This window comes from Heteronotia binoei, chromosome 8, assembly GCF_032191835.1.
Source record: "Heteronotia binoei isolate CCM8104 ecotype False Entrance Well chromosome 8, APGP_CSIRO_Hbin_v1, whole genome shotgun sequence".
Lineage (NCBI taxonomy): Eukaryota > Metazoa > Chordata > Lepidosauria > Squamata > Gekkonidae > Heteronotia > Heteronotia binoei.
In genome coordinates, this window is record NC_083230.1 from 44,432,916 (window position 1) to 44,577,094 (window position 144,179).

Sequence of the window (144,179 nt, forward strand, 5' to 3'; positions counted from 1 at the left end):
GCAACAAGTGCAAAATGTTTTTAATGATTCTTTATCCAGAGCCTTACAGCTTCTATAGCATTCATGACAGAATGGTTACATTCTTCAACTGGGCTAAGAGCTCTCAATGAAAACTGTCCCCACCCACTTCAAATAGATACAATATAACACAGGTGTAGAGGTGTGCATGGAAAAATTGGTTTGGGGTTGATTAAACAAAAAAAATTGTTATTCCCTTGGAAAGTCGAATTTCATATTAGGTAAAGGAAAAAAAAACCTGAAAAAAATTGGTATTCCCAGTTTTTTTCCAGCTCCATTATACTCTATGGACCATTTTAGTCAATGGCAAAATCCCGCAGAATACATTCCATGGGCTGGGGGGAGGGGGGTTTGAGCGAGAAGCACCAAATTTGCTGGGTACCTGCTGGAGTCTCTCTCCAAAAGAACCCCCAAATTTCAAAAAGAGGGTGCCCCATCCCAATTAAAATCAATGACTGCAAAAACTCCATTAGGTTTCAATTGGGGCGGGGGGGGGGGGGGGAGGAATGACTAAAGTCAAATAAGAGAATCTCTTGCCTAAAAAACTGTTTTTTCAGTCAGCAGCAGAACCAGTGCATGCACCCAGCAGAGGTAATGCTACTATGGCATTGCCAAAAAAACACCCAACAGGACAAAGATCAAATTGGGTAGGAAGGACTTCCTGGGAAACATTATTGCCAATCTCCAGGAGAGGGCTGGAGTGCTCTCCAGGTGGCGGAATCAGCTCCCCTGGGAAAAAAAATAGCTGCTTAAATTAGGGTTGCCAGCCTCCAGGTGGGGCCTGGAGATCTCCTGCTTTTAAGCTCTTATCTAGCCTACTTACAGGGTTAGTGCTAAAGCTCTATGCCAACAATGTTATTCAAAGAATTTCCTGTCTCAGACCCTAATTATTATTAAAAGCCTATTAATAGCCCTAAGTTGTAAAAACTCAGAAGCACCCATGAACAATTCTCAGACCAATCGGCTTGCCCCTGAAAAACAACCTTCTGGAAGTCAAAACTATGCTCCCCAACAAAGCAATTAAACTTTTTTAAAAATACCTAGGCAAGGGCAGCCTTCCCCCCCAACCCAAAGTAGCCCCCCCTTAACAGCCCTCCCTTTAACCCACTAGGCAAATTTAAAAATACCTAACAGGAAAATATTTTTAAGCATTGCCAGGCGAACCAGGAGATGTCTTCCACAGGAGTCAGGAAGCAGGATATTCCTTCAGAAATGTTCAAGGAATTCAGCAGCAGGGTAATGCTCTCTGGCCATGCACAGAAGATTTTCAAGAAGTGAAAAATCCCCTGTAACTGGCATGCACTTCGTTGGCCAGACGGTCCATCTTTTCCTCCCCACCCCCCTTCCTGCTGGGTGCTAGGCCTTACAAAGGAAAGCAATTTAACTATACTGTGTAATTAAAGGAAACACAATGGCATGATAAATTACATACTACCCTTGTTTTTAACTATTGGTTTAATTCAGAAGTCCATTCCTTTGTTAATTCATTCTTGAGTATGTGTGAAATTATAAATATTAACCATTCTAGAGCATTTATTTTTATTTGCAGTAAAATAATAAAGTTGTTGCAACAAATCCCTTCCCTCCCCCCATTGCCCTGATTGAGTTCACACTGATAAAACAGTTAACTTGATGGCTGAGAGATCGAGGAACACATTGAGAATCTTCAGACCTCATAATGGATTCTAATTGTAGAGACAAAAGAAGATGAAAGATTCTCCTGAAGTATGCAAGAAAGAGGAGTATTCTTCTCCCCTTCCCCCTGCCATTCTCCTGATTCCTGAAAAAAAAGCCGACTTTTTTTTTTGGGGGGGGGGCTTTTTCTCTGGTATGCTTAATTCGGTTACCAGGTCAGATCAGAGAATCTGACTCAGCTTTATGAAAGCCTAAAATTACTGAAAAGGACATTTTCCAGGGTTTTTCTCACATTTTATCTTTACCAAATGCACTCCCCTACACAGGTGCTTCAAGCAGGCAAGCAAGTCTAAAAGGGACAGTGTCAAATTACAAAAAGCAGGACAAATCATTTTGCTGATTAAGACCCCTTAATTCTAATGAATTAAACATGGATAATTGAGTCCAACGCAGTGGTCTTATAGCCCAGTTCCAATCGAAGGTCCTAGGTATTTTTTTTTACTCTGTTTCATTTTTTTCTTCCACAGTGGTTAGGGCTCTTCAATCAATTCATATCCAGGACGTCAATTATATGCATCTTAAGTGGTGGTATTCTGCAATATATACTTTTTTTTTTAGATAGTCTTTTCTATCTCCTATTTATTTCTTGCATGAACTAAGGAATCAAGCCTCTTTTTTCTCTGAAAAAAGTTACTCCAAGCAAAGCTCATTGATTTCAGTGGGCTTAGACTGGAGAAACTGTAAATAGGACTGCACTAATAGAGTGTAGCTGTCTTAGACTTGCACTGTTGGAGCACAGAAAGTAATCCTAAACCTATCTATTCAGAAGTAAGTCTCATGTTACTCAGTAGTGCTTATTCACAGGAATGTGTCCTTAGAATTTCAATTCCAGTCTTCTCTATTGTGTTAATTTCTGTGCCATTGGTTTTTAAAATTTATCATAGAAACCCTCATGTGCAATCTGCAGTGGTACGGTTCAGATACAGGTTTCCCACTTTAGCTGTTGTTTGAGAGAATTAAATTCTATCTGGGATAATTTGTTCCTACTTTTGTAGATACTGTTCAGTTTGTAACCCTTTTTGCTATTATTTAATCCTATTTTATGAGAAAAAAATATTGGATTTTCCCATAATTATTAGGCTTTATTTTTACAACAGTAGAAATATTATACTTTTACTTGAGGCTGAAATAGCACATAAATTTCCCTTAAAATGTATTACTGAAGGAGACACACTTGGAATAAATTATTCTGAATAATAAATGGCAATATAATATTGTCTTTTCTACACAACCTGGAAGCAAATCCAATAAATGGTCATAATAATCCAACACTTATTTCCATGCAATCTAACTATTTTATCTTGACAAAGCAAGTACACTTTCAGGATACTTCACAGTAAATGTAATTTCTTTTAACTATAATAGAATACTTCAGCTAGAAGGAAGAAAAACATCTTTGGAGTAGGATCATGCCAGAAGTCTTGCTCAAGATTTCTCCCCTTTCCCAGAATTCCCAACTTACTTTGAAGAACTTGCCAAGGTTGGGACTTAATTAACAGCATGGCAGGTCATTATTACTGGGCCATTCGGACAGGGCTAATGAGACATTCATTTTTAAATTATTAGATTTATTTATGGTTACATGCACAGTTCAGGAGGGTAATGTAATTTTGTGAATGAAAAAAAGTTTCAGGTAATGAAGTATGATCCTTGTGATAGTTTCAGGTGGGTAGCCATGTTGGTCTGCAGTAGAAGAGCAAAATTCGAGTCCAGTAACCCCTTAAAGACCAAGATTTCCAGGATATATATTTGTGAGAGACAAAGCTCTAATATTTGATGAAGAGAGCTTTGACTCTCAAATGTTTATTCCCTGGAAATCTTGTTGGTCTTTAAGGGTCTACTGGACTTGAATCTTCCCTTATTGGAAGAAGGTGGATTTATACCCCGCCATTCTCTCTGAATCAGAGCCTCAGAGCAGCTTACAATCTCCTTAATCTTTTTTTCCCCACAACAGACTCCCTGTGAGGTAGGTGGGGCTGGCTGAGGGAGCTCTCACAGAAGCTGCACTTTCAATGACAACTCTTGCTAGAGCTATGGCTAACCTAAGGCCATTTCAGCAGCTGCACGTGGAGGAGTGGGGAATCAAACCCAATTCTCCCTGATAAGAGTCCACACTACACCACTACACCAGACTGGCTCTCTGGTAGACTTTGCAGACTCTTGGAACTTCATCTGAATAGTTCAGGTGAACTGTTTCCCTTATAATGCAAAAAATCAACAAGTAGTTTCACATATTACACCGAATTGTTCATACTTCCTCTCTCTTTTTCACTTTCTAGAATAACAGCATGATGTAGTAGATCAATTGTCTTTCCCATGGAGATATGTGAACTATAATGTCATCTGCACATGCCTGAGACACCCTTTCTTTACTTCCCTATCCCAAAGTGAGCCAATCAAACTGCTCCAAATCAACTTGTTCCTCTATATAGAAATTATTGCTTCACAAGACTCTGATCCTTCCTCTGTTGTCTTAGTTTTATATATAAATAACAGTTTCTGGTTCTTCTCACCTTATCTATAGAAATTTGGCAGGGGGAGAATGCTATAACCTGTACTTCATGTCTGCCTTTTTTTGGTAATACATACATTTCACACAATGCACACTGTAGCTATTACTTACAAAACTGTACTGAGGATTATGGAATTTGTCTGGCTCTATAAATTATGCATCTGCCTGCTTGGGAGAACACGTCTTACATTCTATGTAAAAATAATTATAAAAAGATACTTGTTAGCTAATCCTAAATACATTTAATATTGCTATCCAGACTGAAGTCCAGAGTTAGAAAAATTAACAAGTAAACATCTCAAAATAATTGCACTGGTTTCAACAGACTGGATTTCTTAGTAAGAATAACATTCTATAAGGTCTTGAGAATGCCTAACCAAATAATAATTTCATTTCTTTATTTCTGTCTTTGATAACATCAAAGATAAGTAACCTGAAGGAACAAGCCAAGACAAGGACATATGTCATGTTTGTAATCTGTTTAGATCTGCATACCACATTACGTGCAAGAATGACATCTATTTTCTCGTCATTCATTTATGCTCCATCCTGTTTCAGGAGCTATCTTGACTCACCCAAACTTTTGTGCCATGCTGATCTGGCTCACTTCAACCTAATTAAAGTATGTTAATCATGTTGCCTCACCTAGGCTCTTCAGGCCCATGTAGTTATGGCTCACAATAGCATAAACAAGGTATGTCCCCCACTTTTTTCCTGCCAAAGTTTGACAGCAGTTAACTTTAAATGAGCCAGTGAGATTCAAACTTTTTATCTTGGCTCAATCCAAAACAAGGATGGCTTAAATCCCACCTACCCTGGGGATCTTCTGTTCATAAAAGAAGGACCCTATGCCATAGCAAATTGTTCCTCAGATCCCTGGTTCAGATCTCTGCTGGTCAGAGTTCTGGTTCCCTGCTGCACTGTGCAGTCTTTTTTCTCCTTGTTTAGCTGGCTCCATGTTCTGCTCCTTGGACCTTAACTGTGTTTGCCTCTGGACCTCTCCTGGAGAGCCAGCTTGGTGTAGTGGTTTAGTGTGCGGACTCTTATCTGGGAGAACCGGGTTTGATTCCCCACTCCTCAACTTGCACCTGCTAGCATGGCCTTGGGTCAGCCATAGCTCTGGCTGGAGTTGTCCTTGAAAAGGCAGCTGCTGTGAGAGCCCTCTCCAGCCCCACCCACCTCACAGGGTGTCTGTTGTGGGGGAGGAAGGTAAAGGAGATTGTGAGCCGCTCTGAGACTCTTCGGAGTGGAGGGCGGGATATAAATCCAATATCATCATCATCATCATCATCATCCTGATGCCAAGTACAGGCAGAGCCAGCCTGTCCGTTAAGCAATTTAGGCAATTGCCTGGGGTGCTGGTCTTCCAGGGGCACCAAATTGGGTGCCATCCACATGACTGCATGATGTAGATCATGGGTGGCGTGCTGTGGCAAATCCTGAGGCTGCAAGGGTCGGATCTGGTTGCTTTCTCCTGGCATTGCCAGAGAGGGCACTAGCAAGGAAGTTGGGAAGAGTAGTGAGGTTACAGTTTACACTGTTCTTTCATATTTTCTTTTAAAAAAAAAACAAAAACAAAACAAAAAACCCTGATTACGCATAGAAAAGCAGTGCAGCAGGCAGGCAGCACTCTGTGGGTTTTCTACTTGCAGGGCATTCCAAAGCACGCCCTCCTCCATGAGCAAGTAGCATGCTCTCCCCCACATCTCCCTCCTTGCACACGTGAAGCAAGACCCCACCTGGATGGAAAGGGCTGCCCCCAATGCCTTCCTGTTAGATGGGCCCCCATCCTCTCTGCTGGTGCCTTCCTGCTTCTGCTGGGCCTCACTGCCTCTCCCCACCCACTGCCGTAGTGGAGGAAGTCATGGGAGAGATGTGTGGTCATCTGGAAGGGCCATCCCCATGAAGCACTGTGGAAGAACCCCCCTGAAAGAGCATCCCGATTGAGCCTGAGACTGGAGGTGGCCTTGCCTAGGGGTAGGAGGAACACCCCACCCCAGCTGCACCTGCCGCCCCCCTCTTGACTCTTCCTCTGCTGCTCCAGCTGCTTGCCACTTTTCCCAGCATCGCATGCATGGGAGACATTTCTGGAAGGTGCTGCGTGGATGCTAGGAAAAGCAGAGGGGCATTCACATGTGCACCATAACTCAGCTCTTTGGGGCTTTCTGGACAAACTGGGCTTTGTGTTTGGCATTGTTCTTTTTGCTAACTGCAGCTGGAGTCAGATTTCCATTGTAGGCTTTAGTACCCCCACCCCATTCCTTTGGGAAGGTGGAGGGAGCTTGCTCCTGTTTCTTTTAGTAGCACAGGTGAAGCTTCCACTCCCCCATCTCTGATCTTGCCAGGAACAGTTCAATTTTTTGCATATAAATTGCCATTAAAAGTACCGAGCCAAGAAGGAGCAGCAAGGTGGGAGGATTTTAGTTTTACTAGAATATCTGGGACATGGATGTTGATTTCTGCTAGCACAATAGGCTTAAGTCTGTGGGAGAAAAAAATACTAAAGGAATTTTTTTGAATGTGATGATCAACAACAAGAGTTATTCTTGTTCCAGATTTCTTTTTCAAAACCTCAGATTGGGTGGGGGGGGTGTCTGCTGCATTTGGCAGCAGGGGAATCCCCCATTTTGTTGTTGTTCACTTGGCAGCATGGAACCCCCTTGGGTACTTGCAAAACACTGTGTGTGGACACAGGCTATGCTCCATTTATTTAGGAGTGCCAAGGAAATATTTTTAATGAAAAATGTGTAACCTGCCTTGCCCTGGATGGGTCAGGCTAGGTCAGTCTCGTCAGATCTTGGAAATAAAGTAGTGTCAGCCCTGTAGAGTACTTGAACGGGAGACCACCAAGGAAGTCCACAGAGACAGGTAACAGCAAACCACCTCTGCTTGTCTATTGCCTTGAAAACTCTGTTTGGAGAAGAGGAGGTTGAGGGGGACAAGATTGCTCTCTAGAAGTCTTTAAAGGGCTGTCACATGGAGAAGGGCAGGGAGCTGTTCCTGTTGACAACAGAGCACAGGACTCACAATCATGGGTTTAAATTAAGGGTTGTGATGGGAGAGGATGTATGCTCCCTGGATAGTTTTAATGTGCTCTCTCCCTTGCAAGTGGTATCCAGTGTGAAAGCTAGAGAATATTGCTTGCTAAAATATTGCACTTTCAAGAAAAATTTCAGGAAATAAAAAGAGGTGCCAGCAACTCAAGATTGTTGTATTACTTATTATCACAATTTTTTTTAAAGGAGCAATTTCAGGTTGGTTTCTTTGGTATTACATGTGCGTGTGTGTGTGCATGCATGCGCAGTGGGAAGTCATGTCAACCTCTGGTGACTGACCTCTACTGGGGACCTGGATGATATTCAGAGAGGTGGCAAATAGAGCCTGCCCTCCCAACTTTGTTATTTCAAGGAGGTCCCCCATCCAAATACTTGCCAGAGTTGGCCCTGCTCAGCTTCCGAGATCTGACGAGATCAGGCTTGCCTGGACAATCCAGGTCAGGGAGCAATTTCAAGTTTTGTACTTTTCATTTTCCCCACAATTAATCTGTTTTTGAAAATAGATTATCCGGGGGGTGGGGCAAGTAGTTAGTTTCACCTAGGGAGCCAAACAGTCTAGGGCTGGCCCTGAGTCCAGAATTTCAAAACGTATGTCCCTTCCTTAAAAGCTTCCTCCATCCTTCTTTTTATAAGTATGCCCTCTTGTTGGTATGTGTGTTTGTGCACATGAGTTTGCATGTGTGGTTACTTAGGAACCCAGTGAAGGTTCTTTACATTTTAATATATATGTATTATATGTAAGAGAGAGAGAGAGAGCCCCATGGCGCAGAGTGGTAAAGCTGCAGTACTGCAGTTGGAGCCCTCTGCTCACGACCTGAGTTTGATCCCAGTGAAAGCTGGTTCATGTAGCTGGCTCAAGGTTGACTCAGACTTCCAAGGTTGACTCAGCCTTCCATCCTTCCGAGGTCAGTACCCAGCTTGCTGGGGGGAAAGTGTAGATGACTGGGGAAAGCAATGGCAAACCATCCCGTAAAATGTCTATTTGTTTGTGTTTACAGTCATTCTCTCTCACACACACTTTCTTCAGAATTTTCTTTTGTTGTACCACTACTGAGATCCACCCTGGTATACAGATAGTAGAAAGGTCTCACATTATTCCTTTCTGGAACTTTTAAAAAGCTAATTTCCCCTTCTCCTGTTCCAATTCCTCACATTATCAAGGTGAAAGATAACATAGGAAAAGTGAAGTGAGATAATTTCTCATGATACCCGAATTAGGATCACCCAAGAAAACTGATTGGCAATAAATTCAGGATAAGCAGAAAAGTGCATCTTCACACAATACAGAATTAATTTTCAGAATTTCCAGGTGCATACCATGGTTAATGGACATTGCCTTACATGGCTTTTTGAGAAGACTAAAGAAATTCTTTGATTACTAACCTCTGTTAGCTCACAAAGTAGAATTTTTGTTCACAAGACTCCACATCTTAGAGCTACAAGTATGCTTCAGTGTGAGGCTGAATTGAAGAGATAAGCACATAAAAACTAAAAATAAATTAGTTGTATAGTTCAAGACATAATCCAGAACCAGAATTTAGATCATTTGACTACTCAGAACGTGATACTACATTGAAGTTCAACTAAGGAATATAAAAGAATCAGGCTTTGAGTCAAGAAACTAGAAGATTGGACTCAGGTGAACCTCTGTCAGATTTAATGAAGTGGTAATGTATATGTACTACTTAAGTGATCAGTAAGTTCTATCTTGGTTTGGCAAATCTAGTTTATAACTGTATGGATAGAAAGATTAATTACACTGTTTTGTTTCAGTAGTTTTAGATAAGGAATACCATATTTACCAGAAAGGAAGATAACTATAAATGTAATAAATCCCCCATAAAAAAGGTTTTACTTTTTTTTTATTACTATACATAGTTGTAACTTATATGCACATTTAATTCACTCCCCTCTGTTTCTTGAAGGCACAAGTGAAGAATAGGGTGGATGAAATATTTTATAAGCTGAATAATAAAAAAAATCATTGTTTCAGTTGGTCTTCTAAGAACTTTTCGTTAATAGTTTGTATTGATCAACCTATAAATTGTGGTGTGAAGCCACATTCATGGCTTAATCTGAGAAAATAGTCAACAGGTACATCAGTCCAGCACTGGGGCTAGGGCAGGGTTGGCCTCATTATCTCCTCTCCTCCATTATTTTCACAACAATCCTTTGAGGTAGGTTAGGCTGAGAGTAATGCGTTTCTGTGGTAGAGTGGGGATTTGAACCCATGTCTCCCAGATACTATTCCAATCTTCTTAACCACTAGAAGAAGGTAGTAGGTGAGTTCTGGAGGGTGCGATGGAGGGATGAGAATGGCAGCAACAAACGGGGGTGGGGGTGAATGAGTGGAGGCAGTGAGTAGAAACAGGAACAGCTATGCAAGTGGCAGTAAATGAGGAAGGGGACCTGGACACTCTCTGCCCAGGTGCCCCTCAAGCCTAGAACCACCTATGGACTAGGAACAATCTAGGGAAAGGCTTCCAGACCAGAAGGTAGAATTCGTTATCAGGCTTTTCTCATTTTGACTGCAATTCTAAATTGCTTTCTTGGATTCTTTAAGCAGTCTACCTAATCATCAGGTTGCTGTTTTAAAAATTAAAAGCTGGCCATGCTTTAAACCACATGGTTACACTTCAGGCAGTGTCCCAGCAAATTATACAGCACTGATAAATACTATACTCTGTTCCCAAAAACTGTATTTGATATTTTCCTTTCAGGCTATCTATTACACTGTTTAAAAGGACTTAAAATATTATTAACAACATTTCAAATATTCTGCAATGAAAGGGTTCATTTTTTTCAAATGATTAAAATCATCATAATTGCAAAGAGATCACACAAGCTCTGCTACTTTGTAGAGCTGCTTCATGATTTAATATTCCGTCTGGTACACAAGCTATTTGTTAAATAGCACAGCAAATTGCACATAAATTCATGAACATAAAAACAAGTGAGAGGCAGCGATGATTTGAAGACTGATATCTACTAGATATATTTTACATTATCCAATAAACATGTGACTGAAGTGACTGAAAAGGAGCATTAAACTAGACAAACTCACTTAAATCCAAAAATTGTCCATTGAATTTTTGCATTGATTATTAAACATCATGTCTGAAGCTAAAAACGGCATTTGGGGGCAATGCCGTCATTAATGTATCATGCCACACATCTGAATTTCCAGCTTTCATTTTTTTAAAAAGAGACTCTACTTTCTAGCCTTTTCATTGCAGACATATAAAAAGAAAAATTGCTAGCAGTTTGTCCCAGTTGCCTGGAAGGTATGAGGACAGAAAACTGCAAGATAATTCGAACTGAGTCAGTTAAATCCTTCTTCACCAAATTCATTCTCTCTTGCTGTGTCCCGTAACCTTTCCTCCCTTGGACCTTTGCTTCTTTCCTGTTTACTCCTTTCCTTTTTAATGTATATAGTGATAAATGAGAGACTGAACCAAAAGATAAAAGTTTAAAATATATATACACTTTGGGGCTGCATTCATTGCATACAGTGGAAAGTCTGCCTCAAAATTAGGAAAAAACACCGGCCTTCAGAAGGATCCAAATAAATATGTGCAAAAAATAAACACCTGTCTGAAAACTGAAACTGAAAACATGCTATACGTGTCCAAAATGCTTTCCCTTCATTGCACAGTAACCATAGTTACCTATTTATCTAGTATTAAAGAATAATTTCTAAACTGTAGGAAGAGATTTTCAGGCTAATGTAATTTAGATCTTCTGGTTTTAGCAACTAGGATTACAATCATAAATCAATCTACTTAGAATCCTACTCAGGTCTATTCAGTGGGTCTTAATCCTGGGAAAGTGTTCTTGGGAATGCACTGGAAGTTGCTATATGCCATATCTGCTTTCCCGACACAGTTTTGAATCCTACTTCACAGTCTTATATTCTGCAGCTTCTATTGAAGCACAAATGGAGGTACTTAAGTTAAATTCACTTTATGTTTCTTCTAGTCAAGAAAATAGCACAGGAGAAAAGTTTAACTCATGTTAATTTCATCTTGCTTCAGTCCTGATCTGAACATGGTCCCACATGCCTGGTGTTTCAAGAAAAAGAAATTCTAGGAGCAGAACTCTCAGCTGTTGGGTTGTGCCCACCCTGCTTTACCTTTATCCTTTTAGTTACAGTGTGACATTTTAGAAGCCTTGAGAACACTTTCTTGGGGGTGGGGGGAATGGCATTAAATGCCATAAATTTAAAAGCCATTACACTAAAAGTTGAAATAGCAATGAAGATCCCTGGGACTGCAAACAAAGGTATAAAATTAAGTATGTGCTCTGTTGAACCCAAACCCAAAGGAATTCCTTAGTAAGTAAAAAAGGAAAAGAGACAATTTCATCTAGTAACTGCCTCACTGTAGAACAATTTGAATAAGAGCACGGTAGATATGTACATGATGAGAAAGTGCAAGACACAAAACCTGCATCTCCAAGTTACCACTGTCATGGGGAAAACTTGAAACTCACAGCTTTATCTCTGGATGTCCTGCAAAATGTATAGTTATGACTGGCTACTTTACTTTAGAAAAGACTAACCAGTGATTTTATGCAAATTGTTTATACATTAATTTCAGTCTAATAATGCACATGCCTTATCCAATTTATGATCATACAAGACATAATGAAATAATACCATTAGATAACTTTTTACAAGATTATTAAAAGATGTGCATTTTATGATATCCATTTTAGATGTATCTGTCCTTCAGCCCAGGCAATTATATGTAAAATGCAGTGTTTTAATAATGCAAATAGTTGTGGGCTCAAGATGAGTATAAAGGGGAATCTGACCTTAGATTTTTTTTTAAAAAAATAAAGTAACTTTTTTCCATTGTGAAAAAAGCTTTCATCAGAATTCTACTGCTGTTTAATTAGGACTTAGGATAGTTAATATACTTCTACTTGCCCTTTCTGATTTATAGGCAAGCTGTTAAAACCACTTTAGTACATTTATGTTGTTGAAGCTCAATGGGTGGCAAACAGATTGTGAAGAATAAGTATCACTCTTGATACAGCAAGCCTACTTTAATGCCTCTTAAAGCAAAGCTTTCATGCTTCTTTGCTTTGTATTTATTTCATTGGAAGATGCATTTCCACCAAAAGCTGCTCATACCCTAAAAGAGTAGGAAAGGTATTCCCAAGCAAGAAGTTTGCTAAGGGTGAATCTGGAGTGATGCAAGAAAGGCTGAAATAAAAAAAATTGTTAGTTTTGAAGACAGCAACAGGAATAGCTCCCATGGTTAGTGATCGGGTTTCCACACACTACCAAGAAAGTCTAGGGTTGCTATTAGGGGTGTGCAAGGAAAAAAAATCATTTTCCCCCAAATTCTGATATATTGGACATTTAAATATTCAGTATTTACTGATATTCTGGAATAGCAATATCAGTCTGATATTGGGATTCAGGAAATATTCAGGAATACTGAATATATTCAGGTCCATTATACACTTTGGGGTCATTAAAGGCAAATTTCCTAGGGTATATTCAGTGGTTGGGGAAAGGGGTTTGAGACAGAAGCATCAAATTTGAAATGTAGCCACTGCAACCTCTCCAGTTTCAGAATCCCCACATTTCAAAAAGATTGGACCCAGGGCATTCTATGGGCACTCAAATTGGATGTCCCCACTCCTCCACTTGCACCTGCTAGCCTGGCCTTGGGTCAGCCATAGCTCTGGCAGAGGTTGTCCTTGAAAGGGCAGCTGATGTGAAAGCCCTCTCCAGCCCCACCCACCTCACAGGGTTTCTGTTGTGGGGGAGGAAGGTAAAGGAGCTTGTGAGCCACTCTGAGACTCTTTGGAGTGGAGGGCGGGATATAAATCCAATATCTTCTTCTTCTTCTGTCACACAGTGGCCAAAAATCCCAGGTGCCATGAAGAGGTCCATCAGTGAGGCCAGGACACTAGAAGCCCTTCCACTGTTGCCCACTCAAACATCAAGGGAAGCAAAATCAGTGCAATAGTGCCCAGCAGCACAACCCAGTGCCAATGTGGCAGCAGCACAAACCCAACAGAACTAATCAATGTCACACCAGAAAATCCCAGCAGGGTAGTTGAAGCCCCGCAGAACACTCAAAAATGCAGGGTGGGCAGGCACTTTTTGCTAGCCCACCTGAACCTGAATGGCCAGATCAATACAGCCCTCCCCAGTATTGCTTTGTTTTTGTTTGTTTTTCAAAACCAAAGGCAAACCCAGTGGACCATATACACCATTTCCCCAGGGAAGCCTCAGAAAGTGAAAGGCAGATGGTTGTGTGTCCACCCTGATCCTCCTCTTTCAGCAGCAGTACACACCAACTATCATTGCCACAGTGGAGCCTTAGCCTAGGTGCTGCAGCTGTCCATCACAGGCTCTACCTTTCCCTCCTTCTGCCCCTGCAAAGAAGAACGTGTAAACTGGCTTCATTATTTATAGATCTCCTGTGGGTTCTGCTGGTTTCTGTTTGGTGCACAGATCTCACTATCCTTCTGTTATCTTCCTCAAGATAAAGAACAGTTTTTGTGCTGCTATTTTATTTTCAGCATGCAATTTTGGTTTGAGGTGGTGGGCTGATGATGACTCAGTGAGTGAACTGCTGAGCACACCACCTTCACCACCTCCTGTGCTGCGCTACTACCAGGGTTCTTTAGAGGTATTTTGGTGCAGGTGGATTCATAGAATCATAAAATCACAGAGCTGGAAGGGGCCATGCAGGCCATCTAGTCCAACACTCTGCTCAATGCTGGATCAGCCTAGAGCATCCCTGATAACTGTTTGTCCAGCCACTGCTTAAAGACTGTCAGTGAGAGGGAGCTCACCACCTCCCTAGGTAGCTGATTCCACTATTGAACAACTCTTACTGTAACAAAGTTTTTCCTAATATCTAGTCAGTATCTTCCTGCCCTTAATTTAAAACCATTATTGCAAGTCCTATCCTCTGTTACAACAGGAACAGTTCCCTACCCTCCTCTAAGTGACAGCCCTTCAAGTACTTAATGAGAGCAATCGTATCCAACCCCAATCTTCTCCAGACTGAATGTTCCCAGGTCCCTCAACCCTTCCTCAAATGGCTTCATTTCCAGGCCCCTTATCATTCTTGTCATTCTCCTCTGCATCTACTCCATTCAGTCCACATCTTTTTGAAGCAAAGTCTCCAGGAATACACACAATACTCCAGGTGAGGCCTGCCCAGTGCAGTGTACAGTAAGACTATTACCGTTTTCGCACACAGCTTACCTCGCAGTCACAATCCTGTTCCCTCCGCAGCATCTGGTCAGATTTTCCACCATCTTTGCTGAAGTTACAGGAAGTGCCACGGCTTCTGCATAGCAAACGTAAACCGCTAAAATCCAGTTTACGTTTGCTACGCAAAAGCCGCGGCACTTCCTGTAGCTCCGGCACAGATGGTGGGAAATCCGACAGACGCTGCGGAGGGAACAAGATTGTGACTGCGAGGTAAGCTATGTGCGAAAACGGTATATGACATCTTGTGATTTGGATGTTATGCCTGTTGATACACCCCAAGATCACATTAGCCTCTTTTGTTGCTGCATCACACTGGCTGCCCGTATTTAACTTATGGTCCACCCATACCCCAAAATGTTGTTCATACCCACTGCTATCCAGAAGTGTATTCCCCCATCCAGTATACATGTTGCTCATTTTTGTTACCCAGATGTAGAACTCAGCACTTATCCTTGTAAAATTGAATCTTGTTCACATCCTCCCACTTTTCTGGTGTGTTCAGATCATGTTGAATTCTATATCTTCTGGTGTGTTTTCTACTCCTCCCAATTTGGTGTCATCTGCAAATTTAATGAGTAGCCTCTCCACACCCTCATCCAGATCATTTATAAAAATACTGAAAATATATTTTATTTATTTATTTATTTATTACTTTTCATTTATATCCCGCCCTCTCCGCAAGCGGACTCAGGGCGGCTTACAACATTATAAAACAATTAATCCGATAAAACATATAAAACCATAATTTACATATCAACTTTAAAACCATTCTATAGCGCTATTTCATATTCAGAATGGCAGTGGACAGATTGGTGAGGCACTGCTGTGCCAATCCAACTGGTTAATGTCCCTGCTACTTCTTTCTACACTCGTTTTAATTCTCAGAAGACCATTTAGCCTCAACTTCTCAGCACAGACTGAGAGAGGATGCAGGTTCACTTCAGTCTCCCTCAAAGCCCAGGACCAGGTAGCCACCACTGGCAAACTGACCTTCAGGAAGACTAACCATTAAACTGTCTAGGGGAGTAGGCATGAGCAGTGAGGGCTGACAATGTCACCCTACATGGGAAAGAAACCATTCACTCTGCACACTTGTCAAAGGGCATGAGAGGAGCTTCTGGGCCCATGGTAGAGAAGTCCAGCCAGACCGCCTCCTTCATGTAAAGATAAAGGTAGCCCCCCGTGCAAGCACCAGTCATTTCCAACTCTGGGGTGATGTCCCATCATGACGTTTTCACGGCAGACTTTTTTGCCATTGCTTCCTGGTCTTCTACACTTTCCCCCCAGCAAGCTGGGTACTCATTTTACTGACCTCAGAAGGATGGAAGGTTGAGTCAACCTTGAGCTGGTTACCTGAACCCAGCTTCCACCGGGATTGAACTCATGTAGTGAGCAGAGAGTTCGGGCTGCAGTACTGCAGCTTTACCACTCTGTGCCCGGGACTCCTTCATGACTCAGTAGCTCAGTGCAAATCAAAATAAACAAAACTATAGGAGTGTGAAATCCAAACAAGCCAATAGTCTCTGGCTGATTTCGCACTGACCTTTTACTGGCGCGACCACCCTCCTCACGCCGGCGGATCTGCAGGGATTTCGCACCAGAAGCGCCGGCGCAGCCAAAAGAGCCGGCAACTTCCGTCGCGAAACCAGCTCAAACGGAAACCGCCAAGAAGCAGGAAAACGTTTGAGCGGGTTTCGCGACGGAAGTAGCCGGCTCTTTTGGCTGCGCCGGCGCTTCTGGTGCGAAATCCCTGCAGATCCGCCGGCGTGAGGAGGGTGGTCGCGCCAGTAAAAGGTCAGTGCGAAAACGCCCTCTGTCTTGAGTATTATTACAAATATGTAGAAAATTATCAATATTGTCTATATATAAATCTCATACAAATTTGTATCATATTCATAGCTACTCACTCATAGACACCAGTGCAAAAATGTATCAACTTCCAAATATCAGTGACTTGAAAATTACAGAGTTTAGACAATTTTTTCAACTACTAAACCATTCAGTTACACATGTAATTATGGCAGTGCACAAAACACAATTATATTCCTCCCGATGGATTTTTATGACTACATAGTCCGTTTTGTGCCTTCATCAGGGGAATAATAATATTAAAGATGGAGAGTTTTGCTATTGGCTTGTCAGTAGCTCAGTGGACAGGTGGCCTGCAATTCATAGGGCTTTGCAAAGTACTTCCTCACCATCATAGCAGCCATGTCCTCTTTCATGTGCCTGCCACTGCCAGAGGGACTGAACATCCAACCAATTGATCCCATCTCAACAGATGTCTTAGTGGGAGCCACAGGTGGGATGCTGCCTAGAGGGGAGGTGGGGGCTGAATAGCAATGGAGCTGCTTTTGCCTCCCCTCCCTTCCTCAGTTTGCCCCAATGTGCCCCTCTTGGCCCAAGTGTGCTCAACTCACTGGGGGAACTTGTCTCTTGAGCAACTGAGCTCATCCCGCTCAGTGATCTTGCCCTTGATGCGTGGGTCACACATGCTTGTCAACATGCAGACCATCTGTTATGCATGAGAGGCTGAAGGCAGGCCTTGATGCCATCTTGGAGCCTTTTCACCAGTGTGCACACTGCTGGAATCAAGTTTGCATGTCCCATAGCTGGCTCCAGAAATGAGGCCACATTCTCACAAGCCATGTGAATCATGAGGATGACCAAAGGAGACTTGCTGTGTCAGACAAGCATCTCTATGTAGCTCTTTAAAGGCCTAAGAACTTCCACAGTCTGAGAGATAGTCAACCAATCTTCCTGGTTGAGCCAGCTCTCTTCCCAAATGACTCCAGCTTCAGAGATCAGGGCTCTTGAGGCTCTCTCCTGCAATGCCATGCACTTAAGAATAAGAAGGGGGGGGGGGACTGTGTGGCACTAGACAAAGAATCACTGTATTAACAAAATTTACAATGTAGATCACAAGGTATAAATATAAGTACAATTCATAAACCAATATAGGTATACTTCAAAAAGTCTGTCAATTCCAAAATATCCACTTAGCAGAAAAGCCTCACAATTACAAAGTGTCCAGTATAGGTATTTGCAAATATTAATTAAAGGAGTAGTCTTCAGTTGGTGTCATCAATTAGCAAGAAGCCAAAGGGACCAGTTTTGGTATTGCTACCTTCCTCAGCCGCCTTTCCTTCACAATTCAAAGGGCCATAGTTTTATCAGTTGTTAGAACAAAAGACTAACTAGTAACTCAATATACAAACTGAAAAGGGACTAATACCCAAAATTCAGAAAAGAAAAGACAAAGAGAGAAAAAAAGAGAGACAAAAGAGACAAAAAGAAAAGAGAGACAAAAGCACAACAAAACACACTCACCCACACTATTAATACATCACTTGTTAATCGGGGCTCCAGTCCAACGGTTTTACGAGACAAACATTCCACAGTTTTCTGGCTGTCTAGTCCCTCCTAATATGCACTCACATTCATTCTACAAATGGTGTCAAATCAACAAGTTACAACTGTTAGATTCTCTGGTCCGACTTAAAGGGAAATTACAAGAAAATAGACAAATCCAAACTTTGATTTAAACCAAATGTTGCCATTGTTTTAAGAGTGTTTATCCAGTGACATTCACATCTTAAAAGATGTTTCTGAATGTCTAAACACATAAACAGATGGGGATCAAACTTTTCTAGAACCAGGAAGTAAAATCATTGGGAAAATGCTTAGCCTTCATAAAATGTTGGCAAACAGAAGCTTCAATTTTTTTGGATCCTAATGCGAGACCTATGTTCCCAAATCCTGACTCGAACTGCTCTAGTAGAGGAACTGACATACAGTTTAGAACATGCACATTTTATTAAATAAATAATTATTTTGCTTGCGCAGTTGGTTCATGTCGTTAATTTTTTCCTAAAATGTGGAAGGTCTATTTCATCAGTGCACCATGCCAACTCACACACAGAACAACCCCACACGAAAAATGCCCTTTTAATCCTTCATTACTACTTTCTAATGAAAGTCTGCCCTAATTAGTATGTTTCTAATGCTTTTTGTTTTCTGCATGCCAATAAATGGCAGTCCCTGGCACCCCAGTATATCTACTACCAAAAAACAATTTTTATGTAATATATTTTTATTTGTGTTGGCTTTTAAGTTATACTCAAAGGCACAGTTAATTCTCTCTCCCTCTTCTTATCAATAAGTAGCTCCTTCCTCTCACTCTGTCTTGCCCTACATAATGCCTTTTGAACTACACCTTCAGGATATCCCCTTTGACGGAAAATGCCCTGACATGATTGCTGCCTATTCTTCAAAGTGTTCAGCAAAAGTAGAATTTCTCTGAATGTGCAAGATTAAAAATCTGCTCTCCCTAATCCACACTTGTGCCACTCAAGCAAGGGCTTTATTGCTGCTGCTCAGCAATTAAAAATCTGCTCTCCCTAATCCAAGCCAATGATGGGTTGGCTGAGGAATGTCCTTTCATCCCCATAGAAGTTGTATTTTGGGGGTGGGGGAGGGTCTACATTCAATTTGGATACAGTGCCAAGAACTGGCCATGTGGCCAAACTGAATGTAAACTTCAAAAACAGCTTCTGTGAGGAGCCACAATGTATTTTCCCTATTATTTGCTGTTCAAAGGTTAAATGGATGCATTTTTTTCTAAAAAGAAACATAAAAGAAAGAAAGCAATAAATGACACCTTTAAAAACTTACTTAAGTGTATTTTTTCATTCTAGGATATATTTTAAAAATCATTGCAAGGAAGGCACATGATCAAAATCTATTCATCTGTAACAGAATTTGCTGTACTACTTCCCACACATCACTTTGAAAATTTACCCCTCTCTGATTTTAATAGTGTGCGACCTTGGGAAAGATTATGACTTGGGAACGGCTGGCATTTTCTAAAACAAAGATGTGTTTAAGAAAACAATAAGTCTGATAAATGTGAAATAAAATATACATACCAGTAATGTGATAATCATTTCTACCTGCCAGAGAGCAAATGACTACAAGCTGTGAATTTCAGCACTTCAAAAAGGTGACCTGAAATTACAGCTCAGTTTTTATATAAATGGAAAGCCAGTTTGAAACTGTAACCTTTTGCATCCTGATTCTGTAGTGTAAATATCTTCCAGAAAATCAAAGGACCTATAATTTAGTGGAAGTGACTTGCTGAATATTCACTGAGTTCAATACTTCCCTGAATTAGCAAGTTAAATTTAGTTGGGGGAAAACTGCACATAAAATATTAACTCCATGAACTGGTTGTGTTGATGCTATTTTTTTTATAGAAATGTAGCCCCTCCAGAGCTCCAGACACCCACAGATCAATTCACCATTATACCCTATGGGAATCGATCTCCGTAGGGAATAATGCAGTGTCCAGCAGACATTTCCCTCCCCCCCCCAAACATAAAATAGAATTGTATACATACAAAATAGTCAAAAAAATCATTCTTAAATATATGTGTACATATATCCTCAGAAACCAATAGACAAATTATAACCAGATATTTCAAATTAAAACCAAAAGGCCTGCCCAAAACTAACCATATTTACAATAGTAACAGAAATTTATAACTCTCACATTTCAAGAGCAAATTTACATAGCAAGGATCGTTGTCTAACTTTTCAATTATCGGAAACCATTTTGCAATAAACTTTTCATGGGCCAAGTAGGGATCTATAGAATTAAGACCTGATGCTATTTTTTCCATGGCCATATGGACCCAAATTTTGGAAAACCATTGATCAACACTTAAATAATTAAGGCTTTTTCCATGTGGTAGCTATGACAGATTTCGCTGCTGTCAGCAGAGTTACCAACAATGAGCGATGCCTAGATGGAATTTTCGAGTCTAACCAGTTATACAATAATATGGCATCTGGAGTATATGGAATGCGAACACCCGTAATTTCTGACACCTTTTGGATAATACATTTCCAGAAGCTTATGACTTTCTCACATTCCCACCAATGGAAAAAAGAAGCTTTCTGGCCACACCCTCTCCAACACAAAAGGGAACAGTCTGGTAAAATACGTGCTAAACGTATAGGAGTATAATACCACCTTAAAAGTATTATATAATTTAACTGCAGCGTATTAAGTGAATTGGTGTTAAAAGCTTCTGATGACCATATAGAATCCCAATGGTCTGCATCAAGAATCATATCACAATCTCTATGCCAACGTACAACATAAGAAGGCGGCTGTCTAAAATGATCTAACAATAACATGTGATACAATTTAGAGATGGTATGTTTACTGTTTTGGTTAAAATTCATCACCAATCTTTCAAAGTCAGTTTTAGGATGTAATTTAGCTGTTAACAACATTGGGGAATTTAAAAGATGTGTTAGCTGAATATACTCAAACCAAGGAGGAAGGCAATTTAGTTTCTTTCCCAGTTCAACCATTGACAAAATTGAGCTCCCAACAATTAATTGAAACAAAAATTTTATTGAGTTTCTGCTCCAAAAACCGTAAGAGTCCTGTTTTGCCACTGGAGCAAACCAGGGTTGCCTCAAAAAGGTTGCAATTAAAGAGATAGGAGGGGCCAATCTCTTGCGATTGTTATCCCATATACTCACTATTGCTTTCAAAAAGGGGCTCTGTAACAGCCAGCTTGGTCTAGATTACCTTTCCATCCACATATATTCATGGTATTTCAGTGGGGTTAAATGTTGTTCTTCTATTATCACCCAGTCTGGAGTATCTTTAGCATAAACTGCTTTTAAAAAGCCTGAAAGTACCATAGCTGAATAGAATAAATATAAATTTGGGTAAGCTAGGCCACCTCTGTCGGAATGACGGCGGAGAGTTGAGAAAGCAACCCTTGGTTTCTTATAGCTCCATACAAAATCATTCAGTAGGGTTTGCCACCTACTAATCGTACTGTGTGATAAATGAATGAGTAAAGCTCTAAACAAATATAAAAATTTTGGGAAAATAAAAGTCTTAATCACATTCAAACATACCAGCCATGATAATTGCTTTGAGTCCCATTGTTTTAAAAGTTTAGAAATATTAGTGACTACCTCCACATAATTAACTGTAACTATGTTTGAAATATCAATCGGGACCTTAATACCCAAATAGGTCCATGATGACTTTACCCATTGATAGGGACATACAATGCCTATTTCCTGCTTGTCCTCAAGGGTAAGCTTAATGGGATAAATCAAGGACTTATTATGGTTGATTTTTAAGCCTGAAACTTAAGTGTTGATGCTATTTGATATCTTTTTGGTGCCTGGTTGCAGCTGCTTCTCAGTCCCATTTTGCTTTCACTTCTTCTTCTTTGCCTGAGTATCCTCACCCTTATTCATGCTCAGTGCCAGGTCATCAGTCAGGGTGATCCAGGATGACCAGGCTTGCCACTTTCCCACCAGAGGCAGTGTCCCTTCCACCCCAGCTCCCATTAAAATAATGTTCAAAAATTGTCATTTGGTGATGGCAAGTGTTACACCTCATCTGCCTCTGAGGGAAAGGCCACCTTCTGCCATCTCACTCCTGATGTCGGGTTGCACCCCTCAGAGGTCTCAGAAGAGGAGGGAAGGGAGTTAGCTCAGCTGGCTCCTCCTCCTCCTAATAAGAACACCCTCTGCCACAATGTTGGTGTCCAGCATTTTTCACCCCTGGCATCTTCATTAGAGCTTTCTTTTATCCACCCTCCTTCCTCTTGTGGACAACTCACCTTCCCTTAGTGAAGCCAGTCCTTGCCCATCACCCTCAGACCTTTTCTATTGGCTGAGACTGTCTCTCAGGTGAGACAAAGCTCTGCCTTCCTGCCTCCCATCTCCTCCCCCATGCCAAGTGTCCCCCATCCCCAGCAGTATCCTGACTCCTCCCCATGACAGGTGTCCTCTATCCCCTGTCTCCTGGGTCCACCCACCCAGTTTCTGGCCTCTCTTCCTGTATCCTGGTTTTGGAAGCCTTGGCATTGGCTGATTCCCTTGCTGCCTCAACCTAGCTGCCATTGTTTCTTGTTACCCCTGTAGGTTATCTTATCAGGGTCAACAGAGTCAACCGGAGGTCAAGCAAAGCACTCCCATAGCCACATCGGACCACAGTGGGGTGATGTCCCTTCACTCATGAGCCCCCACCCCAGTTCTGGTAGATGCCAGACCTCCCCCCACAGCCCTGGAGGAAGCCAGACCCCTTCCCAGTGCACCACCATGAGAGACACAGGCAAGGAAAAGGCCATTGTGGGTGGAGAAGAGTGTCAAGTGTGCATCACTTTGCTGGGTGATGAGGCAGCAGATGAACAAGTTGTCTGCAGCTCAAGCTTCATGGCTGCACTGCCCACTCTTGTTTTCTGATTCAGCATTGTTGGCACTGATTAGCTGGCACTGTGATTAAGGCAGAGCAGAGCTCCGCCTTCCCCTTCCACCCACGTGCTCCTGCTTCCTGATCCAATCCTCCTCATGCTTCCTCTTCCATTGGCTTCTTCTTCCCTATGCTCCAGCTGTCTATGGAGCACAGGGAATCCACTCCTTTGCATCACAAAAGAAAAGAAGTATGGGCGAGAGAGGAAAGAAGGTGAAGGGAGGCTTACAAAAGGATCCAGTTAGCTCAGGGGTGGGAAACCTTTTTTCTGCCAAGGGCCATTTGGATATTTATAACATCATTCGCGAGCCATACAAAATTATCAACTTAAAAAATAGTGCTTCGCAGAGGGATGATGATTCAGGCTGGCAAAATTAATGCAAATAATTGTTTTTTCTATTTGAAGTCATGTGGGGAGAGCCTAATTTGGCACTCACACACACACACAGCCCACCGCCCTAGACAAATTGCTAGGTCCAGGGCTTTTTTTGTAGAAAAAGCCCAGCAGGCATTCATTAGCATATTAGACCACATTCCCTAATATTAGCATGTTAGGTCACACACTCATTAGCATATTAGGCCACACCATCTGGGATAATTGAGTGCAAATTGAACTGGTGGTAGGTGGCTCCCACCCCCTACCCCTTCCTCCCTCCCTTCATGCAGAAAACTGGAGCTGCTCCCAGCAGACCTTTAAAGGTACCCACATACCCCAGCAGCAGTCCTTTACCCACATACCCCAGCAGCAGTCCCAGCACTCAGGCTCCACAAAAAGAAAGAGAGAGAGGAAGGAAGGAAGGAACAGAAATAAAGAAATGGGGGGGGGGGGAGAAAGGGAAATAAATGGAAATAAAGAAAGGGGGAAAGAAAGGGGGAAAGAAAGAAAGAAAGAAAGAAAGAAAGAAAGAAAGAAAGAAAGAAAGAAAGAAAGAAAGAAAGAAAGAAAGAAAGAAAGAAAGAAAGAAAGAAAGAAAGAAAGAAAGAAAGAAAGAAAGAAAGAGAGAGAACGAAAGGGAAATAAAGAAATGAATTGTGACAGTGACTTTTCCATGCCCCACAGTGATCCTGGCCAGGCAGCCAGGCCCCAAGGAGGTCGCTGCACAGCGTGGCTGGGCCCCATGATCCTCGCCAGCCAGCCAGGCCCCAGAGAGGCTGTCACATGGCCCAGCAATCCCTGATCAAGCCTTGGAGCTGCCCTGGATTGCTGCCAGAGAGTTCAGTTACTTTTATTGCAAGGGGGGGAGAAATCCCAAAGGGCAATTGTGAGCTCTAAGCAGGCAGGGAGAATTTTGCTCCTCTCTTCTATTTGCTTACTTGCCCTTTTTTATTTATTTATTATACATTTATACCACCCTCCCCACAAGTGGGCTCAGGGCAGTTCACAACACAACTATATAACAACATATAAAAACATTTTGCCAGTGTGAGAAAGCTTGCAGAGATAGTTGGACTGGTAGAGCAGGGGGGGAGGGAGCTTATTGCTTTTATTTTATTAATTAATTTTTATTTTATTATTTTTGTGATGTCAGAAGCAATATCACACCCCCAGTGCCCCCCAACTGAAAATTTTCTGACTATGGCGTGAGCAAAGGTGGTCTGGGGAGGTGGTTGGTGGGACTGCAGCTGGCAGGGCCATGGTGCGAATGGCATTCTCCTCCCATGGCCTTGCTGCTAGCCCCAGATACTTCACCCATTAGCCCAACATTCAGAAATGTGTCTTTGAAGAAGTGGGACATATAGTCTGCACTGAAGTGAGACTTGCCTGAGTGGTGCTGTACTGTGTCACGACCTCAGCACAGTCAAGGAGCAGAGTCCAGGGTCAGTCTGAGGTCATAGTCGGGAGAGTCAGAACAAGAGCCCAGTCAGGAAGCCAGGAGATGAATCAAGGGTCTGAGAGCATGGTCATCTGAAGCAAGGGGACTGAAAGCTGAAAAAAACTGAGCAGGGGCGAGGTCCAAAGAACCGGGGTAGATGCAAGGTCATCACGGAGGTGACTTGTTGCTTCCACAAGAGTCCTGCCCCAAGCAGGGGCTAAATGGGCCTCCAACAATCCTTCAATTAGCAAGCATGAGGGCTGCTGTTAGTACTCAGGGGTCAGTGGTCGCCTCACCCACAGGTGTGCATCTTGATGACAGGTTACTAAGTCCTGGTGGAGTTGCTCTCTCAGTCAAGCTATCCATGGAGGTGAGTCAGGCAAGCTTTCTGTTTGCAGCTGCGCCACATCAGCTGCTGCTGGGTCAGGTACAGGGAATGCTGACTCAAGCGATGGCAGCAAGCTGTCAACTCCTGGAGCATCAGAGGGCCAGCTGCAAGCTCTGATGGTGCTGTCAGCTTGGGTGGGGGTTCAGCATGACCACCATTGCCCATGACATATTGTGTAGCTGAAAGGCAACAGAGACTGAAACCACCTTAGCGCATGAGGATTGTAGTAATGGTGTTGGTTGACCAGCAGATTGAGGTGCTTGTTAGCCAGGTAGTATTAGGGAGCCCCAGAGGCCCACTTGATGGCTGCGGTGTCTTTTTCCATTGTGATATATCTCTGTTCAGCTTGCTGTAGCTTCTGACTAATGAAGAAGACTGGACACTCTTGCCCTGCTGCAACCTGGGACAGGATGGCTCCCAGGCCAGTGCCAGAGGCATTGGTTTGAAGCAAAAATGAGAGGTTGAAGTCTGGGTTCTGGAGCACAAGGTTGTGAGACAAGCTGGATTGGAAGGTGTCAAAGGCTTTTAGTCCAGGTAGGTCCCATTTGATCAGGTTGGGTTGCCCATTGCATAGACTTTCTGTCAGGGGGCTAGCTAAGGCAGCAAAGTGGGGTATAATTTGCTATAATACCTCACCAAGTCAAGGAAGCATCTCATCTGGCATTTGTTGACTGGCCAAGGGCTTTGCTCCAAGGTGTTCACTTTATTGGGTATTGGCAGGAGTTGCCCTTTTCCCACCAAGAAGCCCAGGTACCACAACACAAGTAATCCCATCTGGCTTTCATTTGGGTAGGCCCATAAGCCAGCCCATGTTAGGGCCTGTAAGACCTGCTTGAGGTGCTGGACCTAGGTGGGCCAGTCAGGACTTCAGATGATTATATCATCAATGCAGGCCGTTGTAAAGCCTGCACATTGGGCCAATGCCCGGTCAACCAACTGCTGAAATGTTGCTGTTGCGCCATGTAGCCCAAAGGGTATCATGAGGAATTGGAACAAGCCTTGGGAAGTGGCAAAAACAGTCTTTTTCCTGTCAGCTGGATGTATGTGCACTTGCCAGCCAGGGACTGGGTAGTCCCTAGTTGAGCTATTAGCATGTTGGCTCTTGGCATGGGGTAAGCATCAATGTGGGTGATCTTGTTATCCTCATGGTAGTCAACACAAAATTGTATGCTACCATCTGACTTTGGCATGAGCACAATGGGGTACCTCCACATACTTTGGGAGGGCTCGAACATGCCAATGTGCAGCATTTCATTGACCTGGCTGACCATCTTCTACTGTTTCTGGGGTGTGGGGCACCACCAAACTGAGACCACCTTGCCCACCAGTGAGAGGTAAGACCGGTCTGTTCTCGTTGATGAGAGAAAACCACCAGTACCTGGTTCAGCAACTGCTGGTTTTCCTCATGCTGTTCCAGGGACAGGTCTGGATCATGGTGTGGTTTATCTTGCCCCCCCAGTCGGAAAGAAGAGGCAGACACAATTGTTGGGTTTAAAACCGGGCCGCTTTATTGAAATTAACAAATATAACTGGCAGGGGGAGAGAAAACAGACCAGACAAGCCCTGGGGTCAACACCTGGACCCCGCCTTGTCCAAAGGGCGAGCCACCCTGCCCCCAGCACAAACCCGCCGTAATCGGGTTGTAACTGAGCGGCCAGGCCTCTAGCCATCACCAACCGGGCTGGAACAATCCCCATGGAAAGATCCACCCAGGTGAGGCTCCCTGTGTTCTGCATCACCGTACTGAGCCGTTTAGCCCATCTACGGTTCCTGCAGACCACCGCACCGAAGGTGCTAGGCCATAGGTGCTCCCCTGGAAAACCCTGTGGCCAAACCTAATCCAGCCTGCGACCAAACTAGAACACAACAAAACCTAACCTACTAGGCAGTACAAGGTAGGCGAAAAACACCCCCGCATAGGCCAATTGTGCGGGGGTGAAAAAATTCCTACCTGGCCCCAAAAGGCGACCGGTATACACCTGTACTGCCAATGGGAAGGGTGGGTGGGCAGAGAGCCAAAACGAACTGCGTGCTGAGGCGGGAGCCGGGGCTTAAATAGCCCCGCCTCCGCGCCCAGCTAAAACACCCGTATGTCGGGTGATCCTTCTGCCCCTCCTTCCTTCCGGAGGAGCAAAGACGGCCCCCAGCCTATGGCCTGCGAGCAGGCTCGGCTGGGAAGGGGCCGAACCTTGCCCCCCCAGTCGGAAAGAAGAGGCAGACACAATTGTTGGGTTTAAAACCGGGCCGCTTTATTGAAATTAACAAATATAACTGGCAGGGGGAGAGAAAACAGACCAGACAAGCCCTGGGGTCAACACCTGGACCCCGCCTTGTCCAAAGGGCGAGCCACCCTGCCCCCAGCACAAACCCGCCGTAATCGGGTTGTAACTGAGCGGCCAGGCCTCTAGCCATCACCAACCGGGCTGGAACAATCCCCATGGAAAGATCCACCCAGGTGAGGCTCCCTGTGTTCTGCATCACCGTACTGAGCCGTTTAGCCCATCTACGGTTCCTGCAGACCACCGCACCGAAGGTGCTAGGCCATAGGTGCTCCCCTGGAAAACCCTGTGGCCAAACCTAATCCAGCCACCGCCAATGCCAAGCCTCTGCTTAGGCATTAGCGCCCCACCGGGTGGCCTAGAGCCAACCGCACCCCCTGCCGGATCTCGTCCACAAAGGCCCGGTTACCCAAATTAGATAAGTGAACACCATCCGGCCGGTACAGGTTGACTGGCGAAATGGCGGCAAGATTGCCGACCAGACCAAAATGATCCCGGGCCACCTCTGCTGAAACTCGCGGAGGTCAGCCAACACCTGCTGGGAGGGAGCTTTCCCACGCAGCCGCCCCAAGTCGTTCCCTCCCAATCTCTACGCGGCCGTATTGTCCTTGCGCTTAGTGCGCTCTATCCCCCCAGGTGAAAGGGAACACCAACAAGTCTTTCATGGCGATCTAGCTGACCATACCAGGACCAGCCAAGAAGGACAAGCCCTGGGGTCACACCCTGACCCCGCCTTGTCCAAAGGGCGAACACCCTGCCCCCAGCACAAGCCCGCCCAGGTCGGGTTGTTGCTGAGCGGCCAGGCCCCGTGCCATTCACCACCTGTGCTAGCGTCAATCCCCCATGGAAAGATACGCTCAGGTGAGGCTGTTCAGTGATCTGTAGTCCCCGCACTGAGCCGTGTAGCCCATCTGCTGTTCATACAGACCACCTGCACACTTGGTGCTAGGCCATAGGTGTTCCCCTGAAACCGCCCCAACGAAAGACACAGGTGTGCGGAGAAGGTGCCCCGCCTCTCTCCGCACTACGGCCAACCCCGGCCCCCAGCGACCCAGCCCTTCCCCAACTGCCCCGTCGCTGAAACCCAGCTGGGTGCCTGTTGGAGACCGCATGGCTTGAGGGGCCGCCTGGAACGCCCCGCTGTGCGCACAGATGAGAACACGCTGCCTCTGACTGCGAGCCACAGCACCTGGAAAACAGAAAATATTGTCAGAACGAGTCATGGCCAGGAGGGAATGACAACCTTCGCCCTCCAAAATGCCCACTAGGCAACCAACGGACGCCCCTGGCTCAAATGGTTGCCGCCCTCCGCAGGCCAACCAATGTTGACATCCCATCCTGGGGCGCTCGCCTATCAGTGTCAATAATTAGACTGCACAACTAACTAGCCAATACATAGCGCCCAACGGGCCATCAACAAGGCCGCATGAAGCAGCGCGGTCCCGAAGGGGAACAACATAACCCGTGCCACAGGACCACCCAACTAACATGTGGACCAGCTGTGCTCCCAAATGCCCAGAATTGGGACGCTGCTTTGTCATATGCCCTTCTACTATTAGGTCTTCTCAGCCAACCCATGGGCCTTACCAATAAAGGCAACACCACCAGTTGGCCCCCAATAGTCCTCGACTCCAACCTCTCTCTCTGCAACACGCAGGATTGCCTAATATGAGCCGTCGAAAATGGCCAGTAATCCCGCAACACCACGGCCCCATGCGGCTCCTAAATAGGAAAGCCGCTCTACTATGATCCCCTCTGGTACTAGGTGCCAACGCCAGCTGGAGTGCCTACCAGCTTCGGCTTCCCAAATTGCCAGAAATCCGGGAGGAATCACGTTGGCCGCGAGTCAACTTCCGGGGCGGGCTGCCGAAAGCACCACAGCTATTGGCAATGTAGAGCGTTCACCGCCCCATTGCAGCCTCCGGGTACATGCCCTACCATGAACCAAGTGTTCCCCCGGAGGTAAAGTATAAATAACCTAACCGTGTTCGTCACCTACACGACTTAGAGGTCAAGGGGTTGCTAACATGTACTACCGCCATGTTAAAGCCGCAGTCAAGCCCCAAACCGGTCGGCGAGTAGCTCACCCCAAAGCCAAACTGCCACTAGAATTGGAAAAAGTTCCAAATTGGCGGGACCGCACTGAACCCACTGTCTAACGCAGGTGCCCCTGTCATCCCAAATACACCTAAAAGAGGCCCCGCCAGGTGCCCCCACCTTCATGCAAAGTTAAGGTGACCAACCACCTACTGTAATTAAAGCAGCGACACCTTGCGTTGCCCCCTAAACGCCGCCAACCGGCCCCTAAAGTCAGCAAGCACTTTCACCGACCGCCGAAATGGCCGCTGGTGGGTATCAAGCTCAATACCTAAGAAACAAAAGCACCGTACTGGGCCCCTCAGTATTCCCATATACCAAAGATACCCCCAGCTTGATGGCCAACTCATGAAAATGTATCAGAGCCAGGCACATCACCATGTACTTGCTGGACCGTAAGAGGCAGGCGCCCCGATGGTGCGCCGTGTCATTAAACCCAGTCCTATCCTATAACGGCCACTCCACCAAGAAGCCAAAGCGCTTGAATACAGCTCAGGAGACTGAGCACCCCATCAGGAGGGCCCGATCCATGTAGATTTGTTCTCAAAACAAAGAACCTGGGGAACTCATAATCCTAGGAATGCACGGCAAGAGGCGAAATGCCGCCTAATGGCATACTGCCAATGCTGCCCCAACACCACCATCCACACAGCCCTAAACCGGCTGGTCAATGGAAGTGTACTTCAAACAAACATAATTCCATAAGTCACCGACACCCCACTGGGGTAGGACCGGAGAAGAATGAGGCGATATTCCCCTGGCGCTTTATTAGGCACCACCCCCGGGGGAAATACGCACAATGTGGGTACAGGCGGCGTACCAAAGGGGGGTCCTAAGACCCTGCCTTCCTGGCGCTCTTACCCTAACTACGTGGTCAAGACCCGTCTTTAACCACTGAAGATTGGCCCTAGACCCTTGATCAGGGCTCAGACACCCCAAAGAGAAACACCCTGGGCAGATACTGGCCATCAGCTGCACATGGGCACTTGCTCATCAATCAACCGAGTACCCTCAGTCAAATGGGGCAGGGCCCCCTTTTCAAGGGGCTGCTGATTGCCACCACCTCCCCAATGGGGCGCCCGCCGCCAAGGCCACGGCTTTGACCTAATACAGGTGGAGGAGGCGTCTCCATCCTCTCCTCCCACAACAGACGCCCTGCAACGTGGGTAGGCTGGGAGAGCTCACAAAGAAGCTACCCTTTCAAAAGGAGGAAGATACAGGACCCATATCCGCCCTCCACTCCGGAGAGTCCCAGAGCGGCTCACCATCTCCAGTACCTCCCTCTCCCCCAACAGGCACCCCGCGAGGTGGGTGGGGCTAAAGCGGGCTCCCATGGCAGCCGCCTTATCCAGGCCAGCTCCTGCCAGAGCTATGCAAAAGGTGCAAGTAGTGGAGTAGTGAATGAAACCTGGCTCTCCCAAAGTGGGAAGTCTCCAGGACATACCTGGAGGCCAGCAACCCTAACTGCAAGCCTCTGCATAACAGCTCCGGTATTCCTCGGTGGTCTCCCATCCGGGTATTGACCTGAGCAGACCCTGTTTAACTTCCATGATCTAACAAGATCACCTAACCTGGGCAATTCAGGTGAAATGATAATAGTCCGCACCTTGACCACTACACCAAACTGGCTCCAAAGGAGACCTTGAACATACAAAATATGAAGCTACCTTATACTGAATCAGACCCCCGGTTACACCAGGGTCAGCGCTGACCGCACTGACTGCAACAACTCCCATGGACTCAAGCTGAAGTTTAAAGCCTATCCATCTGGACCCGCCGGGAGGGGGAAGGAAAAAAGAGGGGAGGGGGGGCCACACGGTCTCACCTCGTGCACCCCCGCCCAAGCTCCCTCATTCCTTAAAGAACTGATTTGCCATTCATGTGCTACTTAAAAGCTATTTAAAGCTGTCCAGCGCTGCCAGAGCCATCCCGAACTGCTCCTTGCAGCCCCGACCAGGCAGCTCTGAGAAGGGAGGCCCGCGCCGCACCGACTAGCAGCTCACGCGCACAAGCCTCGGCCCCAGGGTATGATTCTGGTGAGAGCTCCCAATGCCGCCCAAAGGCAGGGTAAGAACATAAGGGAAGCCGTGTTGGATCAGGCAAACGGCCCATCAGGTCCAACACTCTGTGTACAGAAGAACATAAGAGAAGCCAAGTTAGATCAGGCCAATGGCCCATCCAGTCCAACACTCTGTGTCACAGAAGAACACAAGAGAAGCCCTGTTGGTTCAGGCCAACGGCCCGTCAAGTCCAACACACTGTGTCACTGAAGAACATAAGAGAAGCCATGTTAGATCAGGCCAATGGCCCATCCAGTCCAACACTCTGTGTCACAGAAGGCCATAAGAGAAACCCTGTTGGTTCAGGCCAACGGCCCATCAAGTCCAGCACTCTGTGTCACAGAAGAACATAAGAAAAGCAATGTTGGATCAGGCCAGTGGCCCATCCAGTCCAACACTCTGCATCACATAAGAACATAAGAGAAGCCATGTTAGATCAGGCCAATGGCCCATCCAGTCCAACACTCTGTGTCACAGAAGAACATAAGAGAATCCATGTTAGATCAGGCCAATGGCCCCTCCAGTCCAACATGCTGTGTCACAGAAGAACATAAGAGAAGCCATGTTAGATCAGGCCAATGGCCCATCCAGTCCAACACTCTGTGTCACAGAAGAACATAAGAGAAGCCCTGTTGGTTCAGGCCAACCGCCCACCAAGTCCAACACTCTGTGTCACCCAGTGGCAAAAGATTTCATACACACACCTACACTGTGGCCAATAGCCACCAATGGGCCTGTGCTCTATCTAAACCCCTCTGAACAGTGGCCATACCCGCGGCCGCCACCACATCCTGCGCAGTAAATTCCATATGTTGATCACCCTTTTGGATGCCCTAAAACGGCCGCCGCGTGCGCACCGCCCCTTAGAAGGGCCGCTGCGCTCTAAGCCCGGTACCGAGGGGCGAAGAAACAGGAGGCCAGCGCTCGTCTCCCACAGCTAATGCTCACTAAATTAGCCCCTGAATGAGCAAAGGGCCCCAGCGCCGACGAAATGGCCGCCGCTAGCGCTTGCCTTCTGTGGCCTCCCAACCTATAGAATGCCGCCGCTGTCACCAGCCGCCAGCAACCCCCCCGGGCCGCCCCTTTACCCAACGAAAGGGCCGCCCGACTCCCACTTGCGCAAACCGCCGCCTCAAGCGTCCCAGCAGCCGCACGCGTCTCATCCAGCCAGCTCTGCAGCCGCCGCTCGCGCTCCGCGTTTCACCCAGCCAGCGCTGTAGCCGCCGCTCGCGCTCCGACCTCGCTGGCCAAGGTACAGGCCCTGACGACTCAGGCCTCGTCTTCCGCTCCACGATGCCGCACGTGGCTCTCCAACCAGAGAGCCAAAACGAACTGCGTGCTGAGGCGGGAGCCGGGGCTTAAATAGCCCCGCCTCCGCGCCCAGCTAAAACACCCGTATGTCGGGTGATCCTTCTGCCCCTCCTTCCTTCCGGAGGAGCAAAGACGGCCCCCAGCCTATGGCCTGCGAGCAGGCTCGGCTGGGAAGGGGCCGAACCTTCCTCTGATTTGGGATCACTGCAGGGCATTTTCCCATTCATTAGCTCACTTGGAGTGTCAGCAAGGCTACAGGGAGCAGCCCTGTCCCAGATGCAGTCCCACTGTCTCAGATGCAGTCCACATTGCACTTTGTATAAGGGAGGCCCCAGAACATGACAGAGAAAGGCCCTTGCCATAGGTCACCCTGGGTGAGGGCAAATGCTTCCTGGATGACTGGTCCAAGGATGAAGTTGGAGGGACCCATCCTCCTGGGTTCTCACCAGCTGCCAGGTGCTAGCTGGCAACACTAAAGGTCACCTAATCCCAGGTCTGAATCCAGAAATTTAAGCAGAAATGGAGTTTAATAATCCATCTCTTCCAAGATGACCTGAAACTCTATAGCCACTATGTATCTGCTCAAAGTCCCCAAAAGAAAATTGACCACCAGGGAGTAATTGTTTGTTCTTTGGGTTCTTGAAGAGGGAACCCATGACTACCGCTGTCAAAGCCACTGGAACTACACTTTCCTGAAGAGAGGGATTTATCCCACTTGTTCAGGCCAGGTACCACTTGATCAACCCAATCCAGCTTGATATTAGTGGCCTCAAAGGGAATAGTTAAAAACTAGATGTGGTGGGCTGCACATTTCTAAGAAGTTTGTCCACTTCATGAGATTTCACCTACTGACAGTTATCTATACCATTTTTTCTCTGATGGCATTCTTTACTTAGAGTCTTAATATTGATCAGCAATGTTTTTTTAACTATATTATCTATTCCACAGATCTAAATAAGGAGCTGTAAACTTTCAGACTCAGCATTCAAAATGGCAAGGGAGACAAAGTTCTCTGGCTACCAGCATTCTCTATGATCCTTAATATTAAATGCTGGTATTTCACAGTAAAGATCATAAATCCAGCCATTAGTCAAAAATCTAATGAATTCTAACATAGTAAAGTCAGTAAACCTGAATCTGACTTCTGCTGCAAAATAAGAACACTTCTTGTTTACAGAGTTTTGAGTAAACTTATTTGTTCCAGTTTCCAAGTGCTATGGAAAACATCCATTTTGGATGAAATGTTTGGCGTAATAGCACATCATGCCAAAACATATTGGCTTCATGTCAGAGAAATAAGAAGTACTAATACATACAGTGCAAACACTTCAACATACACAGAATGATTTTTTTTATTGCAGAAATAAGGGATTACATATTTTAGGCCCTGTGGTTGCTGTATGAAGACTCATCACTTCTTTATGTTGAGCAATGACTAGAGACTGCCTGAGGGAACTATTAAAGTAATTCTTCTAATAAAACCTTTTCTAAAAAAAAAAGAGAGAGAGAGAGAGACATACACATTTTAAAACCTTTTTGTTGTTGTTAGGTTAATAAAGCTTTTATGCTCAGATCTGCTGTAAACTCAGCCAAGCCTATATTTTCCTTCAGGAAAAAAGCACTAGATGTTTTTATGTTTCATTTTTATTTTCTGCACATTCCTCCTGTTATTTTTCCTGCTATCCCATACACTCATCTGTCTACAGTGTTTTATTTTTTCATTGTTCTCCTCCTGAATCTCAGTGGGTGCTTCATTCTACACCCCTAGAGTTGTTGCCAGAAAGAACCACTGTGATATGGTGGTTACAGTATCAGATGAGGACTAGAGAGCTGCACTGAAACTAGAATTGGTATGGGGAGGGAATATCTTCCTTTAAAATTTACTTTTTTAGATATAGCTATTGATTCCTCTTACTCCATTTTTCTCTTTTAAAAGAGGGGTTTTTCTTTCTCATATCTTGGAAGAAAAATCAATGAATTTTTGCCCTTGACATTGTTTTATGTTGCTCACTGCAAGCAGAAACATAAGAACATAAGAGAAGCCATGTTGGATCAGGCCAACACTCTGTGTCACACAGTGGCCAAATAAAACCCCCAAGTGCCATCAGGAGGTTCACAAGTGGGGCTAGAAGCCCTTCCACTTTGCCCCCCCCCCCCAAACACCAAGAATACAGAGCATCATTGCCCCAGACAGTTCTAATAATATGCTGTGGCTAATAGCCACTGATGGACCTCTGCTCCATATTTTTATCCAATCCCCTCTTGAAGCTGGCTATGCTTATAGCTGCCACCACCTCCTGTGGCAGTGAGTTCCACAAGTTAGGTACTACCTGCCTCTGAGCATCTATACAGTAAAATTCTGAAATTTTGCACAACCTGCCTTCCCTCCCCTCCTTTCTCTAAATTTCTCTTTGACAAAAATTGAATTGATTCAAAACAGACTCTAAATTCCTTTTTAAAAAGAGGAACAAAAATAGTTGGATTTCAGGAAGAAATTGGGAAATTGGGGTGAAGAGAATTTCTCTAAAGGATGTTTGTTCAAACCCCTTTTTGCTATGAAGTTCTCTTATAGACCTCATTCCAGTCACTTTCTCGTAAACCAATCTATTTCACAGGTTTGTTGTAAAGATTAAATAGGAATGGGAGAGCTATGTATGCTGTGCTGAAATCTTTGGAGGAAGGCAGAGATGTACATATGCACTCTTTGCCCCCCCAGTCGGAAGAACGAGACAACGCAATGTGTGGGTTTAAAACAGGGCAACTTTATTGAACCAACAGCCTGGGGCAACCTAACACTAACCGGGCTGACGAAGGGACTCCAAACCCTTCCCAATCCGGATGGGGCGAGCAACCCAGCCCCCGGCAGCAGCCGGATAAACCAGCTGCTGCCAGGCCGGCAGCGGCCGGGTATCCCCACCAATGGCTCAGCAGACCGCCCAGGGCAGCTCACCAAGGGGGGGAGACCCTGTAGCGGGACAAACAGCAGAGGGCCGTCAAACCCAGCTGCCGTCCGTCCCTCGCTACTTCCCTTAACCGGGAAAACCGTGGGTGCCCACCGAAACAAACCTGAAATCAAGCCCCGCCAACAAAGTTACCTAACACAAAATACCCCACCGCGAAGCAACAGTACAAGGTAGGCGAAAAACATCCCAACCAGAGCCAATCGATTGAGATGAAAAAATTCCTACCTGGCCCCGATAAAACGGCGACCGGAGGAGCCTGTACTATTGCCGGGTGGGAGGGTGGGCCAAAACGGCCAGCAGAACTGCGTGGCCTCGGGCGCGGTCAGGCTTATCAAGCCCCTGACGACCACGCCCCCGAAATCCCCGGATGGAAAGGCCGTTGCCTCGCTCCATCCGGGGAGGCAAAATCGGCCCCCGCCCTAAAGCCGGCTAAAGCCGGCGCGGGCGGGAAGGGGCCGGATTGCCCCCCCAGTCGGAAGAACGAGACAACGCAATGTGTGGGTTTAAAACAGGGCAACTTTATTGAACCAACAGCCTGGGGCAACCTAACACTAACCGGGCTGACGAAGGGACTCCAAACCCTTCCCAATCCGGATGGGGCGAGCAACCCAGCCCCCGGCAGCAGCCGGATAAACCAGCTGCTGCCAGGCCGGCAGCGGCCGGGTATCCCCACCAATGGCTCAGCAGACCGCCCAGGGCAGCTCACCAAGGGGGGGAGACCCTGTAGCGGGACAAACAGCAGAGGGCCGTCAAACCCAGCTGCCGTCCGTCCCTCGCTACTTCCCTTAACCGGGAAAACCGTGGGTGCCCACCGAAACAAACCTGAAATCAAGCCCCGCCACCACAATGCCAAGCTTCAGCTTAGGCACTTGGGCCCACCGGCTGGCCTAACGCCAGCCGAAGCCCCAGCTGGAGGTCCAACAAAAAAGCCCTGTTGCCGGTTTCGGACAGGTGGACACCGTCCAGCCGATACTGGTCCGCCCTATAGGACCTAATCGCCGGGTGCGGCAGGTAAATGCCAAGGCCCTGAGCGAGCGCCCTCCGGACCGCTCTGTTGGCCTTACGTCGAGCCCTCTCGACCCCAGCAGGGTTCATGGCAGCTCTCCACACCCGGCGAGGAAGGATGGCGGACCAAATGATCAGCACCCCGGGCCACCTGCTCTGAATCACCTGGAGGTCCTTGATCGCCTGACATGACAGGGCCCTCCCCTGCACCAGGCCCAGATCATTACCCCTGAGGTGAATCACCAGAATCCGTGGCGGAGGACCATTCCTCCCCCGGAATAAAAGAGGCAGGAGGCCGTCCCACCGTAGGCCCCGACGCCCCTGCCACTCCAAGACTGCCAGCTCACTAAGCCCCAACTGCGAACCAAAGGGCGATCGTCGAGCATAATGAGCAGCCCAAAATATCATGCTGTGGCCGGCGATCAAGATCCTCGTCCTCTCGCCCCGCACCACAGCACCTGCAATGAAAAACAACAAATTAACACACCAACATGCAACCAGCGCCCTCAATAGGAAATGGGGCGAACATAACCTTTGTATGCCGAGGACCTCCACCGACCCACTCTCTGAATGGCGGGTCCCGGATACCCCATTGCTGCAGCCGTGGATGCAGCACCAATACGAAATGAATGGGTGCCGAACTGGGCCCCCCCAAGGCCAAGCTTGCCCAAAGCCCGCCTAGTAATAGACCAAAACTGAAATTTGGTCAAAGGCGACCCATCACTGTGCGTAAACAAAGGGCCACTGCTGTCGCCGCGGACTGCGATGTATTCCCGCAAGGCCGCCACTGGACAAATGTCACTATCGTGGCATGAACCCAAAGTGATACAGGTGCCACGCTGTTTCTGGTCGGTCTTAGACCTGCGTACTGAAATAACCACGCGGTCACCCTGAACCTTTACGTCAGTCGACCGGAGGGCCCGTTCCGAGCAGTCCTTCCGCGAGCTGACAACTAATTCACTCACTCTGAGTGCCCCAAAAAACGCAGTCATAGCAGCCGCATGAAACAGTGCCGCCTCAAAACTGGAAAAACAAACTGAAGGCCAAACTGCCCGCAATCCCTTCAAAACAGAAGGTGACAGAGGTTGGCGGGTATCACGCCGAGGCCCCTGCTCGCGCGTCCAGCCCTCGAGCATCTTGCGCAACCTGAAGTCATCAGACCTATCAGGGAGACCCTTAATTTTTGCAGTAAACGCAAGCGCCGCCAACTTGGCCCTGATAGTCTTAACGACTAACCCCTTACCTTGTAGGTGTACGCAAAAGTGCATAAGGTGAGAAACTGGCACTGGCCAACGATTGGCCAACCCCACCTGTTTCCTAAAGTTCCGGAACTGGTCAACAGAATGCTCGTAAGCCTTCCGGGTGGAAGGCGCCAATGCTAACATCATTGCCCGGTTGGCCTCGAATCTCCAAGCCGCCACATCTCTGGGGGCATCCGAGCCGGCAGGAGGTCGGCCTCTGGTGCGAGAAGGCGGAATCGCTCCATCTGCCGACGAGACAGTGCATCCGCCACTCCATTGCACACACCGGGCACATGCTTAGCAAAAAACAAAACATTTAATCGTAAACAGTTCAGAACAAAGGCCCTAGCGAGGCGCATCACCGGGGGGGATTTAGAGGACAGTGTGTTAATCACGTGAACCACCGCCAGGTTGTCACACCAGAAGTGGACAACGCGATTGGCCAAAGCCGGTCCCCATAACCGAAGTGCCACAACTATCGGAAAGAATTCCAGAAAAGTTAGGTTACGGCAAAGGTCGCCCGCCAGCCAATCGGCTGGCCAGTCCTCAGCGCACCAATGCCCCCGGAAATATACGCCAAAACCAATGGAACCTGCAGCGTCGGATGAGACCTGGAGCTCAGCTTCCAGCTTCAGCTCATCCCGCCAAAAGGACACCCCGTTAAAATCCTCCAGGAAATCCTCCCACACCTCCAAATCCTGTCTCATGCCCAGGGTGACCCTGACTCGGTGGTGGGGCCTGCGCAAACCGGACATGCCGTCGCATAAACGCCGCAAAAAGGCTCGCCCGGGAGCCACGACCCTACAGGCAAAGTTCAGGTGGCCGACCAGCTGCTGGAGCTCCAACAGCGATAGCTTGCGTCGGCCACGGACCGCCCCTAGCAGCTGCCTAAGCCTATTAATTTTTTCAACCGGCAACCTGGAAACCTGCTGCACAGAATCCAACTCTATGCCCAAAAAAGTCAACGAAGTAACTGGGCCCTCGGTTTTTTCATGTGCAAGCGGTACTCCCAGCTCGAACGCCAAGTCCAAAAAGGACTGGAGCAGATGGGCACATTGGCCTGACCCCTGGCGGCCTACAAACAAAAAATCATCCAGGTAATGAACCGTAGTGGCGGAACCAGACCGCGCACGCAGGGCCCACTCCAGGAAAGAACTAAAACGTTCGAACGCGGAACAAGAGATAGCGCATCCCATAGGGAGGGCGCGATCCATATAAAACTTCCCTTCAAAAACAAAACCGAGGAGCTCAAAATCGTGCGGGTGCACCGGTAACAGGCGAAATGCAGACTTAATGTCGCACTTCGCCATCTCCGCTCCCAAACCACAACTCCGCACGGTCCTGACTGCCTGGTCGAATGAGGTATACCTTACAGTACACAGGGAGTCCGGAATGGCGTCATTCACTGACCCACCTCTTGGGTAAGACAGGTGATGGATCAGGCGAAATTCCCCGGGGGCCTTCTTAGGCACCACCCCTAAAGGGGATACCCGTAAATTGGGCACCGGGGGTGAGTCAAAAGGACCTAGGACCCGGCCCTCCCTGCACTCCTTCAGGATCTTGTCCCTGACCACCTGTTCCATCCCCCGAGTGGACTGCAAGTTCCTGGCCATACAAGGTGCCCTAGGGCCCTGGAACGGTATACGAAAACCAAAACTGAACCCATCTAACAAATACGCCCGATCACGAACACGTGGGTAACCGGCTAACAATTTTTTAAGAACCGTCACCTTGATGGGGCTGGGGCCCTTTACCAGCGGCTTGAGCGCTCGGGCCCCCCCCGGCCCGCTTGCCCCCTGCTCGGGGCTTGGTCTTATTGCACGTGGCCAAGGAGTGGGAGCCACCGCACAACGGACATTCGTGCTTATATTTGCACGGCTTCCGGCTGCAACCCCCCTGGGACGAAAAATCCCAACAGACCAGCCGGGGTTGAACCGGCTCCCCCGCCGATGAGCGGGTCCCTGAAGTCGCTGAATGTCTACTAACTAGGTGGCCACTATCAGACCTTTCCCCGGCATTGGGCTTGGCCGGGGACATCAGCTGCAACCACAGCTGCTGGTGGATGTGGTCCCAAGGGATACTGGGGTTAAGCGCCGCCCTCATGCGGAACTCCTCGTCATACTGCAGCCATGCAGCGCCAGAGAAGTCCGTGTAGGCCTTATAAATAATATCCACATACTGAAACAGCGGCGCCGCCCGTGCGGGTTGCGCGCGGGCGATAACCCCGGCATATATCAGGAACCCGGGCAGCCAATTGGCCCAGTTCCTCTCCACCTTGCGGCGCTTAATCCTCTCCTTATCCTTGTCGTCCAACTCGTCTTTGTCCTTCTTCTCGAGTTCACGGTATAGAAGGCCAAAGACGTCGACATATTCACCACGCAGGATTTTTTCCCGGGTGGACGTTGTCAGGTGATCCCCGAGGGGCATGGACGTGTCGCCAAAAGGGCGGCAGTGAAAGGGCACAGATCCTAGCTGTGCGGGAGGGCAACACCAGCCACCCCACTGCTGTAGTGGAGAGCCCCCCACAGACGGACCGGCCAATTGATGACCCCAAGGAAGAAAACCCCCCGAGGGCGGCTGGCCAGAAGAGCCCACGGGGGCTGAAGAAGTGCTATGGGAGCCGTACCCGGGCACACCGCTCCAAGGCAAAATTTGCCCTTGGCTGAACGAGCCGCCAATAGCAGCTGCATTAGGCGCAAGCATCTGGCCTGCCGGGCCCCCCTGACCAAAATTACTAGGAGGACTAGCCATACCCATTGGAAACCAAGAGCTCCAAGCGCCCCAAGGCCAAGCGCCCGAATAACCCAGCGGGCCGTGCTTACCTTCCGACTCCAAGCCGGCCGGAGCCCCGCCAGGGATGGAACCGCCTGCACCGCCTGGACAAGACGGCCCCGGGACGTTACCTTCCTCTACATCGGAACTGTCATCGTGCGGTTCCTGACCCGGTGCTTCAGAAGGCCCAGGCAGGGCAGCCATCTCCTGTAAAGAAGAAAGCCGAGCCAGAACTTCTTGCTCAAAGGCCCTGGTCGACGTCCGTGCAGCCTTATGCCCCCTGGCAGGGCGCGTAGCCCCAGGGTCCAAACCATGCTGCCTCTCCAAAGCTTCAAGGCTGTTAACAATGGCCTGTCTGGTTTGGGCCTCTTCCTCCGCCCCGTGGGGACCGCTAGGGTTGGGCCTCTTCTTCCCACCCTTCAAGGGCTGCTTGCCCTTGGACTTCCCCTGGCCCTTAGGCATGTTAAAAGCCTGCCTCAACCAGCAAAAGAATTGGACCAGTAACAAAAGGGGGGGGGAGGAATAGAAACTCTCAACTAGCTCCCTACTCCGAGCCCACGACTCCAGGACAAACCAGGAAGAATGGAGGAATGAACTGGGGCGTTCCGTTGGCAAACAAGTGCACCCCCCTGAGAGCCAGCACTAGAAACCACCCCAGGAGTGAAGGGGCAAAAAGAGGGCCAAGCGGGCTCCAAAAGCAGCGCCTAAAGCCTAAAAATGCCCAAAGGGACAACAGCTGAGTGGCGGCAGAAAAGCCGCCCGCGCGAAGGAAAAAGGGGGGGAGGGGGACGCTCCCAACAGGCGCGGCTTGACGCAGCGCCAAACAGGAAACCTCCCAGAACCTGAAGCGGCCGAAGCCGCACGTGGCTGGAAGGCCCTAGACAAACAAGCGCTCGAGCAGCTGAGCGGCGGCCGAAACGCCGCCGGCGCGAAGAAAAAAGGGGAGGGGGACGCTCCCGACAAGCGCGGCTCGCAGCCGCGCCAAACCTGAAGCGGCCGAAGCCGCACGCTGAAGCGACGCTGAAGAACGGCAGCCTCCCTCGCTCCCGGATCGCGCGACCGGCCGGAGGTAAGGCCAAAACCCACGGAGCTCTACAGACGCGCCGACGCGGGGAGAAAGACGCTCACTCCCAAAACGGCCAGCAGAACTGCGTGGCCTCGGGCGCGGTCAGGCTTATCAAGCCCCTGACGACCACGCCCCCGAAATCCCCGGATGGAAAGGCCGTTGCCTCGCTCCATCCGGGGAGGCAAAATCGGCCCCCGCCCTAAAGCCGGCTAAAGCCGGCGCGGGCGGGAAGGGGCCGGATTTTTTACATAGTAAATGATTTTGTAGAGATTCTTCCCAACTCTGGAGTTCTCACTTTTCATTTAATGCATTAGGATGGTTCATTACTTTATTAATGTTCCAGTGTTGTGTAGAGCACTCTGCATGGGCAGTTTGGTACAGAATTCAGTTCTGCAATTAATGTGTGCCTTTCTGCTTCTCCATATAATCAATGCACAGGTGTGTATTGATAAACATTGCCAAATAGACTTCACAACATAGTTTTATGTGCAGTTATTTCACAGTTTTCACAACACCTATTATCTCATTCTTTTAACTTGAGATAGATCCAAGCGGACAGCCGTGTTGGTCTGAAGCAGTTGAACAAAGCAGAAGTCAAGTGGCACCTTTAAGACCAACCAATTTTTATTTTATTTATTTTAACTTGAGATGCCAGGGATTGAACCTGATATTTTCTGGATGCCAAGCAGATTCATCTATAGCTCATGTGGTGATTCAGCTATAGTTCATAAAACATAATACCAGGAGGGTGCAGTCAGTTTGTTAATCGCTATTTATTTTTCTTCTTTTTAGGGAAGTTGGTAGACTGTATAACAGCATAGCAATTCCTTGTCGACAAATATCCTGGGTTTATTTTAATTTGGTTTCTGATTTAAGGATAGACAGAAATACCCTTACTTTCATGGAGGATGATTTTTGTTTGAAGACTGATATGGACAATGAGGCAGATTTAATCTTGTTAGACCTTACAGCAGCATTTGATATTTTGGACCCATTCTTTACATGATCTTGAAAAGGTTAGAATGTTCAGTTGGGGCTCTATTTATTTCACTCTTTTTTATGTGGGAAAGCCACCTTAGCTTCTTGGGGATAATATTGTGTTGAGTACTGATGCTGATTTAATTAAATTATACAAAGATGCTAGGAGAGATAAGACATGTCACAGCTTGCCTTCAACAGTTAAGGGGAGGTAGCAAATGTCCCACAGCACTGACAGTCTCACTGGACAAATATAGGCCTTGGTCTGTAGGGGTGGAATTCTAACAGGAGCTCCTTTGCATGTTAGACCACACACCCCTGTTGTAGCTATTCCTCCAAGAGCTTACAAGGCTCTTTTTTGTAAGCTCTCGGAGGATTGGCTACATCAGGGGTGTGTGGCCTAATATGAAAAAGAGCTCTTTCTAGAATTCCACTCATGTTGGTCTGTATGTGCATGATGCAAGTACTGCAGCCATCAGAACCAAGGGCATAACAATGATCGTACTGGACGTTTTGGGATTAAATTTGTTTATTAAATTTGGAATGCAAATTACTTACCTGCCTTTAGAAAGAGTTGCAAAGTAAATATTTAACACCTGATTTTTGGAGTGGCCAGTCTCTAAGTGAATGTTTCATATCATCAGACTATCAGTTAATATTGCCTGTTCTAACTAGCAAAAATGAAAAATATGTTTTAGGTTGGAGGATGGAATGTTTCTGTTTATTTGTTATTTGAATTTGCTTGCTGTCCTAAACATTTATATAACAGTATTTTGTTTGCATTGTTCTGCTGAAACTTTATTCCACACCCCTAACTTTGTAATCTTGTATTTGCCATTCAGTTAGAAAAAATGGGATTTGGACTTGAAGTGCCTGTTATAATTGGGAATCTTTGGGTTTATGTCAAGCATGCTGGACAACTATCTGCAGGCTATACTGGGCAGAAGGACATCCACAGTATATTGTGACCCATTTTAAATGTGGTATTGCACCTTTAATATTTTGAGATGTGTTACTAAATCACATGAAGTTTAATCAATGGCACCTTCTCTACTCATATCAGGGTCTGAAATCTTCAAAGATATCATCAGGTTGACAGTAGAACCTAACTCGTGGTGAACAACAAGGGATCACAATTTGAAGAAGAAGAACTGCAGATTTATACCTACGCTTCTCTCTGAATCAGAGACTCAGAGCGGTTTATAATCTCCTACATCTTCTCCCCCCCACAACAGACACCCTGTGAGGTGGGCAGGGCTGAGAGGGCTCTCACAGCTGCTGCCCTTTCAAGGACAACTTCTACAAGAGCTATGGCTAACCCAAGGCCATTCCAGTAGGTGCATGTGGAGGAGTGGGGAATCAAACCCGGTTCTCCCACATAAGCGTCCGCACACTTAATCATTACACCAAACTGGCTCTCCTTTGCTGAGACCATTCTTCCTCTTTTGGAACTACTTAAACTATGGCAGTTATATATACTGTACTTAAGTTTTCCAGAGTATATGGCAAAATCCCCAAAGGTATCAGTTAAACATTTTGGCTCACAAGAGAATATTCTTTAGTATTCAGAAATAGGCATGACAGTTGATATGACAGTATCATTTTGTTCTAAGACATTATGTTCTATTTCTTCTGAATTTTCCAAGGAGGATTATGATAATATACTTAATGTAATTTAGAAACATGATTTGGCAGTGCTCCATTCCAGTTTCGTAGCAAGAATTGTGCTGCTTTCATTATCAGTCCTGTATATCTGCTTAGCTAGGAGGTTTCCCAAATCTTTCTGAAGCCTGCAAAAGCTATAGTTTCTTTTAGTTGATACATTATTCTCCAGTATCTGATTCTGTCACTTGTTCCCAAACTGTGTGTCCACCCACTCATCATCACCTAGACTAAAGTCATGGTAGTCTGAATTAAATAACAGGAATTGAAACAACAGTTTGGTCATGTTCAAAATGGAGTTATAATATTGCGAAAACAATTGTGAGCCCAAAAAATGTAAATCTAAGGGTATATACAGAGAAATAAATCCCATTTAATTCAGTAAGATTTAATTCCTAGTAAGTGTGCTTAGATTGCATCCCAAGGCAATTATTTGTTTGGCTTTCTCAAACTGACCCATCTTTTTTTACCTTCCCCAACATGAGCTGGACAGGTTTGTATAGTGGCTTTATCCAAAGTAAATTTATAATCTAGTATAGACCTATACCCGGGAGTAATTTTTCAATATAGCCTACTGTGGGCTGAAGAAATTTCACTATCTCTTGATAGGAGAAGAAAAGTTACCTAGAGAATGAGAGACAGTCATGTCTGCCTCAAAAATTATTGTGATGTTCATGATTTCCACCAGTTTCCAAAATCACAGATAGCATTAGCACTACGAACAGAAGTATCGAGCTTCCTTCATATGCATTTTCCATTTTTATTTATTTCATGAAAGTTTCCTATAATCCTCACTTAAAGTATTCAAGCAACTACCATGTTGTCATAAATATCAATATTCCTTTCAATATAATAAAGGTACATAAGTATTGGAAGAATTTCGAAAGGTAATTTATATAATAGTTGTCAAGCCTTTTTAATTTACCCATATTTAATTGACCCAGAGGCCTCAAACTATTCTATTTATATTGATTTGCAAATATTATCTTCACTGATAGAATATCTCTAAATGTATCCTTACCTGGCACTGACTGGCACACAGGATGAAGACAGATTCTGATAATATTTGCAACTTGAGAGAAATGGAGTTCATATACTTATGTAAGTGCTGTCAAGTCACAACCAATTTATGGTGACCCAGCAAGGGGGCTTTCAATACAAGAGAGAAACAGAAATGGTTTGCTATTGGCTTCTTCTGCAGTCTCCCATCTAAGTACTGACCCAACTTAGCTTCCAAGATCTGATAAAATCAGTTATGTCACGCCCCTTTCCCTCCCACAGTTAGGTTTTTATTTTACAATATTAACCTAGTCAGTCACTGAGCAACTGAACAGTTACTTTTTGGGCCCATCTCAAACTGGTTGAGAATGGAATCTTTTTTTGATCTACTCCATACCAACCAAAGAATGGCCTTATCAGTGTATACCCTAACTAATGTCGGCAGAATTAGTGCATGCTGACTGATAATTAGATCAGTAAGCACCCTGAGGTTAAGGATCAAGAGAAGTAATCAAGCTGGACTAACCCTAAGTAACCCTGAAGAGGGAACTCGATGCCATGCATCAAAACCTGGATCTTCATGCTGAGGAAGTGTTTTGGCATGCAACATCTTGTGTCATGGTTTGGTGTACAGGTAAAAATAAGGGAGGAGGAGGAGCTTTATTACTCTAAGCTTTAAGCCAGGTAGGATTGTCCAAGTGCTGGTGAACCTGTGAGTCACTCTCTTAGAAAGCCAGGAGTAACAGGGTTTAGTAGAAGAATCTGAGCAGTTCATCTGTAAAAGTAATAATCTTTAGTTTAATCCAACTGCTTTGTTTGTGATTTCCTTTTTGGAGTAGGGGATCAACACTGAGTATGTTGCTTTGAAGCTGTGAGTAGTCTTTCCAAAATGAGTTCAGATTGTTACTAATTCATTATTTTATTTCTGAAAATGCAGAATCTAAATTATTACCTTGTAATCATGTGGTAACATCAGTTATCCATTCAGTTGCCACTTATAGTAACCCTTTAAGACTGGCCAATGCATTCTGGGAGATGATCTAGAAAAAGCAGCAAACAGCCCTTAATTTGTCATCAAAATCCAGGTATCTATAAAAAGCTATCATGATTTAGCATATGGGCAGCCCAATCCAGACATACGTGGCGGCCGGCCACTTGGGCATGGGCGGATATATAAGGACTCAATGCACTGTGCAGGGATAAGCTCCAGTCTTCAGCTGCCTAGCTAGAGTGGCATCCCACCTCCGGGTCCACTGTGGAACTCGTGGCAGCCCACAATGATTCCTGGGAGTCACCTGGCGGGGCAAAGGACATCGCTGTCATTATCCGGCAGTACCACGGTGGCAAGGGTGGGGAAGGTGGTGCCAACCTACCTTGGATCACCTCAATGTCATGGCCAGCTACAGCCACTGGAGAGATGAGGGGTCCCATGATTGCCTCAGAGCTGGTCAGGGCCTGGGCCACAGCCTCCTCATAGGTTGAACCCTCAGCAATGAGATGCCGCACTCGCTTCTTGGCTGGGCTGAAGGAGTCATTCCAATGCTTCAGGGTGGACTGCTCTGTGCGGGGGACCTGGATCACAGCGGACACTCGCTCTGCTGCCATACACCAGAAACCCCACTGACAGGTGTTCGCCCCACCAGCTCTTGTGGCAGCAAGCGCCACCATGGCATTCTTGGCCACCAAGCCAAACAGGAGCACCTTCTCTGCCTCAGTCCAGTTTGGTTGGCGGTGACTCATGGTCGAGACCTATTTGTCTGCTGCCATTCCTCCCACGGGCAGTGGAATGCGGGGGCTGCTGACCGCAACTGGCTGATAGTGGTCGTTCTCATGCCGACTCACCCAACTTTCCCATGGGACACCAGCAGGGCATCTGTCAGCCTCGACGCCCCCCCCCCCTCTGCCACTCGTGCAGGGCCCCTCACAGCTCCAGCTGCATCTGGAAGCAGTGGTAGTGCGCCTCAGGGAGGCAGCACGGCCACCACAGCCTGTGCCACAGCGTGCAAACCATGGAGGACCATGGTGGGTGGTGCTCCCCTCATCCCACCGCCAGAGCCCCCCAGACTGCGGCAGGTGCACATCCTCCCTGCTCTCTATGTGTGGGTTGCACAGTGGCGGTGATGCCGTCAGGTGAACAGGTACAGGGAGCGCCTGAGCACTTAGTGTCTTGAGGATGCCACCTGTCTGGACCACTTTTGCCTGGACCACACCGCCATCCAGGACCTATGTGAGCAGCTCGGGGCAAGCCTCTGCAGCCAGGTGACCGGCCCCCGCCCTATCCCCATCCTGCAGCAGGTCCTCATCTCCCTGCGCTTCCTGGCGACTGGCTCCTTCCAGGGTGTGGTGGCCAAGGTCCTGGACATCTTCCAGTCGTCAGTCAGCCTCTGCCTCCACTCCTTCCTAGTTGCCATGCTTCAGCGCCTCCAGCAGCATTTGCAGTTCCCAACAGGCAAGGAGGAGCTGTGGGCTGCCAGAGCTGGCTTCGCAGCCCTTGCGGGGTTCCCCAATGTTGTGGGGGCCGTGGACTGCACCCATGTCACCCAGGTGGCCCCGCAGGAGGATCCCATGGTGTACCGGAACAGGCACCACTTCTACAGCCTCAACATTCAGGCATCCTGCGACCACCTGGAGCTCTTCACAGATCTGGTGGCAAAGTTCCCAGGGAATGTACACGACACCCAGATCTTCACGTCCGCAGGCCTCAATCACCTCCTGGCAGCCTGGCCAGATGGGCAGGGGTGGTTGCTAGGTAAGGCCACCAGGTGGCGGCATGGGGCGCCCCTTCCATCCTCTGTCCTCACCTTCCTATCCTTCACAGGTGACCGCAGGTATCCATTGCTGCCCTACCTGCTGACACCGTACCAGGAGGATGCGCCCAAGGACCAGGCAGTATACAACCAGGCACACAGGACCACTTGCATGGTCATTGAGTATGCCTTTGGCCAGCTGAAGATGAGGTTCCACTGCCTGCACCACACAGGTGGCTGCCTCAGCATGCAGCCCCTGCCTGTGGCCAAGCTGGTCGCTGTGTGCATCATGCTACACAATATCACCACCCGTCAATACCTGCCAGCCCCCCAGGACCTTCCCCTCCCAGACCCTGGGTCGCCGATGGGGGAGGATGAGGAGGCGGGGGCATGGGCCACAGCCCAGCAGGACTTTGGGGGGCACTTGCACTGGGAACGTGTGCGAGCTCACATATGGGCCAATCGCCATGCGGGCAAGGCTCCCAAGGATGAGAGCATGCCATCAGTGTGGCTGCTCACACACCTGGGGCCACCAGTGGGGCACCGCGCGTTCCCATGTATGTTGATGCCTCTGGGGCACCTAAATCTATTAATAAACCAGTATTGTCAGTACCATTCTCAGGATCCCTTCAAAAATTCATGCACTTGTTGGAAAAGGCATGGGGAAGATGACAAAATGGCAGGCAGAGTTGAAGTCCTGGGGGGAGACACACAAAAAAAGACACATTGGAGAAAAACATTAGGAGGGGACCTGGGAACCCCTGTGCAATGCCTGGTGCGCCTTGGCAGGGTTCCCGCATGCCATGACCATGGAACTGTCAGGCAGGGCACCACGGCAGACATGCTGTAAGGTGTGAGTGGCCACAGACTCAACTCCTTGCTCAAGCTGCACCTCAGCAAACAGTGGCCAACGGGGATGAGAGTCGCCAGGCACACCTCCCCACGTGCTCCCTGGGCTGAGCAGGTGCAGCTTCAAGTCCACAGGTTCATCTCATTTGCATATCCAGAAGCCCCCGCGTCGACCCTCGCCGCCCCCTGCTTGTGGCCCCTGCGTGACCCCATCGAGGCTGCTCCAAAGGGGGCCGGGAGCAGTTGATCATGCCGACACTCTCAACCAGGACCTTCCCCAACCCTGGCATGTAGCAGCTGTAAGTCGCCTCAGAACACAGTGGAGGCAGCTTGGCTTAGTGAGCTATTCCCCTGCCTCATTATGCTGGGCCTGTAGGTTTGAGTCCTGCGGCAGGACTGCTTACATGCCCCGCTTGCCTCTTTATTGTGCCTGTCATCCAGCCACCATTATTTTTGGTTGGCCAAGTCTACTCCCTGGGCCGTCCCCCTTTTCCTGTGGACACCCACCCCCGATCTAACCCCCCCTGTCAGCGGCATCACAGACCCAGGCGGCGTGGGCACATAGTGCAGCTCCGGTCAAGTGTCTGCCTCACCACCCATCAGCCCCCGCCATCATACACTGCATCTCCCACACAACTGCACTGAATGGGTGCCTTGAAAGTCCCCCCGGCCACAGAGCCATGCCCTTGGGATGGCCATGAGCAGAGTATGCAGGGGATAAAGGGGGCCTGGGTGAGGTGGGAAAAGTAAAAGACATGGGAGACAAGATTGCTGCACTTGGCTGAGTTTATTGATCTGCAAGCAGGGACAGCAAGTGCGCACTTGGAGGTTCATGGTTCTCACGGACTGAGATGCCACTGACAGAGGATGCACCAACAGCTGCGGGGCTGATGAGGCTGGCTGGCTGTGCTCCAGTGACTGCCGAGGCTGTAGTGCAGTGCACACACCTGAAAGACAGAGAGACGGGGGGGAGCCTTGCCAGCTGCAGGCATAGGACTCCCCACTTCCCTCCACCAAGTGCACCCCTCCTCGTGCTAAGTCCACAAGGCATGGCCCTCTGGAGCAGAGTGCCGTGCCATGTGCCCTGCCCTCCCTGGGGAGTTGTGTGGGGCAGGAGTCGAAACCTTTGTAGGGAGGGGGGGCACTGATTGGATGAGGGATGGGGGCCTTGCCAGCCTGGAACAGCAGGGGATTGGTGGGTCGATAACACGGCTCCCAAAAGGGTTTGTGCGCTGCTGCGGCCACACCGCCAGTGTGTGCTTTGTGCTTCCACTGGTGCCTATGGGGCATGCCAGCATTTTCCGTGGTGCAGGTTTGTGCCTGGCAGGGGGGGCATTCCTGCACCAAAAGGTCTCTGGGACCCAACCAGCTGTGGCCACGCCCCTGGGTCAGCCCCCTCCTGTGCCGAAGTGCAGCCCTGCACCTCTGCTGCACCCCAAGTGCGGCAGGGTGGCACACCACCATAAACCCGTAGTGGAAGCACGCTGCGGTATCTGGAGAGTGGCACACACCTCATTTCCGCCGGCATAGAGGAGGATATGCTGGCGTAGGTCTCCCTACCATCGGCGTAGCGGTAAGTCCGCTTCCATAGCACTTTCACCCCCCACCCCCCACCCCTTAGGATTGTGCTGTAAATTACTGGAATGTTCTGGTATATCTTCCAGTGACTTAGAAGTAATACTTCCTATGCGTTGTTTCATTTCTAACACTATGTGAACAAGCACTATGACTATCATGTATTCATGAGAATATATTTTCAGTGTCTTTTCTAAAAGCAAAGGTGTATTTGAACTGTTCAGAGTCTTGCAGACTGACAGATTGGAAGTTTTGCCTACAAATCAGCTCAAGCTGTCATCTGGAAGCTTACTTTCTCTAGTCTCTGACTATATCCCTTGTCTCCTTATACTTTCCTGCCACTAGAAACCAGCTAATATTTGATTCTCTTCATCTTTTTTTTGTTATTTTAGGAGTCTTCTTAAGACATCTATTTATTAGATAATTCCGGAGGGACCTTTTCATTCCTCCCTAATATGTTTTGTTCCTAATTTTAGCTGGTAAGCAATGTCTGATAACTTTAGGCTTTTTATAAATTAAGACAAATAATACTTAAATTGAAATGAGTAGTACATGTTCCCAATCCAGTAACTGAGAAGAAAGGCTTATGCTCTATTAATTGCAATGGGGCTTCAAGTTGCATATCATAATGCTTAATGCAGTACCTGCAATGCATTTCACAAATGAATAAACTTGCAGTCAGTTCTAGCCATGAGTACTCAGAAATGTTCCATTCATTTCAATGGGGTTTGCTTCCAAATAAATATATTTAGTAGTACTGCATCTGTTTTGGCATCACAAGTGGGTGGAATTAGGATTGCTAACTACTGGTGGGGAAATTCCTGGAGATTTGGAAGTGCAGCCTGGGAAGGATGGAGTTTGGGGAGGGAGGGACATTGCTGGGGTATAATGTCATACAGTCCATACTCCAAAGCATCCATTTTCTCCAGAGGAGCTGTACTATGGAGATCAGTTGTAATTCAAGAAGATTTTCAGGCCCTACTGGAAAGTTGACAGTCCTAGATGGAATTCAAACTCAAGAAAAAGTTCAGCTACTACAAATGACATGAAGCCACTACTATCCTGCTACCATATTCCAGAGTGCATGAAAACACTACACGTACAAAATATAAAGTAGATATAGGTGCATAGCCTATTCTGTAATTTATTAAATTTATTTTATTTATACCCCTCCTTTTCCCCCAGTTGAGAGTAAAACCATTTTACCTCATTATCCTTTCCTCCATTTTATCTTCATAACAATGCTATGAGGTAAATTAGACTGAGAGTGTGGGACCATCCCAAAGTAGATTACCAACCTCCAGATAGTGACTGGAAATCTTCCACCATTACAACTAATCTCCAGGTGGTAGAGATCAGTTCACCTGAGGAAAATGGCCACTTTGGAAGGTGGACTCTATGGTATTATACCCCATTGAAAGTCAAGAAGGCACCAGACATTTTTCTGTTGGGATTACAAATGGAAACATTTCTGAAACAAGATAGAATGATACTTTGCTATATGCTTTCAGCTGCTCGGACATTATATGCGCAGATGTGGAAGCAAGACAAAATACCAGAAAAGTGGGAATGGACTCTAAAAGTTATGCATTGGAGTGAAATGGACAAGCTTACAAGAATCTTAAAAGAGCATGATTTAGAGAAGTTTAAAAATGAGTGGAGAAAATTTCAAAATTATGTTGAAAAACAATTGAATGTTAAGGGACAATTGGCGATCTTTGACAATGCTTAAACTCTAAAGGAACGTTAAATGGATTATAGTAAAAAAGCAAGACTAGGGGAACTTTTTTTTTACAATGATTAATGCATTGGAGTGAAATGGACAAGCTTACAAGAATCTTAAAAGAGCATGATTTAGAGAAGTTTAAAAATGAGTGGAGAAAATTTCAAAATTATGTTGAAAAACAATGGAATGTTAAGGGACACTTGGCGATCTTTGACAATGCTTAAACTCTAAAGGAACGTTAAATGGATTATAGTAAAAAAGCAAGACTATGGGAACTTTTTTTTTTACAATGATTAAATATGGATTATAGTTATAACATATGGTTTTTCTTTCTTTTTCTCTTTTTGCTTTCTGATGCTTTTTTAAAGAAGATTCTTTAACAGATTTATTTGTTTACCTTTTTCTTTTCTTTTTTTTCTTTTAAGCTATTTAATTATTATGAAGTAAGATTCTTTAATAGATAAAGTTTTACCTTTTTAACAATTTAAATAAAATACACTGCCGGGGGTCATCAAAAGAGGGGGAGGGTGGAGAAAATGTAATGTATATGTATTAATCTTTAATAACAAATGATGAGTGTGATTACAATATATTACAGTACAATAAATTGTTTTAAAAGGAAAGTCCTACTCCTCCACAAACCTACCCTCCTCAGGCTCCACTCCCAAAATCTTCAGGTATTGTTTTTACAAATATTGTTAATATTTTCTGTCAATCTAACATAATAGATGATTAAATTAAAAAGATTAAAGTAAAAGATTAAATATTAAGTGCATAAGGAAATTAATGAGACCCTCAAAATAATAATTAGAAAAATCAGGTTGACATTTTAAAATAAAGATCATATACAACATTTTTAATCTAGACCATAAAATGTGAACAAAGCACATGGTATAAGTGGGCATTTTGAACATAGGAAGTGGAATGTTCTGACCTGGTTGCTATACAGGGGTGTCAAACTCATTTGTTATGAGGGCTGGATCTGACATAAATGAGACTTTGTAGGACCAGGCCATGTTGAGCTGGGCCATGTCAGACCGGGCCATGTGTGTACCTATTTAAGATTAGGTAGCAGAGGGGTTTAGATAAAAATATGGAGCACAGGTCCATCAGTGGCTATTAGCCACAGTGTATGTGTGTATATAACATTTTTTGCCACTGTGTGACACAGAGTGTTGGACTTGATGGGCCGTTGGCCTGATCCAACATGGCTTCTCTTATGTTCTTCTCTTATATAAACTTTATGAAGGACACAAACACTATTAATTTAAAAAAAAAAACTTTAAATATGCTTAAAATGTTAGCACTCGGTCTTAAATGTGCTTTCTTTGTATTTCTCCCATAGGATCCAGGGAACTGGACAAAGGAAGCTGTGATTCTTTCCTTCCTTCCCTGTGGGACAGGGGAAGGAGGAGCCTCAGCCAATAGAAGGGAGAGAGTCTTGGCTCAGTAGCTCTTATGTGCAATTGAGAGAGCCTGGAAAAACAAGCTCTGCCTTCCCCCCTTCCTCCCAAGGGAGGAGCCTCAGCCAAAGGAGAAAGTGGAGGTTTTGCTCTAGCTCTTGTGCAATTGAGCAAGTCTTGCAAATCAAACTGTTATGCAGAAGGAAACAAGAGAGAGGGAGAAGGAAGCAGATGACAGCCAGTTGCTCTGGGGCCTGATAGGAGCCCTCCGAGGACCTGATTTGGCCCTCGGGCCACATGTTTGACACCCCTACTATAGATAATCCAATTTCATTGCTCCAATGTTCTCATCCCTGCTAGCAATTAACAGTTCTTAAGTCCAAGAGTTAGGAACCATAACTGGCTCTATTCCTGACTTCAAATAAGTCCACAGCACCTCTGATTCATACAAATACCATTGGATACCAGCACAACAAACAAAACTGAGCAGCCAATTGCAAGAAACAGTGGATTTCACCAAATCTGGAATACTTTGCCTACTAGTCATGTCATGTGTCAGATGCTAAATCCTCTGTGCTAAGACAGGGAGACCATGCTTCCCAGTTTCTCATCTACTTTCTCAAGGCAATTAATATGACAATTACTATGCATTCAGGATAACTTTCCTGCCATGTGTTATGGCTCGCACTTTGAAAGCATCACAGCTGCTGATGTTTTGGACCAAGAAATTTCTCCCAATTAGGAGTAACTGCACACTGACAGAATTTATTTTCCTGCTGTAAGTGAGGGAAGGCATTTAAGTTGCTCCTTATCTGAGCTTGAGTTTCTAAAGAAAAAGGCACTAAAAATAATTCTATGCATCATTTAAGTTATATGGCCTTTAGGACCAACACTTCCTCTATTTTTCATTTCAGAGATGAACAACTGTGGACAGTTTCCATCACTATATGGCCTTAAGTGAAATATAAAATCTGCAACAGGGAAAATGTATTTGTTGCATTTTTATCCTGCCCTTCCTCCAGGGATCTCACGAGCAATGTTCAAGGTTCTATGGTAGGGCTAACCAACTTTGGGCTGGAAAGTTTCTGGAGATCTGGGAGTGGACCCTGGGGGGAGTAGTGTTTGGGCTGGGGATGGGCCTCAGCAGCGTAAAATGCTAGAGAGTCCACCCTCCAGGGGAACTGATCTCTATAATCTGGAAAGCAGTTGTGAATCATGATTCCAGAAGATTTCTGGACTGTACCTGGAGGTTGGCAACCTTAGACTCTCTGTCCATTTTTGTCATAATAATAATAATGTGATGTGGTCTAGACTGAGAATTAGTGACTTGGCCAAGGTCACACACAGTATGACTCATGTCTATGTGGGGATTTGTATCCAGGTCTCTTACTGTCATAGTCTGACAGCCCATTATTAAACACTGGGGTTCAGCTGAAAGTAAATGATAACCAAGCTTAAGATAAAGTGTCTTAGACAGTATTCTTCTGTGAAAAGTGAGAGTCTAGTAATGAAATTTAACTTGCCTAGGTGGAAGTATTTTGATGGACTAAAGTTATTTTGGAGTATTAAAGCCATAGCACTAAAAACTACTTAAATCATGGAACTTTAGCTTAAAAGAAAGAGGACTGGGTCACTTGATATTTTTATACCAATAAAAATGTTTCAGAGTCTCATATAAACTGGGCAAACAGACTATATTATTCATTAGGGCTTGCTTCCATGTAAGAGTTTTACTGAAGAAGTAAATACACCTTTAATAGGGTCAACAAAAACACATTAAATGAAATAGAGGGAATATTTATGGATACACTTCTTGCGGCTACCAATTCATCACTGTGTGTTCTAAAATCCACCAACAAGTGAGGCAGTTTACAAGCTGGGGAGTAATTTATTTATTGTTGACAGTTCAACCCTGAACAATGAACCAGTACAAATAACAACTCAAACCAGCACTAAATAAAGATTACAGGGATATTATGTCTTCTTTCAGGATATTTCAGGGTGACTAGTCATGAACTGACTTATATTAATGTTTTGTACTGCAAGAACCTACCAGGGACGTAGAGTATAATGAGTTTCCTAAAGGTTCTAACATAGCCTTGACTTTTTGATGGGAAATAACAGACATTAGATTTTTTTTAAAACATATCAACCTGTGGCAGCTGGTAGGAGGCAAATTACTCAGTGGGAAGGAGGAAAGGAAAATGTCCAAAAGGTTGACACAATTAGAGTACAATAGAGAGTTAACCTACATAGAGCAACCTGGGAAAAACACATATAATGTCATTAAACATATATCCTTTTCCCCCCTCCTCTCCTGCTGCCAAAGTGAACTCATACACTAGCCATAAGATTATAAGAGAGAACTGTGAAATTTAAAACATGCTTTTCTAGCAAGGTTGGATGTCTTGCCTTGCTATCTTGATGATCCTGAATCAGGGTTGGCTGTGAGTCCCAAATATGTTTTGAACAGAGACATCAAGAAGGACAACATTTCAGGCAAAACCAGAAACAGTAGCAGTATGAAATCACTGCTTATATATTTAGGAGCCAGGGAGAGGGGAAGTAATTGATACAGAAGATGTTCACACTAGGCTGAGTCCCATTTTCATCACTTTAGATATACACAAAGGGAGACCTGCAAGAAACATGTGGGGAGGAGGCATTCCCCCACCTTTGCTTCCTTCTCACCCTTCTCTGTCAAAGTTCCCTCCTTTGTCTTTCTGCACTCACTCATTATCTATCATCCTTCCCTCCTCTTTTCTCACCATTTCTATGTCCACTGTCACCCTTCTCTAGCAATCCTTTCTACCTCCTCTCCTCTTATCCCTTGTATTTCTCCCCTCACACTTACCCCAGCCCTTCTCAGACAATGTCCTGCTTTCCCCACCCCTTCTCAGTCTGCCCTTTTCTTTCACTCCCCTACTTCTTTCCCTCCAACAATCTCCCCCTCTTCTTTCTTTTTCTCTCCCCCTGCCACAACTCTACAGTTATCCTGGTGGCCAAGGGGAGGCTGGTCAACCACCTAGGAGATCCAGCAGCAGCAGCATCTCCTGTGTAGCTCCAGCAGATACTGGGGGGATGTGGCTCCCAGGTGCCCAACTCGCTGAAGCCTGTCCCCTGAAATCGGCAATAGCAGCAGCAGCCTCTGTGGCAACTCCAGGGCCGTCTTGATAGGATGGCTATAGTGAGAGAGGAGAAGGAGAGAACTGTCAGCGGGACCCTAGGAGAGACCGGGCGGTGGTGGGGGTCTCCTGTGCAGCTCTGTGGGATAGTTGGGGGGGGAGCATAGCTCCCAGGTGCCTGACCCATCAAAGCCTCTCCCCAAGTGGCAATAGCAATTCCAGGGCCATCTCCCCCAATCGCAGTTGCATCAGGCAGGCATGGAGGGAGTGCAGCCCTGTCATTGAGGGGATGGCCCTCACTGCAGTGGCTTCACCCACAGGCCTGTTGTGGCAGGGGCAGCCTTTCTGCGGTGGCTCTGGCAGCTTCCCCCACACTCCTTGGGTGGCAGGGGTGACCCTCACTGTGGCAGCTTCTTTTGTGGTCTTGGTGGCAGTTTTACTTTGGGGGGGGGGAATTAAGTATCCCCCAGGTACTTTTTAATTTTGGGGGGATTTTTCTGCAAACCTGGGGAATCTCCCAAGTATACAGAAAAATCTGTTTAGCCTCCACACCCCTCCCCCAATCTGTTGATTCAGATACATGCACAGATGGGGCGTGTTGGCTATTAGATATATAGGTCAAAGTGTGTGTTCTCAGAGGTGGAAACACCTTGTAACAAACAGATATGCAAATTAAATGAAAACTGAAAATGTCTCTTTGGTTCTGTTGAAATGTTGAGGTAAACTTAAAACATGAATGATGAATAATAACAGTGAAAACAAAGTCTGTTTCTAGTCTACATCGCTAGTTTCCTCAATCATTGCTGAGTCATTGCTTCAGCAGCTGTTCCATAGTTCTCCCATTCCAATAATGGTTACAGCTTTCACCCATGGGGCACTCAGCGGACCATTTGGTTGCATATCCTGCACATGTACTCAAAGGAGTAGAAAAGATTCTTAGGTAGTGCTAGGCTTAAAATATGCTGTGTTTTACATCTCCATGAGTTACACAAGCTTTTTCTGGCCTCTCACGCATAATTGAAAGTACTAATTTTAATCTACATAGCCTTAAATAAGTGTATGTTGTGCCATATGAAAATTATTCTCTAAAATAAGTTGCCAATAACATTTTAATGATAAATTCTCTAGTTAACTTGTAGTCAGCCTTCGTCACAGGTACATTTACACGTGGCATTAAAGAACTAAACATGTACATGTATACTTATACCCTATGGTTTACAAAATAGCTTGCTAACAGTGAATAGGACCCTGAAAACCCATTTCAAACTTGACGCATTGCGCAAGTTCAAAGTGATTTTCTGTAATGGATGTTCAACAAGTCAGCCTGCACTCTCATAGGTGCTGTTTCACATATTATGTCTTCTAAATGGGAGTATCTTTGGCATATTACATCAGCCACTTCCATTGTGAGAAAAAAATGACAGTGTTTTTATTGAACTGCATCAAGGTCACACTCTGTCTCCACTGAACGAAGCAATGAATGGTTAAAGGGTTATAATGCATGTGAGAAAATAGACTGTTATCAGTTAAACATCTCATCCCTCCCACTATATAAATCTTTTTTGGGAAAAAAAAGCCATGCAATTGGTTCTCCAAGGGTAGATTTGTTCCTATTTCTCTCTGATAGATAATTGAAACTTATTTTTAAAGGATCACGGGAATTTGTTGACTTTGGAGCATTCTATTGCTTAATTTTACAATTTTCTTATCTATATCCTCCTGGTTGGCCATGCAACTATTCCTCTAATGGAGTTTGAATGACCACTACTTCTTTAGCTGTCTTGTGAAAATGATACTATTCCTTTTCTAGATCAAGTGCTTGACAATTATTTTCAAGGATCAGAGATTTTTTTTTTTACTTAGAAGCATTCTGTTGCTTAATGTTATATCTATCTTTATACCTCACCTGGAGTATTGTGTTCAGTTTTGGGCACCACATTTTGATGAAAGGCTGAAGGAGCTGGGGATGTTTAGCCTGGAGAGAAGGCGGCTGAGAGGTGATATGATCACCATCTTCAACCCATTGGTTCTGGTCCTACGTTCCGGGGTGACGGAAAACAATTCCACACCATCCTCTATATGATAGCCCTTTAAGTACTTGAAGATGGTGATCCTATCTCCTCTCCAGGCTAAACATCCCCAGTTCCTTCAACCTTTCCTCATAGGACTTGGTCTCCAGACCCTTCACCATCTTCGTCGCCCTCCTCTGGACCCGTTCTAGCTTGTCTATATCCTTCTTAAAATGCCCAAAACTGAACACAATACTCCAGGTGAGGTTTTACCAAAGCAGAGTGATCTGGACACTATACTTCTGTTGATACAGCCCAAAATTGCATTTGCCTTTTTAGCCACCGCATCACACTGTAGACTCATGTTTAGCGTATGATCCACTAAGACCCCTAGATCCTTTTCACACATACTACTGCTAAGACAAGTCTCCACCATCCTATAACCATGCATTGGATTTTTCCTACCTAAATGCAGAACTTTACATTTATTCCCGTTAAAATTCATTTAATTTATTTTAGCCCAGTTTTCCAGCCTGTTAAGGTCATCCTGTATCCTGTTTCTGTCTTCTTCTGGGTTTGCAAGCCCTCCCAATTTAGTATCATCTGCAAATTTAATAAGCATTCCCTCTATTCCTTCATCCAAACAATTGATAAAGATGTTGTACAAAACAGGTCCCAGAACAGATCCTTGAGGCACTCTACTTGTCACTCCTCTCCAAGAGGATGAGGAACCCTTCACAAGCACTCTTTGGGTGCGATCTGTCAAGCAGTTACAGATCCACCTAACGGTAACTGGATCCAAACCACATTTTACCAACTTATCAACAAGGATAGTATGTGGAACCTTATCAAAAGCCTTATTGAAATCAAGATAAACAATGTCTACAGCATTCCCCTGATCCAGCAAGGTAGTCACTTCCTCAAAAAAAAAGATCAGGCTAGTCTGACATGATTTGTTCTTGAGAAAACCATGCTGGCTCTTAGTAATCACATCCATTCTTTCTAAATGTTCTAGGACCAACTGTTTGATGATTTGTTCTAAAACTTTTCCAGGTATAGGTGTCAAGCTGACAGGTTGGTAGTTACCCAGATCATCTTTTCCCCCCTTCTTGAAGATGGGGACAACATTTGCCCGCCTCCAATCTTCTGGCACCTCTCCTGTTCTCCAAGAATTCTCAAAAATGCCAGAGGCTCAGAAATTATATCTGCAAGCTCTTTTAGAACACTTGGTTGCAATTCACCTGGCCCTGAGGACATAGTTTCATTTAAAGAAACTACGTGTTTGGGACTTCTCTAACATTTTGGTAACGGATATTTATGTGCTTAGTCCTGCTTGTTATTCCTCTGTCAACCGCTAGATGCTGAGCACAATACACCTCCACTGGTGTTGGATCCCTCAATAGCTGATCCCTCAATCCCAGATCCCTCAATAGCTGTCTTAACCATTCAATTTGAATGATAGTATCACTTATTGCAGAGTATTCTGCTTCACAGCTGCTCATTGAAATATGCGTTTGTTTCAGCGCTAGATATGCACCATACATGAATATTGCACTTCCAGAGGTAGACCTCCTGTCCGGTCTTTCCCCCCAACTTGCATCACTGTAAGCCATTAGCACTTGGTCACTGTCAGTGCTCATCATTAATTTGGGTCCTGTTGTACCTTTCAGGTACCTAAGTACATGTTTGGCTGCAATCCAGTCCCCTTGCCTTGGCTCTAAACATTTTTGACTTAGCAGATGTATGGCCATGCAGATATCGGGTCTGGTCCAGCATGCCAAATATAATAGTGATCCCACTAAGGACTGATATATTTGTTTATTTTCTAGAACAGAATCATCCTCTTCTTTTATATAACCAGTTGTCATAGGACTCTGCACGACCTTTGACTCAGACATTCCATACACCTTTAAGAGCTTTTGAATTTTCTCTTCCTGGCTTAATTGGTAATGGCCTTCTGCACTCTTGGTAATCTCCATGTCGAGATAGTACTATATCGCCCCCAGGTGTTTCATTTTAAACAGAGCTTGAGCTTATTTCACAAACCACTCAAGTTGCTTATTGCTTTTACATAGGAAACACAAATCATCTACATGGAACAAAATGTAACATTCTTGTCCATATACCTCATGACTGAATAAACAAGGGTCAGCCACACTTTGAGTAAATCCTATACTCTCCAGTGCTTTATTTTATTTATTTATTTATTTATTACGTTCAACTTATATCCCGCCCTCTCCACAAGCGGACTCAGGGTGGCTAAACATTTGTTCCATTCATTCGCTGACTGCCTAAGACCATTCAAGGTTCTGTTTATTTTTAGGACAGGCAAATCATTTGCATTAGGGAACCCAGGAATTTGCTGTAGATATAATTCCTCCTTTATGGTGGCATTTAGATATGCGGTCGTAACATCAAAATGATGTACTGCCATGCCGCTCACCCCTGCTTTACACAGTGTTGCTTTCAGTGTTTCAATTCTTACAGTAGGTGCAAAACTTTTGTCAAAATCTCTGCCCTCTAGCTGTGTAAACCCTTTAGCTCCCAGCCTCGCCTTTTTCTGTAAAGACCCATCAGTCAGGCGTTTCACTCTGGGACTAAAATAAGGATTTACAAAAATAACTGAAAGGTAGCAAAAAGACTATATTATGCTTATATAAAGAAGAGGAGGAGGGGTGAATTTAGGACTATTTAATATTAAAGAACAGAGTTTAAAAGTGAAAAAAAAACAAGACTGTTATGAATACTTGTGGTTTCTGAAAAACACCCCCATCGTCACAGCATTGCTGGTCAGTATAATTCCACAGGAAGTGACGTTTTGTATCATTGTGTGATTTGATTACCAGTGAGAACGGGATTTGCAGGCAAGTAAAGCAGGAAGTAACCATTGGAAGAAGGTCAAATTGCAAGTCAGCCAGCCTAATCTAGGACTGAAAAACCATAGAAAAACATTGGCGGCCATTAAAAGAAGGGCAAAATAAAATATTTTTTTAAGTGTTTGGGACTTCAAAAATTGGTGGAACTGGCATATTTGGACATTATAAAGTTAATACTATTGGACAGTATTGTTAGAAGCAACTATAAAGGCCTAAAAAGAAAGAAGATTTTTTTGAAAAAAGGGATAAGAAAAGTCGCGACCGCCATTTTGGATTTTTTTAAAAATTGAAAATATTAATATCTCAGCTTGAGGTGCCCAAGGAGCAGCAATTTTAGGCTCATTGGAAAGAGCAAGTCTTGCTCTTTTAAATCTGATATATAGTTTTCAATTTGGTGAGACCAAGTTTTTTTAAGTATTTTTTAATGTCATATCACAAGCCAATACGTACAAGGGCCATGTCAATGGAAAAGATGCAGGAGCAGTTAGAGGCTATGGAAGCAAGGCTGATGAAAGGAATGAAGGAACTTAAGAAAGAAATTAAAAAGGACATTGAAGCTAGTATAGTAGCCTTAGAGAAAAAAATTGAAGTTCTTAAAAATGAAACTGTGGTAACATCAAAAAAGTGGATGAAGTGGAGAAAAAAGTAAAATAATATGATTCCACCTTAAAGAGTGTGCAAGAGAAAGCTGTATTGCAGGACTGTAAGCTGATGGAAAACCTGGTACATCTGAGAGGAGTACCTGAGAATGAACAAGATTTGAAGGATTATATAATAAAAATTATTGTGGATTTTTTGGAAGATGACTTAGAAACATTGAAATACCAATATGACTATGTGTCTAGAGTCAATTCTCTCTATGCTAAGAAAAATAAATTACCAAGAGACGTGGTAGTAAAATTTGTGACATGGGATATGGTGGGAAGAATGATAGCTAAAAGCTTTGAAAAGAACTTTGTGGGGGAAGGCAGCATAGTGAGGATTATGAGAGAGCTGCCAAGGAAAGTATTGACTGACAGAAAAGCCTGTAAAAATTAACAGGAAAATTATGGGACAATGATATAAGGTATAGATGGATTCTACCAGAAGGTGTGAGCTTTGAACTCCAAGGCAGAAGGATTACAATTACAAATGTACAAAAACTGAGGAGATTTTTGGAAGAACATAAAGAATTTGATGACACAGTTTAAAGAAGAAAACACAATGGATTACAAATTATTATCTTGGAATGTAAATGGACTAAATTCACCTCAAAAAAGAAAAGCAACATTTCAGTGGATTACAAAGCAAAAATGTAACATAATTTGTTTATTAGAAGTTCATATTAAACAAATGGATTATAAATTTTTATGGAATAAGCAATTGCGTCTGGAATTTTATTCATTACTTTAGGAAGAATCTCTATGCTTTTAGTTATAAGTTGTAAGTCTCTTGTACACCATATCATATCAATTCAATTTGGAGAAATTTCCAAAAGAAGACAGAACTGTAATTTGGTACTTGCTTTCAGCTGCTAGGACATTATATGCGCAGTTATGGAAGCAAGATAAAATACCAGAAAAATGGGACTGGATTGTAAAAGTTATGTCATGGAATGAAATGGATAAACTTATAAGAATCTTGAAAGACTATGATTTAGAGGGATTTAAAATGGATTGGGATAAATTCAGAACATATATAGAAAAAGAATGGGTGATTTTTGAAAATACCACTTAGGTTTTTAAAAGAAGAAGATGAACTATAATAACTGGGTGGGGCTTTATAAAGTATAAGAAATGGGTGTTTCTTTGCAAAATTATATATATATATATATATTTCTTATTATTAAGATTCTTTTAAAGTTAAAGATACCTTTTGATATTAGAATTTTAGGCAATTGGCACCGGCGGAAGTCAAGATTTGGGGGGAGGGGAGGAGGAGAAAGTGTAATGTATGGGGAAGGTAGTAAATGTTTATTAATATTTTATTAGTATTGCATATAATTACCCTATATTACCAAATAAAATTGTTTAATCAAATTAAATCAAGTGACATATGAGCAAATTATGGTAATGGGGGATTTTAATGAAATGGTTAAAATATATTGGATAGATCTGGAGGGGGGGGGGAATAAAGGAAAATTACCAAAGTAATTTTTTGAACTAGTGAAACAAGAAAGTCTGGAAGTTATATGGAGGGAATTTAACCCCAAAGAACGTGACTACACTTTCTTCTCAGCAAGACATAATTCTTTCTCAAGAATTGATATGTTATGGGTTACAAAAAAAATTGGGACTTATAACGAAAAAAATAGAGATTCTTCCTAAAATAGGGGCAGACCATAATCCATTAATGTGGTCTTCAAAACCTATGAAAAAGACTTTAAGATGGTGGATAAATGAAGATTTGCTGCAGAAAAAGGAAGTAGTAGAGTCTTTGGAAAAGGAGACTAAATCTTTCTTTCAAATAATTGAAAATGAGGACATTCAATTTCAAATGGTGTGTGATACATATAAAGTGGTAATGAGGGGCATCCTAATTGCATTGAATAATAAAGATAAAAGAGCTAAAGACAAACAAATGATGGGCATACAAAAAGAGATTGGAAAGAAGGAGGAGCTTAAAAAGAGGCCTGGGAAAAAGAAAATTATAAGGGAGATTACAATACTAGAAAGTCAATTGAGACATATGTTAAACAAAGAAGTGGAATGGAATTTAAAAAGAGTTCAATAGAACTCTTTTGAAGGAGCGAATAAGCCTGGAAGATATTTGGCCTGGCAAATGCAAAAAAAGGAGAACAAAGTTATTAACAAAATTATATTGGGAGGCAAGGAAATTGTCAAACAGGAAGGAATCAAAAGAGAATTTTATAAATACTATGCTAAGTTGTTTAAACATCAAGAGGCGGTCAAAGAAAAGATTGATGCATACTTACGGAAAATTAAGGTAAATCCCTTAACTGAAAATAGAAGATGGTATTAAATGAACCAATTGGAAAAGAAGAAATAGAGGGAGCAATTAATTCAATGAAATTAGGGAAGGCACCCGGTCCAGATGGTTTTACAGCAAAATTTTATAAAGTCCACATGGAGGCTCTACTACCAAAACTTCAGAAGTTGATGAATACTATAAGAACAGATGGGAAAATACCTAATACTTGGAAAGAAGCAGTAATTTTGTTGATACTGAAAGAAGACAGAGACGCCACAAACGTAAAAAATTACAGACCAATTTCATTACTTTATAATGACTAGAATATTAGCAGAATGCCTTAAACAGCATTTTAATAACTTTATTAAAGAAGAGCAAGCAGGATTTCTTCCCAGGAGGCAAATTAGAGATAATATCAGAACGGTTATAGACATCATTGAATATTATGAAAAACATCCTGAAAAAGAGGTAGCATTATTTTTTGCAGATGCAGAGAAAGCACTTGATAATGTGCATTGGGATTTTATGTTTGCAGTGATGGAGAAATTGAGATTGGGAGAAAATTAATTGCCCATTTTATCATTTGAGATTTAAATACTTCCTCTTCTGTTGACCATTTCAATAATAATTTATAAGTCCTTGAAATCAACTTTTCATTATCACCCAACAGCATTTTTTCCAATTCTGTTTGCTCTTGTCTTATACCTTCATTTTTAATGTCCTGTTCCACCAAGCTCTTAATTTGTTGTAGTTGAAACCAATTATATTTATATTGTAATTCTTCAGCCGATTTTAATTCCACCTTTCCTCCATGTATTTTTAATAGTTGCTTGTACGTTAAACACATCCCTGCATCAATTTCTGAAGATAATGTTAATACTTCCGTTGGCACAATCCATAGCGGCTTTCTCTCATCACCATATTTTTTATATTTTACCCAAGTACTTAGCAAATTTTTTCGTATATAATGATGCGAGAAAAAGCCATCCGTCTTGTTTTTCCCATAAAGCATATATGCATGCCAACCAAAAATATTTCCATTACCTTCTAACGCCAGTAGTTCCTCCCTCTCTTCATTACCCGTTACAATTTCACTTTCTTGCCCTCGCAATGGGCCTTGCTCTTTTTCTTACTCTAAACATAAGAAAAGAACCCTTTTTTGTTGTTTTTAGCATCTTTGGCCAGCCTAAGCTCGTACTGAGCTTTAGCTTCCTAACTTTTTCTCTACAAGCACTGGTGATTTGTTTATATTCATCCTTGGTTATAAGGCCTTCCTTCCAATTTCTGAAGGAGTCTTTTTTATTTCTCAAGTTTTAGACAGCTGTTTATGGAGCAACTTCGGCTTCTTTAGGCTTTTTCCATTTTTTTCTTCTCATGGGAATAATCTGTGATTGCGCTTTCAGTATTTCCTTTGAAGAAACTTCCACCCCTCCTGAACCCCCTTCCTCCTAAGTATTTCTGACCATGAGATTTTACTCTGCATAGTTCTAAGTTTATCAAAGTTTGGCTTTCTGAAGTTCAACCTATAAATCTGACTATGTATAAATTTTCCCTTCCCTAAGACTGTAAATTCCAAAATCACATGGTCACTACTGCCCATGGTGCCCACTATTTCCACTTCTTCAATCAATTTTTCCTTATTGGTTAGAATCATATCCAAGGTAGCAGATTCCCTTGTTTCCTTCTTCACTTTCTGGAAAAAGAAGTTGTCAGCAAGACTAGTCAGGAATCTATTTGACTTTTCATTTTTAGCAGAGTTGGACTTCCAACAGATGTCTGGGTAATTGAAATCTCCCATGATCACTGTATCCCTTCTCTTGGAGAACTTTGCAATCTGCTGTAGAAGTTTCTCATCCAAGTCTTCTGCCTGACTTGGTGGTCTATAGCAGACCCCCACAATAATATCACTGTTTCTTCTTACTCATTTTATTTTTACCCAGAGACTCTCAACTGAGCTGCCATGCTCCGATTCGCATATTTCCTCACAAGTATATACCTCCTTCACATATACTGCTATGCCTCTGCCCATGCTAGACTACATGAACTATTGGTTTGATTCAGACTTCAATCTCTCTCTGTCTCTTGTTTCCTTCCCTATCTCTCTGTATCTGGTTTGCTGCTATGGGACACCATTCCCCCCCAAATCTCTGGCTGTTTCCCTTTAAGAGGAGGAGAGGGAGCAGCCCTCAGCCAATCAAGGGAAAGCTTTCTCTGGCTGTTTCCCTCCTTCTCCCTCCCTCAGCCAATTGAGGGAAGGTTCTCTCTCTCTCTCCTCTGTGAAGCAGTGACTCAATCCTTGTCTGTCCTAGGGCTGGAGGGTAGGGGGTTGGTCTCCACTGAGACTGAGCAACAGGCAACTCAGCCAATGGGAGATTAGGTGAACCCATGACCAGTTATGGGAGATTAGGTGAACCCATGAATTATATTGTATTATGATGAGTCATGTCCACTACATCTCAACAAAGTGATGCATATTCCCCAAGTATAATCTCTGTACAAATGCTTAACATTTTCTTGAGTCAATGTGAAGAGTCAAAATGAGGCCAATCACTTTGATACTGCCAGTAGTGCTAAATGTGGAACCATGAGTCACTCCTATGTTTTCCTTCTCTCCTTAATCATAATGTCCAAAGCCTTTGTAAATCGTATTGCTCTTGGAATGAAGACAATGCAATATAAGCATGGCTAAAAGCCTGAGGAATTTGTCAGTGGATTATTATTCCTAAGAGTTAAAACTGCTCTGCTTACTTGACACATATCACAGCAGTAGCATACCACGTGTGGCATGAAATGATGGACTCCATTTTGTGCATGCATAATATGTCAGCCACCTAATTGAACTACTGTGATTAATTGTTTGATACTGAAATTGCATTATCTCTCCATAGCTACATTTGCTATGCTCACAATTGCTGCTGAATAACATTTTTCTATACTGAAACAATTTTACATTAAATTAGATTTTTTTCAAGTAAAGTAGATGGAACACATATTTCATTATAATTTATAAAATACGTATACATTTGAATAGCAAACATTGTATAGTGCTCCTTAATCAGGCAAAAAAAAATGGCTTACAATGCAGCCAATGTAAATCAGACCAGAGCAGCATCCTAATACGGTCACTAATAAATTAAACACAAATCTTCTTGAATAGTTCACAACAGGACAAATCCATAAGTCATTACATTCACACAAAATATCTCACTGGATTAATTGGTAATTGTATGATTTGAGAACTGTAGGTTTTATGTTACTTTAAACTTTTTTTTTTCTTCAACTCACAGCAAGAAAAAAATCTGCTATTGCCTTTGCCACAAAAGCTAGATGGGGAGCCTGTACAGTTACAATATTCAAGGAGGGACTGGACTTCTTCTGGAATTACAAACAATCTCCAGGCTACAGAGATCAGTTCCGCTGAAGCAAATAGCAGCTTCAGAAGGAAGACTCTATCCGCTGAGATCTTCTCCTTTTGCCAAATTCCATCCTCCCAGTTGTTGTCCCCAAACCTAAAAAAAAAACAAAACCAAGTCACAGGTTACAACTCTACGATCAAGATATCTGACAGACTGATATTATTAATCTGGGAGAACCAGGTCTGATTTCCCACTCTTCCACACGCACTTCCTGGAATGTCATAACTCTCTCAGAGATGTTCTGCTCAAGAACAGTTCTTGGAGAGCTCTCTCAGTCCCATCTACCTCACAGGGTATCTGTTGTTTGGAGGGGAAGGGAAAGGAGATTGTAAGTGGCTCTGAGACTCCTTCAGGTAGTGAAGGGCAGGGTATATATCCAATCTCCTCCTCCTCTTCTTTCTAGTTACTACCTTGTTCCCCATTCACATTCCTTTGCTACTCTTTCCTTTGCAACCTTTCACATTCCAGCCTTCCTGTCAAGCGCTGATATTTCTCAATAGCCAGTCTTTTGTTTTAAATCAAAGCTGTTTTATTGTTAGAAACTCAGGAGCTGTACCAAGGACACAAGCCTTGGGAGTAATGACGTACGCACAGTTACACAATTGCTATATAGGATATCATCAAAGGTTACCATACAGATGCATACTTGAGTCATGGGTTCAAAGGCTACTAAACCACTATCTATTTTATTACTAAGGAATATAGGCTATTGGAAACATCATTCTCACACTTTTCTGGGAGAAGATAAAAGTTGTCTGTGTGAACCTGTAAGAGAGGCGACTTGATGGTAATGCCAGCCAGGCTGTAGTATAAACATCCTAGGGTCAGATGGATTTATTACCTACCCACTGGCTGTAAAGAAGGAGGGAACAATATAGAGCTGGTGGCCTGCTCTTTCTCTAGGAAGAGAAATACATTACAGAAATGAGTGCGCTTGACACTTCCTCTTTCTCTGCTACTATTGTTCTCTGAAGTTCTTCTGTCTATGATAATTATTCTACATCCTTTCTTCAAACAGATTTGAGATGTGTTACCAGTGATGAGATGAAGATATTATGGAGACAGTGTTGGGACTGCTAGGGTCAGAAGGGAAGCTCTAATCACTTCCCATGAAGTAGCCACAGTTTAAAAAATAATAGAGGTTGAAGCTTAGCTCAATTTGTCTTCATTAAGAGCATATTTTCTTTGAAACTACCTTGCCAAAACAAGGGTTCCAGCAACAGCAGAAAGAAAGAGTGGAGAGGGACCCATACTACAAAGTGAAGTAAATACAGTATGTGAGGGAACAGGCCCAATTCGACCTTCAGACCCAATCCTGTCAGCTCGCTCTTGAGTTGCCAACTCCTGAAGGGAGCTATTCTTCTTCCTGCCACTAGGGCCCACTGCCACCACCTGCTCAATTTAGGGGTTCCTGACTGAGAGGAACAGGACTCCAATCCCCCTTTCCAGTGTTGAGGCCTGGCCTCAAGATCCTCTGCTACCCAGCACCTGGTTATTACAGAGACCAAAGTCTTTCTTTGGGAGACTCCTGGAGGATTGACACCCTAGTCAACTGCATGCCTTCCCCCTTTCTGGGACTCCTCTGTCACAGTAGCGTAGTCTAAGGTGGTTGGGGAACTATGTGGTACAGAGCTTTACTGCCAGCCTTCAAAATAGTAAAAGATTTATTTAAAAAAGAAATGAAAAGTTACAACCATAATTCTAGCACAGCACACGATCAGCAACCAGAAGATGAAATAAAAGTTGGTTTGAAATTTATCCTTCTGTCCCTGGTCTAAAAACTTGCCCTACCAGATGTTCAAGCAGAGCAGGCACATCTAAGCTTAGTAGGGGTGCGGTCACACATCACATTAAAAGCGGATGTGTAGCACTCAAATTTGAACTGCTGAATATTGATTAGATGCAGGGGCAATCAGACGAGCATCCAAGAATGCAACTCATCCTGTTGTTGAGCGATTAGACATCCAATACTATCACAATCTTTTTTGAAGCATGCGTGATCAGATGGTGATTACTGGGAGGGGGGGCTGTCCATTGAACATGCTAACTGTTTGGAGGTGGGAAATCAAATGTTGCTTCAGAGGCGGGGGGGAGAGGGGGGGAAGCTTCTGAGATTAACGTTGCCGATTCAAACCAGGGAACTGCCAGGAACTACTTTCCTAAAAATTGGCAGTGACAATGATATCTGGAAATCCTCCACATTGAATTTTTTTTTCCTGTTCTGAATAATGGGATAACATTCTACCCCTCCCCCTCCATCCTGTGTTGATCGGAGAAGCAGAAGCATCACCACAGATTCCCGGATGATCTGGCAATGCACATGTCTGCTGGGGCTTTTTTTTAAAAAAAGGTGGGAGGGGCGGTAAACATTACACGGGGCAGTATCACGCATGAAAAAACCGATCGTGTGCCACTTCTGTGAAAAAGGGCCGGAATTTCTGCGCTATCAAATTAACGCGGCATTGATCTGGAGCAAGACAAGATGACCCCAGATGACACTCAACTGCCAGATGTGGATGTCTGGACGAACATATTTAATCCGTCAGCAAGATGGAGCTGTGTCACCACTAATGGTACGCCTGAACGCACCCTAAGTTACAAAAAGGTTCTAATGATACCTTATTGCTTCAGGCTTTCTGCATCCAGCCAGGCCCAGCCACATGGTCAAATATGGCTGCCGGCTACTGGCTGGAGAGTAGCAGTCTGATGTCCTCCAGTCCCAGCTTCCAGAGAGAAGACCCCTGCTCTTCAGAGCAAGCACTTTTACTAATCCTCTGACTCCACCCACTTTACATCACTCTCCACCCGTTGTTACCTGGTCCACCCAGGTTTCGGCTTTCTTTTCCTATTCTCCTCAGGAAGCCTCTTTTCTGCTAGGCATTCTATGGAAAAACCACATGCATTCTGGGAAATCTACAGCTCATTCCTGGAGATAGTCTCTGGGGCTGGTCTAGTCCAATACCCTCTCCACTCTGTTTCCTGCCTAGAAGAAAAGAATGCCCATTGTCTCTTCAAGTAGCTATTATTAGCATCTCTTAAGAGGTAGCCCAGATACTGTTGTAATGCCATGGGCTACCTTTTCCTCAGCCCTTCCTACTTGTCTCTGAGCTCAGAGACAGAACCTTTTAACAAGCCAGCTGAGGCAAGGCATTTCTCCACACAATATAAGATAAGAAAAGGAGAATGGAAGATTTATATTCCACCCCCCTCAGACACACACAGGCAAATTACCTGTCTATGGTAATAACAGGCCCCACACACTGTGCAGATCACATTGGTGTACTTATTGCTATTTGGTAGAGTTTAGAATCAATGGGATACCAAATTATTTTCAGTTCATATTGGGTATGTTGCTGCTGATATGATTGGCTCTCCTGTCACTGCCTTGGTTGTCCTCTGAAATGAGGAAATTGACACAATTTTTTTTCTGTAAATCAAAATTTTATTATAGACTCATTATAATTCATACCTATTCCAACAGAAAAGTGTACAACAATAACAAATCAAAAACAACACAACTTAATAACATCTCACCTAAGTTAACATAAACTAAAGTTGATCTATCTCTTTGGAGATTACTTCATGTGTTACCATTCCACACTTCTTAATTTGTATATATATATATGTCTATTTATATTTTTTTATTATTATTCCTTTTTTTAGTAGAGGAATAATTAAGCATAACAATACTATCTTCCCTAACACTTTTTAAAAATGTAATACCACAATCATTCAATATTTCCTTCTTCTATAACTTCATTATTCCTTCTACTTTCAAAAAAAATCAATAAAATTAAATTCTAACAAAATATCTCAGTCCCTGGAGACCTCAAGGGTTAAGGTCTAGAAGAGATACTTCCCTCCTTCCACCTGGACTGAACTAGCTATGGAGGAAAATTACCCAAATGCTCACACCAGCTGACCCCACCCAACCATAAATTCCGAAAGAAAAGTCTTTAAATATAAATTATAAATTTTGTCAACTTTTCCATTTTCTTGATGCTTCAGTTTCTTTTTAGATAGAATCCATACTTTCTTCCAAGTTTACATGATCTTCCTCAGTACAAGCACGGGTTGTCCTTAAAGAGACGAGAGGAGAGCATTCCTTTCGATGAGAGGAGAGCATTTACTCTCGATGCAGGGAAGGAGGGAGTTAACTTGGAGAGTAATAATTCACCTGAGGCTGCGTCATATTCTGTATATGAAGTGGAGCCTTTTTGGACATATAATTTGACTGATTGCAGCCATTTATATTTAATTTTTAAGTCCCACAGTTTGGCAGTTGTATCCTTGAGGTCTGTTCTGATTTTAAAAAATTCAGGAGGGAGATCTGGAAAGACCTGATAGTCCAAGCCTCCCCTCTCCCTGGCCTCTGCAAAGACTCTTTGCCTCATACGATAGTCCTTAAACTGCACCAAAATATCTCTGGTATAAGACAAATTGTCTTCACATACCTTGCCGACACTATATAGTTTTTGAAAGAGTGGGAGAACTTCGGCCTCCAGGTGAATTGCTTCAGCAAGCCAATTTGCCATAAATACATATAAGTCCATTTCAGCTTCCACATCAGATTTAAAACCTCTAAACTTTAAACACAGCTCCCGGTTACGAAAGTCCATTGTTAAAACCCGTTCCTTCATCCATGCATCTGATGTTATTTCAGATATTCCCCCTTCACACTCTTGAGCTCCTTTTAAAGCTTCTTGTGCTGTCTGGGTAACTTGTTTATGAGAATCCTCTAGTTCATTCCGACGCTGACACAACGGTTGTAATGTAGAGGTTATGTCCTCTCGTATTTGTTGTCTTAACTTAGACATTGTCTGTGTCAATAAATTCAATGTGAGAGGACATTTTCCTGCTGGTTCCTCGTATCTCTCCAACCTTGTGTGGGAGGTGGATGGCAATTCCACGAAGTCAGTTAAAAGCTGAACACTTTTTTCCTTCTGTTTACCCTTCTTCACCCCTTTTGGAGACATCACTCAAAGATTCAAAAAATATAGTTGAAGGGGTAAAAAGAATATAATTTTGGAGCCAGCTGGGTGAGTGTTAGGCACTGAGGTCAGTGGGTAAAATCATTGAGAGGTCAGTGGGTAAAATCATTGAGAGGGCAGTGGCACTGCAGCTACAGTGGTTCCTAGATGACGCTTCCGTTCTTGACCCGTGCCAGTCTGGGTTCCGACCGGGCCATGGGACGGAGACAGTGCTGGTCGCCTTGGTGGATGACCTCCAGCGGCATCTGGATCGGGGCGGCGCTGCAGTACTGATGTTATTAGACCTGTCGGCGGCATTTGACACAGTCGACCACCAGTTGCTAAAGTGCCGCCTCGCCGACATAGGGGTTGGGGGGTTGGCCCTACAATGGCTTTCCTCCTTCCTCTCTGATCGGGGACAAAGGGTGGCCATTGGGGGTGAGCGATCCCAGAGGCGCACACTTGATTGTAGGGTGCCTCAGGGAGCAGTTCTCTCCCCAATGCTGTTCAACATTTATATGCGCCCCCTTGCCCAGATTGTCCGGAGGTTCGGGCTGGGTTGCCATCAATATGCAGATGACACCCAGCTCTATCTACTAATGGATGGCCGGCCTGGCTCCACCCCAGGGAACCTGGATCGGGCCTTACAGGCTGTGGCGACGTGGCTCAGATTGAGTGGGTTGAAGTTGAATCCAGCGAAGACAGAGGTCCTTTGTGTGGGTCGCGGCGCTCTGGGAGGGGAAATAGCTCTCCAAACTTTCGACGGCGCACCATTGGAACCAGCGCACCAGGTAAAAAGTCTGGGTGTTTTACTGGAGCCTTCATTATCAATGTAGGCCCAGATAGCAGCCACTGCCAAGTCAGCATTCTTCCATCTGAAGCGGGCAAGGCAGTTGGCCCCCTTCCTGGAACGCCGCGACCTCGCAACAGTGATCCATGCAACAGTCACCTCAAGATTGGACTACTGTAATGCCCTCTACTTGGGGCTACCTCTGTGCCGGACCAGGAAGTTACAGCTGGTGCAGAACGCGTCGGCCAGGCTACTATTGGGGCTCTCGAAATGGGAGCACATACGGCCGGGGCTGCGCGGAATGCACTGGCTACCAATTATCTACCGAGTCCAGTACAAAGTGTTGGTTATCACCTTTAAAGCCCTATATGGCCGAGGACCAGCCTACCTAAGGGACCGTCTCTCCCCATATGAACCCCAAAGGGCACTGAGGTCAGTGGGTAAAAACAAAATGACCATCCCTGGGCCGAGAGAGGTCAAACTCCAAAACACCAGAGTACAGGCCTTTTCAGTTGTGGCACCTGCACTGTGGAACCAGCTTCCGGAGGAAGTGCGGGCCCTGCGGAACCTCGACCAGTTCCGCAGGGCCTGCAAGACCGCCCTTTTTAGACAAGCCTATAATGACACTGACTGCTGAGTTGCCTGGTACAAAGAACCGCCATCTATAAGATTATCTAAACTGGCAGAACCAGTGCCATAACAGTTTTATTGCTGCCAGATATATTTATATATATATATATTTATATATATATATATATATATATATATATATATATATATATATATATATATAGTGTAACGTATATATATATATATAGTGTACACTATATATAGTGTACACTATATAGTGTACACTATATATATAGTGTAACGTAAATTATGTATTTTAACTTAACTGACTGGTTTTTATATGTTTAATTTTAATTGTTAAATTCAAAGTTTTATTATTTATGTTAACGTGTAAGTTGTTGTTAGCCGCCCTGAGCCGCCTAGGCGGGGAGGGCGGGATAGAAATAAAAGTTATTATTATTATTATTATTATTATTATTATTATTATTATTATTATTATTATTATTAAAGGCTTTGACCGGATGTTGGTCAAAGCCACCCCCCCCCCCAACACAATTGATCCTAGACACTCTCTCTCAGTTCTAAGAGCCTGGGCAGCACCTAGATTTACTAAGGGGCTATGAACAATTAAAAGACAAGGGATGCAGATAAAGCAACAGTAGAGAAAGACAAATCCAACATTTCATGGGCTAGAGCTCATTGAAAAGCCTACTCCATGGTGGTGATGGCCACGAAGAAACAATTTTTCTCCTCAGCTATTGCATATATATAGCATAGACCTGAAAAACAATTCTGGGTGGTCAGGGGCCTATTGGGTTCCACTCAACAACAGGTGGTGGACTGCTATGTAGTCTGCTGTGATCATTTTGCTAAGCACTTTGTTGATAAACTCTCTGTATCCATTCCAACTTGAACCCTACATTAGTAATGAAAGCATCAGATAGTTCCAGTAAATGCCTCTAAGACAGTGGGTGTGGTTACCCCTGCCTTAAGGCAAGCAGTGGTATGTCAACTCCTAAAGAAACCTACTGTAAGCCCAGGAGAGTTGAATAACTACAGTGGGTGATTGAATTAATGGTGGTTGGGCAACTTCAGGGATTCCTGAATGAAGGAGATTATTTGGATCCATTCAAATGTTGTTTCAGGTCAGGTTGTGGGACTGAAATGGCTTTGGTTGCCCTGACGGGTGACCTGTGCCAGAAGATAAACAGGGGAATTGTGACCTAGTTAATTCTCCTGGACATCTCGGCAGTGTTTGATACCGCTAATAATGGTACCATTGATAATGGTATCCTTCTGGATTGTTTTTTGGGCTTGGGACTCAAAGGCACACTCTGTGGTGGTTCTGGTACTACCTCAAGTGTAGGTTTCAGAGTATGATGCCGGGGGAATGCTTCTCTGCTCCCTAGCCTCTGGCCTATCTCACCCCTGCCAACACTTTTCAACATCTATTTAAAGCCACTGGGAAAGATCATCCAAAAATCTGGGCTGAGTTGCCACCAATATATGGATGATACTCAGCAATGTCTCACACTTCCTGCAGATCCTAAGGACACTGTGGAAACTGTGAATAGATGCCCAGAGGAAGTTTTGGGATGGATGATAGCTAACAAACTGAAACTTAATTCTGACAAAACAGAGGTGACACTGGCGGGGGGAGGCTTTTTTGCTTGGTTGGGTATACCCCCAATAACTGCTATTGGTCCTCTTCCCTGGTTGTGCTATGAGAATTTGTGCTCTTAAATGTTTTTATAAGTTTATTTTAGATACACTTTATTTTAAATGCTGTTTTAGTATTAAAATGTTTCAACACTTACTGACTTGGGGACCCCATATGTATGAAAAGACAGCATCAGCATATAAATGTTTTAAATAAATAGAAATAAAATAAAATCCATTGTACAAATTTTGATGACTCAGTAGTATTTTCAACTATACTTTCATACTAGAGTCCCCAGATTTGCAAAGATTTGCATATGCTAAATAAGGCCATCTACCACAATTTATTTCAGTTCCACAAAATATTAGTAAGCTAGTAAGTGGCAGCCATTTTGTGGCAATTTCAAATGGGTCCTCAGGTTCAGCTAGGATGGGAACCTGATATAAGAGCTCCACAGTGGAAGAATATGGAGATGTGTACATAATTTAAAGTAAGCCAAACACTGGATTTGCTGGAAGTCTCCTCATTTGCTAATATCACAATGCACTGGGTGTTTTTCTTCCACCACACTCTTATGAGGGGGAAGAAATGGTTCTTAGTATTCTGCTTCACTTCCCACTGAAACTTTTCACCCAACTCTAAAGGTCTGGTTCTTAGGCCATTTTGCTACAGCACAGAGTAAAATAAAATTATTCTTCTCATAACCATCAATCCAGAAATGAAAGACTGTGTAAAATTAATGAAATCTCTGTAAAATGAATACATGGCTAATGCTTTAGAGTTTCCAAAATTATTTATTGATGCTTTTATCTAGCATCTAACAAGTCTTTTGACTTCAGAATTGTAATTAAATATAATGATTGCAGATTTTATTTTTGTTTACAAAAGCAGGCTGTTCATGAGCTACAACATTTGATTTAATTGACTGAACTCTATTAGAATGGACCGTGGAGGCTAAAATATATTTAGATCAAGCTTTGTAATTAAAATATCAAAACAGACATAAATCAAAGAACTGAGATAAATGGAGCATCAAAACAGCACTGGAACTGAGTATCTGTTATGGAGAAAAAAAACAAGAGATCTATTATTAAAGAAGAGATTTATTAGAGATCACATGAGTCACAGTTCTACAAGAGTCACACATCTTCATTCTAGATTTGAGTCTAGTAGTATTGTAGTGACCAACAAGATCTTTGGGGTATAAGCTTTTGAAAGCTAAAGTGTCACTTGTCAGATGCCTGATTAAGTTTATACCCTGAAAATCTTGTGCTACTAGATTCAAATCTAGTTCTTCTACCGCAGACCAACATGGCTACCTTCCTGACACATTTTCATTCTATACAGGAAACAATTAGTATACATCTTTCATTGAAGAACTGAAAATAGAGTTTGAATGTTTACAGTACAGAATGATGGCAGCAGGATGGGATAGTGGCTAAATTTATTACACATTCAGAGTATCAAGTGTCAAGATCACAATATTACTTCTATCTTCTGTCATGGTTTTATGATTTTATAAAGATTGTGCATTCCTTCAATACATGGTAAAAAAGTACTGGGTCAGGAATTAATAGATTCTATGCCAAAAAAGATAGTTGGGAGGAAGAGGGGATTATCCATAAAGTTATTCCAATAGAATGGCTGTATGGGTATGGGGGTTTATTTAAACCCCCATACCCAAATTGCAATCACAGTATTTCTATTCTTTTTAAAAAGAATTCTTCCCTGTAAGTGATTCTATCAAGAAGAAACAACACACAGGTAAATCTCAGAGGCAACCTAGATCTTCCTTTTCTGTCTCCATCACTATTACTCCAATGCAGACCAACATTTTGAAATTTTTTTTTTTTTTTTTTTAAAAAGATTTGTGGAAGATGGGTTTATTCAACATCCCTGTTCAGAGACACTATACCTTTGGAAACAAGCTGCTTTGACAAGGAAAAAGTAATGGCTATGTCCATCATATTCCGCTTTAAAGCTTCTTAATTCATCTTGAGGAAGAATAATGTACTGGACTGAAGTTGCCAGAAGATCCATTCAAAATAATCCAGACCAATATTCTTACATTATCTTTTCAGACTCATAGGTCTGGAAATGATAAACCCCAATGAACAATTAAGCCAGAGAAGTTTTTTTTTTTTAATTTTTGGTTCATTTTTGAACTTTTACAATTATTTTTTCAAGCTTTTTCATAAGGAAGACTACAAAGGACTAAGTTTAAAGTGGCAAGAGCCATGCAGAGACTTCAAAAAGCATCACTTCTGAAAAGGCTTTTAGTCCATGCACAAGGCATTATGCTTGTTATCATGGTTTCTACCTGTACTTCATAGAATGCAAACACTTCATACAAAGGAACCATAGAAAAAGGCATCTATCTATGAGATCTTTTACTCCTCTTTTATATATTTGGTCAATGACCGTAGAAATAAATTATGTATGCATCTATCTATCCAGTTCCAGCACATTTTTATCCTGCCTTCTTCCAGGTTCTTTTATCTCCATTTTAAACCTCATCACAACCCTGTGAAGTTAGGCTGAGAACAGGTCACCCAGCAAACTTCATGTAGCATGAGGATTTGAAGAAACATTTCTCAGATCCCAATCCAGCATTGTAGCCACTACACCACACTACACATACTACATCACACCTCTGTTATACATCTTCTTTAAATATATAAATATGAACAAACAAAGCTGCCTTCTACTGAATCAGACCAATTGTCCATCAAGGTCGGTATTGTCTACTTTGACTGTCATCAGCTCTCTTGGGTCTTAGGATGAGGTCTTCCATATCACCTACTACCTGGTCCTTTTAACTGGAGGTGCTGGGGATGAACCTGGGACCTTCTGCATGCAAAGCAGACTCTCTGCCACTGAGCTACAGCCCATCCCCAGAAAATTTGTCATATACAGTTGCTAAGAGTTAATAATTTATTCAGATGGCTGTAATCCTTTCAAATAAAATTTCCCTCAAATAAAAACTTTATCTGCAACTGAAGGAAGATGATAGGAAAATTAGCTCTGAGTCCTATTTATTCATACCCTTGTGCGATATAGTACAACACTGTGAATGGAGTGTAGTCTTCATGGGGAAATAACACTACTGTATGCAAGCCACTCATTAAAGTCTTTGTTGAAGTCTACTTGCCTGCTGAAATATCATATTTCACAGTTGTCTGTCCCACTGACTGGTAGGCATGCTTTGCTTTCCCTGGACAGGAGGCACTGCTTGCTCATTCTTATTGAAGACAGGTACGTAGGTAATATAATTTTAAGTATATTTGTAAGTCAACAAATTCCTTACGTTGCTCATGAACTAGAAGACAAGGGAGAAGCAGCTTCAGGGTTACAGCTGGCAGTGTGTCACAGGCCTCTCTGAAAGCTTAATCTTTCGATCGTTTGCCACATTTGTGCAGTATCAGTTACATTGGTGGGCACAGAATATTCATTTCCCCCCCCCCCCCAGGGATATGTAAATTGTTAAAAATAGCAGAGCACCATTTTTAAATAACAACTGACTTCACTTATCAAACAGGAAAACATGAAAATGTCTCTGGCACCTGAAATCATTTTATGTGTTTATAGCAGCAATAAAATCACTTCAGGTGACTCTACCACAACAGTTTTGAAAGCAATAGAGTTCAGGTGAGGAGAGGATCCATCAAAATAAATCAAACCTTGTTTTCCTTCTGTTACAGAAAGTAAGCATAATGGAAAGTTATTAAGATCAGAGCAACATTCAGGCATTGCCTCAGAACTGTGTCCCAATGTCCACATTTTCCCCAATCAATCAACCATCAGCCTCACTTTTTCTTGTAAGCACCGACAAGATGATCATTCATCCAACAACAGATTGCAAGGTGAGGAGAGGATCCATCAAAATAAATCAAACATTGTTTTCCTTCTGTTACAGGAAGTAAGCATAATGGAAAGTTATTAAGACCAGAGCCACATTCAGACATTGCCTCAGAACTGTGTCCCAATGTCCACATTTTCCCTAATCAATCAACCATCAGCCTCTTTTTCTTGTAAGCACCGACAAGATGATCATCCAACAACATAAGAGAAGCCATGTTGAATCAGGCCAATGGCCCATCCAGTCCAACACTCTGTGTCACACAGTGGCCAAAAAATTATATATATATATATATATATATATATATATATATATATATATATATATATATATATATACATACATACATACATACATATATTTACACACTGTGGCTAATAGCCACTGACGGACCTCTGCTCCATATTTTTATCTAACCCCTTCTTGAAGCTGGCTATGCTTGTAGCCGCCACCATCTCCTGTGGCAGTGAATTCCACATGTTAATCACCTATTGGGTGAAGAAGTACTTCCTTTTATCCATTTTAACCCGACTGCTCAGCAATTTCATCGAATGCCCACGAGTTCTTATATTGTGAAAAAGGGAGAAAAGTACTTCTTTCTCTACTTTCTCCATCCCATGCATAATCTTGTAAACCTCTATCATGTCACCCCGCAGATTGCAAGGGGGGATTGCTTAATAGTCTTGGCTTTCCTAACATTAAATTATTTTTCTATTCTGATCAGCATCACAGACAAACACGAATTTTGGAATACTCATATTCTCTGGAAACAATAATTAGGTAACAGTCTCGTAAACTGTTACCTGAGCTTCTCTGGGCCAGTTCATATAATTTCCTGGGATGATATTCCAATTTGTGTAGTGGAAGAGTTCACACTCCTTCTTCCTGTCATGTACATACATACCAACATAGAAGTCAATGTATTCACCAATTCTATTCTCATGTCCCTTTCTCCATTTTTCTTCTAGAAGTCTTTGAGAACAATCCTAAACAGGTCTATTCAAAATGAAATCCCATATATCCCATGAGACTTAATCCCAAGAGTTATATTCCCAAGAATATAATGGCACTGATAGTTGTCCAAAATTTCACTGCAGATATAGCACCAAAATTTCACATTCATATTTCCCGTTTGTATAGAACCTCACAGCTATCCTACCTTAACACATTTTAAATCCTCTTCATTTCTCAAGAAAAGTAATAGTAAGAAGAAACAGAGGTCAGCTTTTCAAAGGAATATGTACATCACTACAAAACTTACTATCATGCAAATGCTAACAGGATAGTGCCTACCCTCAGCATTTTCAACGTCACCATATTACATTTTGTTCTGTGATCATTTTAACAGACTGTTTTTTCCCATTCCACCTGCTGCTGCTGCTCCTTATAGAACGACAATGGCATGGAAGTAGAAGTGCATTTAGTCCTTTATCCCCACAGTTTTCCTGCTTTAAAAAAATCCACTTTAATCTCCACTTGGGAAAATGGATGGCTGCCCATATTTTAGTTATATTTCAGGGAGGAATCTCAGTGATAGAATATCTGCTTTGCACACAGAAGGTTCAGCTCCTGACATTTCAATGTAAAGGGTCTGGGAGCAGATAATAAGACTTCTCCTTGACAGTGGCAGACTGGCCAGGGTGTCAGCTTACCAAATGGCAAGTGGGCCCTCTTAAACATTAGACAATATGTTTAAAATGTTACTGACCTTTTGGTAGCTTGAAAATATAATAAAAGTTCCAATATTATTACTGTAATGTAACTAAAATTTACATTGTATTACTATTTTAATGAAAAATGTTTAATAAAATCAATTTTGAGGATACGTTATATTTAAGAATATAATAAATAACTCTAAAAAATTATTCTGATTCAGGTTATGTGAGGCTAATACATATGCTCTATAGGCTTGGATCTTTACTATTGTATCTGTGCAATGAAGCTTAGCTGGGAATCCCAGCCTGGGATTGTGACATGCAGCCAGAGCCAATTTATTGAGCTATTTCATACACTGCAAAGACAGCAAATATTTTTCATTGCGTCCCCACTCCTTCCTATTATTTTTCCTCTTAGATAGTGTGTGTTTTCCCCATGTGCTATGTATGTTTTTACTCTGTGTTCTTTTTCTTATTAGAAAACTTTTCTGGTTATCCAGCCTAGTTTATTTGAGTGTTCTCAGGAAACAATCTCTGTATAAGATTGGTGGAGATCTCCTAGTTGCCCCCCATCCCACTGGTCTCCAATTATGCTAATTTCCCCAATTAATTAGGAGTAGGGTTGCCAGGTCCAATCCAAGAAATATCTGGGGACTTTGGGGGTGGAGCCAGGAGACTTTGAGGCTGGAGCCAGGAGACAGTGGGGTGCAGCCAGGAGCAAGGTTGTCTGACAAGCATAACTGAACTCCAAAGGGAGTTCTGGTCATCACTTTTAAAGGAACTGCCTTTTAAATGCCTTCCCTCCATTGAAAATTATGAAGGTGCCTTCTTTGGGGGCTAATAGAAGTAGATCCTCTGGTCCAATCTTTTTGAAACTTGGAGGGTGTTTTGAGGAGAGGCAGTGGATGCTATGCTGCAAATTTGGTGTCTCTACCTCAAAAAACAGCCCCCCCCAGATCCCCAGACACCTGTGGATCCATTCTCCATCGTACCTATGGGAATCAGTCTCCATAGGGAATAATGGAGTACCCAGCAGACATTTCCCTGCCCCCTGATGGATAGTGAGTGGTAGCAGAGTGCCATCCTAATAGGCTGATAATAATGCTTACGCCGATAAGAAGAGTCTTCACACCGATTCTACTAAAACTATCAGTGTATTTACAAATATTTACAGATAAGTGCAGTATAATTATAATCCAGAGCTTTTATAGCTCAGCCCACCAATCAGCAAATATGCTGACTCACTGTGACTACAGGCATTGCCAGGCATTGCATCAGCCTGTCCTGTGATCACAGTCACATGACCTCATCACTCTGACAGTAGATGATCTAGGATGCAGTAACTTCTAAGCTACTGATTATGCAACATTTGGATGAAGTGACCTATGAGCAAATTTTGTTGATGGGGGACTTTAATGGAAGAATTCAGAACACAATAAATAGATCTGGGAAGAAAAAAATTGATAAATTGCCAAAATTGCCAAAATCTTTTTTTCAGCTGGTTAAACAAGAGAATTTGGAGGATATATGGAGGAAGTTTAATCCTGAAGTACAGAACTACACCTTTTTCTCAGCTAGACATAATTCCTTTTCTAGAATTGACATGTTGTGGGGTACTAAAGATTTGGGACTTATAACAAGGAAGATAGAGATTTTACCCAAAATAGGAACTGACCACAACCCAATAATGTGGATTACAAAATTGTCCAAAAAGTCGAGAAGATGGAGAATAAATGAAGATTTACTACAAAATAAAGAAATAGTGACATCTTTAGAAAATGAAACTAAAGCTTATTTCCAAGTTAATGAAAGAGAAGATATAGAATTTCAGACGGTATGGGATGCCTATAAGGCAGTAATGAGAGGAATGCTAATACTAATAACACTGAATAATAAAGATAAGAGAGCAAAAGATAAACAGATCTTGGACATTCAAAATGAAATTAAGAAAAAAGAAGGTGAATTAAGAAAAAGGCCGTGGAAAAAGAAAATTATAAGGGAGATTACAATATTGCAAACACAAATGAGACATTTGTTAAATAAGGAAACGGAATGGAATTTGAAAAAATTACAACAGAAATCTTTTGAGGGTGCAAACAAACCTGGAAAGTACTTGGCCTGGCAATTGAAGAAAAAGAGAGAAAGTAAAATTATTATTAAAATTGTGGCTGATGGGAAAGAGATGGTGGACCAAGAAGGAATAAAGAGAGAATTTTTTAAGTATTATGCTAATTTATTTAAGGGTGTTAAAGAAAGAAAGGATCGAAACATATTTGCAAAAGATCAAAATAGCACCCTTAAATGAATATATGGAAAAAAAATTGAATGCTCCAATTGAAAAAATAGAAATTGAAGCAGCGATTAATGTAATGAACATTGGGAAGGCACCTGGACCAGATGGATTTATGGCAAAAAAAATTTAAATTGCTTAAAGAACAATTAGTACCAAAACTTCAAAAATTGATGACTGGAATAAGATTAAATGGGAAAATACCCAATACATGGAAAGAAGCTGTAATTTCGTTGATTCCAAAGGAAGATAGCGATGTCATGAATGTAAAGAATTATATACCAATTTCATTATTAAATAATGATTGGCTAAAACAATTTTTATTAGTAACTTATGGTAATAAATCTATATCTATATCTTACATCTTTTAAAATTTCTTTTATTTACCCCATATATTACTTTCCACCCACCCCTCCCCCCATTACTTGACCCCCGCCAGTGTTATTTACTAAAAAAAAAAACAAATATTAAAGGCACCCTTAACTATTAAAACAAAAATGTATATTCTTCTTTTTAAAACTTAATTATTATCAAAAATTGTCCAATGTCCTTTTATTTTCCACTGTTTTTCTATATATCTTCTAAACTTTTCCCACTCCATCTTAAAAACTTCTAAATCATAATCTCTTAATATCCTTGTTAATTTGTCCATTTCACTCCATGTCATAACTTTTATAATCCAATCCCATTTCTCTGGTATTCTTTCTTGCTTTCACAACTGCGCATGCAATGCCCTAGCACTGAAAGCAAGTACCAGATTATAGTTATATCTTCTTTTGGAAATTTCTCCATTTGTAATCCCAATAAGAAAGTCTCTGCAACTTTCATTACTTCATATCCCAATATCCTAGAAATTTCTTGTTGAATCATTTGCCAATACTGTTTTGCTCTTTCACAAGTCCACTACATATGGTAGAAAGAACCTTCATGCTTTTTACATTTCCAACATCTGTCTGGCATCTTGTTATTCATCTTTCTTATTTTTTAGGAGTCATATACCATCTATACATCATCTTAAAACAGTTTTCTTTAATACTTTGAGATGTTGAAAGTTTCATAGAGTTCTTCCACAAATATTCCCAAGTTTCCATCTGTATTTCTTTATTTACATTAATTGCCCATTGATCATTGAAATTTCACTACTTCATCTTCTGTAGACCATTGTAGAAGTAATTTATATACTTTTGAAATTAATTTACCATTGTCTCCAAGCAGAACTTTTTCCATTTCTGTTTGCTCTTTCCTTATTCCTTCAGTTTTAATATCATTCTCCACCAAGCTCTTTATTTGTTGCATTTGGAACCAATCATATTTATGATTCAACTCTTCAGCAGTTTTCAGTTCTATTTTGCCACTTTGTATTTTTAATAATTGATTATATGACAACCACTTTTCTTCACCTATCTCAGATGTTATTTTTATTACTTCAGCTGGCACTATCCATAACGGTCTTCTCTCATCTCCATATTTCTTGTATTTTATCCATGTATTTAGTAAATTACTTCTTACATAATGGTGAGAGAAAAAACCGTCCATCTTCTTTTTTCCATAATACAAATACACGTGCCAGCCAAATTTATTTCCGTGACCTTCCAGCGCCAAAAGTTTTTTATTTAACGTTATCCATTCTTTCATCCACACTAAATAAACTGCTTCATGATATAATTTTAAATCTGGTAGTTGAAATCCGCCTCTCTCTTTTGCATCAGTCAAAATTTTCATTTTAATCCTTGGTTTCTTCCCAGCGCACACAAATTCTGAGATTTTCCTTCGCCATTTATCAAATTGTTCGCCATCCTTCACAATAGGAATAGTTTGAAACAAATACATTATTCTTGGTAAGATATTCATTTTAATTGCAGCTATTCTACCCAGCAATGACAAATTAAGCTTGTTCCATTTTAGCATGTCTTCATGCATTTTACGCCATAACTTCTCATAGTTATTTTTAAACAAGTCAATATTTTTCATTGTAATCTCTACCCCTAGGTGCTTTATCTTAGAAGTGACTTCACAGCCCGTTAGTCTCTGTAGTTCTTGTTGCTTATTCATCTGCATATTTTTACACAGAATTTTTGATTTTTCTCTATTAATACAAAGTCCCGCCAACTCTCCATATTCTTGTATTTTAGCTAACAACAAAGGTATAACTTGTATGGGGTTTTCATTTATAAACATTATATCATCAGCAAAAGCTCTATATTTGTAAGTAAATCCTTTTATTCTTAGACCTTCTATCTCTTTTTCCTCTTGGATCTGCATCAGTAACATTTCAAGAGTCATTATAAACAACAATGGTGAAAGCAGACAGCCTTGTCTGGTACCTTTGCTGACTTTCATACCTTTTGTAAGGTCTGCATTTATAAACAAACTTGCAATTTGTTCAGAGTATATTGCTTTTATCATTCTTATAAAATTTTCTCCCAGCTCCATTTTTTCCACTACTGCAAACATAAAGTCCCAGTTTAAACATTATGTCAGCTGCAAATGCTCTAAATGATTCTTATTCCTTTTATTTCTTCATCTTCCTGTATCTGCATCAATAAGATTTCAAGAGCCATTATAAACAACAATGGCGAAAGCAGACAACCTTGTCTTGTGCCTTTGCTAATTTTCATTTCATCTGTGAGATCTGCATTTATACATAACCTTGTACGCTGTTCAGTATATATTGCCTTTATCATTCTTACAAAGTTTCCCCCCAACTTTATTTTTTCCGTAACTACAAACATAAAGTCCCAGTTTAAATTGTCAAATGCTTTCTCTGCATCTGCAAAGAATAATGCTACTTCTTTTTCTGGATGTCTTTCATAATATTCTACAATATTTGCAACAGTTCTAATATTGTCTCTTATTTGTCTTTTGGGAAGAAACCCTGCTTGATCCTCCTTTATAAAGTTTATCGAATGTTGTTTAAGCCGTTCTGCCAAGATTCTTGTAAATATTTTATAGTCATTATTTAATAGCGAAATAGGTCTATAATTTGTTACGTTCGTGACGTCTCTATCTTCCTTGGGTATCAATGAAATAACAGCTTCTTTCCATGTGTTTGGTATATTCCCTCTTATTCTTATCATATTCATCAACTTCTGCAGTTTTGGTATTAATTCATCTTTAAAAGTTTTAAAATATTTAGCTGTATATCCATCTGGACCAGGTGCTTTCCCATTTTTCATTGCGTTAATTGCTGCTTCGACTTCTATTTTTTCAATAGAATCATTCAAAATTTTTCTCATATTTTCAGTTAAGGGCTCTATTTTTATCTTTTGTAAATACTCATCCATCTTCTCTTGCTTTATTTTAACAACTTTAAACAATTTGGCATAGTACTTAAAAATTCTCTTTTTATTCCCTCTTGAGTAACCACTTCTCTTCCATCTACCACAATTCTGTTAATAACTCTATTTTCTCTCTTTTTCTTCAATTGCCAAGCCAAATACTTTCCCGGTTTATTTGCTCCTTCAAAGGATTTCTGCTGAAGTCTTTTCAAACTCCATTCCACTTCTTTATTTAACAAATGTCTCAATTGAGTTTGTAATATTGCAATTTCCCTTAAAAAATTTTCCCTGGTCTTTTTCTCAACTCCCCTTCCTTTTTCTTTATTTCATTTTGAATGTCCAACAACTGTTTTTCTTTCATTTTCTTATTTTTATTATTCAAAGTAATCAACACTCCTCTCATTACTGCTTTATAAGCATCCCAGACCATCTGAAAGTCAATATCTTCTTTGTCATTCACTTGGAAAAAAACTTTAGTTTCATTTTCTAGGTATGTCACTGTTTCTTTATTCTGTAGCAAATCTTCATTCAATCTCCATCTTCTCAATCTCTTGGACAATTTTGTAATCCACATTATTGCATTATGATCAGCTCCAATTTTAGGTAAAATCTCTATTTTCCTTGTTATAAGACCTAAATCTTTAGTTCCCCACAGCATGTCAATTCTAGAAAAAGTTTTGTGTCTTGCTGAAAAAAAAGTGTGGTCCTGAACTTCAGGGTTAAATTTCCTCCATATATCTTCCAAATTTTCTTGTTTAGCCAATTCAAAAAAAGACTTTGGCAATTTTAAATTTGTTTCTTTAAATTGTAAATAGTTCCAGAATGAAAAATAGTCATCTGTACCTTTTCTTCTAATTATCCAAGTTTCCACTGGTCTTGCAAAGCTTTAGATGTTTAGCAATGTTCAAGAAGGTTAGGATCCTGTCGAGTTTATGTCAAATAAATGACTCTGAGAACTTCTGCAGATAATGAAAATGCAACTCCTCCCGGAGACCCTTCAAAGAAGCCCCCACCCCTGGGACTTTCTTTATGCCAAGGTAAATCTCCTTAAAGTTTCCTGTGCATATCTTGGACTAATCTCTGACTGAGAAAAGTAGGCAGTAGGCATTAATTTTCCTTCTACTATCCTGAACAGAAGTTCCAGCCTGCTCCTGTTGTGAGAAGCAGCTCAGCTAGACATTTTCCTCCCCCGGAAGTTCCAAAGAGATTATTAAATAATGATTATAAGATATATACAAGAATCCTGGCAGAACGGCGTAAACAATATTTAATAAATTTTATAAAGGAAGATCAAGCGGGCTTTCTCCCCAAAAGGCAAATAAGAGACAATATTAGAACTGTTGTAAATATTGTAGGATATTATGAAAGACATCCAGAGAAGGAAGTTGCATTATTTTTTTATGGATGCAGAGAAAGCTTTTGATAATTTAAACTGGGACTTTATGTTTGTAGTTACGGAAAAAATAAAGTTGGGGGGAAACTTTGTAAGAATGATAAAGGCAATATATACTGAACAGCGTACAAGGTTATGTATAAATGCAGATCTCACAGATAAAATGAAAATTAGCAAAGGCACAAGACAAGGTTGTCTGCTTTCGCCATTGTTGTTTATAATGACTCTTGAAATCTTATTGATGCAGATACAGGAAGATGAAGAAATAAAAGGAATGAGAATCATTTAGAGCATTTGCAGCTGACATAATGTTTATAAATGAAAATCCTATACAAGTAACACCTTTGTTGTTGGCTAAAATACAAAATTTTGGAGAATTGGCAGGACTTTACGTTAATAAAAAAAATCAAAACTTTTATGTAAAAATATGCAAGTAAATAAACAAAAGGATGGGAGGTTACCTCTAAAGTAAAATATTTGGGTGTGGAAATAACAATGAAGAACATTGATTTGTTTAAAAATAATTATGAAAAGTTATGGCATAAAATGGATGAAGATATGATAAAGTGGAATAAGCTTCATTTGTCATTGCTTGGGAGAATAGCTGAAATTGAACATTTTGCCGAGAATAATCTATTTATTTCAAACTTTCCCGATTGTGAAAGACAGCAAACAATTTAATAAATGGCAAAGGAAGATTTCAGAATTTATATGGGCTGGAAAGAAACCAAGGATTAAAATGACGCTAAAGAAAGAGGAGGATTTCAGTTACCAGATTTAAGATTATATCATGAAGCAGTTTGTTTGATGTGGATAAAAGATTGGGTGATGTTATTGAATAAAAAACTTTTAACATTGGAAATAAATTCGGCTGGCACACTTATATGTACTATGGGAAGAAAAAGATGGATGGTTTTTTCTCTCACCATTACATAAGAAATAACTTGCTAAATATCTGGACGAAGTATAAGAAATATGGCGATGAGAGAAAACCACTTTGGATAGTGCCTGCGGAAGTAATAAAAATAACAGCTGAGTTAGGAGAGGGAAAATGGATGTCATATAATCAACTATTAAAAATACAAAGCGGTAAAATAGAGTTGAAAACTGCTGGGGAGCTGAATTATAAGTATGATTGGTTTCAAATGCAACAAATAAGACGAGAACAAACAAATATGGAAAAAGTTCTGCTTGAAGATAATGAAAAATTAATTTTGAAAGTTTATAAGTTACTTTTAAAATGGTCTACAGAAGATGAAGTAGTAAAATCTCAAATGATTAAGTGGGCAATTAATGTAAATAAAGAAATACAGATGGACACATAGGAATATTTGTGGAATGAATGAATGAAAGTTTAATACGGTCAAAGACCAATCAATTAAATACAAATAACTTAATAAGATACAGTCAGGCAATACTATAATGGGAATAAAACATACACAGTATAAAATATAATTAGGCAATACTATAATGAGAATAAAACATAGACAGTATAAAATATAATTTCCTCCCCAAAAACACTGATTAAATTCCAGAACCAAGGCATTCAGTTGGGTATTTCCCTTAGGAATTGCTTCCGGAGATTTATAGCTCGCGAAGCTATAAGATTCAGTCAGGCAATACTATAAGGGGAATAAAACATACACAGTATAAAATATAATTAGGCAATACTATAATGAGAATAAAACATAGACAGTATAAAATATAATTCCCTCCCCAAAACACTGATTAAATTCCAGAACCAAGGTGTTCAGTTGGGTATTCCCCTTAAGAATTGCTTCCGGAGATTTATAGCTCGCGAAGCAAATTTTGCCACACATAAAGTGGTTCCTTTGTTCCTATCAGCCAATAATTTGTCTAGCTGAAATCTAATATTTCTTCCAGGGACACCGGCACAGATCGGGAGTATATAATCGGCCCTAATATGCTGATATAATTTACATTGGAATAATACATGCTCCCTATCTTCCCGTTTATTGTCCCCACAAATACACAGTCTCTCCTCGTATAATTGTCCTGTGTATCTGCCTTCAATAATAGCTGACGGTAACATATCAAATCTGAGAAGAGTAAATGCTCTCCGTGGAAGAACTCTATGAAATTCTCAACATGTCAGAGTATCAAAGAAAATCATTTTAAAAAGATGTATAGATGGTACATGACTCCTAAAAAGTTGGCAAAGATGAATAATAAGATGCCAGACAGATGTTGGAAATGTAAAAAACATGAAGGTTCTTTCTACCATATGTGGTGGACTTGTAAATGAGCAAAAAAGTATTGGCAAATGATTCAACAAGAGATCTCTAAGATCTTGGGATACGAATTTAACAAAGTTGCAGAGACTTTTCTGTTGGGATTACAAATGGAAAAACTTCCAAAAGAAGATAGGACTTTAATCTGGTTCTTGCTCTCAGCAGCTAGGACATTATATGTGCAGTTGTGAAAGCAAAAAAAAAAATACCAGAGAAATGGGATTGGATTGTAAAAGTTATGACATGGAGTGAAATGGACAAGTTAACAAGAATCTTAAGAGACTATGATTTAGAAGTATTTAGGACGGAGTGAAAAAAGTTCATAAAATACGTAGAAAAAGAGTGGAAAATAAAAGGACACTGGACAATTCCTGCACCTTCAGACACCATGAGAGCGGAGCGGGAGCCCCATGTACTAGTTATGCAATCCAGATAAGCAATCAAGCTTATCTCTGTGTGCATCCTGCCAGACATCCCAAGCTATACATCTCACAAAAGACTGTGCCAGCCTAGATGGGAAGAAGAAAAAAACCAAACCCAACCCAGAGACCAACACCATTGTGTAGGTTGGGTGTCACTTTAGATAACAATTTGGCCCTATATTGTCACTGTAGATAACCTTGTTTAGCATAGATAATCCCCTCATCTCCTGTTACTTTCCAAAAGTCACCATGGAGCCTCCAATTTTTCTGAGGTCATGTATCACATGTCCCAGCATCATAACCCAACTGATCCTGTGTCATTGGTCATCTGACCTCCTTCTCCTGAGGGCACAAGGTAGTTCTTAAAAGGTCTAACCCATTGTTCCTCATGTGTGCATCTGACAGTTTACCTACCCTGCTGTGTAGATTCACCCCCTAAACCTGATCAGTTTCGGGTCCCCAATAGTAAGATACACAGGCCGTGTCTTCCTCCTCCTTTCTTTTTTCGTTACTACTGGAGCTTCACTTGAAGACTACAATAGGTAAAGTATCCCCTTGTCTGTGTTATCCCTTATATGTTACCTCTATCGATGTTATATGTTACCTCTATTTTTTCTAGGGCTGTATGAACGTTGAATGAATTTATTTACTTGTATGCTTGACTGTTTGAGCAGACCGGAGGATGGTAGAAGACAGGAGGGCCTGGTGTGACTTTGTCTACAGGGTCGCAGAGTCGGACTTGACTGTGCGACTGAACAACAAATGCCTGACTGATTATTCTAGTAAAGCCAATTTATATTTTACTACCATTCTCATTATTTTGAGGGAAATACTGGAGGTCATCTCCTGTATACATAGATTCTGTATCCTGCTGAGCCATCTTTGCCCACCGCTTAAATTCCCCAGCCTCTCTTCGAGGGCAATTTGGTTTACAGATATTGGTGGATTGCTGGGCACTCTGTACATTGCACTGGTTCTGCTGGACATACAAAAATGCCTCCCTTCAGTTTCTACTGAAGAGATTCTTGGCTTGACCTTAGTCCTGTTGAGTTTGCACTCCCACAGTGGCATTGGATCTTCTGGGAACACTACACTGGTTCTGCTGGGCTTCTGCCCCCCTCCCACATTTAGTTTCTACTGCTGAGATTGTCTGGGACTTTGATTTTGTTCTGCTGAGCTTCTACTGCCCTTGCCTTTTTTGCTGTTTGTTTTCCTCCATTGGAAACAATGAAGGATGGGGGCACCTTTTTGGTGGGGATCCTAACTCAGACCCTGTAAATCTAATCCTCATCAAACTTGGAGGGTAGGTAGAAGAAAGTCAGCTGGAAATTCCTGTGAGTTTGGTGTCTCTAGCAAACTGAGGGGTGTTCTACTGTGGCACAAACCTCACAAACTGAACTCATAGATCCTCAAAGTTTGTGACACTTAGGGCACAACACAAACCATGATCTGAAACAAACCACATTTTCCTGGTTTATGCCCATCCCTAATTTTAATCTCAGGTTCATCTGTACATATTTTGATTTTCAATGTGAATTATTTAATGCACATCTAAGCAGAAATCAAATGTACACTGTACATGGATTATACATGGATTCACTGTGATTTGTGAACAGGACTGATGGAAAATATGGTGGCTAAGAAGTCACCATGACTTCCAGACACGCATGCGCACACAAAAAAAAATACCAGGAAGGAAGGGAGGGAAGGGAAGGGAAGGGCAGGGCTAAAATAAGTAAATAGATAAATAATTCTTTCTCATCAACATGTATTCCATTAGCTAACTGGAGTTTCCTTATAAGAAAAATAGAAATAGTTCTCCTGTTCATAAGAGAAGCCCAAAGCCTACTCTTCATAACTCATACAGAAGCACCACAGTTTTACTTCATTCATATGACTCAAACTATAATCTTCCTTTTATATGAGACTGGCTGGGAAATATGAAGATGATGACTGAAGCGGAGTCAGACAAATTTATGAAATTTGAGGTGAGGGAAGATGAGCCCGGAGGCGCAGAGTGGTAAACTGCAGTACTGCAGTCCAAGCTCTGCTCACAACCTGAGTTCAATCCCGGTGGAAGCTGGGTTCAGGTAGCCAGCTCATAGTTGACTCAGCCTTTCATCCTTCCAAGATCGGTAAAATGAGTACCCAGCTTGCTGGGGGTAAAGTGAAAATGACTGGGGGAGGTAATGGCAAACCACCCCATAAAAAGTCTGCCATGAAAACATTGTGAAAGCAACATCACCCCAGTCAGAAACAACTGGTGCTTGCACAGGGGATTACTTTTACCATTTTAAGAAATACTTAGGTAGCACTTGGACATTTAAATTCATTTCTTAGACTTGTTTTCAATATGAATATGCAGTAAGAGAACTGGACAAGTGTATTCTTTCAGATGTGAGCCACACAACTCCTACTTGTGGCCTTGATATATCACTATGGTGTATGAGATAGATAGATAGATAGATAGATAGATAGATAGATAGATAGATAGATAGATAGATAGATAGATAGATAGATAGATAGATAGATAGATAGATAGATAGATAGATAGATATACGCCATAGTGATATATCAAGGCCACAAGTAGCAGTTGTGCGGCATATATATATATATATATACACACACACACACATCTAAACTAGGTTAAAACTGATTTTATATTCATCTGGCTCAGTATGTTCAATACCATCTCAAATAAATGAAGGCAGATCCATTTGAATATCAGAAGTATTTTCTTTAACATGCCAAGAAATACTAAATATATTCCCCCCCCCCAAAAAAAAAGAAGAAGAAAATGAGCCAGAATTCATCAGCACATGAGTACAACCCCAGTGGTGTGAGGTGTGTACACAAGACTGTCTGGATAAATCAATAATAGTTTGACTCAATGGGAGACTTTGAAAAACAGAGAAGGCTTGTTAAAGGATTTTCACTGTCTCTATTTGAAATGCATCAGAAGTCCATGTCAGCTACTCAGCAGATCCTTATTTAGAGGCAGGCCTGCCATGCTTGGGCACAATATGTCAGGGTGCATCAATGTGTTCAGAAAAGTAATTTATTGTGGCAGAATGAAGTCTAATTATGTGCATAGCTTACCATTTTTTTCAACACAGAAGAGACCAAATGACTGAAAGGCGAGTTTTCTTTTTACTGGTGTTTGCTTACATGCTCCCTTTGTTTCTATTTCATTTCAAGCTATGTTCCTGTTGCCTCATCATAACCAAAAAACAGCATTTCATCACCAAGGTGATTATTTCTAACAAATCTAAAATTCTAGTACTCAAATCTCATTATAATATAAAAGTCCAAACGTACTGGTCACAACTCACTGGATCAGCCATTGGCCCGTCAGCTACCAGTCAAGTTCTATTGCATTCCATTGGTTGAGTTCACTCCTCTCTCCCACTCGCTGTCACCTACCCACTCTCTGTGGGGAGACAGCAAACAGACAGTGAACAAAGATGTCAATGCAACTAGGTGGCAAGGCCTGGCCCAACCAGGAGCATTTCCTCAGAGGCCATGGCTGCCACCTCTTTCCTGTCACTCCCTCCCCCCCCTCCCTTCAGCCTCATCCCAGGAGAGACGAGGATTGGGCCAATGGGGAAGCTGCTAGGCAGTGTCTGTTGCTAGGCAACCAAGCTTGGTTCTGTCAGTAAAGGCAAAGACTTTAGCTGAATATAATGCCATAGAGTGCACCTGGAGGTTGGCTACCATAGGCCTGGCTGCTTGCTATTCTTTAGCAGCAGTCCCCCTAGTTCAACAAGTATGGCATATGAGTTAGCGCTTCAGACCAGGGTCTGCCAGATCCAGCTTCTTGCTGTGGAAGCTGACTGGATGATTTGAGACCAGTCACAGACTTTCATCCTAACCTACCTCACAGGGTTGTTGTGCAGATCAAAAGGGAAAAAGAGAATGATGTAAGTTGCTTTGGTCACTATGAAGAAAGACTGTCCTTTTCCTAGGTAAAGGCTGCAGGGATGGGGGAAGGAGATAGGAAGCTGAAGTCAGAGGGACAGATAAAGGTAGGTTGATGGTTGTCTGGGAAGAAGACAGGGTTGCCAACTCCAGGTAGAGAAATTCCTGGAGATTTGAGGGGTGGAGCCTGGAGAGGATGGGTGAGGAGGGGTGGGTCCAGACAGGTACAATGTTATAGATTCCACCCTCCAAACCAGCCATTTCATGGGTAACCATTGTTGCCAATCTCCAGGTGAGGACTGGAAATCACTCAGAGTTACAGCTATTCTCCAGATGGCAGAGACCAGTTTGTTGGAGAAAATGGCTGCTTTGCAGGGTGGACTCTGCTTTGGTCCCCACTGTGAAGCAAGACTGTCCTTTTCCTAGGTAGAGGCTACAGGGAGGGGGAAGGAAATGGAAAGCTGAAGTCAGAGATCAATTCCCCTACAGAAAACGGCCACCTGGAGGCACATACTCTATGGTATACCATAATACAATCATGCCAGGCAAAAAAACCCCAGATTACAGCACAAACTGATGCTGATGCTAAATACCACAGGGCTGAATATGACAGGGAAATGTGGGAACAATGCACTGCAAACAAAAGGAATGCTGAGCTTCAGTTCTGTGTGACAGTTGTCATGCCTCCTGCCCCTCCCATGATTATTCTTCCTTATCTCCATTCTGGGCCTGTTTCAGGACGTTACACAGCCACATACACGGGACACACACACGCACACACATGTGGGGGAGGGAATCAGCATCTGTTTCAGCTGCAGAGTGGGTGGGAAGATAGCAAGGGGGGTGAATGAATGCCAAGGGTTGGGGTGGGTGGGAAGACAGCAAAGGTGGTGTGAGTGAATGTCATGAGAGGGAGTAGTGGAGTGCCAGGGGTACAGAGGTAATTGACAGAATGAGGTGGTTGGGGGTAGTAGTTGAAGAGAGTGGGGTGGGAAATTGGGGGGTGGGAAGACACCAAGGGTGGGGGGGGGAGCGAATGCCTTCACTTGGGTGGGTGAGTGGGAAGACAGCAAAAGTGGGGGCACTAACCCAGAGCCTCTTTCTAGAGCCAGTTGTATTTTTCTCCACAATGGACCTCATTCCTAGTCTCAAATAAAAGCCATTATATTTTACCTATACTTGTAAAAATGCAACCTTTCCCTCACTTCAGTGGCATAAATGGCTTTTAAAAATTAAATAGGTTTATCCCAGTTTACATCAAAAATAAAATTTATCCAAGTGACTAACATGATACAATTAAACTAATAAAAATCTAACCAATTAAGCAACAAATTAACAAGTTAAACTAGTTTAAACCCACAGCATTCCAATTTAGTTAAAATTGCAATATATATTAAAACTCCAGAGGTCTGAGTGAGGAGAATTAAAAACCAAATTAGCTGGTCCACAAAACTAGGGTTGCCAGATCCCACCAGACAAATGGCAGGGGATGAGGAGGACCCTGGCTGATAACTCACTGACATTGCTGGTGATTAATTGATATCACTTCCTATGCACAATGGAAGTAATATTTGCATGCCCCTAGCAAAGCATTTGTGAGAGTATTCCTGGGATCCAGGGTTAGCACTACCCAGTAAGCCAGGTAGGCCGCTTCCTAGGGCACCACTTGGCCTTCCCCCTCCCATCATGTCACCTCAAGCCCCCCACTACCACCATGCTTGCCCTTGCTGCTGCCCTCCTCTGCCTTGCCATCCAACCTGGCAACCTACCAAGAGAGCTGTGGGCAGGTGGCATCAGGAAAGGGGCTGAGAGGGGCAGCAGGGTGGCATGGTGGTGGGTGTACTCCCCCTCCCAACACCTTCCAACACTTCTTTTGCCTACTGCTGCTGACCCGCAGCTGTGGCACCTAGGCAAAGAGCAGGGCAGGCAGGCAGGCAACATCACTGCATGTTGGCCAGTGGTGGGGCAGGACGTTGGGACTAGGGTGCTAAAAACATGGCACCAGCCCTGCTGGAATCCCCCAGTGACAGAATGATATAATATTCAGACACATGGGGAGGGACATCAGCATGTCAGAATGCTGCTGATATCCTTTCATTTGGTGCCATTTTTTTCCTCTGCTGGCTAACTGAGCAGTGGCAGGGTTCATTTATTGGGGGTGAGGGATTTATTGGGGGTGAGCAGGGGCCTGGCAACCCTACATAAAGAATTCAGCAGTCTGCATGAACAGCCAGCTTTTTATCTCCTACCCCGTTAGAGTTGTATTCTTTAATATATGGTGTCTACACTAGGGATGTGCATTCAGATATGTGCATTCAGATATTTCCAGTCCATATATATATTTAAAAATATTTTATTAGTGTTTTCAGAATATATTTTGATGACCAGATGGTAGCTAGTATTTTCCAGGATATCAGTAAATGGTCCTTCAATATTCTGGAAATATTCAGGAGGTAGCATTGTAAGGCTGCCAGGGTGTAACAGACAACAGACATATGCATGCTTAGAGGCAGTGCATATGAGTGACAGCTAATAGAACCAACTCTGATTGGGGAACTGCAGCTAACTGTCTAGAAAGGAGGTCGGTTAGTGAGTTGGAGAAGCAGTTGGACAATCTGAGAGTTGAGCAGTTGGAGAGAGGATGGCTAAGAGAGTGCTGGCTTTGAGAGTCTCTAATATGAGAAAAGCCTGAAACAAAAGCAGAACCTGTTTCAGAGCAAGAGTGGTGCTGCTTTGAACCTAGAAGAGGCTCTGGTGGGAGACTGTTAAACAGTCTCTCTGTGTGTAAAGCAAACACACACAACTTGAGAGGGAATTTTAGTTCTCCAGTTTTAAGTTTACTGTCTAGGGTGTAAAGACTGGAAGATAAGGATTGGGCAAAAGGGTTTGAAATGGAATTGAAAGGACTTCAACATGTCGAAGGCCCAGATTATTTATCTTAATGAAGAGATATTAACGATCTTACCATGGAAGGGGGTCTAGTGGGAAGACCTTAGTCTTAAACACAGGGAAAAAGCTGAACACATTCTCAAAACTATGTTTATCAAGTAGGAAATTTATAAGGAACGCTATAAAAGTAACCTCTAAAAATAAGTCTCATAACATCTCCAATACCTTTAGTGAAAGCCAAACAACTTTAAAACCATCTCTTGTGAATTCAGTAACTTAAGAAGCTATTCTGTGTTTATATTTAACTTTCTGCCTATCTATCCCAAATCCAAAATCCTATGTAAATATTGATTACCTTCCCTACCAATTTGTTCCAATATACCATACACTTTTAAAGACTTTACCTGTACCTACCATGCCACTTGCTGAAGGGGAATATTTGACAATTGAAGCATTTTAGTGGGGTGATAAATAAAGTGATTGTCTTGTCACACAGGGATGTTTTTTTGTTTTTTGTTTTTTAAATGTACTGTGTATGTATATCAGTGTATTCCTTCCAGGGATTGGGATTGGCTTGCTAGGTTGATTTGACTTGAATTAAAAATGGTTGTTGGTGTTGCAAGTTGCAACATTATGTTCTTTGACTGAGTTCTTTTGCATTGGATTCTCAGGATTGTCATTGGCTTGGATTCTCTTATTTGACATTTGTTTGGCTTGAAACAGCTTTCTAGTTAAATTAGATTGTCTTGGATTTTCTGATTTGGCATTTGTTGTGTTAGGCTTATCAAATTTCCATTGCTTCTGCTGGGATTCTTTGATTCTTCCTAGGTAAAGGCTGTAGGGAGGGGGAGGAAATTGAAAGCTGAAAGATCAAGTTCCCTGCAGAAAACAGATGCCTTGGGTGGGTGGGAAGACACCAAGTTTGGAAGTAGTGAATGCCTTCACTTGGGTGACTGGGTGGGAAGACAGCAGGGGGGCAGTCGCCCAAAGCCTCTTTTCAGAGCCTGTTTGGCCTTGTTGGCTTTATTCCCATTGGGAGAGTTTTGGCCAGTGGTTGTTTTGCTTGCTCTTTTGTGTTTGGTTATTGTCCGCCTTGGAGGAAGCAGGGAATCCCCCCCATAGAAAACAATGCAGGATTGCTGGGGGCAGCTTGTTCAGGGGTTCATAGAATCCCAATTCACATGAAATTCACATGAAACTTAGGGGTTATTTAGTGGACAGGCACAATCAGCCCAGCTCTGCTGTGATTTTGGTGCCATAGTCATTTGGTGCCATAGTCATAGCCTGCCAGACCCCCTTGCCCTTTTAAAAAGCCCTGCCTGCTTGCACAATCTTCTTTCTGATCAGTCATCTGCGGAGCTCTGTGTTCTGAGGCAAACATCAGTTAACAGAGGCTGCAGACAGTTGTACAGGTGTCCTGATTGACTCACCAAAATCCAGCCCTAACCTAGAAACCAAAAATTAAGGGAGTGCATTCCTTCCATGATTGACTGGTTGTTGGTTGGCTGGGAAGAAGCTAGGGTTGCCAACTCCAGGTTGGGGAATCCCTGGAGATTTGAGGAGTGCAGCATGGAGGAGGGGTGGAACCCCAGACAAGTACAATGCCATAGAATCCATTATCCAAACCAACCACGTCCTCCTGGTGAACCATTGTTGCCACCCTGCAGGTGAGGGCTGGAGATCACTCAGAATTACACCTGCTCTCCAGAATGTTGTTACAATATTGTTATAATTTCTGAGAAGCAGATATGGTTGCCAACTCCAGGTTGGAAAATTCCTGGAGATTTGAAGGGTGGAACATGGAGAGTTGGGAGTAAGCAGTGAAATGGCCAAGTTTGCAGATGGCACTAAATTGTTCAGGGTGGTGAGAACCAGAGAGGATTGTGAGGCACTCCAAAGGAATCTGTTGAGGCTGGGTGAGTGGGCGTCAATGTGGCAGATGAGGTTCAATGTGGCCAAGTGCAAAGTAATGCACATTGGGGCCAAATATCCCAGCTACAAATACAAATTGATGAGGTGTGAATTGACAGAGACTGACCAAGAGAGAGATCTTGGGGTCATGGTAGATAACTCACTGAAAATGTCAAGACAGTATGCGATTGCAATAAAAAAGGCCAATGCCATGCTGGGAATTATTAGGAAGGGAATTGAAAACAAATCAGCCAGTATCATAATGCTCCTGTATAAATCGATGGTGCGGTCTCATTTGGAATATGTATAATTCTGGTCACTGCACCTCAAAAAGCATATTATAGAACTGGAAAAAGTCCAGAAAAGGGCAACTAGAATGATTAAAGGGTTGGAACACTTTCCCTATGAAGAAAGGTTGAAATGCTTGGGGTTCTTTAGCTTGGAGAAATGTCGACTGCGGGGTGACATGATAGAGGTTTACAAGATTATGCATGGGATGGAGAAAGTAGAGAAAGAAGTACTTTTCTCCCTTTCTCACAATACAAGAACTCGTAGGCATTCGATGAAATTGCTGAGCAGTCAGGTTAAAACGGATAAAAGAAAGTACTTCTTCACCCAAAGGGTGATTAACATGTGAAATTCACTGCCACAGTGTATCCTCTGTTATTGTCTTAAGTTATCCTCTGTGTTATCTGAGACAGAAACAGATAAAGTTTTTTTCTTTTTCAATTGCTATTTTTATAGTTGTTGTTTGTATCTCTAGCAACTATCCAGCTCTTTTTTCTCATGGGCATTCGACACACAATAAGACACACAATAATGCACTTTCAAACCACTTTCAATGCACTTTCCAACTGGTTTTTGCCAATTCACACATTAAAATCCAGTTGCAAAGTGCATTGAAAATGGATTAAAAGTGCACTATTTTAGTGGGTGTGATCGCAGTCCTTAACTATAAGAGAATAAGAAAGTGGATTTTGAGCAGAAAAAATACTTATATTCTTATTATAATAGACTTTCCTTTGCACTTTGATATTTTAACTATCTGCTAAAAGTTATGGTGAGTGTGCAGAAGTGGTGAAAATATGTAATACAGAATTCGTAGTTATGATGAAAACAAAAATGGGAGAAAGACATGGCACTTCCAACTCAGGCGCCTGAACAGAGAAGCTATTGAGATTTACAAACACCAGCACAATTTTAACAGAAAGGAAGAAGGCATTTTCATCCACCAATCTTGGTACCCAGATCTGCAAAACACCCAACAGACTATAAATTGCAGAAAGTCTCAGAACAACCAGCAAATTCCACAGAACAATTAGCACAGTCAACAACCATCTTCCTTATCTTCAGACCCCTTCCAACCTTCCCAGCAATTAACACAGAACAATGGTCACATTCAACAGCCAGTTTCCTTATCACTACCCTTCCAGGAAGCCCCAGCAAACAATGGGCACATCCACAAACCAATTGCCCTTTCCTCACACTCCCTCCAGCCTACAAATAGCAGCTCTCCAGCAGCTCTGGCCCCACTCAATGCACAGCAGCCAAGAAGGTCTGAGCGCCTGGTCCGGCTGCAACGCCACTGAGGATGTTCTCCGCAGCTGAGAACGAAACGTCTGGAAGGAAAACTTTCTCCAGTAGAACACGGCACTTGATCCCGAAAGATTCTACAAACCCTAATGATGTTACCAGCCATGAAAACCTGAAATCTTTGATAGTATTCGGAATGCCATGGAAAAGGCAGGACAGGAGCTTTTGCAGCCCCAGGGAAGATGTTTGCCTCCTTTCCCACCTTTGGAAGTCTTTTCCCGCCTCTCCCATAGCCTCCCTGGGTTCTGGGAGGAAGGGGGAGGGGGAGAGGAGTCCCAGCAGCCAATCCAAAGCATGCAGTTGCAAAATGCATTGCAAATGCATGCTTTGCAAAGCTGTTGTATTGCTGATGGCTGGACTAATCCCAGCCATCAGCAACATTGTTGTTCTTTTGTTTACTTGGGTATTTCTCTGGCCAATCACAGAGCAGTGGTATTTTTTGAAACTGCTCTGTGTAAGGCCATAGAACCTTTTTAAGGAGTCTGCCTGACTGGACTCCATGGTTGCTGGCGGACTGTGCAGCGAGAGACTGTGCAGCGCTGGCCCTTGGCTTCAGCTGCTGCTGCTCTCTGTCTCAGCCTTGCCTGGCCTGCCTAGAGAAGATATCTTAAGGTAAGACTTGGGGTTCTTGTTTTTATTTTACTTAGGATAAAAGTAAAAGGACTTTTTAAGACTCAGAGTCCCTTTACTTATCCAGTTTTGGGTGGGTGGTTTATTTGGGGTTAGTGTTAGGGGGTTCTATGGGGGGTGGGGGAAGGGAAGTTGCCCAATATCTTACTTCAGTAAAAGGACTTTTAAAAGTACATTGTCCTTTTACTGTTCCTGATTTGGGTGGCTTAGATTTCTTGGGGTTAGAATGAAGGGGGGGGGGTTTGGAGGGGGGGTTAAGTTGTATTGTTAAAAGTCAAGGTTTTTTAGTGTTTTAGAAGGATTCTCTGATTTGTTGCTGCTGTGTTGGGTTCCTGTTGTGTTGTTCCTTTTTCCTCCTGGTTCTGTTTCTTTGTTAGTGTTGGTGTTGCTTCCTGTCCTGTTGTCCCTTTTCCCTTGTTCTAGTTTTTGAGGGGGGAGGTTGGTTTGGCCTACGTTTGAGGGGGGAGGTTGGTTTGGCCTACGTTTCTTCATTAAAAGTTAAGGTTTTTACTGTTAAGTGTTGGGTTTTTTAAATTCCCCCTGGTGTGAGGGAGTTGGTGTGTGGGTGGGCTGTGTGGGTTGGGTCACTTTCCTTTTTTAATAGAGTTATTTTTGGAATCTGAGGGTGTTTTCTGTTTGGCTAGGGCCAGTAAATAGGCTGTCTCATTAATAAGGGTATTTTTAGGGATCGTGTTTTTTCAAATTAAAAAAACAAACTTAATCCAGTTTAGGGCTTCAATTTTTATCAAACTCAACCAGGCAAGATAGAGGCAATTTAAAAAGATTGCAGGTCTGGTTTCTTCAAAAAGGCAGCATGACTGACTAGGCCACATCAGGCTCCCTTTTAAAGAGACTAGGGTTGCAGTCCATCTTGTTTTCAGCCACTGACAGCCAGTGCATCCTTAGATTTCCATAGGGTAAACCACAGCTTGTCTCCAGTCATAGGGGACACCTGATTTCTAGTTTGCAAGGAAATCTAGTTTGTCCCAGGATCTAGTTAGGAGAAGTTTAACTAGGAGGATATAACAAGGATTGCCTTCATCTCAAGGTAGCCTTTTAAAAACTGAAGCCCTAAACTGGATTGTCCCATGCTGTCGGGTGGACTGTTCATTTCACCACAGATCTCTGGAGCTGCCCACATGCATTCAAAGGGTATCTCTCCCTGATTGCGAATTGGTGGCAATCCAGTGTGCTGCAGGGTGGGGGTGGCACTAGCAGGTAGAGGCAGTATCACCTAGTCTCCTAAACCTTACCAGACTACTACTACCCCCAACCCAAAAAAGGACAGGTTAGGAACAAAAAAACCCACACAAGTTTTGGTGGGAAGGTTTTTAAAAAGAAGTCAGGTCACCTGTTGGTTCAGGGTACAGTGTAGTGAGGTAGGTTTATAAAAAAAAACCCCAGTCTCAGTTCAGGTTGTGTGAGACTGGCCAAGGGTGACATGAGTGACAGGAAGCAGAAGAGGGGCCCTGGGGGCAAGGCCAGGGAGAAGACTAGAGGGGAGGGGGGGACCACAGTTTTCCCTCCACCTGTGCGTAGGGCCACTCCACAGCCACCTTACAGCACTCTGAGCTCTGGCCAGAGTGTGATGAAGAAGGCTCGCTTTGGGCCCTTCATCGAGGCTTTTGCTGGGGCGCCCCCAGCAGAGGTGCCATTAGGTGCTGGCACTCAGCACGGGTCTGCTGCTCTGGTAGTCTCTCCTTCAGATGATGTCACTCAGTCTCAACAACCAGAGGAGGGACAGCAAGAGCAGTCCTCCTTGGAGCTGAGCTTTGGGGACAGTTTTCTGTCCAAAACAATCACCCCAAGGAGGATGCAGAGCTGGAGGAGAAGCTGGTTGAGGAGGACCAGCCCCCTTCTTCGATTCCTTTAAGCACCAGCAGGCCTTCAGGGGTTGGCCAGGAGGGGAGGCCACATGGGGTGGAGGGGGAAAAGATGGAGACACACGAGATGCCTCCATCTTTGCCCACTATCCCCCGGCAGCCAGCCCCCCCTGCCACCCCAAGTCACGATGTGTCTGCCCCATGCACCTCACAGGAGGTGGCTCCGAATACTGAAGCTGCTGGTCAGCTTGAGCATCCGTACACCTCCGAAGGCTGGAAACATTGCAGACTTACAGAGGATCCACACTATGTGCAGTGCTAGCTGTGCAGGTCCCGGATCAGTTGTGGGCGGGACTCTTAAGGGGGAGAAGCAGGCTGGTGCTGGGGTGCTCAAGCAGCCAACACCACCCAGTAAGGAGGACCATCCCACCACAACTTCCTCCGAGTCCAGAGCTCTCCAGGAGAGTTCCACGACAGGGCAGGGACGCCAGCCATCTCTACCTGAGATGTTTGGTAGGGGTGGCACCTCTGTGTCAAGAGGGGGAATGAGGTACGGCAGGAGGATAATCACCTGGAACCTTGCTAGGGCGGTTGCCAATGGACTTCCATTTTCTGTGGTCAAGAATCCTGGGGTGCTAGGGTTGCTCGAGTACCTGGCACCCTGGTACAAAGTTCCTGCTCAAACCACCATTAGCAGAGCCATTGTGCCATCTGTTTTCAGGGCAACCAGATCTGTGGTGAGGGAGCATTTGTCCTGTGCTGTTGGAGGGACTGTTCATTTCACCAGAGATCTCTGGAGCTCCTCACATGCATTTGAAGGGTATCTCTTCCTGACTGAGCATTGGTGGCAACCCAGTGAGCTGCAGGGTGGGGGTAGCAGTAGACAGGGCCAGGGCTGCCAGGCCGGCTATCATTGGAGCTTGCTGCACACCGAAGCAGTTAACACGCCGCACACGGCGTGCAATCTCGGAGCCATCCTCTCATGGCAGTTAGAGGGCTGGGTAGGCAGGGACATCGCCATGGGCTTCATGGTGACTGATGGTGGCTCCAACATCAAGGCAGCTGTCCAGCATCAGGGCCTAAAATGCCTTCCTTTGGCCGACTTTCTCCACTTTGTAGTTAAGGATGCACTGGGTCAGACGAAAAGTAATGATTGTCAGTATCTTGCCGCGACCCATGAGTACTGACTTCTGCTCCAGAAGTGTTGGTACATCATGGGCCACTTCTCACACAGCAATACAGACTCGTATCTGCTGCATGAGAAACAGACACTGACAGGCATGATAGGGCACCGCCTGATTGGTGACGTCAGCACACACTGGAACTCCACCTGTACCATACTGGAGCGCATGGTGGAGCAGAGAGCAGCTCTAGATGCCTTTGTATGTGAGATGAGGGTCTTTCAGGAAGACAACCATCTCACCCAAGAGGACTGGGTGGTCATTTCTCAGACTGTGGAGGTTCTTGGAACCTTCAAGACCTACACAGAAATGCTCTCGTCTGATACGGCGAGCATCGCACTGGTCATCCCCATGGTCCACATGGCCCGTGAGGACCTGACCGCATTTCTAGTGCCAGCTCAAGGCCATGCAGACATTCTTCCAGTGGTGTGCACCCTGGTTGTTAGGCTGCAAGAAGGGCTTGAGGCTCGCTTTCAGCCTCTCACCCAGGATAAGGTCTACATGATGGTGACCATGTTAGACCTGCACCTTAAGGGCAAGATCGCCAAGCGGGCCAATGAGTTCGATAGCTGGTGAGATGAACTCTTCTAGAAGGTCAAGTGCTGCAGAGTCATGGGGGACCCAATGCCGTAGCTGAGGAGGGGGGGGATGAAAGCAGCTCATCTGCCACTTCAACTGCTGTTCATCCCCAACCTACCCAGCTAGGCAGTGTTTCCCACCAGACTCATGCCAAGAAGAGTGCCGAGATGACATTCATCAGCTCGTTGGTTCCTCTGGGAGCAGTATGCCCCTGAGAGTGGAGATGGGTGCTGTGATGGTGAGGGACTATCTTTTGGAGCCCTACGAGTTGCAGGACACGTGTCCTTTGAACTACTGGGCCGTGAAGGAGGCAGTCTGGCCGGCCCTCTCCGCCGTGGCCCGGGCGTTCCTCTGATGCCCACCGACGAGCATGCAGAGCGAGCACATCTTTTCGCATATGGGCGACATTGTCTGCCCACATCGCACTCGCTTGCAACCCTGGACAGTTGAGCAGTTAGTCTTCTTGAAGGTCAACTTGCTTCTGTTTGTCTCCCAAACGTTGACTTTGAGAGTGACTGAAGTGACCACCTACTTGTGCCTGCATCCTCTCTTGGTCAGTGCTTGGAAGGTGGTTGTGAAACGCTCTCCCACTGAACATGGAGTCCAAAGACAGCCCAAAAACTCACTCACAAATTGATTGGCACCCCCCATCCCATCCCCAAACCAAAAGTGAATGCTGATTTAAAATCTGCAAAGAACTCCAAATTTCCCCAGTCCGCACATGCCTAATAATACTGAAAGGGCCATTGCAGCCCCCACTATAACCAACAGCACCCACAGGCCCAGCCAGGATAACCTATTTTTTTTCAGGGGCAGGAGGAAGGAAGAGGGAGGTGCCAGTGATGATGACAGGTAGACAGAAGCCATACCTAGGCTGAAGTCCCTCTAATTGGGACAGTGATAGCTGGTGTGTTGCTGCTGAGCTGAGAGAGAAGGAATGGTTCCCTTCCTCTCACAATCTGAGGCCCTCCCAGTGATCTTCCTCATTTGGGGTGTGACTCTGGCTCGCCTCCTCGTGGTGCACCCTGAGTAATGCCAAAGAGCCTAGACCAGCCATCCATTGCTCAAGGTAAGTCTAAATGCTTCTTGCTTTGTGAAAGATACAGATGTGAAGCTAGGTGTGGTCCACTTCTTTTGTTGTTTGAGAGTTGTGTTGTTTGGGGCAGGGCTGAAGAGCTGGCATCTGTAGATTGTGCATTCTGTGGCAGGGAAGCTGGCATTTGGGTGAGAGATCCAGAACCAGCATGCTTGGTGTGCTTGACCAGCTCTCCCCATATAGATTGTGCATTCTGTGGCAGGGAAGCTGGCATTTGGGTGAGAGACCACTTTTCCCACGATAATTACAGTGGGGAAAATGGCTAATTGTTTTTTTTCTCACCATTGGGAAAAGTGTTCCTTTTGGGGTGCCCACAGATAGGTGCAGTCTTTTTGGGCCATGGGGGTTGCATGTGGGGGAGTCCCCTGAAGCTGCCCTGTTGTTTTGGGGGCTCTCCCTCAAACCTCCTTCTGACTAGAGCCACTTTTCCCACAGCAATTATAGTGGAGGAAGTGGCTAATTGGGCTTTCCCCAGCACTGGTAGCAATGGGCCTTTTGGGGAGCCCACAACAACCTTTGAGTGTACCCTATGTTACCATTGAGTTCAATGGCCCATAGCGTATAATTGTGGGATAGGGGCACACTCTTTGGGACCCACTGGCCCAATCTTTTGGGGACTTGGGAGTTTTGTAGGGGAGAGTCCCCTGCAGGTTTCCTGCAAATATGGGGGCTCTCCCTCAAACCTCCCTCCTCCAGGCAGCTTCCAATATACCCTATGTTGTCATTGTGTTCAATGGCCCATAGGGTATAATGGGGCCGTATATTCAGGAATAGTGGTATATCTTCCATATATTCGGCTATTTCCTAATACTGGTATTCGGAAATATATGGTATTCCGAATATTTTGCCCCTGTATATTTCTGAATATTTACGATTTTTTTTTTGTTTTGCACATCCCTAGCCAGCACCTGGCCCAGCTGTCAAATCAGAAGAATGACTCTCCCCAAGCTAGCTAGCATTCTGAGCGCCTCTTACTTGTGCAATATGGTCACAAAGAAGATGACAATCTGCACTGTATTTTTCTGCTCCACCTAACACTGTATCATGGCATAACCTGGTTTCATACAGCTAGAGGGTGAACATATCCTGGACTCGCACAGCTGGTGGGAAGACTTGATGCTTCCCAGGAAGTGGGCAGCCAGGCACCAGCGGTTCTACAGTTCAAGGGTGGCAGCATCCCAGGGGGGCCTCACAGTGCTTCCCAGCCCCAGAACATCCTTCACCACCAAGTGCAGAGTGTTCACCAGGCAGACAATGCTCTTGAGGCATGCAGCCCTTATCATTGCCAGGATGTTAGCATTGGTGTCTGTGACCATGTAACCATGGATGATATTGCCACTATCTATCCACTCCCTCAGGCTAGTCTGTATCATGGTGGTGATGTTGTGTGCTGTATGGTCTGGGTTGGAGAAGATGCCTCAGGACTGCAGTAGGTAGGAGGAAGGACAGCTGCTTTCTGGCATTGGACTAGGAGGAGCCATGGAGGGGTGTACTGGAGGCAGGAACAGCAACAGGGAATTGTGTGTAAGGAACAGATTTTCCCCGCCCCCCTCCCATCTGAATCACTGCTGCCAGAGACTTCTCCAAAGACTGTTAGCAACTGTTGGTCATTGGGCAGTGCTAACAACTCTTTGTCCTCTGTGGAGACCAAAGAAAAAAATGGTGGCCACTCCAAGGAAAATTGAAGAAGAAACAAAATTGTCAGAGGGAAATGGCATATTTAATAGTTACACAGTCCCTGCACATTTCACATGCAGCTTCATTGGGGGAACCTAATGAAATAATAGCAAAAAAATGAATACATAATTTTATAAAAGATAAAGCACAGGACATTTTCAGAGAGCATGTATAGAGTGCAATTCATAATGTTTTTGAGAAAACCAAAGCAACATCAACATATAGTGTATATTACATTTTATATAACATTCACAATCTAGATAGTTAGTTAATTTGGACGTTAAAGAATCTTTCTGACCTTTCATATTGTTTTTCATTCCATTCCTGTACATACTTGGAATGGAATGGAGAGAAGTGAGCAATCCAAATTTCTTCAGTACCTTAAAACCCTGCACTCTAATGGGTTAAATGAGAATATCTACTGGCAGACACTCATGTAGATGTGTTTTATCTTATATATATATATATATATATATATATATATATATATATATATATATATATATATATATATATATATATATATATATATACATATACACTGTATTAAATATATTATTTCATTACATTCCCCCTGATGAAGCTGCATTCAAAATGCATAGGGGCTGTATAGCTATTAAATATTTTGTTTGTTTTTCTTCAGATTTTTATTCTGCCCTCCCTGCAAGTGGGCTCAGGGTGGATCACAGCAACAACAGAGTCAACAACCCTTACAATATGCAATTAATAATAAATAAAATCATTAAAACAATAGATTAGAACAGGTAGCAGCGCATTACATAAAGACCTCTTTGGGCCACATAGGTGGAATCAAGTGGACACCTCAGTGAGATAGGAACTACATCAGTGAGGCCAACTGAGGTAGACACCCACTGCCTCACCCAAAGGCCTGGTGGAACAGCTTCATTTTTCAGGCCCTGTGGAATGGTAAAAGGTCCCAGAGGGCCCTGATCTCCAGTGGGAGCTGATTCCACCAGGCTAGAGCCAGGACAAAAAAAAACCCCTGGCCCTGGTTGAGAGACATCTTTGGGGCTGGGGGTAACCAGTAGATGCTGGTTCAGTGAGTGCAAGGCTCTTTGGGGCACATATGGGGAGAGACAGTCCCTCAGATATGTCAGTCCCAGGCCATGTATGTGTTTGAAGGTTAATACCAACAACTTTAAGTGAATCCATTACTCAATTGGTAGTCAGTGCAAGTGGCATAACGCCAGCTGAATGCATGCTAGCAAAGGTAATGCCATCAGCCAGCATGCCACTGCATTCTGTACTACCTGGAGTTTCTGGATCAGATTCAAGGGCAAGTCCAGATAAAGTGAACTACAGTAATCAGTCCTAGAAGTGATCAATGCATGGGTCACTGCAGCCAAGTCTTGGTGGAGAGGTAGGGGACCAATTGCCTGATCTGCTGAAGATGGAAGAAGGCAGACCTGGCAACTATGGTGACTTTGTCCTCCATAGAAAGTGAGTCATCCAAGATCACCCCCAAACTCCTCATCTTCTGGGCTGGTGCAAGTGACACACCATCCAGTATGGACAGCCTGAGCCCAGCCCCAAACTCAGGTCCAGGACATCCATCTTCACTGGATTTAGTTTCAACCAGCTCTGCTGCAACCATCCAGCCGCAGCCTCCAAAGCCTTGGTCAGGTCCTCAAGGGCAGGGTCCGGGCAGCTGTCAAACAACAAAAGATAGAGCTGGGTGTCATCTGGATATTGGTGACATCCCAGCCCAAACCTGGGTGAAAGGACATGTGTAGATGTTAAATAAAAGTGGTGAGATGATCACCCCCTGTGGCACACCACATTCAAGTGGGTGCCACAGAAAGATCCTCTTGCTGAGTGCCATCCTCTGCCCCAACTACAGAGAAAGGAGGAAAACCAATGAAGCATTGAAGAGCAGTCCCTTGAACTTTTATGTTGGTTAGGCAGTGGGTCAGGAGATCATAATCAACCATGTTGAACACCACCATTAAGTCTAACAATAACAGCAGTGCTGACATGCCCTGATAATCAACCATGTTGAACACCGCCATTAAGTCTAACAATAACAGCAGTGCTGACATGCCCTGATCCAGGTGCCTCCAGGAGTCATCTGTAAGGACAACCAATGCCATCTCCGTCCCATGACCAGGACAGAAACCAGACTGGAAGGGATCAAGAATAGATGCATCATCCAAGAAAACCGGGAATTGTTCAGCCACCACCTTCTCAGCTACTTTACCCAGAAATGGAAGATTTGAAACTGGGCAGTAGTCCAGATTTTGGGTCCAGATTTTGTTTCTTAAAGTGTGGACAGACCATATTTCATTCACCTCTATGCCATTTTGTTTCTTCTTCTCTGTGGAGAGCCCCAGTAACAGATATGGGGAAGGAGGCTCTGAGACCTCTGCTGATGCCCTCCTAGGGGAAGGTTCCTGCTGACTGGCAGGATGGGTTTGGTGCCCAGGGATGGGGGTCTACGGTACATGGCAGATGGAGGATTTCTTCCCCCCATTATGAGCACCCTTTGCACCCTCTTTCACCCTCATTGCTTAGAGATGTTGGTTCCCAGTCAGGAGGGGGGGACAGTATAAAATATTAGTCTTCAGCCAAGGAATCCACTAGCTAAGCCCCTCTGTTCAGATGAGCAGAGAGAGAGAGTGCTTCTCCTGTCTGCTCAGCATGAGCAGAGAGAGAGAGTGGTTCAGAGCTCTGAGTCCTCCTAATACCCCTAAACCCCAACAAAGGAGAGGAATACTCAAGCAAAATGTGGGTCTTCAGCCAAGGAACCCACTAGCTAAGCCCTTCTGCTTGATGTGAACATAGAGACAGGGAGGCTCAGAGTTCTGAGCCTCAGCAGGGGAGAGGAGTTCCCAATCAAGAGGGAATGTGGTCTGCTAGTTTGCTTTTAAGAAGTTCCCTGCCCTTCTTTGTTACTGTGAACAGCTGGGAAAAAAGAGGCTGCAGTGCTGAACTGAGTGTGAACATAGTATTCTTATGGAGCCATATAGAGAAGAACAGGAACTCTGTTATTGGCAGACAGCAGTGCCTGCTAAGCTTTGGAGGGCTCCTATTGGTGTTTCTGCCCCCTGTTGCCTTGGTGTTTAAATTTTCCAGACAAACTCATCTCTGTTCAGTTAAACAGTTTGCAAAACTCTATGTGCTGTCTGTGGTGGTTCATGAATGGCAGATAGACAGTCAATATCCACTCAGTTAAACTGTTTAGAAATCATTCATGAACCACCATGAACAGCACCAAAGTTTGTGAAATGTTTGTGTTTGCACAAACATTGCTTTGCAAACCAAAATTCATGACAAACTTTTGTTCATGGGCCAGTTTGTCCCCAGCCTGAGCTGAAGGTGTGAATTCTCAGTGGTGGATATTAGTTCTGTTATTTGGATGGACAGGTTCATGGGACAAACAGGACCTTCTCAGATTGACATCAACTGGATACTTTGCTTTGTGAATGTACTCCAAATGCTTAATCTATAATGGATAATGGTGTAATGGAGTCTGAATACCTGGTAGAAAAAGCAAATATAATTTCCCTTTTAGTCTTATGTCTTTCAGGGACTGGAAACTTGCCTAGCAAAAATATTTCTAGCTGATCTGGCATTTTACAATAAATCTACTAAGACTGTTATTAAATTGTTACAGCATATGCTGCAAGACCTGATTTACACATGCAAGAGAATAAGGTGGGAATTAAGTAGTAAAATGCTGAGGTCGTAAAATGGTTTGTACCATTTCAGACTACAGGGCAAGGGTCACATACTGCAATGGTCCCCAATGTTATTTGAGTCTTGTATCTTTCTGCAAATATTCACCATATATGGGGCCAGCATTTTAAGGATCCCAGACCTGTTTTTCCTCCTTTAACAGGTTTTCTGGGCAATGAGAAGGTGGCTTATAGCTTGGTCTCAATGCTTGTCCGTCTCACTCACACACCAAAACATCAAAACAGTTCTTGATTCTCTTGGGTGGAAAGGGATGGAGACTTATATATTGAATTTCCTGGCTACTTGCAGATTGAATTTTAACCCAACTGGTTGGGAAAGGGCTTGCCCATAACCAGGAATGAGAGAGGGGGAGAGAGAGAGAGACTGACTGACTGACTGACTGACTGACTGACTGACTGACTGACTGACTGACTGAGAATGAAAGACAGGGAGAAGCATGGAGACAGGTCCTCCTCCTCTCTCCTCCTTTAATAGGAAACCCAGTGAGCCTGCATATGGTTTGATTGTTGTGGGGGGAGAGACCATGCTCTTTGAAAATCCAGTCTCAGGCCTAGAAAAGGAGGGCAAGCATTTAATACAGAAGTAGCCAACATATTCCTTATTTAGAAACAAAGGGTAGAAAGGGGTGGGAAACTGGACTTGGGTTTCAGTTCTTTTCCTGTGGTCTCTAGAAGCTAAGGGTCTACAAAGAGATCAGAGACTTTTTAACTAGAACACACATTCTTGGAAAATAATGCAAATGTACACAACCTCCCTGTGCCTTCCCACCTTTTAATCTCTTCCATTATCACTTACCCACATGGCGAATGTCACTGAATGGGCTTGTACTGTCCATGTTCTATAAAGGCAACTTGATCTATTGTCAGATGAAAGATTCTTGTGTGTGTGTGTGTGCATGACAAGCTATTGAAAATCAATGAATGCACTGTGCAGTGGGTGACAAAGTGCTTTCTGCAACATGTAATGGGTGGTCAGCTGAGGCCTTGGGTCTGAGAAGAACAGACACTGCAAAGGTAGAAGAACAAATCTTTTTCATTTGTGAGCTATTGGAAAGTGCAAGCTATAACAACTATTTAAAGGCACCGTTCATCCCGGCTTAAGTGCAAACATGACTACAGTAAAGGCACTTAGGATAGTTTTTAAAAAGTCACAGATGATATAAAAGGTTCGTGAAATAATGTATGTGTGTAGTGCTGTCAAGTCATGATCCTATAGGGCTTTCAAGGCAAGTCAGAAGCAGAAGTGGACTGCCATTGCCTTCTTCTGGAGAGTCTTCCATGGTGGCCTCCCTTTCAAATACCAGCCCTGCTTAGCTTTCAAGAACCAATGAGATTGGGCTATACTATGACACCTTCCCTCCTCATGGGGAAATAGCCAAACACAATTGATATGGATTTAATCTGAAATCAGTTTTTAATGAAAATATGATTGATGAACATTGGTTTTCTTTTCAGTATTTTCCCTCTCCTGTCACTTTGGCCCAAAGACAGGACGGAAGAAACACACACACACACACACACATTGTACAGTCACAAAAACATTCAAAAATAAGTGTGCCTATAATGCTTGGCCTCATTTTTCTGCCTGACCTCATTTTTCTGCAAGTCACAGCAGGGTAAATCAGCTTGGCCATATTTGGATATTTTATGTATTCATATATTGAAATATATTTCAGACCTGTGCCACTACATGGAGCAAAGGAAGAGCTCTTCATTCCTAATTGTATTTTTACAAAACTGCAAAATAACAACGCAGCAAGGAAATGAGCTGAAATTTCAGAAGCTATAGTGACACTGGCTAACCTTTTAATCTCTAAAGCAAAATACTTCAATTTTTCTAAAACTTGTGTGGAAAAGGGAAAAATATTAATGACAGAATTTACCATGGTGGGAGGAAGGAATTATTAAAAATGACTCACAGGAGTTTTGACATGCTATTTATGTTAAAAGAACAAAAAGATCTTGCACAAGAAATGTTAAAACCGACTGCCTTTTGATTCCCTTATCTAATATATCTTAGGGTTTTGACCTGACTTTTTCTGTGGCAGAAGCCTTGATAACAAACTGCCTCAACATCCTGGTTATCACTGCTCCTGCCATCAAGGCAAGATAAGGTAAGTATAGGACCAGCTCAATGCATTGTGTCACCCCAAGCAAGGTTCTTAAGCAGCAAAACAAGGAAAGTAACCTACAGGGTTTTTTGTAATAAAAGGAGCTTTAACTTCTTAAAGATTATACCCACAATTGTGTTGATCTCTAAGGTACGACTGGATTTAAATCTAGCTGTTCTACACTTTCCTGTGATACTTTTATTTTATTTTCCATTTACAATATTTAGTAATCAAAAGAAATCACACACTTCAAATTGCCTTACATAATCCTATGAAGGTCAGTGTTATCTATTCAGCATCAGTTCTCCACTAACTGAGCCTCTTAAGTGAAAATGCCAGGATTGAATCTGGAACCTTCTATATGCAAAGCAGATTTTCTTCCATTAAGCCGTTCCTCCAAACCAGAATAGATTTTCAAGCCTATCTTTTGCATTTTGCTTCACTCCCCTAAATATTTCACAATGTCAATTCTGGATTGTAGCAATATTAACTCCAAGTATGCACAGTATGCTAGGGTTGCCAACTGTAGCTTGGGAGATTCTGATAGATTTCAGGGTGGTGCCTCGGGAGCATGGAGTTTGGTCAGTAGTGTCGCTCTAGGACTTCCATTTCTTCTAGACTCCTTAGTACACCATACAGTCCATCCTCTAAAGCTACCAGGGAAACTAGCCTCTGTAGTCTGAAGATCAGTTGTAATCTCAGGAAAACTGCAGATTCTACCTTGAGGTGGGCAACCTTATTTCTGAAGCAACCAATTTATTAAATAAAACAGCAGACTTTTATAGCAATAGCAGCTAATTAACAAACAAAAAATGTTATCTCATTGCAAGATGTTATCTCATCACAAGAGTACTAAAAGAGCTTGCAGATGTAATTTCTGGGCCTCTGGCTATTATTTTTGAGAATTCTTGGAGAACAGGAGAGGTGCCGGAAGACTGGAGATGGGCGAATGTTGTCCCCATTTTCAAGAAGGGGGGAAAGGATCCGGGTAACTACCAACCCATCAGCTTGACATCTATACCTGGAAAAGTTTTGGAACAAATCATCAAACAGTCAGTTCTGGAACATTTAGAAAGGATGGCTTTGATTACTCAAGAACAAGTCATGTCAGACTAACCTGATCTCTTTTTTTGAGAAAGTGACTACCTTGCTGGATCAGGGGAATGCTGTAGACATCATTTATCTTGATTTCAGTAAGGCTTTTGATAAAGTTCCACATACTATCCTTGTTGACAAGTTGGCAAAATGTGGTTTGCATCCTGTTACCATTAGGTGGATCTGTAACTGGTTGACAGATCGCACCCAAAGAGTGCTTGTGAATGGTTCCTCATCCTCTTGGAGAGGAATGACAAGTGGAGTGCCTCAAGGATCTGTCCTGAGGCCAGTTTTGTTCAACATCTTTATAAATGATTTGGATGAAGGAATAGGAGGAATGTTTATTACATTTAAAGATGATACTAAATGGGGAGGGGTTGCAAATACAGTAGAAGACAGATACAGGATACAGGATGATCTTGACAGGCTGGAAAACTGGGCTAAAATGAATTTTAACAGGGAGAAATGTAAAGTTCTGCATTTAGACCAGAAAGATCCAATGCATGGTTATAGGATGAGGGAGACTTGTCTTAGCAGTAGTATGTGTGAAAAGGATCTAGGGGTCTTAGTGAACCATACGCTGAACATGAGTCAACAGTGTGATGTGGTAACTAAAAAGGCAAATGCAATCCTGGGCTGTATCAACAGAAGTATAGTGTCCAGATCACATGATGTGATGGTATCACTTTGCTCTGCTCTGGTAAGACCTCACCTGGAATATTGTGTTCAGTTTTTGGCACCACATTTTAAGGATATAGAGAAGCTCAAACAGGTCCAGAGGAGGGTGACAAAGATGGTGAGGGGTCTGGAGACCAAGTCCTATGAGGAAAGGTTGAAGGAGCTGGACATGTTTAGTCTGGAGAGGAGGCAGATAAGAGGTGATATGATCACCATCTTCAAGTACTTGAAGGGCTGTCATATAGAAGATGGTGTGGAATTGTTTTCTTTTTGTGTGTGTGTTCAAAGTTTTTAAATTTCAAGATGAAAAGGGGAAGTGGAAGTTGAAAAGAAATAATACATCTATCAATAAAAAGTAAAATACATTCTGCATGTCACTATATCAGTAAAACAGAAAAATGTTTCCCCACGTTATTACATGTTTAGCCTCTCTTCACCATAAATCATGTGAAGTATTGTATATATTGTAAGATTTCACTTAAATTATCTACTTAGCTTATATTGCAACCATATATATTGAAGAATAATGACAGAAGTTCACACCAGCACATTTTAAGTATCCAACTATATATATAACTTCTCCCAGTATTTTCTTGCTTCCTCCTTGGATTTCCCAGCAAGTAATAAAGATAAGTAGTCCATCTCTGCTGTTTCTAATATTTTCCTGATCAGCTCCTGTTTCATAGGTAGTTCTTGAAGCTTCCATTTCCGTGCAAACAAAATCCTAGCTGCTGTATTGATGTGTGCCAATAGATGTCTTGTCTCTTTTGTGCAGCCACTAGGGTATATATTCAGTAAAAACAATGCTGGTTTAAATTGAATCTGCACCTTCAGCCTTTTCTGTAATAGTTCATGCACCATCTTCCAATAGTCTTTCGCCACCTCACAAGTCCTCCACATATGGTAAAATGACCCAACGTGTTTTGTACATTTCCAACATTTGTTGGACATATTAGCATACATTTTAGAAAGATTTGGGGGAGTTACATACCATCTATAAAACATCTTATGCAGATTTGCCTTAAAAGATATTGATTTGGTTAGCCTACTATTAGATTTCCATAACGTCTCCCATTCATCTAGCATAATACTACAACCTATATTTGTAGCCCACTGTACCATGCAATCTTTCAGGATCTCATCTTGCATCTTCATCTGCAATAGATATGAGAATATTTTCAAGATCAATTTTTCCTGAGGACCCAGAAAAATTTTATTAAATGGGTATTGATCAATATTAAATCCCATTGTCTTATCTTTAGGATATCTAGACTCTATTTGGATTCTAAGCCACCAACTCATAATAATGTTCTTGCTCTCTAATTCTTCCTTAGACTTCAATTGATTATCTTGTTTCAACAATTCTTCATACTTGTAGCATTGATTTGGTTTTATAAGATTTGGAGGTGTAAACACTTCAACAGGAGACACCTATCTTGGAATTCTTTGGCAAATTCTCAGTTTTAGCCATGACCATGTGTGATAAAGAGATTTCGTAGCCAATGATTTTTAAAGTAAGAATGTCCTTCTAGTCTTTGATACCACAAATATGCATGCCAGCCCTGATTAAGTTCATGTCCCTCCAGAGACAGCTGTCTCCTATCTTGCAGTAATGCCCAGTCTCTCAGCCAGGACAGCACCGAAGCTTTATAATACAATTGCCAAACAGAAAGACCCAAGCCTGCTCTTGTTTTGCAATCTTGTAGCGTTTTTAGTCTAATTCTTGGCTTTTTCTTCTGCCAGATGTACACAGATACCATCTTATTCAACTCTTGAAAAAATGTATTGGTTAAGAGCATTGGGATAGTTTGAAATAAAAATAGTAATCTTGGCAGTATATTCATTTTTATCGAAGCTATTCTTCCCATTAATGATATATTCAAGTCCTGCCATTTTTCCAAATCTCTTTTAATCTCCTTAAGTAGTTTATCGTAGTTGTCTGCATTTATTTGAAATATAAATACCCAAATATTTCACTTTCTTCTCATAAGAAAATCTGGATTTTTTTTTAAAGACTAGATCTGTTCTGCTGTCATATTCTTGGCTATAAATTTTGTTTTATCATAATTTATCTTCAATCCTGCCCAGTGATCAAACTGACTAATCTTATTTGTCAAATAGTCAATTGAATCAAATGGTTGTTCTAATATGAAGACCAAATCATCTGCAAAAGCCCTCAGTTTATGTTGTTCACCCTTGACCAGTGCACGCCTGATATCTGAGTCTTCTCTTATTTGATTATTCAAAATCTCCAAGCATAAGATAAACAAAAGTGGTGATAGTGGACAGCCTTGTCTTGTACCTTTCTGAATAGCAATAGGTTCTGATAATTCACCATTCACCATCACCTTCACACTTTGAGAAGTATATATCAACTGTATCATTTTCAAAAAGTTCTCTCCACACTTCATACTGTTCGGTTGCTGAATCATAAATTGCCAACGAACATTGTCAAAGGCCTTCTCTGCATCTAAACAGATTAAAGCCAACTTCTTCTCTGGATGGTTCTCATAGTATTCCAATATATTACATATTGTTCTGACATCATCTTTCAAATATCTTTTTGGAAGAAATCCTGCTTGGTCCTGATGTATGATGGTCAACAGAACTTTCTTCAAACGTTGCGCCAATACTGAGGCAAAGATTTTATAATCCACATTCAGAAGAGAAATTGGTCTAAAATTCTTTGTATCTTTCAAATCAGTACCCTCTTTTGGAATGAAAGATATTGTAGCTTCTTGCCATGAAAATGGTATTTCAGCTTCCTTTGAAATCGTTTCTATAAGATGCTTAAATGGAATCAATAAGCAATCTTCAAAATCTTTATAAAATTCTGCAGGTAGACCATTTCAGCTTCCTTTGAAATCGTTTCTATAAGATGCTTAAATGGAATCAATAAGCAATCTTCAAAATCTTTATAAAATTCTGCAGGTAGACCATCTGGGCCAGGTGATTTACCATTTTTTGGGGAGGCTATTGCTTCTCCCACTTCTCTTGTTAATGGTTCATTTAAGATTTTCCATTGGTCAGCTGTAAATTTATTAAGATTATTCTGCTTGAGATAGTCTTCTAAATCTTCCTTGATTATTCTGCTTGAGATAGTCTTCTAAATCTATATGCCAGCCATCTTCCTGGTTTGTTGGCATGTTCAAAATAATTTTGCTTTGCAAATTTTATTTTTTTCTCTATTTCTTCCACAAGTAGTAAATTAAGTTGATGTTATATCTTTATTTTATCTTGAAACTCTTGTTTTGTAGGCTGTAATTTTAGATTCTTATCCGCTTTTTCTGCTTGCGTCATTACTTTTTGGAAGTTCTCAGTTCTTTCCTTCTTCTTCTTTGCATTTAATCTAATTGCCATCCCTGTAAATTATGCTTTAGCTGTGTCCCATACAACCTGTATCTTTACCTCCTGTGTTGTATTCTGTTTCAAGAAAAACTCAATTTCTTCTTTAGATTATTGGAGAAAATTTTTATCTTTTAAGATTTGGGTATTTAATCTTCAATTTCTTCTTTTTTGTGTTCCTTTAAGTTGTAAAGTTACTGGATTATGGTCAGATATCACTCTGGGTTGAATCTCAGTCTCTACCAATTCCTTCATCAAATTGATAGTCAGCCAACACTTATTGATTCTTGACCAAGATTGGTGACTGAGTGAATAATACGTAAAGTTTCTTGATTTTGAGTACCTTGTCCTCCAGGAGTCTACTAGTTCAGCTAATTTAAAGAAACTTGTTGGTAACTGTAATCCTTTAGGTTTGGTTTGCGTACGTAACTTCCAATCCCTCTCTCTCTCGGCTTGACTTCACGAACGAAGATTTAAGAAAGGTGCAGTAGTCCACGTCTGCTGCAGGCTCGCTGGTGGCTGACAAGACCAATGCGGGACAGGCAGGTCCGGCCACAGTGGCTGCAGGGAAAAGTCTGATTTGGGGTTGGTGCTGTAGCAGTACGATTCTTCCTCAATCTTTTTTTGTCCTCAAGACCAGCTATGCGTGCGTTCTCAAAGGAAGAGACAGCCTGGTGGATGGTGTGCCTCCATGCTTTGCGATCTGAGGCTAGGTCAGACCACTGGTGATGGTTAATGCAACAGGTACCAAGGGATTTCTTCAAGGAGTCCTTGTACCTCTTCTTTGGTGCCCCTCTATTTCGATGGCCGGTGGAAAGTTCGCCATACAGGGCAATTTTGGGAAGGCGGTGGTTTTCCATCCTGGAGATATGCCCTGCCCAGCGCAGCTGCGTCTTCAACAGCAATGCCTCAATGCTTGTAACCTCCGCCCACTTGAGGACTTCAATGTTGGTCACAACCTATTGCTGCGATCTTTGCCTAATGTCTGAAAATCACAACCTATTGCTGAATCATACTATGTAAAACTGCTGATAAAGTGATCACATTGTTAGAAACTGCAGCAAGAGACAATGCTAGCTCTGCATCCTGCTCTTCATCAACCAGCCACTTCCTGGTTGTTTGGAGTGTGTGTGTGTTGTTGACTGGCAGGTCCTGCAAATGTCAAACACCTAGCAAGACACAATTACTCAGTTTAGTCTTCAGAGAAATAACTTGTTGAAATTTTAAAGGTTTTCACTTGGATGACTACTGCGGATACACACACACACACACTTCATACATGACATTCCAAGTTCTATATGACTTTTCCCTCTCTTCTAGTACAACTAAGATATGGATGCAGAAAATGATTGAGAATTATATTTCCTTTGGCAACAGAGAGAAAGATAGTATTTCATAGCAAGGTCAACAATCTGCCACTGGCATCTACTTCATCTGAAAGAAAATAACTTCCCTGACGGAATTCTATTAACCCCTTTACAGTGCTGCCAAAGGTTTGATCCTCCTCTTAGTTGTTTCTTGTAGCCCACTTATATGCTGTTATGAGGATTTGGTTCTATGTCAACTAAATGCGACCATCAAGTCAGTGTCAGAAATTGTCATGCTGTTCATGGAACATTACCATGACCTTGCATCACAACTGGAGATGATTTTGTATTTCTCATCCTTGCGGTTTCAACCCCAGCATCCTTGTTTTGACTTTGCTTCTCCCTTGTGCAAACCGAATCTATAGTTTTTTGTTTACTATTTCCTTGGATGGAAGTTTTCTCATCAAACATTCCCATTTCTTAGTGTTATTTCAACCAGTAATCAAGTGCTATTCATTGTGCTCCAACCAGGTTTTCAGCTGGTAAAAAGGGTTCCCTTTAGACCACCAAAAGGGCTATGCTGGGGATCATGGAACCTGCATGGATAAAAGCCATGTTGAACAAAGGCTGTAACTAGGAGGAGGATTGGGAAGTGGTGTTGCTTTCTCTTTGCTGATGTTTTGTGTTCCCTTGCAAAATCCCTGCCCCCACTTGAAATATGATTCTTTCTGTGGTAGACATCAGTCTTGTTGAACTGGCATTCCCACACTGGCACTGGATTCTGCTGGGCACTGGTTCTACACACCCAGTGATAAAAATGAGTAAATTCAACTACAACCAAAACCTATTATTGTTGTTGCTGCTGGCAATGGCTAAATTGGAGTCACAACTTGGAAAGGGTCACATTTGAATTTCCTCTCTGCTGTTCATTCAGTAGATACATCCTGGCTCTCAGTATCAATCCCCCATCTGAGCTATGACCTACCTCGCAGGTTGTTGTGCGTGTCAAGCTCTACATTACAAGCTGAAGTTTTATTATCAGACTGCATTGGTTGTGTTGCTCCTGAATCCAGAGATTGTTTCACTTGGTGGCCCTATGACTTCAATCCTTTTACTCTGAAATCCATGACCCGTTTCAGAGTCAAATTGCACAGCTGTGCCTTGCATCAAAGGAGAGTGAAGGGGGGAGCAGAGAGAAGAACACAGATGTCAAACTAGAAGCCAAGCTCATCTCCTGCTTTCATGACAGAAAGCCAGAGGGTATTTTGTTTGGAGAAAACTGCAGTTAGAAATCCTGAAAATTCCTTGCCTTGCAGCATTCTTCCTTCTTCTATTGGTGGATTCCAGTGGGACCAGAGAAGACTATCTCCTCTCTGTGCAATAAGCCAAGCACAAGGAAGAAAAGCTAGCACTCTGGGAGAGGCATTTACATGGGGAAAGCAGTGCTGGTTGGAGCAAAAATGACTCATGCCTCTCTTACACCCCCTGTAGTGATTCTGGTTTATGACCCTGCATCTTAAGTTTCTACTGAGAGATTCTCTGGTTTGACTTTTGTCAATTGAAACAATGGAGGATGGGGTGCCTTCTTTGGGGAGGCATAATTTGGACCCCATCAATCCAATCCTTACCAAACTTGGAGGGCAGATAGGGCAGAGTCAGCAGGAAATGCCTAGTCAGCTTCTAACATATGACCCAGATAGCCAGGTAAGTACCACTGCCTCACCTCCATCCAGGGGAGGCAAAGAGCAGCCCCCAGCCTTATCAGTCAATCGGCTGATCGGCTGGGAAGTGGCAGAAATGTAATCATTTGCTAAAGATACAAAAGAAGAGCAGATACCAAATCTCTACTTTCATTCCTTTAGGGGGAAAAATTAAAAATTCTGTAGAAATATGTGACATTGGTCTTCTCGAGTTTGTGTAATGCTATCTTCATAGTTTTAATGGGCAGACTAGGATCAATGAAGTCAGTGGTAACATTGGCAAGATTTGGAACTTGGTGGAATAGGGTGGAGCTGCCCAGAGCAAACATGAAGTTTAATTATATAGATCAGCCATAAATAAAGCCCAGTTTAACATATATGTCAGTCTTACATCTTCATTCAAGAGTGGAGGCACAAGTGAGCGACTTCTGGGGGAGGAAAATGTCGGGGTGAGCTGCTTCTCATAACGGGAGCCGGCTGGAACTTCTGTTCAGGGTAGTGGAAGGCAATTTAATGCCTACTGCCTACTTTTCTCAGTCAGAGATTAGTCCAAGATATGCACAGGAAACTTTGAGGAGATTTACCTTGGCTAAAAGGGAGTCCCGGGGGGGGCTCCTTTGAGGCTTTGAGGGGTCTCCAGGAAGAGTTGCATTTTCATCATCTGCAGAAGTTTTTAGAGTAATTTATTTGACATAAGCTCAACAGGATCCTAACCTTCTTGGACATTGCTAAACATCTAAAGCTTTGCAAGACCGGTGGGAACTTGGATAATTGGAAGAGAAGGTACAAATTACTATCTTTCATTCCGGAACTATTTACAGCTTAATGGAATAAATTAAAAAGGTGGGAAAGGAAAATCTAGAAAGTCAGGAAGAAGAGGGGAGGAAGAGGTGAAATTTGAACTTTATAAATATAAAAGATAGTGTTAAAAAGTGCTAAAAAGTGGAAAGGAATTTGTTTAATCTACTTGCGGTTTTGAAAAAAGAGCAGCATCGTCACAGACCTGCAGCACATTCAAGCAAGACAGGAAGTACGTCAAGTATCGTGAGATCTCCTTACCAGTGTGAATGAGACTTCGTGGCAACAAAAGCAGGAAGTAGTGGAAGGAAAACCTACTCTAGGAATTTACTACCATTGAGAAACATCGGCGACCATTGCTGGGAGGTCAAAATAAAAACAATGTTTTTAAAGGATTCGGGACATTAAAATTATTGGAGTTAACTGAGAAGAGGGTAAGAAGATAAATACTATTGGTTATAATATTGGTGTGGACCTCGGATGTTTTTAAAAGGGGGAAAAATTGTAAGGAGCAGTAAAAAGTTGCGACCGTCATTTTGGAAGATTTAAAAACTTTAAAAATAATATCTTGACTTTCAGGGAACCCGGTGAGCAAACACCCGACACTGCTCCGCCTCCCCGCATGCAGGGAGCCAGCCTGAGAGTGAAGCCGAGCTTCTTTCCTTTGCCCAAGTCTCGGGCAGGAGAAAGAGCCGGTGCTGGGGCTCGTCCTTGCTCTTGGGCTGGCTCCCCTGCAGGAGAGGCAACCTGGAAGTGAGGCCAAAAGCTGATGTGTGGAGAGGGGGCACCTTGAGGCTTCCTGTAGGCCATGCGGCACCCAAGGCAGCCGCCAACATGGCCACTCCCATGCACCGGACCTGGGAGGAGGCACCTTGAGGCTCAACTGAGCATCCCAACCCCTGTTTAGGTGGAGAGCAGATTTATGCTCACCCTCAGCGTTTACTGGAACCTCAGAGGTTCCAAGAAACTCTGTGGGATTCAATTCCCCCTGGCAGCCCATTGGATGAGCTGGTAGAAGGCTGGTAGAGCCATCTCTCCAAAGCCATCAATGTGGTTGCTCTCCAGCACCCTCTTCTCCCTCACACCAAATTGGCTCTGTGGTATACTTCAGAGCTAAGGCAGATGAAGCTGAAGCTGAGATAGTTAGGGAAAGGGTGGGGACAAAGTGGTAAGAACATCCTATAGATCAAGCTTGTCCAACCTGTGACCCAAGGGCTGCATGCAGCCCAGGATAGCTTTCAAAGCGGTCCCAACACAAACTCATAAACTTTCTTAAAACAGCACCTGGAACTATGCTGCAGCAGCGGCAAATCCTAGGACAGAGGCTTTTTCCTCCTGCATGCTTCCCCCCTACCACAGGAGAGGGCGCCAAAGCTGACTCAGAGCATGTGTATGAAAGTGCTCTTCCTTTTCTCCTGGGTGCTCTCCAGTTCTTCTCTCTTCCTGTTGAGGCCCCTCTGGATCTCCCACCCAGGACAAAGAGCCCTCGGCTGTGCTCTGGAAGTATCAGGGGTGGCTGTGGGCCCCTCTCTGGGAAAGTTGGGGAGTAGCATGGCCAGCCTCCCAAGCTCCTGGCTGGGCTGGTAGGGTGTGTGTTTTCCCTGTGGGGAGACTGCTGTGGTGGAGCTGGGCTTGCTGTCCCCAAAATAGAGATGCTCCACTGCCTCCAGTGGATTCTGTTGCATCCCCTCTCCAACTTTTCACTGTAGAGTTCCAGAATCCCCTTACCCTTCTCTGTAGTTGGGACTGGAAAAGAGAGACACAGAAATAGCCTCCCCCCCAATGTCTCTGGAGAGAGAGGTTTTTTTAAATAGCATGTATTAAAAACAGGCCTCCTGCTTTAAAAACAAATCAAGGACTTCCCCCCTTTTTAATTTTTTTGCTCCTCACAGTGAGTCTCCTGCGCTTGGGATAGCTTTAAAAGCAAGCCTGAAGCAAAAAGCCAGCTTCAGTTGGGAAATAGGGGCTGGTGTGAAAAAGAAAAAAAAAATCTGCCTACTCCCTCCCCCCTCCTCTGCTCCAAGCTTCTGAGAGAGGTCATGGAGAGGAAGCAATGATTTCCCTTCCCCTTCTGTTGGAAATTTAGAGGCATGATTTGGGAACAGAGCAAAACAAACATCTCTTCCACCCAATCCCAAGCTACCAAAGGGCCTGGCTGCCTAGCAGTTTTTAAAGACCCCCTCTGCAGCCTCAGTTCCCCGAGACCCCTCTGGACCCTTCATTTTATCACCTGAATGCTGGATTAAATTGGGCTGGGACAGGCTGCGGGGAGGATTACAAATCAGGAAGAAGGAGGAGTGGAGCCTAAATCCCTCACAGACTGCCTCACACCTTCAGCTGGGCAGTTTGCTCCTCCCTTTGTTCCTGCTAACCAAAGTGCCCACTGATACTTTGTGTAAGGAGCCATCCTCACCTTTCTGAAAGAAACAAACATTGTGCAGACAGAAGCATGCAACTACAGAATTTGGAATCAGGCAAAGGAAACCAAACAAACCCTATTTTCTCTGGAAATCAAAGGACATATAAGGATATGGTTCCTGCTTCAGCTCTGGGCCATCTGCAGCAGGACTTGGAAGCAGAAAGGGCATTAAGCCTGTGTTTCTGGGAAGGATGGGATGTTTTTTTTTTTTTTACTGACCCCCCCCCCCCTTCCTTGTGTTTTACCGTGGCCTGGTCTGGGCCACTAGTTTTATGTTGCCCTCTTTTCTTTTACTTTTATAATAAAAAATATGAAGTTTTATTATGTGGATATATACATTTTCTATATCAATGATCACAAACTTGGGACCTGCTTGACAACTTTTTAAACCCCTCTGAATGGGGTGGCACATAATTAGGATTATTATGCAAGAGCTTTTCTTTTTATATGTGGTGGTGAATATCATGAAAATTATGCATGGATCTTTTTAAGCTCATCATCAACTATCATTAGTGTTTATGTATTTTATGTGCAGCCCAAGACAATTCTTCTCCTTCCAATGTGGCCCAGGGAAGCCAAAAGGTTGGACACCCCTGCTATAGATACTTTGTAGGATTTCTATGAAGCCTCCATTGTGTCTGCAAGCTCATACCCAGCCCAGCTATTTAGGATAACTCAGTCTTTAACTTCTTTGCCTCAAGGCATACCAAATACTAGGGAATTAGAAATAGGCTGTGAGGCATTTGCAAACCATTTTGCAGTCTTGTCACTCTGCCATGACCTCCCAGCTACATTTCATACAATAAGGGAACTGGAAGCCCCCTTGTACATCTTTGAGTCCAGTCTTGGGCCAATTCAGGATGAAGCTGACAAGATTCTGGCAGCTGTGAAGCCTACTACATGCCCCATTAATCTTTTCCATTGTGACTGGTTAAAGCCTGCATTGAATGAGGTACAGACTTCCCTGAGGGAGATAATCAATCCATCCTCATCAACAGGGACTTTTCCTGGGGGATTGAAGGAAGCAGTGGTCCATCATCTCCTTAAAAAAACCATAATTGGTCCTTATTAACTATCGTCTAATTTAACAATTCCCCGTCCAATCTACCATTCCCTGGTAAAGTAGTAGAGAAAGGTGGTGATGACACAGCTCTAGGCATTCTTGGAGGATGCTAACATCCTAGATCCCTTCCAGTCCGGCTTTTGCCCTGCCCACAGGATGGAGATGGTACTGTGGATGATCTCCAGAGACCTGGATTGATGCAGATTGGTGCTGCTGATACTGATCAACCATGGCATGTTGACCCACTGCCTTGCTGATATTGGGATATGGGGGCTTTTCTTACAATGACTGACCTCCTTTCTCCAAGGTCGGGGACAGAGGGTGGTGCTTTGAAGAGAGTTATCTCAGTAACACCCACTGGAAAGTGATGTGCTGCAGGGAATGATTCTATCCACAATGCTATTCAACATCCATATACGCCCCCTCACTCAGCTTATCCAGAAGTATGGGCTGGGCTGTCACCAATATGTGGATGACACCCAGCTCTATCTACTGATGGATGGCCATCTGGACTCTGCCTCAGAAGAGCTGGGTAGAGTTCTACAAGCTGTGGCTGGATGGCTGAAACAGAGTCGATTGAAATTGAATCAGAAGTCCTGTACCTAGGCCGCAGGGGATTAGGATTGAGAATCAGGCTCCCAGCCTTTGATGGGGCTTCACTGGTGCCAGCATTGGAGGTGAAGAGCCTGGGAATGCTCTGGCATCCCTCACTGACTATGGAGGCCCAAGTCACTGCCACTGCCAAATATGCCTTCTTCCATCTGAGGCAGAACAGGCAGCTGGTCCCATATCTTGCCCCCCATGACTCGGCTACAGTGACAGATGCAATGGTCACTTCCAGACTGAATTATTGTAACTCTCCCTACATGGGACTACCCTTGGCACCACTTCAGAAATTGCAGCTGGTGCAGAATACAGCAGTGCAGATGTTGACATTGTCCTCTATGGAGACACGGATCCATCCTGTGCTGCGCAAATTGCACTGGCTGCCTATTTCTTGCAGGATCAGGTTCAAGGTGTTGGTGCTTACCTTTAAAGCCCTATATGGGCAGGGGCCAACATATCTATGTGACCGCCTGCCCTCATATGAGCCCCATAGGACCTACGATCAGGGGCCCAGCATCTTCTGGTAGTCCCCGGCCCCAGGGACATCTGACTTGCCTTGACATGGGCCAGGGTCTTTTTTGGCCCTGGCCTTGCCTGGTAGAATGAGCTTCTATCAGAGATTTACTACAGTTCCACAGGGCCTGAAAAACAGAACTCTTCCGCCAGGCCTTCAGTTGAGATAGCAGGCATCTCTTGTTAGTAGGTCTCCCCTAGGCCCCAGGGCCCCATGGATCAACTGTAACTGTATCTGTTGAGGCATAAAATATGGTTGCTAGATTTCCGGATGTTTTAATGTGGAATTTTAATGTTGTGTTTTTATTGTTGTATATATATGATGGAACATGCTCTGACCCTGCTTGTGGGTGAGATATAAATTCAATAAAATAAAAATAAATAAAATTTCAATAGTTGAAAGTGCAGTTGTCTGAATGCAGATTTTTATATATATCAGGTGCTCAGCAACTTGCATTGAGCAACATCCTTGTATTTAAGACAGTAAGTCAATCATGAGAGCACTTTCCTAGAAGTAAGGCTCATTGCATAACATTAAACTTACATCTGAGTTAACCTGTTTAGGTTTGCTCCCTGTGATTATCACCTATATCTGATGTCTGTACTGTTAAGATACAGGATACTTAGACTTCATTTTCAGAGATAGGATTCACCTGTTGTATCTCTATTCCTGTTTTCCCATAGATGCCTCTTTGCCCATACTTCTCTTGTGGCCAGCAGAAGTAGAATTTGATCAAGGAGATCAGTATAGAGAGAGATCTCAGTCTATATGAACCCCAGAGAGCACTGAGGTTAGCTGGAAAAAACTTGTTAACCATCCCCAGACCAAGAGAGGTGAAGCTGCAATGCACCCGCAATCGGGCCTTCTCCTCTGTAGCCCCGAACCTATGGAACCAACTTCCAGAGGAAATGCGGGCCCTGCGGGACCTTGAACAGTTCCGCAGGGCCTGCAAGACCTTCCTCTTCTGACTAGCTTTCGCTGACGAAGAAAGTAATTGCTAATGATTACCGCCATCATAAAATAACAAATAGCATTAGCACTTTTATCACTTAATTAATTTTAAACTTATCAGAATTTTAATGTTAAATGTAACTTTGTTTTTTGTATAACTGAATGATGTTGTTAGCCGCCCTGAGCCTGCTCCGGCGGGGAGGGCGGGATATAAATAAAATTATCTATCTATCTATCTATCTATCTATCTATCTATCTATCTATCTATCTATCTATCTATCTATCTATCTATCTATCTATCTATATCCCTGTTGTTCATGCAGGATTAAAATATAGGATTATCTCTGGCAGAAGTCTATGCAAGTCTCCATTTAAGATATTTCTTCTGGGTTAAGCTCTATTTGAAGTATGAGCTGTCTTTTTACCTCAGTTTTGGGGAATAAAGTAACAGTTGTCAACATGTAATGTACATTAACTATATATTCATTTCAGTTTCGTATCATTTGTGTTGAAACCAGAAGCCCAATAAAGCAGGTGCAGGAGACAAAATAAATCAAAGTCAAAATGGGGGGGGGGTGCACACAACCTAGCTTTATTCCCTTTAATAAACACTGGATGCAATTAAAACATACAATAGGGAACAATCTAATTAGTGTGGGGATCTGATTGTTGATCACAGTGTGACCACTGCAGTCTCTTTTGATTAGGAGGGATGGAATGATATCATAGCAAAAGAAGATTAAAGAGAATGATCATTTAAGCAGAGAGGATATAAAAGCAGCCAAGAAACAATGAAAAGGGTGGGCTTCAACTATGCCTGAGTAACTGCTAGATCTGACAGCTGAGCTTCCCATAACTCCCTGGTGGTCTGGCTTCAGAGGTTATAACTGTTTGTTGCTATGTGAACCAAAAGAAGCAGGATGAGTTTCTTGAATGTGATTCCCCCCATTGCTTTCTCTGATAGACCCTTTGCCTCTTTAAGTGTTATACATGGTATCCCTGTCTTTAATGCAGAAGTGTCCAGATTATGATAACAGTGCTGATGGCAAGATCAAAGTGAGTCCAGTGGCAGAAAAACTCCACTTGGAATACATGAAAACCAGACCTATTTATTAGCAGTCAATTTCCCCCCCTCCACTAGAGGTCTTTCATGTGAAGAAAAATGAAAACCTGTGTTTGTGATCGGGCCCTTTTACAACAGCAGCTTTTCTTCCATGGCTTCTCAAGTGCATATTTCAAATGAAAACTGGCACATGCAATGCTCTAGGGAACATGAAGCAGCTATTCCTTAAAGTCATAATAATGCAGAGACTTCCCAGAGCAAACCAGGCTGATATTTGCCCATGGTAATGAGATCACTGATAGCATGCAAATTAAAATTTAATTTATTTTTAAACCACTTATGTTTCATCTTGATTATCCAAGTCAGCATGAGCAAGGGAGAAAGCAGGGGTACCTTTGGAAGTATAATTTGTATTTACATACTGAGAAGGCAGCTTTCCTTTGTAATCCACAGAGAGGTCTGCTTTCTGAATAATGCTAGCTGATTTCTGTAGAATGCTAACTATTTAAAAGTAAAATGAAATCACAATTAGAATATGAGTACAGCAAAATGTATTTTACTCCATATTATTTCAGCTGGTCTCTGGAGAAGTACATTGCACTGGCATGAATCCTAAGGATTATAAACTGAAGATGCTTTTTCTTTTCTTCTCCCTTTCTACCTAGTAGTCCCTAAGCCTTCTTAAAAAGCCAATGTGGGGGGAAAGGGTGAAGGAAACATCATGGACAAAATCCCACAAGGCATAGTGGGTTGAGATGTGGAAGAGGAAATAAGCAAAACTGTCATTTTTTCCTATTTTGCCAAAGGAAAGTTCATCTCTCCTTTGCTGGCAGATGGAAGAAGGTGAAGAGAAGCAATTCACTATCAGTATTGGGTCTTTTCCAAATGGATCTACAGATTTATTTGTGTACAATCTCCCTTAAAGGCCTTAGTAATAACAATAGCACAAAATCTATAGTGGTTGGTTACCGATATGGTGTTGCTCCCTTTGCATTAATGGTGCAGTCCTCTCACATGGACAACATTGTTATAACCCATAATACATAGCACTGTTATTTTCATGAAGCAAGTAGCAGTGTTCCCTCTAAACTGAGTTAGCATGAGCTAGCTCACAGATTTTTAGCTCACACATTTTTGTCTTAGCTCAGGAAGGATGACTCCAGAGCACAATAATTTATGCAGTAGCTCACAACTTTAATGCCAGTAGCTCACAAAGCAGAATTTTTTCTCACAAGACTCTGCAGCTTAGAGGGAACATTGGCAAGTAGTACCCCTGTGCTTTTGTCCTTTAATCCTCCTAGCAAGATCTAGTGAAAGCTAAACTCTGAATTTCAGTAGAAGAGATTTACAGTGCGACCCTAAACAGAGTGACACCTTTCTAGGATACACTGCTCCAGCAGCCTTAGAAGGATGTAACTATGCTAGGTCCATTCTTATCTCTCCTACTGATATGAGTTGGACTACAAAGTGTTTAACTTCAGCTGGATTGTGCCCTTGAGCATAAACATCTGAGCTGGAATATCTGCCTGAAATGACTATGTAATGTCAAAGTGACATCCGCGTAGCAGCAGGGTTGATTACTGTACACTGGCACCTTAGTTGATGATACACACTATGCTAAGCATTTATTTTCTGCTAAATCACATCTTTGGAGAATGCCAAGGCTTCTGATAGTCATTCAACCTTGAAAGTCTAGCTGAAGGAAGATTTCTTATTGCAAATGCAGAGAATGTGATTGAGCAAGAATGTAATATTCTATGAATACATGAAATACATATAGAACTGTTCATGCAGCTAAATGTTACCCATCTGTGCCTAATTCATTCACTTGCTCACAGCCAATCTGTTGGTTTCTGATATACTGTAAAATAAGCTGCAGTCATCTTTGTCCATCATGCTGCATAGGTTTATATGAACAAGATTAGCCAGTAACCTCAGTAATTTCCAGACCTTATCTTCAATCACATGCTTATTTTAGGAAAATCAGTTTTCATGCATTCCCCCACCCCAGATTCAAGAAGCCATATCACTACTTCTGTGAGAGCTGAAACCTTCTTAAGCATGAAAGTTTCTCCTTCTGGATAACAAATTCTATTTTTCCCCATCAACCTGATATATTTTCTAATTTAGTTTCTGTTATTGTTGCTGTTTTAAGGCAGTCCTTGGTGTGATGTATTGAGAAGCATCTGCTTTGATAGTCATTAGCTGTACATCTGGTCAAAACAATTTCCACGTGTTGATTGCTGGAGAAAAATTTTGTGAGAACTATAACCTGTGACATTGAAGGAGTATTAGTTAAATGTTTCAGTTATTCACTGCCATTTAAAAATGTCCACATGGGCTTGTCTGTGCCACTTTTGAAATGTAACAAATTAATATCCTTACTTTGTTTTAATTTGTGGACAGATGGCATGAATAGAGCTGAGTGATGCACAGTGCTGTCCCTTAGCTTGTCAAGACTTATTTACTGCATAGGAGCAGTCCTCTGATGGCTGATTATCTGCTTCATTTAGTATGAGGGAAATTAACCTCTGGTTTCCATGCTGATGACTCAGCAGGTAGAGTACCACTGATGCTAACAAAATAACACCAGGAAGGCACTGGTCTTCAACCCTAACAAGGCCCATTAAAGAACCAAATTGCTTTATTAGACCCAGGAGATAGAAGCAATCAGTTCAGCCCAGGAGCTGGAAATAATAGTTTGAAAAAAGATGAGGAAATGAGTTTTCTCACCATGCATAACAAAAAATGCATTATTTCAGGTGCCTTTTAATACTATGCATTGAACTAGATGTGCCTGGTCAGTGTGAGAAAGGATCAGGAGACCAAGTTCCACACTTCTGCAGCTCCCATGCTTTCTCGTGGCTCAGCATCTTACTGCATAGTTCTGAAGCACAATTCATCTCCCATTATCTTTGTAAAACAGCTTGATGCTAAGCATACTAGATGTACAATTCCTGATGCTGGGTAATAAGATGAAAGCAGTAATCATCTGACACTAAACTGAGCCATTTTCTAATGATAATATTTGGCAATGCCACAAACAGTCAGGGGAAACACAAGGGAAGAGTATTCTTACCCATTATTTAACTCAGCTAAGCCAAAGTAGAGACAAAGATCTAGTCAAAGAGATTGCTTACAGCACAGATTTCTTCACTTTATTCTTGCCAGTTTACAATTAGAGATGGGCATGGACCTTTGTTTGTGATGAATTTTGGCCGGTTCATGCAGACCAGCCACAAACCTCCATTAACTTTGAAGGCAGCTTGCGGAGGTTCATGAGGAGAAGAAAGCAAGGATTTAAACCTCTGCTTTCTCCTCCTTATGAAAGCTACCCAAGCAGCTAAACCATGGGGGCAGCCTACTCCTGCAACTCAGCTGTTTCAGGCACTGCCCATGTGACTCAGATGTTTAAAGTGATTTGTTTGGGCAGCCAGCCGCTAGGGCTCACTGCCCCCCCCAAGCCCTTTTAACAGCTGAGCCATGTGGAATGAACTGTTCTATGTGGCTCAGCTGTTTAAAGGGATTTTGAGTTCAGCTTCAAGTCATTTAAACCACTTTTTCTGCTCTCCATGACTTTCTTTGAGGAGCAGAAAGCAGGAGTCACAAACTCATACAAAATGGTTCAATTAATAATAATAATAATAATAATAATAACTTTTTATGAACCAATCTCCTAGTTTGTATAGGTTTGTGATTCAGCCACAAACCACAAATTGAACTACAAAAATGTGATTTGTGCCCATCTCTATTCACAATCAATATGCATTTGGTCATCTATGCCTCACCTTATCCTCCAAACTGGACCTTTCCCCACAGTCTTTTACAGAATTATACTAGGGAAGAGGTTTAATTTCTCCACCGTAGCTAAAAAAAGAAAAGAGGTAAAGGTAGTCCCCTGTGCAAGCACCAGTCATTGCCAACTAGCATCACATCGCATCACAACATCGCATCACGACGTTTTCATGCAGACTTTTTACGGGGTGGTTTGCCATTGCCTTCCCCAGTCATCTACACTTTCCCCCAGCAAGCTATTCTATCTCAAATTGGTAGTTTTGTCCCATTGATTTTTATATCCAGAAGAAGAAGAATTACAACATAATTGAGGCCATCACTATGCTGAATATATGCATTAGAATGTATATTTTGGAAGTCTTGCATAATTAACAACATATTCAACAAATGCATTTATTATTTTCTCACATTTGCAGGGTTTTACATATATGTGATCATTATTTCCTTGTATTTGGTTTTCAAGCCCATGTTGTTTGAATATAGATGCGCAGAATTTTCTTTTTAAACTTCAGTGCCCGTCTATAAGTAAGTTTTCACAATGTCCACATAATATGCATACTGATGTATAAGTAAAATCATGGTATTGTAGGTCTCTTTTTAGGTAGAAAACAGCAAAATAAAGGGAGAACCAATGAGTTCTCCTATTGAATAGCACTCAGCATAACAATGTTCATGACAATGACATATCCACTGACAGACAGATACACATACCAGCTGGGGTCGTTTTGTAGAAAAATAGGTGGTGGAGCTCATCCAGGGATTGTTATGCAGCTGCACATACTATTCAATGGACAAGGAGATGGAACTCTCAGAAGGAGGAGATGGAACTCTCAGAAAGGTTCAGGAGCTGTGCTTCTGTGAGCTCCCACTGAATCTGAGGCCTGCATACCAGCATTATTCTGTTTTCTTGAGCAGGAAAAGGCATACACACATACAAGGAACAATATTACAATATTCAGAGGAATCATCATAATTTAAAACAGTTCTGCAGCAAGGAACATTTATTTCTTTTTATTCCTTTTCTTTGAGAAATACAGTATTTTTTGCACCATAAGACTCACTTTTCCCCAAAAAAATTGTGGAGGGAAAAGTGTGTGCGTCTTAAGGAGCGAATACTGCAAAAAATTCACACAAATGCCTCTAAATTCACACAAACGGCTCTAAAAACTAGGTGCGTCTTATGCTCAGGTGCGTCTTATGGAGCGAAAAATGCAGTGTTTGTACATTTTAAGGGGAAAGTTTTTAAAAACGCCTAGGATGCCTACACTTCTGAGAGTTTGGCTTGCACTGTAATTGCCAGTTATGAATATCCCCCAGAATAAGATTAAATGATTGCTGAGACATTTATTGGAGTTCACTGGGTGGTTGCACATTTAGCACACTATAATGAGCACATACATGACTGGTGTTCACACAGGCAGTTCTCAAGGACAGCCCCACATACAGTGCATTGCAGTAATCTAATTAAGATGTAACTAGGGCAAGCACCACAGTGGCCAGCTCTTTTCTGCCTAGGACAGGCTGCAGCTGGCTAACTAGTTGAAGCTGTAAAGGGCACCCCTGGCCACAACTGCCATTGTTTATACAGCATTAGGCCTGAGCCCAAGAGCACCCCCAGACTACCAATCCATTCTTTAGGGGATGTACAGCCCCATCAAGAATGGGTAACACCTTAAGTCCTGGATAAGACCTTCTGCCCACCAGAAGCACTTTCATTTTGTTCAAATTAAGTTTCAGTTTATTAGCGGCTCCATTACAAAAATGCCTTCAGGCACTGGTTCAGCGTTTCTGTATCCTCCCTGAGATCAGTTATAAGTGGGAGATAGAGCTGAGTGTCACCCTTATATTGGTGACACCCCAGATCAAATCTCCAGATAACCTCACCCAGCATTTTCATGTAGATGTTAAAGAGAATAGGGGATTGAATGGAACCTTGAATAACAAGGTTCAAACAAGGAACAAATAAATAAGCCAAAGGCCAAGGGGCTGAGAAGCATTATCCCAGCACCATCTTCTAAAACCTTCCCCCAAATAGGACTGGAACCACTTCAAAACAGTGCCTTCCAATCCCATTTCAGGTGGAAGGTCCAGAAGGATAGTATAACTGATGGTATAAAAAGCTGCTGAGAGGTCCAGGAGAATCAATAGAGTTGCACTCCATCTCCCAGCAAAAGTAATCCACCAGGGTAACCAAGGCTGTTTCAGTCCTTTAACTAGGCCTAAACCCAAATTGGAAAGGATCTAAGCAATTTGCCTCATTCAGGAAAGTTTAGAGTTGTCCAGTCACATCCCATTCAGTTACATTGCTCAAAAATGGAACATTTGAGACTGGTTGATGGCTGAGATCTCCTGGATGTAAGGTAGGCTTCTTTAGAAGTGGATGCATCATAGCCTGCTTCAATGCTCCATTTTGGGCTCTATTTCTGCATTGGGGCTCCACCCTCATGAAATTCCTCCAGTTTGGGGTTCAATTCAACATTGGAAATTCTGCCCCCCCCCCCACTCACAATTGTCTTCCATTTTTGATCTCTAGTCAGGGAAACGTCCTCCTATGCACCTGGTAAATGACATTTTAAGTGTGAGTGATTCTCTTTGTTTACACTGATCAGAAATATTTTCAATATGGGTGCATGTCTTCCCTTCCCAGGAAAACAAGTGTTGGCTCCTCCTCCTAGAATGCTATATGAACATGCAGAGGGTTTCTAAAAACACTGTGGTATTGTCTTGGGAAGCAAATAAATACATATGTACTTCAACGACATGCCATCCTCCAGGTTTCCACACACACTCTTCTTCATGGATCCTCCTAAATAACCAGGTTTCACAGGATGCCAGGTCTATCTCTTAGTAACGCATGGGGCTCACTCAAATAATACAACAACAAAAAAGTGACTACCCAGCTGCCAATCAGTTTGTAAAGGGCAGTTTGCCATGCCAATGAGCTCAACCCAAATTCAACTGCATCCCTAAAACAACACACCTAAAAACAGGCCCTTCAGATTCCTAATATGAGAGAAATTTAAATAAGAACATAAGAGAAGCCATGTTGGATCAGGCCAATGGCCCATCCAGTCCAACACTCTGTGTCACACAGTGGCCAAACATATATACATGTGTGTGTGTATACACACTGTGGCTAATAGCCACTGATGGACCTCTGCTCCATATTTTTATCTAACCCCCTCTTGAAGCTGGCTATGCTTGTAGCTGCTACCACCTCCTGTCGCAGTGAATTCCACATGTTAATCACCCTTTGGGTGAAGAAGTACCTCCTTTTATCCATTCTAACCCGACTGCTCAGCAATTTCATCGAATGCCTACGAGTTCTTGTATTGTGAGAAAGGGAGAAAAGTACTTCTTTCTCTAACTTCTCCATCCCATGCATAACCTTGTAAACCTCTATCATTTCACCCCACAGTCGACGTTTCTCCAAGCTAAAGAGCCCCAAGTGTTTTAACCTTTCTTCATAGGGAAAGTGTTCCAAACCTTCAATCATTCTAGTTGCCCTTTTCTGAACTTTTTCCAATGCTATAATATCCTTTTTGAGGTGCGGTGACCAGAATTGCACACAGTATTCCAAATGAGACCGCACCATCGATTTATACAGGGGCATTATGATACTGGCTGATTTGTTTTCAATTCACTTCCTAATAATTCCCAGCATGGCGTTGGCCTTTTTTTATTGCAATCACACACTGTCTTGACATTTTCAGTGAGTTATCTACCACGACCCCAAGATCTCTCTCTTGGTCAGTCTCTGCCAGTTCACACCCCATCAACTTGTATTTGTAGCTGGGATTCTTGGCCCCAATGTGCATTGCTTTGCACTTGGCCACATTGAACCTCATCTGCCATGTTGACGCCCACTCACCCAGCCTCAACAGATCCCTTTGGAGTTCCTCACAATCCTCTCTGGTTCTCACCACCCTGAACAATTTAGTGCCATCTGCAAACTTGGCCACTTCACTACTTACTCTCAACTCCAAATCATTTATGAACAAGTTAAAGAGCATGGGACCCAGTACTGAGCACTGTGGTACCCCACTGCTTACCGTCCTCCACTGCGAAGACTGCCCATTTATACTCACTCTCTGCTTCCTATTAATTAACCAGTTTTTGATCCACAAGAGGACCTGTCCTTTTACTCCATGACTCTCGAGCTTACTAAGGAGCCTTTGATGAGGAACTTTATCAAAAGCTTTCTGGAAGTCAAGGTAAACAATATCTATTGGGTCTCCTTTGTCCACACGTTTGTTCATCCCCTCAAAGAAATGTAACAGGTTAGTGAAGCAAGATCTACCCTTACAAAACCCATGCTGAGTCTTCCTCAATAACTCATGTTCATCAATGTGCCTACTCATTCTGTCCTTGTTTGTAACATCGCTCTTATAAAAACTTTCTCCAGTAGAACATGGCACTTGAGCCTGAAAGATTCTACAAACCCTAATGATGTTACCAGCCATGAAAACCTGAAATCTTTGGTATACAAGACCAACCATCCAGAAAGTGATGCACACGAATGTAAAAATTCTAGCCTTATTTATTGAGAAGAATATCGAAATTCATACAAGTACGATAATCATAAAATCACACACACAGTCCTAAGAAATATAGATAGATCGATAGGGGAACATAAAGGGTAGACATACAGGGTGATATTTACCTATCATAGCTTCCAAGGAAGACTCCAATGGCGACGAGTGAGGGCATGGGTAAGGGGCCAGAGACTGATCAGGAATCGAGGATGGACCTATACAGCGGGGATTGGGGTGCTGATAGATACACACACAAGTAAAGTTGGGTCAGAGGTTAAATAAACTATTGCTGACCCTCAGGGGATGGGAGGAGAAAGGGGAGGCTCTGCAATGACCATAAGGGCTGGACTTATGCAGTAGCCAATGGTGAGTTGATTGGTGACACCTTATTGGGTGTTAGTGACTGGCCAATCAACTTGCTGGGTTGGTGGGTACCTGGTGAGGCTTTCATATTGAAAGGTACCCAGGGAGCTCCAAAGGTACCGCTGTGTTGAAGAATGGGAAGATGACTGTAAAAAGGGGCACTTCCAACTAACACTAAGGTGACAATAGATATTCAAATTAGTGCTTAGGTAACACCCGGTTTAGACAAAGGCCTTGAAAAAAGCTGGCGATGGTTGTCCTCTTCTCTAGTCTTCTCCTTGGCACCAGCCTTTGTCCTGGGTTCCGTTGATCAAAGGAAGCGACTGCCGAACACTTAAGCAGTCTTTTGGGTAGATGGGTGGCAGGTCAGCTAAAGGTGACATCTGGTGTGTACGTGAGCCTTTGGTACTGCTAGAATGGGAGCGAGCCTGTTGGGAAAATGACTGCATGTGGTGTTAGCCTTCCACAGTGGATTCTATGGTCAGTGCTTCATAACCGTTCGCCTGGACAGCTCCTTTGGCAGCGCAGTTTCTTCCACTCCATGGCTGATACTCTGAATGACGGAAAGACGTTCTTTCTGCTTATAAATACTCTATTCCGATTTAGAGTGTTTATTTACCTCATGGCTATTTGTACAACATAAGTCCCTTATATTCCTGGATAGGTGTACCCACACTCCCTGGCCAGACAAGCGTGAGTCACTTCTCCTGATGCGCTGGCACCCATGTTGGTAGCTACGATGTTCAGAAAAGGGGCTTTTCCTCACAATCTATCCCACTTGTTGTTTTAATTATAGAAGGGAGGGGGGACTGTGAATACTATCCTTTTTAAGGTGAAGTGGGATGATAATGATAGATAGCCAGTGATGCAAGCAGACTGCCAAATGTTTCTATTCCCCCACCCCCCATTTTATCCTGAATGTTTCTATTCCCCCCACAAGAATTTTTGGTCTTTGCCCATGAATATCTGTCCTGCCACCATTCCGAGTCTTGCACTGATAGCTCCTTCCCCTGAGCCAAAACTCAAAGGACAGAAGCAGTAGCATTGGCAACCTCTTGCAGGCTTCAGTTACTACCACTTGGAGTGCTATAACAGCAGTAGAGAAATGCAAGGTTTTAGAGTGCCTTCATTTTCAGGACATTAGGCAGCATGGAAGTTCAATGATCCAGCAATCACTGCTCTTGTGACATTGGTAAGCAAGCTATAGACAGATTTCTAGTCGCACTGGGCAGCCTGGAAGAGGTCTCTCCCCTGGGGCTAACTGATATTGTTTCCAGGTCTCCACAGGTTCCGGGCTGTCTCTTTAAGATAGAGCCTGGCTGAAATGCAGCCTGCTCTTCCAACTGCCACGCCTACAGGTGCTCTTGATCTCTGTCTCCGTTTTTCAGGTGGGACTCCAAAACAGAGTTGTCTCTCCTGCTTGGCATCTGCTGCACGTTCCTGGGGCAACCCCCCCCCCCATCAGTGGCCTCGCCGAGGGGATACCTGGGAGGGTGGGCAGACTTGGTTCTTGGGGGGGATGGGCTATGAGCCGCCACGCTTCCCCCCGCATGGCTGGACAGGGAAGAGGGGGTGCCACCCCTCAACCTGCCCGGGCTGACAGCCTACCCAACCACACAGGGCTGTTGTGCACTGGGCACTTGGGGGGGGGCACTGAAGTGAATGCATGCCCAGCGGCTCGCACTCTGAGTTTTGCGGCCCCCAGGGGAGGTGTTCCTTGCACATAGCAGGGGGAGACAGCAGAGCAACACTGGAGGGGGGCTCCAGGGGGTGTCTTTCAGACTTGGTCTGGCCATTCCCAGACACATATTCCAGCTGCTATCTAGGACAGTGAACTCCTGCACTTGGCACTTCCTGCTTGTTCGTGCATGCCTCTGCCCGCCTGCCTGCCATTGGCAGTCTCTGACAGCGGGAGGAAGTGGGGGGATTGATGGCCTCTCAGGTGTGGGCTTTCCACCCCCTTGCCTGGTCACGTGCAATGGCTGGCCAGTCCCGTGGTCCTGTGTGAGCCTACGCCTCCCCCACCCCGCCTTGGCAGTGGCCCAATGGCATGCGCCTGGGGGGAATCACCATGGCGCCGGGTTCTCTCTCACTCGTCGGGCCACTCTTCCCCCTCCAAATGTGGCATAACATCTTTCCTTTGGAAGCCAACGAGCAGCACCGTAGATCTGCCCATGCCCGAGTGGCCAGCCGCCATGTATGTCTGAATTGGGCTGTAATTCTTGGTAAATATTATAGAACTCAGGTTCTTGTACAATCCCCAAGAGGAATATCTGTCATACCATTTTAACATATACTTTAGTAATATTGACAGACAATGAGTCCCAGAGCTATTTGCCATAAGGGCTAGCTATATGAATATCACATCCACAAAACATCAAGGGGGGGGGGAACCGTAATTCACTGACTATTTTTAATAAGAATTCTCTATCCTGACCCTGTGACCCCTCTTTTGCAAACTAAAATTTAGAAGAGTGTTGAATAAGAAGTGTGGCCTTCAACTTCAACAATGCAGCATAATTTATGAAGGCCAACTTTTTAACAGCAAATGCCATTTAGGTCTGACAATTTAATTGCATGCATGCTATAAAGCATGGCTATAGTGATGTGTAACACCTTTCCTTAGGGGATTTTTATAGAACTTCATTCACATTAGGCCAAATCTATATTATAATTTTGATTTTTCTTTCATATAGATATTGATACAGCTCTAAAATAGTCCCATATTGATTAATTTCTTCTAATTCATATAAGATTGCAAAATTATATAAATGGGATGTGCAGCTACTAGTTACAGTGCTAGACATTTGTTTGTCAAGCGCTCAAGCCCCCTGTGCCACCAGGGGATGTAGCCTTATTTAGTAATTGATCAGATGATTATGGAAATGTCTTTGCTGACATAAAGGTGTTACATATCAGTTATACTTCTCCCCTTGAAGCTGCCTGCCAGGCTGCCTGCCAGGCTCCATGTCCTGAAGCACTACTTCCTTGAGAGCTCTCAGCCCAATATGGTCTCCATTCCTACCACTTTCTGTCTTCCTGCAGCAAGGAAGAAGTAAGATCAGTCCTGGCATCTTGAGCCTCACAATTAAGATAACCTGCTGATTTTCCTACCAAATACTATCTTCCCCACACTTTTCCTAGTAGCTCTTTATTAAAATAATTTTCCCCTGATCTAAGATGGGGTTCTAGTGACCTCACTTCTGGTATTAGCAATCCACTTCCAGTTATTGCAGGAGCAGCAGCTTGGTGTCTCCAGCAAGGCTGCCACAGGTAGTAAAGCACATAATGGGATCCAACATGTATGTCAAGTCTTCCACATAAAAATTCATTTTAATAAACTTGTCTTCCTATAGTACAGAATAAAAGCAGCATGGTGAAGTGGTTAGGGAGTCCGGCTAAAATCTAGGAATCCCAAATTCAATTCCCCATTCTGCTATGGAAGCTGAATCCTGGGCCAGTCATTCCATTGGAATATTTAGCAGAGTAATAAAGGGAGCCAGGCGTGTAATAGTGTAAGGAAAAAAAGCTTTACTATATAAAGGGAGGGGAAAGAGTTACATTTGAAAATAAAATAACAGACATCCTGTCTAACTAGTTCTAAGCTCCATGTTGATTGTTTGGATGTAAATCTCATGTGTGAGAGAACAAAGGGAATAAAATTTCCTAACAGTCCCACCCCGCTCCTGTGGACATGCTTAAACACACATAGCAACCTAATAAAACTTTATCAATCAATAGACATTGTACAGCCCTCTTCATTAGGAATATTGTCAGCTTCTCTATGGTGGGAGCTGTGTATGTATAAGATCTAATTGGCTCTTAACTAAATACCTAACATTAGCATTCATGCATAAACAAGTTAACTCTTTCATGACTGAAGGTTGAACTTGCAAACTCCAACACATCTGTTTAATTCTAACCTACCTCATATGATTGTTGTGAGGATAAATAGGAGGCAGGGAAGTGAAGTTGTAAATCCCTTTGGATCCCCAATTGGGAAGAAAACAGGGTATAACTGTATAATGCAATAAAAAAATTGCTGATGGTTCTATGGATATCAAGGGACACTGAAATGCAACACCCATAGAGGAAGTAGGATTTTTGAACATTTGGACAGCTCCACAAACATCAGGGGGGAAATGCAAAACTGGAATTCCTCTCAATTGTCTCTCATTTTTCGAATAAGTATTTCAAATGACCATGGCCTGTCATTGAAAGTTGAGGGCAACTGCGGATCAGTTGAAAAAAAAAAAGGAAAGGAAAATGGATGGTAGAGGAGGTAACTGGCCTACTTAAGGAGCCTACTTAAATCCATTACACAATCATAGAAGGTGGGGATTAGGGTTGAGATATGGAGTGCAGTGGCACAGGTTCATGGTTCATTTTGAACCAGTTCATTTGGTAGCATCATTCCAGAATCCAAAAACAAACTGCCTTTTTTCGCTGGAGGTTCGGTTGGTTCATTTTTGCAATTTGTTCTCCAGACAGCCTGGTGCTGACTCAATCAATTATTAGGCAACACTGGGTGTGGACTTGTGAAGAGCCCTAGAAACATCCATGTTCTGGTGTAAATTTTTTAAATGATTTTTTAAAACAGAAAAATTGTTTTTATTGAGGTAAATATATGAAAATAAACAGACAGGTAAATGAATTATCTATCCAACACAGTATAAAGAGCCCTTATAAAAGATTATTACAACTTAAAGAGAAAGCATATCCATCTATATTCAAAATTACCAAAGCCTTCTAGAAAGAAAGAAAGAAAGAAAGAAAGAAAGAAAGAAAGAAAGAAAGAAAGAAAGAAAGAAAGAAAGAAAGAAAGAAAGAAAGAAAGAAAGAAAGAAAGAAAGAAAGAAAGAAAGAAAGAAAGAAAGAAAGAAAACACAAAAACTCAAAGGTGAGTTTTCAGGGTGGGAAAAAAAAATAGAGCTGTAACCAAACATGAAATGAATGATCAGAAGGGAGGAGATTATGTTCTGTCATGTGTTTCAACAGTGGTGACCATGTTGAGATGAATTTATGTAACTTATGGGTGGAAGTATAATTTACAATGATGGAAATCTTGTGCATAATAAATTGCTCCCCTATTTTGACATGCCATACTTTTATGGAAGGTGTTAAGAGATCTCCAGGCAGATGCTATTGTAAAACATGCTGCAGCTATAAGCAACAATGTTAGTTCTTTGTGTACAGTATCTAATTGTGACTTATCCCAAAAGTTCAGAAGCACTAACTCAGGTGTCACAGGAAGACTTTGAAAAGTAATAGCATAACATCAAGTCAGTCCCACCAGCAATGTAAACATGTTCCTACAGAACCACAGTTCTTCCATCAGAGAGGACAAGATTGGCAATTCATTTGATGCAGTCTTCTAAGCGTGTAGTACCATCTAGAGATAATTTTGAAGAATTGATATCGGATATTAAAAACAGAGGAGTTGTTAACAGAAGAATTCTGTATATCCAACCAATTATCATGAGAAAAGTTTATATTTAAATCATCTTCCTTGCAGTCTGGTAGCTGAGATGTAGGGAGCAATCTGAGGTTATCAGGATCTTGTACAATTTGGCTAATATGCCTTTCAGGAAAG